At 53.5% G+C, this 134415-nt stretch overlaps 9 protein-coding genes, 1 long non-coding RNA gene and 1 other non-coding gene across 45 annotated transcripts in view; 5 read left to right on the top strand and 6 right to left on the bottom strand.

The window, feature by feature from the left end:
* The window catches only part of PCP2 (Purkinje cell protein 2), a 6310-nt gene extending 915 nt beyond the window's left edge, over positions 1-5395 (top strand). The window contains exons 1-4 of one of the 2 annotated variants that reach the window (XM_061422322.1): positions 1-3591; positions 4146-4260; positions 4490-4614; positions 5276-5395. The exon at positions 1-3591 is cut by the window's left edge and continues 915 nt beyond it. In XM_061422322.1, the coding sequence (XP_061278306.1) occupies positions 3361-3591; positions 4146-4260; positions 4490-4614; positions 5276-5395 (591 nt within the window). In that variant the 5' untranslated portion in view covers positions 1-3360. Of the gene's footprint in view, positions 3592-4145; positions 4279-4489; positions 4615-5275 lie in introns of both variants that reach the window. The other variant, XM_061422321.1, reaches the window with a different exon arrangement.
* A 60-nt stretch (positions 5396-5455) lies between these two features.
* On the bottom strand, positions 5456-7228 carry LOC133250733 (protein PET100 homolog, mitochondrial). The gene is made up of 4 exons (XM_061422323.1): positions 7122-7228; positions 6358-6444; positions 6188-6220; positions 5456-5605 (listed from the first exon to the last, which is right to left on the bottom strand). The coding sequence occupies exons 1-4, from the start codon at positions 7146-7148 to the stop codon at positions 5522-5524; spliced, it is 231 nt and encodes a 76-aa protein (XP_061278307.1). The 5' UTR covers positions 7149-7228; the 3' UTR covers positions 5456-5521.
* An 80-nt stretch (positions 7229-7308) lies between these two features.
* XAB2 (XPA binding protein 2) lies at positions 7309-16151 on the top strand. Its single transcript, XM_061422317.1, has 19 exons — positions 7309-7507; positions 8597-8745; positions 9016-9139; positions 9369-9566; positions 10274-10408; positions 10482-10646; positions 11888-12032; positions 12442-12593; positions 12701-12820; positions 12915-13046; positions 13219-13350; positions 13497-13610; positions 14374-14536; positions 14629-14819; positions 15006-15128; positions 15219-15390; positions 15591-15720; positions 15836-15945; positions 16039-16151. The coding sequence occupies exons 1-19, from the start codon at positions 7457-7459 to the stop codon at positions 16098-16100; spliced, it is 2568 nt and encodes an 855-aa protein (XP_061278301.1). The 5' UTR covers positions 7309-7456; the 3' UTR covers positions 16101-16151.
* Positions 16152-17338: 1187 nt separating this feature from the next.
* CAMSAP3 (calmodulin regulated spectrin associated protein family member 3) lies at positions 17339-33911 on the bottom strand. 5 transcript variants are annotated; one of them, XM_061422312.1, is made up of 19 exons: positions 33674-33911; positions 26661-26914; positions 26161-26283; positions 25931-26026; positions 25686-25718; positions 24753-24800; positions 24349-24487; positions 23389-23528; positions 23220-23313; positions 23078-23129; positions 22844-22917; positions 22465-22534; positions 20896-22369; positions 19492-19631; positions 19103-19410; positions 18678-18777; positions 18195-18307; positions 17996-18114; positions 17339-17909 (listed from the first exon to the last, which is right to left on the bottom strand). In XM_061422312.1, exons 1-19 carry the CDS (start codon positions 33819-33821, stop codon positions 17604-17606), a joined length of 3831 nt encoding a protein of 1276 aa, XP_061278296.1. In that variant the 5' UTR covers positions 33822-33911; the 3' UTR covers positions 17339-17603. The 5 variants fall into 5 exon arrangements, with proteins under 5 accessions (XP_061278296.1, XP_061278299.1, XP_061278298.1 ...); XM_061422315.1 differs by having other exon boundaries at positions 20896-22318; XM_061422314.1 differs by lacking the exon at positions 24753-24800.
* Positions 33912-57914: 24003 nt separating this feature from the next.
* On the bottom strand, positions 57915-81960 carry PNPLA6 (patatin like phospholipase domain containing 6). Of its 15 annotated transcripts, none has more exons than XM_061422272.1 (35): positions 81847-81960; positions 80950-81711; positions 80679-80864; positions 80256-80343; positions 80000-80082; positions 79718-79815; positions 77605-77745; positions 77357-77516; positions 76793-76873; positions 76450-76578; positions 76009-76089; positions 75749-75920; positions 75113-75196; positions 74456-74565; positions 74152-74319; positions 73987-74064; positions 68824-69029; positions 68453-68584; positions 68254-68377; positions 67771-67884; positions 67424-67499; positions 65075-65218; positions 64795-64858; positions 64349-64517; positions 63972-64154; positions 63686-63804; positions 63338-63494; positions 62918-63034; positions 62761-62830; positions 62211-62327; positions 60114-60415; positions 58813-58929; positions 58553-58658; positions 58342-58451; positions 57915-58240 (listed from the first exon to the last, which is right to left on the bottom strand). In XM_061422272.1, exons 3-35 carry the CDS (start codon positions 80703-80705, stop codon positions 58136-58138), a joined length of 4032 nt encoding a protein of 1343 aa, XP_061278256.1. In that variant the 5' UTR covers positions 80706-80864; positions 80950-81711; positions 81847-81960; the 3' UTR covers positions 57915-58135. The 15 variants fall into 15 exon arrangements, with proteins under 15 accessions (XP_061278256.1, XP_061278259.1, XP_061278258.1 ...); XM_061422275.1 differs by having other exon boundaries at positions 80679-80740; XM_061422274.1 differs by having other exon boundaries at positions 81634-81711.
* On the top strand, positions 67849-75091 carry LOC133250726 (uncharacterized). Its single transcript, XR_009737408.1, has 2 exons — positions 67849-67934; positions 74725-75091. It is a non-coding gene; the product is annotated as an uncharacterized LOC133250726 (long non-coding RNA).
* Positions 81961-82059: 99 nt separating the features above from the next.
* MCOLN1 (mucolipin TRP cation channel 1) lies at positions 82060-90982 on the bottom strand. 2 transcript variants are annotated; one of them, XM_061422286.1, is made up of 14 exons: positions 90775-90982; positions 88542-88747; positions 87325-87492; positions 87073-87238; positions 86574-86682; positions 86258-86354; positions 85929-86028; positions 85651-85757; positions 85394-85543; positions 85167-85268; positions 84676-84798; positions 84095-84310; positions 82390-82520; positions 82060-82287 (listed from the first exon to the last, which is right to left on the bottom strand). In XM_061422286.1, the coding sequence occupies exons 1-14, from the start codon at positions 90803-90805 to the stop codon at positions 82251-82253; spliced, it is 1743 nt and encodes a 580-aa protein (XP_061278270.1). In that variant the 5' UTR covers positions 90806-90982; the 3' UTR covers positions 82060-82250. The 2 variants fall into 2 exon arrangements, with proteins under 2 accessions (XP_061278270.1, XP_061278271.1); XM_061422287.1 differs by having other exon boundaries at positions 85651-85667; positions 90775-90949.
* A 2346-nt stretch (positions 90983-93328) lies between these two features.
* Positions 93329-98307, bottom strand: ZNF358 (zinc finger protein 358). Of its 6 annotated transcripts, none has more exons than XM_061422289.1 (3): positions 98116-98307; positions 95360-95465; positions 93329-95119 (listed from the first exon to the last, which is right to left on the bottom strand). In XM_061422289.1, the coding sequence occupies exons 2-3, from the start codon at positions 95430-95432 to the stop codon at positions 93402-93404; spliced, it is 1791 nt and encodes a 596-aa protein (XP_061278273.1). In that variant the 5' UTR covers positions 95433-95465; positions 98116-98307; the 3' UTR covers positions 93329-93401. The 6 variants fall into 6 exon arrangements, with proteins under 6 accessions (XP_061278273.1, XP_061278274.1, XP_061278276.1 ...); XM_061422290.1 differs by lacking the exon at positions 98116-98307 and adding an exon at positions 97936-98109; XM_061422292.1 differs by lacking the exon at positions 98116-98307 and adding an exon at positions 97319-97387.
* A 9425-nt stretch (positions 98308-107732) lies between these two features.
* SAXO5 (stabilizer of axonemal microtubules 5) lies at positions 107733-116195 on the bottom strand. The gene is made up of 9 exons (XM_061422295.1): positions 116023-116195; positions 112073-112661; positions 110577-110683; positions 110377-110477; positions 110011-110123; positions 109819-109928; positions 109268-109469; positions 108599-108684; positions 107733-107979 (listed from the first exon to the last, which is right to left on the bottom strand). The coding sequence occupies exons 1-9, from the start codon at positions 116035-116037 to the stop codon at positions 107752-107754; spliced, it is 1551 nt and encodes a 516-aa protein (XP_061278279.1). The 5' UTR covers positions 116038-116195; the 3' UTR covers positions 107733-107751.
* On the top strand, positions 109255-134130 carry PEX11G (peroxisomal biogenesis factor 11 gamma). Of its 10 annotated transcripts, none has more exons than XM_061422306.1 (6): positions 109255-109342; positions 123374-123472; positions 125731-125919; positions 128367-128545; positions 132932-132994; positions 133541-134130. In XM_061422306.1, the coding sequence occupies exons 3-6, from the start codon at positions 125881-125883 to the stop codon at positions 133770-133772; spliced, it is 513 nt and encodes a 170-aa protein (XP_061278290.1). In that variant the 5' UTR covers positions 109255-109342; positions 123374-123472; positions 125731-125880; the 3' UTR covers positions 133773-134130. The 10 variants fall into 10 exon arrangements, with proteins under 10 accessions (XP_061278290.1, XP_061278293.1, XP_061278294.1 ...); XM_061422309.1 differs by lacking the exon at positions 109255-109342 and adding an exon at positions 120202-120289; XM_061422310.1 differs by lacking the exon at positions 109255-109342 and adding an exon at positions 120359-120452.
* TRNAG-CCC (transfer RNA glycine (anticodon CCC)) lies at positions 120688-120760 on the top strand. Its single transcript has one exon. It is a non-coding gene; the product is annotated as a tRNA-Gly (tRNA).
* Positions 134131-134415: the final 285 nt, after the last annotated feature.

Here is a 134415-nt window from a genome sequence, read left to right as displayed (position 1 = left end):
GCCCTGATGGGCAGCGCAGGTTGGACAATGAAACCGCAAACTCGGACTGACCCTTGTCCAAGGCCGGGTGATGAATAGGCCTATTGCAGTCTGAAGCATGAGTTGGTCCCAGGAGGTATGCTAGTCACAGCCTTGCTGATGCACACGTGAACTCAGTGGCATGTTCAACCGCTTGCACACATACATACACACACATCTCAATTTACACTCGACTTGAAGTATTAGGGCCTGCCCCGGCTGTGTGCCAGCAAAGGGCTGACACCTTATCACACAGCAGGCACAGTCCAGCATCACCTTCTCCTTTTGATGAGGATTTAAGGTGTGACACTCGTGTGTGGGTACAGAATCCTGAGCTGGCTCAGTCCTGAACACGTGGTTTTATTTGGCTGTGGTTTTTTGAGAGTTTAGCCAAGTGCCAAGCCCTGTGCCACTTTCACGGGATGGGCATGGGACTGACCATAATGAGTAAGACCAAAAAGCCTGCCAGGCACACTTAAAGTTGAATGGAGGAGGAGGGGAGAGAAAATGATCAATTATGCCTTAAGGAAAGAAAGTGACATGATAGCAAATTTGGGGGTGGGATGGGGGCACTCTATTGGGGGTGGTGCCAGAGGGGTATCCTGAGGGGATGATCTTTTAACCCTGAGCGGTATTAGGGAGCAGCCGTGCATAGAGAAGCAGGAGGTGAGATTGGAGGAGTGGCTGGAGTGAAATGAGGGGGGGATGCCCCCCTCCCCAACAGAAGCTGAGGTTGGAGGGGCCACAGAGACCAGACCCCAGTGGGACATGGCAGGACTAACCTAGCCCAATTTGCATGGGATTGAGAGGTTTTCAGGACCCAGGGCTTTCAGTGATAAAACTGGGACAGTCCTGGCCAAACCAGGAGGGCTGGCCTCTCTACAAAGGAGCTTGGGTTTTTCTTTCTTCTTTTCTTTCTCTCCCTCATCTTCTCTCTCTCCCCCTCTCTACCATCCTTTTTTCCCCTTTTTGTTTCTTAGCTTTATTACAATATAATTCACATACAATTTAACCACAGAGGGGACAATCAATGGCTTTTGCCATATTCACGGTTGTGTATCCGTTACCTGTCAATTTATTTACTGAAGTATTGTTGATTTACCATGTCAATTTCTACTTTACAGCAAATGATTCAGATATACATGCACGTTGTTTTTCATATTCTTTTCCATTATGGTTTATCACAGGATATTAAATAGTTTTGTGCTATACTCTATATAGAAGTTTTCATTTGCTAACCCCAAACTCTTAGTCCATCCCTCCTCCACACCTCCTTGCATTTGACAACCACAAGTCTCTTTTTTGTGTCTGTTCATCTGTTTCTGTTATGTAAATAATTTGTGTCGTATTTTAGATTCCATACCTGAGTGAAATCAGATGCTGTTTCTCTAACTTACTTCACCTAGTATAATAACCTCTAGGTCCATGTTGCTGCAAATGGCATTATTTCATTCTTTTTAATGGTTGAGTAATATTCCATTGTGTATACGCACCGCATCTTCTTTATCCATCCATCTGTTGATTCTCCATTTGTTATCCATTCATCTGTTGTTTCTGTGCCTTAGCTATTGTGAATAGTGCTGCAATGAACACTGGGGTGCATGTATCTTTACAAGTTAGTTTTGTCCGGATGTATGCCTAAAAGTGGGATTGCTGGATCATATGGTAGCTCCATTCTTAGTTTTTTGAGGAACCTCCAATACTGTTCTCCATAGTGACTGCCCTATCTTACATACCCACCCACAGTGTAGGATGGTTCCCTTTCCTCCACATCCTCTCCAGCATTTATAAGATTTTTAAATGATGGCCATTCTGACTGACATCACCAGTCAAGTTTAGAACATCTCCATGGTCTCATGGTATTCGGGTTTTCTCCTGAGGACAGTGGGGGCCAAGGGAGAGTTCTGAGTGAGGGAGGGAGGAGACCCCTGTGGTTCCTGGGAGGAAGGATGGATTGTAGGGGCAATGGGGAAGGGGGAGGGAGCTGGGACCACCTCTAGCGTCTCTCTTGGTCTGTCCTCTGGTGGTGAGACTCTGTAGGGTCTGGCCTCACTCTATCAGGTGAGGATAATCAGGTCTTCTGCTGCTATGGGCTCAAGGGTGTGCTAACCACCCCCTTGAAGGAAAAAAAAAAAAAGTATGTTACAGCCCTTACTCGCAGTACCTTAGAATGTGCCCTGTTTTGGATATATGGTTTTTGCAGGTGCAGTTAGTAAAAGATGAGGTTGTGCTGTGGTAGGGTGAGTCCCCAAAGCAGTGTGACTAGTGTCTATGTCTTAGGACAGCCGTGTTAAAACAAGTACATGATGGGGATGCCTGTGATGACAAAGGCAGAGACAAGTCCTGCAGCGACAAGCCACAGGACATTAAGGACTGCCAGCAGCCACTCGAACCCAGGGAGAGGCAAGGAAAGAGTCTCTCCTCCGCATGGCCCTGCCAACACCTGGATTTTGGACTTCTGGCCTCCAGAACTGTATGACAATAAATGTCTGCTGCTCTAAGCTACCTCGTTCGGCACACTTCATTAAGAAGTCTGGGAACTAATATGTCTGGGGAGGAGCAGGACAGCACGTTGGCATTTGGGGGTCATGGGGCCACGGAGAAGATGTGGACAGGGGCTCCAGAGGGCAGTGGTCTGTCTGGGGAGGAGGACCAAGCTTTACAATCGGGCAGAGGTGGTCATGGTGCGGCCCCTTTGTCCTGTGAAGAAACTTTAACTGGTTTCCAGAAAGGCATGCTGGGGAGGGGGTGGGGTGCACTTGGGGTCCTCCCAACAGCACCCTCCCAGGGCACTGATGGGGAGCCACAGCTGCTCAGGGGACGGGGTGGGGTTTCCTTCTTGCCTCCCTCGGCAGGACTGTAGCCTCTCATCCCTAACTGGGACTGGGGGAGGGGGGGTCAAATGGGAGGAGACAGGCCAACTTGGCGTTGGTGATGGGGAGACAGGTGGTCCCACAACTTCCAGTTTTTTGGGGGGATGAGGTGTGGACAACCAGACCTGGGGACAGTAGTAGAAAGGATGGCCAGGAGACAGAGGTGGAGCCAGGCTAGCTGGTGGTGGTTCAGGTGTCCTTGAGCTTCCTCTCCTCCCACCACCTGTGGATGGCAACTGCCTTTCCAGCAAATACGGGTGGGCAAGGTGGATGCAGATCTCACCTGAGCTGTCCCATGGTCCAGTCCTCTCCCAAGGGGGTCCAGTCAACTCAAGCTCTCCACTGTGGGGACCCTGCACTCCACCTGAGTCCTTGAGGCCCAGCAGGTCCTAAACCCAGGTCACCCTGCCTCCTGCCCCCACAGCAGCCCCGGCCTCACGCTGCAAAAACAATTATCTGGATCATCTTTATGGGGCTTAAGCTTGGGTGGGAGCAGATGGGGCATGAGCTGGGGATTTGGGGCTGGGTATCCACTACACACACCCCGCCCCCCTCCATATCCCAGTCTCTTAAAAAGCCTTCTCTGGCCTGGGGCTGGGGCAGAGGCCAGCGGAGAGGTGGACGGGATCCAGGGGAGGCAGGGGGGACAGGGACAACGATGGACCAGGAACAGGAGGATGTGGGCTCAGCCTGCGACAAGGTGAGCAGGCCCCACCCCCACCCCCCCCCAAGGGCCTGTGAATGACAAGACTAATTCATTTGTAGGGCACCTAATTAACAAGGAGTCTTCTGGGACCCCTGACCCAGTTGCCACCTAAGAAGGTGCAGGAGGGCACTTGAGGTTCTGAGTGCCTAATCCACCCCCCAGCGAGGTCAGGGCTCTCAGTGATGACCCCATGGAGGGAGGGGGTTGGGATAAGGGAGCGGCCCCCGGGATGGTCCCCTGGCTAGTGTCCCAGTCCCAGGCCACCCCGCAGTCAGGCCCCTATGTAGGACGTCAGCCCTCTCTCTTGGGGCAGCGCTGCAGTCACGTGGCACTGCTGGTGGGGCCCCTGGGGCAGGGGCCAGGGCGAGATTGAGGAGGAGACTCATGTCTCATTTGGAGCAGCTCTGCAAAGCAGCACATCGGCGGGGACCATGGTGAGAGCCACAGAGAAGCCCAGAGCGGGCCCGGGAGCCAGGTGGAAGCTGGCTGACTGGGTTGATGGGTCTCCTGGCTGAGGGTGGGCTGGACTGAGCATATCTGTTCCCCAGGCTGGCTCCCCAGACCAGGAGGGCTTCTTCAACCTGCTGAGCCACGTGCAGGGCGGCCGGATGGAGGAGCAGCGCTGCTCGCTGCAGGCGGGGCCGGGCCCAGCCTCTGACAGCCGTGAGAGTGGGCAGCAGGGTGTGCAGAAGTGGCTGTAATGTGGGTGGCCGGGCATGAATGGGGCAAGTGGCCACCTGGGGGGCCTGTGGGAAAGAGTCTGAGAAAGTGAGCTGGTGACTGGGGACAGAGATGGCCATGGGTTGGGGGCAGATACCAGCATGCTTCTTGGAGGATGTGGGCTGGGGGGCTCCAGCTGGGCTGAGCTCCCCATGGCCTTGGCTCCACGCAGACAGCGGCCCTGCACCCGAGATGGACAGCCTCATGGACATGCTGGCCAATACCCAGGGCCGCCGCATGGATGACCAGCGAGTGACGGTCAGCGCTCTGCCTGGCTTCCAGCCTTTGGGCCCCAAGGTAGGTGATGTTCTGCCTGGGCTGAGGAGAGACCAACCAGGCTGAGGCCTTTAACCCTGCCTTCCACCCCCAGCCAGGAGTGCAAGGGGCCCCACCCCCACCTCTGTCCATCCATCATCTGGTAGGAGCACTCATCCTGAGTCCCTGCCAGTCACAAGACCCCGGTGGATCCAATACCCCGGTTCAGAGGGAGGGCAGAGGCCCAGACAGGGCTGAAAAGGGATCGAGGTCATGTCTGGGGCATGTTCAAGTCAGAGACATGACGGGAACTCACAGCTCCTGAGCCCGAGTGTCTGAGAGCTATGAGGAGGTAACAGAGAATAGACCCCTTCCTGGGAAGGCACCCCGAGGGTGGAGGACAGGTGAGCTTGTGCACAGGATGCATCCAGACCCCCACATGTCCACATCACACATACTTGCCCACAGCTTGGGTTCTGATCAGGACCCCAGTGAGGCCCCCAAGACCCACCAGCCCCAAAATACCACCCTTAATGTTGAGTAACCAAGGAGCACAGAGGCTCAGGGATGGTGGGAGCAGGTAAGGGGAGGGAGGGGAGGTGTGACTCAGTTGCCATCTGCCGCCTCCCTCCAGCGTCTGTGTCCCCCTCTGGTTGGCACTACCCTCGGCCCCTCTCTCTGGTTGACCCCTTTGTATCAACAGGACGGAGTGCAGAAACGAGCTGGGACCCTCAGTCCCCAACCCCTCCTCACCCCCCAGGACCCAGCTGCTCTCAGCTTCCGTCGGAACAGCAGCCCCCAGCCCCAGACACAAGCCCCCTGAGGACCTGAGGTGTCCTGGGCCCCACTTGGCCCCTGAGAGCCGACAATAAAAGCACTTCCATGAGCAACAAAGAACCGTGTGTGTGTTATTCTTCGGGGCAGGCTGGAATTCCGGCACGGAGAGACCTCAGGGGCTCTGCTGGGCAGCACGAAGGAGTTTCTCCTCCCGCTGCTTCCGTATCCTCTCTTTGAATTCTTCTAGCTCCCGGCGCTGGGGAGGTGAAATGGGAAGGAAGGAGAGGCAAATGCACCTCAGGGCCTGGATCTTGTTCTCAGCCCACCTCCCCTTAACCCCCCAGACCGTGGCTTCAGAGTTCCTATCTACAATGAAGCCTGTGCCAATTACAACCCCAGATTAGCTTCAACCTTCAGGGAGTTCCCTGATAGCTCAATTGGTAAAGAATCCACCTGCAATGCAGGATACCCCAGTTCAATTCCTGGGTTGGGAAGATCTGCTAGAGAAAGGATAGGCTACCCACTCCAGTATTCTTGGGGTTCCCTTGTGGCTCAGCTGGTAAAGAATCCGTCTCTAATGCAGGAGACCTGGGTTTGATCCCTGGGTTGGGAAGATCCCCTGGAGAAAGGAAAGGCTACCCACTCCAGTATTATGGCCCAGAGAATTCCATGGACTGTATAGTCCATGGGGTCCGCAAAGAGTCAGACACGACTGAGCAACTTTCACTTTCAGGGAGAGGGCAGTTAAGGAAATCATGTGTCCCTCCACCCTAGGTTCCCTGCCCACAGGAATCCAGGCCCCTCCCCACTCCGGTGGGAGGAAAATTACATGGCTTACCTGGTCCTCCTTCTCAGGGGGCCACAGCTCCCTCTGTAGGGACAAAGTCACAGATGGAGTCACAAGCCAGAAGCCTCCAGAGCCCCGCATCCAGGGCAGGGTCGGCTCAGGGAAGGCTGACCCTGTTCCCTCATACCCTTCCCCATTCCCTGGAATGAACCAGTGCCCACCTTGCGCTGTATGACATAGTCCTCAAACCACTCGGCCTGATTGGCAATCCAGAACATAGCCACAGGGAAGGTGAGGTAGATGGTCATCTGGAAGGGAAGGGGAGGGATGAGTAGTCAGGAATTACCATCCCCGCCTCAACCCCTACTGTACAGAGGCTGCTCAGAGTCGGGAAAACGAGACCAGAGGTGTTTCTTCAGGACCCTCCAGAACCCCAAAACTCCCAGCAAGGGTACAGAAGTCACACACCTTGAAGTCTAGTCCCAAGAATCCAAGAGTAACCCCCCACCCCCACCCCGAAAGCCCCCTCCAAGTCTGAAAGACTCTTTCTCAAAGAAACACAGATATATTGGCCCCAGGAGCAGAAGAGCTTCTACTACAATAAAGGCATCTCTCTGAGACCTCAAACCACTCCCAGCTAGATTCCAGAGCACCCTCAGATCCAGAACTCATTCTTCAGTCTAGGAGTCGGTCTAGGAGAAAGACGCACACCCACTTTAAACCCGAGAGCTCCGCCAGAGCCTGAAGTCTTCCTTCTTAGAGCCTCCTCCCCAGGTCACATCTCTCAGAGGGTTTTCCTCACACCTGCCCTCCCAGAGCCCCCAACCCAGCGCCCCCTTCTCTGCGTCTCCAACAGTAAAGGTCCCTTTCAAATCAATGGAGCTTTCGCCCCAGAGCCCCTCTCTCGGAGGCCTCCCTTTTCAGAGCCTTCTCATCCAGGAAGAACCCCGCGCCCAGCTTTCCGACCGCTCCGTTGCTCACTGACCCGAAACACCTCAAGCTTCACCCCCATGTTTCTGCTCTTAGGCTTCACAGTCGCTTCCGCCCAAAGCCAACCGTCCAACAAGACAGTATGTCATTGGGAGTCCGCGGGCTCCACTGCTAAAGCTGATTGGTCTAAGTAGCTTCATGATGACGTCATCTTAGGGCGCTCGCCAATGCTTCCGGTAGCTGGGGTGGTCGAAAGGAAAGTCAACAACACCTGGCGCATGATCGGGAGGAGTTCAGCCAATGGGAAATTAGTCTGGTTCGATATAGGAGGCCTTTAGGCGTAGACGTCAGCATACCGCGACTCCTGTCCGTGTCTGGGGAGCCTGGAAAATGGTGGTCATGGCGCGGCTTTCGAGGCCCGAGCGACCGGACCTTGTGTTCGTGAGTCCGCGGCGGGCCGGGGGTGGCATTCATAGGGGCGCCGGGGCTTAGATACCTCAAGGGATTGGGGCTTGGCCACTCGGGATATTTAGGCTAAAACTGTGCCGGTCTGAGAGCAGGAGGACCCTTACGGGCCGACTCGTGATGTCTGGACCAGGCTGGTCAGGAGCAAAGATCTGGTGCTGGAGCTCAGGTGACCTTAGTAAAGAGCAAATGGTCGAAGTTAAGGGCCTAGCATCCCAGACCTGGGGCGGAAATGGGAGCGCGCAGGGTGTGGGCGGGAAGGGAAACTCATGTAGCTAAACCTTGAGAGGCCTGGTGTTTGAAGTAAAAGCATGGTGAGTAGTCCAGGGCTGGTTTCATTGGTAAAATCTAAGTGTTCCGGGTAACGGTCCAGGTCTGGTCCTGAGCGTTATAGTTTCTGGGATAAAGGCATGGTGTCTGGACCGGGAGAATCTTGGGAAAGAAGTAAAGACCTGGTGATGTGGAGCTAAGTGGGCAACGGCCAGTAGAATACTGGAGAGTCAAAGTCTTGGTGTTTGGAGTAGAGGCGTGGCATTTTCACTAGATTGCTTCTTGGTGTCTCGAGTTAAAGGCTAGGGAACTTGTCCATACCTTTCTTCCTGAGATAAAGGATCTAGCTTCCAACTTCTGGGGCAGAGTTGAACTAAACTGGCTGGTGGGAGCCTGAGATGCCAAAGGTCTGGTGTCTGGGGAGTCATGCTCTAAGGAGGTTAAGACTTGGTGACTAGGGCAGAGGCCTAGCGTTGGACCAGAACCTTGGTGTCTGTAGAGTCTGGTGACCTGGGCCAGAAAGTGGATAGCTTGATTCGGAAGGCCAAGAGAGTGATATCTGGGTGATAGTTTCATGCCTGGCCTGGAACCCGGTGACCGAGGAGTCTGATAGTCTGGGTCACGTTGTAAGTCATCAGATTCTGAGAGGTAAAAGTCTGGTCCTGGTATCTGGGTGACTGGGCTCCAGTGGTGAGCAGTGGCATCTGGGACCTGGGTAGGGGTCCCAGTAGGAGTGCTGCTGTGCGCAGGCTCTGAGAGCAGGTCTGTCTTCTCCCCATGCCCCGGCCCTGGCAGGAGGAAGAGGACCTCCCCTATGAGGAGGAAATCATGCGGAACCAGTTCTCCGTCAAGTGCTGGCTCCGCTACATCGAGTTCAAGCAGGGGGCCCCCAAGCCCAGGCTCAATCAACTGTATGAGCGGGCGCTCAAGCTGCTGCCCTGCAGGTGAGATTGGCAGCAGCTGCCCTGCCTGCCTCCGCCCCCTGCCCCACCTTTTCTTATCCCATCACACCAGAACTGGCTAGTAGGTCCCAGGTCCCTCCTAGGTGTTGTGTCAGCGAGTAGACATCCCAGGAATCGCTGAGCACACCTTCCCTGATGTCCTGGCCATCCTCCCCAGGCCCCTGCTCCTAGCCCTCGTCTCATAGGGCAGAGGGAAGGGTCCCGGGAGTCCATAAAAGCTGACCAGTCACTGCCCCTCCCTCCAACTCCCAGCTACAAACTCTGGTACCGCTACCTGAAGGCCCGCCGGGCACAGGTGAAGCATCGCTGCGTGACTGACCCCGCCTATGAAGATGTCAACAACTGCCATGAGAGGGCCTTTGTGTTCATGCACAAGGTGGGGAGGGGCATGGCTGGGCCAGGGAATGAGTAGGGAGGTGGGGCTCAGAGTCCACGGAGGTGGACAGAGCAGGGGTGGGAATTCTGTGACCTCTGTGCATGCCGGCCTGAGCAAGACTTAGTTCCAGGGACACTGGGGTTCTGGGTCCTGCTGCAGGGGACATCCAGCATCCTGGGGCCCAGTGCTGAGGCTGGCAGCTCAGCCCCTCCTCTCCCCACCCCTCCAGATGCCCCGGCTGTGGCTGGATTACTGCCAGTTCCTAATGGACCAGGGACGTGTCACGCACACGCGCCGAACTTTCGACCGGGCCCTCCGGGCATTGCCCATCACCCAGCACTCTCGTATTTGGCCCCTGTACCTGCGCTTCCTGCGCTCACACCCCCTGCCTGAGACTGCTGTACGGGGCTACCGGCGCTTCCTCAAGGTGAGGCTCCTAAAAGGGCAAGACGGGGCCAGGTTCAGGCAGGTGGGCCAGTTCCCCAGGTCAGGACTTTCCAAAAACGGGCTCGCTGGGGGCACTGTGTGCCCTGACAGACAGGAAATGGGAACGTGGCTCATTGAGACAGACAGGGTTTTGTTTATGAGTTCTGTGTTCGATCTCCAGAGAGTTTGTGAGCATCTGCTCCACGTCAGGCGCTGGGATACAGGTGCTGGGGATAGCGTGGCTAAGACCGTCCGTTTGCACGGAGCTTTCAGTCTCACCTGGCAGACAAATGCTTGCGACCTGACTGCATAAACCAGAGTAAATCTGCAACCGTGAGAGGGCAGGGAACAGGAGATAAACACATAACAGGCAGGGCTGAGAGTCGAGGGGCAAACAGTATGGAGGCCTCATGCGGTTTCCCCAAATGTATAGTCTCTTATGCATCGTGAAGTCCTTAGTGCAGTGCTGTTTTAGGTAGGGGGCTTGGGATGAAAGCAAGGCCTGGTCTGTGCAGGCTGGACCGCTGGTGTCTGACCCAGACAGTGAGGGCTGGACCTGGACTGGTGAGGGCTGGGGCTGAGACTGGAAGTGCAGCGCTAGCTCCTGCCCAGAACAGTGGTGGGTGGCTGACCGGAGGTGGGGTGGGAGGGGGCATGGTGGTGTGGCCCTGTGGCCCCACTGACAGCCGGTGGTGTGTGGGTGCCCAGCTGAGCCCCGAAAGCGCTGAGGAGTATATCGAGTACCTCAAGTCAAGCGACCGGCTGGATGAGGCAGCGCAGCGCCTGGCCACCGTGGTGAACGACGAACGCTTCGTGTCGAAGGCCGGCAAGTCTAACTACCAGGTGGGCCCTGGGTGCTGGCCAGGCGGGAGGGCCGGCCCCTTGGGGCCAAGGCTGACCTTCCCTCACCCCGCAGCTGTGGCACGAGCTCTGTGACCTCATCTCCCAGAACCCTGACAAGGTGCAGTCTCTCAATGTGGACGCCATCATCCGCGGGGGCCTCACCCGCTTCACCGACCAGCTGGGCAAGCTCTGGTGCTCGCTGGCTGACTACTACATCCGTAGCGGTCACTTCGAGAAGGTGCCTGGGCAGGCAGGGGTCTGGGAGCGGGGCGGGGCCTCCCTCCAGCACTCAGCCTTTGGGGACACCTGTGGACGTGCATATGAGCAGAAACATGTGCCAGTGTATTGCTAGTGCACACTTTTGCACGTGCCTTCCTGAAGGTGGGGCGAGGCAGACTGCCAGCGAGCGCACCCACCTTGAACCAGCGAAACCTAGTTTTCCATGGTGGTAGCCTTGGACCTGTTTTAGCTTGGGTGTCCTCATTTGCTGAAGTTTCCTGAGAATGAACTTTTGAGAGTGACAGTTGCATTCCCACCTATTGGGACTCAGGCTGGAGTTGGGGTTTGGTGTGAGGGTCCCTCCTGAGGTGTTGGTGTTACCATCTGTTCATGTTGGCTGTTCTCCTTGTGACAGTGGAGTGGCAAGCTTGGGGATGGGGGCCGTGTGGGGGGGCTCAGAGAGGTCCCTGGAGGGGCTGGCTGGGGAGAGGGTGGGCCAGGGGTGATCAGAGCAAGAGGGTGGAGCTGGAGTCGGGGCCCAGAGTGGGCTGTGCAGGCCTGGGGGAAGGGGGAGCCCTGCAGGCCAACAAGGGGCCAACTGTGTCCCGCTACAGGGAGCTGCGAGTTAGCCAGCCATGAGCAGGACACAGGCCTGACCAGCTGTGCGTTCTACAAAAATACAGACCCTTCGGGCTGACACTTTGAGTGGACCACATAGGCCGGAGCTGGCAGCAGGAGACTGGCCAGGCAGGGGCAGAGTGAGGGGGCCTCCCACCACTTTCCTTTCATACTGCCCGTCCCCTCGGTTTGGGGTTTGGGGAATGACCAGGAGAATGTGTGCTGGAAAGAGGGGTCAGACTGGTGTGAGGGGTACTTTGTAGCAACAGCTGAGCCGTCCATGACCTGCTGAGGTTCAGGCCCTGGCAGGGTGGTTGGTCTCCCTTTTGGTCTAACGGGGGCTGGGCCATCATGTATCTCACTTGAGCCCCATGGTTACTGCATGAGGAGCTGCCACTCTGTTTACTGATGAGGAGCCGAGGTCCCCAGATCATCTGGTAGAAGAGGGGAAGGGAGAGCTCCAACCATTGTTGGATGCTGGCAGTGCTGGGCAGGCCCCAGGGAGTACCCTACGGGGATTCTGATCTGGGATGGGTGCTCAGAGGCCGGTTCTGTCAGATGCCTAGGGTCCCTGTGGTGGGCACACACGCCTCTCCCCTGCACTTTGCTTACAACCTCCTCCCCCACTTCCCTTCCCTGCAGGCTCGGGACGTGTATGAGGAGGCCATCCGGACTGTGATGACCGTGCGGGACTTCACCCAGGTGTTTGACAGCTATGCCCAATTCGAGGAGAGTATGATCGCGGCGAAGATGGAGACCGCCTCGGAGCTGGGGCGGGAGGAGGAGGGTGAGCTGGGGGAGAGGGGTCCCTAGTGACTTGTTGGGGGTGAGTGGGTCTTGGGGTCAGAGGCCAGCAGCAGGGGAGTGTGAGTGGGTGGGTTGCCAGGACTGGGGACACTTTTCAGTGGGGCTTGGGTTGAACGCTGGTGGGAAGGGAAAGCAGGGTACACAGTGAGGTGGAGAGGGGGCCTGGGCCAGAGCTTGGCAGGGAAGGAGGGCTTGGGGGGGGCGGTGGGATTGAGGGGTTTCCAGGGTAGCCTGGACCCTGCCCACGTGTGGGTTCACGGTGGCCCTGGGGCAGCTCGGAGAGGGAGTGCCCAGATGGACAGTGGGGGCGTAGGGTAGGGACCGGCAGTGAGCAGGAGGTGCCCTGGGTACTGTGAACTGACGCCCTCCGCCCTGCCCCGACTTCGCAGATGACGTAGACCTGGAGCTACGCCTGGCCCGCTTCGAGCAGCTCATCAGCCGGCGGCCTCTGCTCCTCAACAGCGTCCTGCTGCGCCAGAACCCACACCACGTGCACGAGTGGCACAAGCGTGTGGCCCTGCACCAGGGCCGCCCTCGGGAGGTGTGTGACGGCCCCGCCTCCAGAGCCTGTCTTGGCCCCCTCTCCTCCGAGGCCCGCCCCCTCCCCACCGGGTCCCCGCCCAGCCTGACCCAGCCCTTCCCTCCCAGATCATCAATACGTACACGGAGGCTGTGCAGACGGTGGACCCCTTCAAAGCCACCGGCAAGCCCCACACGCTGTGGGTCGCGTTTGCCAAGTTTTACGAGGACAACGGGCAGCTGGACGATGTGAGTGTGGGTGTCGCGGATGGACGTCTTATGGGTCCTCTGCCCCGCCCCCTTCGTGGGCGGGGTCTCAGCCTGGCCTCTGCCCGCCCCGCAGGCCCGCGTCATCTTGGAGAAAGCCACCAAGGTGAGTTTCAAGCAGGTGGACGACCTGGCCAGTGTGTGGTGCGAGTGTGGAGAGCTGGAGCTCCGGCATGAGAACTACGACCAGGCCTTGCGACTTCTGCGGGTGAGCATAGGCTGGCGCGGGGTGGGATGGGCAGGTGAAGGGTGGGATGGGCAGGCGAGGGGTGAGATGGGCCGGCGAGGGGTGGGATGGGCGCGCTTGGGCGCTGCAGGGTGTGCCGTCAGGGTTCAGGATGCCCCCTGAGCGCCTCCCCCTGCCGTCCTTGCCCCTGCAGAAGGCGACAGCGCTGCCTGCCCGGCGCGCTGAGTACTTTGATGGCTCAGAGCCTGTGCAGAACCGTGTGTACAAGTCTCTGAAGGTGTGGTCCATGCTGGCCGACCTGGAGGAGAGCCTCGGCACCTTCCAGGTGAGCCCCTGGAACAGGATGGGGGTGGGATTGCACCTTCCAGTGGAGCCCCTGGGATGGGGTAGGGGAATGCGACGCGCTCCCTACGGAGGGGAGGGGGGCTGACTCCCCCACCCGGGGCACACCGCCCTGTCCCCGCCCCGCAGTCCACCAAGGCAGTGTACGACCGCATCCTGGACCTGCGCATCGCCACGCCGCAGATCGTCATTAACTACGCCATGTTCCTGGAGGAGCACAAGTACTTTGAGGAGAGCTTCAAGGTACGGGGGTCCCACCCAGGTGTCAGGGACACTGTTCCTGTGCTCAGGCCGCCCCCACAAGGTACCACCCACTGGGCGGCTTAACCCACGGAGGTGCGTTTTCTTCGTCGTGGAGGCCCAAAGTCTGAGATCAAGGTGTGGGCAGGGTGGTTTTCCTCCGAGAGCCCCTCCCTTTGGCTTGTAGAGGTCGCCTCTTCATGGTGTTCTGACGTGGCTGCCTCTGCTGTCATGAGGATGTGAGTTGTATTGGAGTGAGGTCACCTTAACCATCTCATTTTAACTCAAGTTATATCTTGTAAAATTTTTTTCCAAATAATCTTGTTCTGAGGTACTGGGAGCTAGGGTTTTGACTTGAATTTGGGGGGACACAGGGACACAGGAATGGGGACACGGTGGGGGGGACGGTGTCGTACACACATGAGTGCCGCCTCTTGAGTGTCAGGCCTGCCCCCTGCCTGGGTGGTGACCTTTCTCCCCAGGCTTCAGTATCTGTGGAGCTGAGGATCTACTCCCATTTTCAGCCATAAAGTTGCTGAGTTAGCTTAGTGAGTCCTAGTCCAGCTCTGTCTAGGGTCCTGGCAGCCTATAGAGGGAGACAGGCCATGCATTGGCCGCCAGGCTGGGTTTTGATTGCGTGATCACGGGGAGGAGCAGGAGGGAGAGGCAGGCAGGCAGGCCAGGGGCCCGCTGAATGAGCCAGAAGGGGACATGGGCGTGAGGGGTCCTCCTGCTGAGGGCTCACACACAGCACCCCCTCGGGCAGGCATACGAGCGCGGCATCTCGTTGTTCAAGTGGCCCAACGTGTCGGACATCTGGAGTACCTACCTGACGAAGTTCATTGCCCGCTACGGGGGCCGCAAGCTGGAGCGGGCACGTGACCTCTTTGAGCAGGCGCTGGATGGCTGCCCTCCCAAATATGCCAAGAGTGAGGGGGGCCAAATGGTCTTGGGGGGTAGGGGCGCATCCCAGGCCCAACCGCTGATCTCTAATCCCACCCCCTGCTTTGTCCTGCCGCAGCGCTGTACCTGCTGTACGCGCAGCTGGAAGAAGAGTGGGGCCTGGCGCGGCACGCCATGGCAGTGTATGAGCGTGCCACCAGGGCTGTGGAGCCCGCGCAGCAGTACGACATGTTCAACATCTACATCAAGCGGGCGGCTGAGATCTACGGGGTCACCCACACCCGCAGCATTTATCAGAAGGCCATTGAGGTGCCCGCATTGGGGGTGGGGGGTGAGGGGGGAAGAAGAGGGTCTTGCAGGCAGGGAATCTGAGTGAGCCTGTGTGTGTGTGGCAGAGGGTAGGCTTACTGCCCAGGGGCCAGCCTGGTGTGCCCAGAGGGGTGTGTGCACCCCCGCCCCCATCCCAGCCTCCCTGACCGCTCCCAACCCCACCAGGTGCTGTCTGACGAGCACGCCCGGGAGATGTGCCTGCGGTTCGCTGACATGGAGTGCAAGCTCGGGGAGATCGACCGCGCCCGGGCCATATACAGCTTCTGCTCGCAGATCTGCGACCCCCGGGTAGGGACGGTCCTGGACCTGGGGAGGGATTGAGGGGTGGGAGGTTGTGGCCAAGCTGACCAGCTCATGTTCCTGCTACCCCCTCTGCAGACGACCGGGGCCTTCTGGCAAACATGGAAGGACTTTGAGGTCCGGCATGGCAACGAGGACACCATCCGGGAGATGCTGCGGATCCGCCGCAGCGTGCAGGCCACATACAACACACAGGTCAACTTCATGGCCTCGCAGATGCTCAAGGTGTCGGGCAGTGCCACGGGCACCGGTGAGCGGGCCCTTGCCATGGGTGCTGGCCTCCCAGGTCTGAGAGCATCAAGGTTCACCCCGTCCCCCATGCCTCAGGCTGGGAACCCCCTGGGGGATTGGGGCCTCAGGCTTACGTGGGGGGCACCCAGCAGCACCCAGAGCAAAGCAGGCACGGTCCCCACGGCATCTGACCCCCGCGTTCCCTGCCTCCACCCCCAGTGTCCGACCTGGCCCCCGGGCAGAGCGGTATGGATGACATGAAGCTGCTGGAGCAGCGTGCCGAGCAGTTGGCGGCCGAGGCGGAGCGGGACCAGCCCTCAAGGGCCCAGAGCAAGATCCTGTTTGTGAGGTGAGGGAGGGCGCCCTGAGGCTGGGGCTCAGAGCCAGCCAGCTCTCAGGAGGGAGGCACCAGGAGGTGGGGGGCCGCCGGGCCTGGCTGAGCAGTGTGGCCCCCTCCGCCCCAGGAGTGACGCCTCCCGGGAGGAGCTGGCTGAGCTGGCCCAGCAGGCCAACCCAGAGGAGATTGAGCTGGGCGAGGACGAGGATGAGGATGAAATGGACCTGGAGCCCAACGGTGAGGGGCCAGTGGGCCGGAGGGATGGAGGGTAGGGGTGGGACCCCCTCCCAGAGAGTGACCGAGTCCTCCTCACATCCCACCCCCATCCAGAGGTGCGCCTGGAACAGCAGAGCGTGCCAGCCGCTGTGTTCGGGAGCCTGAAGGAAGACTGACTCCCGCCCCTGCCCACTCTGCCTCTCCCCTCAATGAAGCTTGTGTTTGTACGTCCTGGTCTGAGCCTCCTTCCTGCCCCCTCCTGCTGCCCAGGTGCCTGAGGGGTTTGCCAACTCAGCGCCCCGCCCCCCCTCCACCCCTGGATTGGCTCATGTGGGAGGTGGGGCATGCTGGGCTCTAGGCCAGGGCAGGCACCCACCCCACCCTCACCCCACCGAGCCAGTTCTGGACTCTGAGAGGCCAGTCTCTCCGCGGCCTGAGGGCCTGATCCTAGAGGGGCCCTGTCCCGCTTCCCATCAGCAGGTAGACAGCACGCCACCTCGAACCCTTCCTCCCTGGGCGAGGGCGGCACCCTCCACCCTTGGGAGGTTACTAGTCTGAGAGCTTTGGAGGCAGGCAGGCCCTGACCACCTCTGCGATCTTAGCAAGGCTATTCTCTACCTGGACAGCAGCCAGGAGCCAGACCTCGGCCCTGGGCCACGGCCAGGGCGTGGTCCTTAGTCCTAAGCTCTGGGAAGCCATTATCGGGCTCTAAGCTATTAAAGGATTTGAAGCATTCAGGGACTTAATCAGATTTGTGCCCTTAACAGGCCAGGCAGACTGCTGTGGCACCGGCTGGTAGCAGGAGGTGACTGGGGATGCAGTCATGGGGACAGAGAAGTGAGTGAGCAGGTAGGCCTTCAGGAGGCAAATGTGCAGGATCAGGTGACCCTGGGGAGGCTGAGGTTCCCCACTTGAGCTTATGACTTAGCTCCTCCACCTGAGACATCCGGGGGCCACGCCAAGGCAGCAACATCAGACCTGGAGCTTGGCTGAGAGAAACAGGACCCCCTGGCCCAGAGGCAGTCACCGAGTCTAGAAACGTAGGCAGTGGGGTGAGGGAGAGAAGATCAAGTTTAGCAGTTGGCCAAGGACCAAATGACAGGAGGGGCCGATAATAACAGCCAGGCTGAGGAGGAAAATGAAGCCAGTGGGGGTGGGGAGGGCTGGCCGGAAGCCCCAGGTGCCCAGGAGTTCAGCTAAGAGGCAGCTGGGAATCGGCCATGGGGCCCGGGCAGGGGACTCATGCCAGACCTTGGCAGAAGCTGCACCAGAGCCATCGAAGGGGGGCAGACAAGAGGCTGGAGCAGGATCAAGAGAGAATTGGGAGACAGGAAATGGCGAGTGTGGGAAACCTCTCCTGCAGAGATGTCCCCAGCCCCCCAGCCAGCCTCGAGGAGATGGCCAGTAGTCTCGCTCTCTTTAAATTACTTTATTCAAGAAGGTGGGGAGGACAGACGGTTGGGGGGGACTGAGCTGAGCCCTGAGTCCCTGAACCTCCCAGCTCAGCCCCCACAGCAGGACGGGACAAAAATTAGGGGGTGGGGACTCCAGCCCCACCCAGACAAGGTCGGGGACAGACAGGACCCAGGAACACCGACTGACTGTCCTCCGGGCTGGTCCCCGGAGGGGGCGGCAGTCGGAGTACACAGGGCCCGGCCTGCGGACCACCCAGGATGGGGCTATTTGGGGGTGCTGCTGCCCTTCTTGGGAGTGGTGGGCTTCTTGCTCTGCCAGAGGTGTCCCTGGATGGTGAAAGCATCCACGCTCATGGACATGGTCTTGGCGGGGATCTGCGTGAAGCGCTTGCGGTCTGAGTTGTACTTGTAGATGCCCTCGACCATGGCTGGCGTGACCGTGCGGGGGCCATAGCCCGCCAGCCGTGACAGCTCCTCTGTTTCTGCGGACAATGTGTACAGGGCCCGGAACTGGCAGCTTGAGTCGCGGAAGAGGATCAGGAAGTGGTTGGCCTTGCTCTTCTCGATCTCCTGGTGGGCGGCAGACACAGTTAGCCAGGCCACCAGAGACCCCCCACCTGCCCCTGACCCCCTATAAAGCCCCGGCAAGGGCCTACCTCAAGAATGCGGTTCTTCTGTGGCTCATTCACCTTGCCTGCCAGGCAGCAGTGTGACAGGGCATTGTGGATGATGAACTTGTTGGACTTGGCACTCGGCTCCTTGTACAGCCGCGGACCTAGGGAGCAGGGCAGTGAGCAGGGACTGGTGGGGGCCGGTGCTCACCACCCCCCCACCCCCGAAAGTCCTACCACCTACCCGTATACTCAGGCACTGAGGCCGGGGAAGATGCGTTGCTGCCATTGTCCCACTCACGTTCGCGGCTGCCGGGCAGGCGGCTTGGGGACATGAGGCCAGATGGAGATGGAGCCCTGCGGGGGAAGGTGGGATGGGGTGGGGGTGCGGTCAGTGGTGGACGAAGTCAGTATGCAGTGAGACCCAGGAAGGGTGCGCCCAGGACAATGGCAAAGCAGGATGTATCCACAGATACCATCTGTGCTCCTAAGTCCCTGCAGGGCCAGGTCCCAGCCCTGGGCACGCTGAATACGGGAGCAGAGAGACGCATCCTCAGGTTCTGTCTCAGGTATGTGACCTTTCATCTCTGGCACCATATCACCATATGGCTCCTTGTGCCATATCACACTCCTAGGCATGCATTCACACACACACTCACACACACACACACACACACACGCACACTCCGAGAGGCATGTGGCACATGCACGTCCAGGCCAAACTCACCGAGACGTGGGCCTCTTCACACCAAGGTTACTGGGGCCCTCGTTGGCCACCGTGGACAGAGACAGGGTGGACTGGGAGTAGATTTTGCTGAGCCGAGAGCCTGGGAGCAGAGGGTGTCAGGTCAGGCACCCCCCACCAAACCCCCTTACCTCCACGTATGCCTAGGGGGCCTGACCTGGCCAGTTGGAGAAGGAACATGGGGGTCAACCCTGCCTAAGACCCTCACCCCACACTGACTATCCCCCGTCCCCCCTAAGCCAGGCTGTAGGGAAGCAGTGCCTGACCTATTAAGCTGCGGAGAGAACTCTGAGCCAGTACCCTTTACCCTGCTATGGCCCCCACATCCTTCTGGAAGCCTTGAATCCCCACACCGCAGCCCTGTGTATATACCCCAAGCCGCCCCACTTGCCCCCTGGGGGCCTCACCCAGCAGTCCACGGGCTGGGCTCCGAGCCAGGGCCGAGTCATCACAGCAACCAGAGCGTGGCCGAGGGGCCCTCCGACCGCCGCGGCCCGGCCCCCCACTCCCTGCTGCCCGGGGCCGCAGCACCTTATCAAGATCGTCCATCAGCTTCAGCTGGGCCCGGCGTTCATACTCCAGCCGTGTGAACTCCCCCCGCCGGGGGCCCACCTCCTCCTCAGCAGGGGCCCGGGCAGCTGGGGCTGGGATTGCAGCAGAGGCCGTAGGAGCTGTGGGTGCAGGGGGGCTGGGGGTCACCTCCTCCTGGACCAGCCTATGCACAGAGGAGATGGACACAGTCAGACAGGTGGCAGGGTTGCCGGGGGCAGAGGTCCTGGGCTGAGCTCAGCCTCACCTCGAGGCCTCCTCCCTCCGCTGCTCCTTCTCAGCCTCCTGCCACTGCTTCCTCCGCCGCGCCTCCTCTGCCCGCCGCTGCTGCCGTTCCAGCAGGCTGGCCCGCTTCTGGGCCATCTCGTCCTCGGGCTTGTCTTCATCCTGGGGGCAGGCACCAAGTGTAGCTGGCTGTCCCTCCCCTGGTTCGGCTGGAGTCTGTTTCGACCCAGCCTGCCAGTCACTCACATGTCCTTGAGTTTTTGTCATTGGTCTGAAGGCATTTGGTGGGTGCCTGCTGTGTGTGTGACCCCATGCTGGGTTCTGGGCACACAAAGGCCTCAACCCAGCTAGGACGCAACACTGGTGAGCACACTGGTGGGGCAAGATTTATCCTAGTCTGGAGATACCAGGAGAGGTTTCCTGGAGGAAGCAGCCTAGGAGAATGAGGTGGACTGAACTGGGTGGGGTTGAGTGGTGAGGAGTGCAATCTGGGGCGGGAACAGGAAGTGCAAAGGCCCTGAGACCACAGCAGGTTGAGCAGGTGTGGAGCAGGGAGGCCAGTTTATTCTAGGACCAAAGGGGAGCCACAGGAGGGTTTTAAATAGGGGAATGTGTGTTAGTCGCTCAGTTGTGCCCGACTGTGGCCCCATGGACTGTAGCCCGCCAGGCTCCTCTGTCCGTGGGATTCTCCAGACAAGAATATTGTTAGCGGGTTGCCATTCCCTTCTCCAGGGGATCTTCCCAACCCAGGGATTGAACTCCAGTCTCCTGCATTGCAGGCAGAATCTTCACTGTCTGAGCCACCGGGTAAGCCCACAGATGGGAGTGACAAGGTCTAATTTACATTTTAAATAAATGCTAACTGCTTAGTTCACAGTGGTCAGGGATTGGTGTGGTGAGGGGTGGGCAGTGGAGACCAATCAGGACGAGACTGCTGGTGTCCAAGTAAAAGGTGCTGGCCCAGGCTGGGGATGCCGACAGGAAGAAGAGTGATTGGATATGGGAAAGTTCAAAAGAGGAACTGGTAGGGCCATGCTGGGGGCAGTGGGGAGGAGAGGACAGGAGGGAGGGGATGCTGTGGAAGATGCCAGCTGCATCTGTTGATCTGCCTATTCCTGTTCACCTGTCCGTAACCCACCTACCCATCCGTCTACTGGGCCACCCCTGTCCATCTGTCTACCACTTACTTTGTATTCCCCCACTACCCACCGCATCTACATGTCCATCTGACCACACACACCTTGTAGGTCTGCCTCTCCCACCTGGCTAACCATCTATCCATTCTGTTCCCCTACCAGCTCTATCTGTTTGGTCATACACTGAGAAAGCCCCATCCATGCGACCACCTGTCCACCTGCCTGTCTGCCCATCCGTCCGTTCATCCATCCGCCCACCTGGCCCCGCCCCCACCTGCTCAGGTGCTCACCTTATAGAAGAAGCCCAGTCCGGTGCGGGGCTCTCCCTCTGAAGACGCTTCCTCCTCTAAGGAGTCCTCAGCCCCAGGGGGGCTCCCATCTCCCTCGTCCTCAGCTGCTGGCTCCTCCAGGCTGCTCAGTGGGATCTCGATGAGGCCGGGCCGTGCTGCGGGCTCCTCGGGGGGCGGCCCCTCGGCCAGGAGGATGGAGGAGCGCGTCTGCACCGGCACCTGGCTCGGCGAGAACTTGCGCAGATGGGGGAGGCTGTCCACGTCGTGTGGGGGCGTGAGCACCCTGGTCAGGGGCGCCAGCCGCAGCTCTGCTGGCCGCGCGTGTTTGGGGCTGCGGGGTGTGGGGCTGGGGCCGGGGCTGGGGCCCGGCCCGTGGCTGCGCCGGGCAGCTGGGGCGCGCCGGGCAGGGCTGGGGGATGCAGCTTTGGGGCCTGCTGTGGGACCGGGGATGACCCACGCGGCGGCAGCGGGAGTAGGGGCGACTGTGGAGGACTCGGGTGGGGCCAGGAGACGCTGCTGCTGGTCTGTGAGCCTCTGCATGTCCCGTTGCAGAGAGTTCAGCGCCGCACTCAGCTTGCTCACTGCCCGGTTATAGTCCCCCAGTCCTTCGGGGGGCACCGGGCCCAGTTCTGGTGAGAAGGTCACCGCCTTTGGCCGTGGGGATGGCTCACCCTGGCCCTCACCTGCTGGCCGCTCCCCGCCAGGGGCTGGGCCCAGCTCTGCCTCTGCTTCCCCACCGGCCTCCCGGGGCTGCACCTGCAGGAAAGCATTCTTGCCCAGTCGTTGGCGGTGCTTGGCAAAGATGGCCTCGATCCGTCGCTTCTGGGCCTCGATGGCCCGGCGTTTCTCCTCTAGCCGGGCTCCAAGCTCACTCATCTCCGAGCTCAGGGCCTCCGGTGCCCCCGGGGTGGCCACCGGGGACCCGGCCTCGACCTCGGCCTTCACCAGCTGCTTCTTGCGTTCAGCAAAGCTGGTCATCTTCACTTCAGAGTTGCTGGCTGCTGGGGATGAAGCTGCCACCTTTGGGGAGCCCTCAGGCAGGGCTGGTGGTTTTGATACCTCCCCAGCTGGGCAGGGAGCTGGTTTTGAGGGGCCCTCGGGGTGGGGCAAGTAGGCAGGTACTTTGGTGGGCCCGTCAGGCAGTGGTTTCGAGGACCCCTCCGGTGGGTAGGGGGAAGCCAGCGGCAGTTTGGAGGACCCCTCAGGGGAGTGGAGGTAGAAGCTGCCATCGGCAGCCCCATCTGGGAGCAGCCGAGGCTCGGCACTGTGGATGATCTGCAGGGCCTCCTCGATGGTAGGCAGGTCGCCAGTCTCCGGGGGTGGCTGCGCAGGGGTCCGGGCTGGCACAGGGCGCTGGGGACCCAGGCTGTCTGAGCTGACGGAGCGCAGTAGGACGGGGTCTCCCATGACAACATCCACGTCGCTGTCCAGGCCAAAGGGGGTGCTGAACGACACGGCCTGGGAAAGGGGACGGCTGGGCGGCCGGAGGGAAGGGTCAGCCCCTGGGACAGGTCCAGGCCCCTCCTGGCCCCTCTGACTCCACTGCCTGGGCCCTTTCGATGTGCTCACCTGAGCTGACGGTTCCAGGCTTTGCCGAGGGCCTCCATGTGGGACATGGACGGGGAGGACTTCAGCGAGCCTGGGGAGGGGTGATCAGTGGTCATTCTGGGGTCACTGGGGACCCTGGGTGGGGTAAGCTATGGGGTGTCAGTGGGTGAGTCACTGATAGGGCATTATGTGGATGGATAGCTGGGGGCCACGTGGTGTCACTAGGGGGTCCTTGTGAGGAGGTCACTGGGGGCCAGTGAATGTCACCAAGGAAGTCATTCAGGTACCAGACAGACCCAATGGAGGGGTCACAAGGTGCCCACATGAGGTCAGCAGGGGCAGTCTTTGGGTGTGTGGGGGGGGGCGGATCTCCAGTGACGAGCCATCCCCCTGCCCTCACCTGTGGATCCTCGGAGTGGGGACTGGGGGCCACCAGGTGACAGAAGTGGATGGCGGAAATTGAAGACAGGAGAGCTGCCAAGAGAGGTGTGTCAGCCAAGGGTCCCCCCATCCCCCGCCCCTCCCCCCTTGGGAGTGGAGACCAGAGTATCCCCCCAACACCTTCCCTCTAGCCAACCCAGCAGGAGGAGGAACCCGTCGTGGCTGGGAAGTCTCCACCCACCAGGGGATGTACCTGCTGCCGCTGTTCTGGGGAGTAGAGGCCTCTGTGGCCTGGGGGGAGGCAGCTGTACACAGAGCAGAAGGTCAGGCAGGGCTTGGTCTTCCCACTATCCCCCTCAACCTCACCCCACCCCAGGCCCAGGGCCAGGCCTTACCGTGACCATCAGGCAGATCCTTGACCTGCACAAAGTCGGGTTTCAGCACCTCGAAGCACATGAACAACTCAGCCAGCAGCACCATCAGGTTGACCTGGAGGCGAGAGGCAGGGTCAGCCGCCCGGACCCACAGCCCCGGATGCCCATGAGGCCCACGAGGTAGCCTTACCTTGAGGGGCGGTGGGACATACAGAAGGTCCTCCAAGGACAGCGGGCAGCCCCGAGGGAGGCGGGAGGCACAGAAATCCTGCACCAGCTGGAGGTTGTACAGGCTGTCCGCCACAGACATGGGGTCCTTGAGGCATACCTCTGTCGGGACAGGATGCCTGGGTCCCTGGCTCTCCAGGAAGGAGGACGGGGTCCCAGCACACAATATACACGGACACCTTCGACTGATGAGCTGAGCCGGGCCCCCTTCATAAGGTGGGTGTCATGACAGGCTGGCTGTCCCTCAGGTCTTTGCATCTACTGTCCCCACCGCCTGGAATGCTAGTCCCCCTAGAACTCAACTCAAATGGCTTCTGACTACCCAGCACCTGACAAAGTACCTAACATCCAGAATATTCCTCTAGATGAACTTATGGTTCATTCTCTCTCAACTAGGATGTGAGCCGCCTGAGGCCAGGGGCAGGTCCACGTTGTTTTGGTTGGATCTCTTGGTGCCTACAATAGGATCTGGCAGACAGTTTCTACTCTACTCACATTTGCTGCAGGACTGAATTATGGAATCACACAGTATGGCTCAGATGGTAAAGAATCTTCCTGCAATGCAGGAGACCTGGGTTCAATCCCTGGGTTGGCAAGATCCCCAGGAGGAAGACATGACAACCCACTCCAGTATTCTTGCCTGGAGAATCCCATGGGCAGAGGAGCCTGGCAGTCTACAGTGGGGTCACAAAGTGTCAGACACGATTGAGCAACTAACACACACTGAATTATAGGCAGCACAGAGACGTATAGACACTTGGGCAAGGTCACACAGCTCATTAATAGAAGAGAGATGTTCAAACTCAGGTCTGCCAATCCTGGGAGCTACACTTAACAGTCTCTGCGATACTCTGGGGACAGGAGCCAAGGCCTGGGTGCCAGGCTCGTCGGGACAGGATCTGGCTCAGACCCATTCACTCACCCTCAAGTCGCAAGAGCTGGGGACAGTAGCAGTGGATTGTGGCGGCCAGCGCAGCCCCACTTGCCAGGTCCTGGAGGCTGGTCACCGTCGGAAAGCAGGGGGCACGTCGGGCCACCGCACGGTCCTTGCGATATCGAATCTGCGGGTGGGAGCCGTGTCAGGTCAGAGGTCAGGCTGGCCTCCAAGTCCGTGGTCATGCAAGCTGTGTGGGGAGGCCTGGGGTTTCCACCACGAAGGGGCGTGAAGCCAGGGGGGTCCCAGAGCCAGTGTGGGAGGGGGGCCAGCCTGGAGCAGGGTGGGGAAGGGCAGCAGCAAGAGGCAGAGGAGGTGTCCGCGAGCAGCCAGGCCAGCAGCGGGGGCTGGGGGCAGGGACTCCTGAGACCCTGGGGTGGGGGATACATTACCATGGGGGGTTTGCTCCCCGACTCCTTCAAACAGAAGGCAATTGCGTGCTGGGGGGGAGAGGAGCAGCCGTCAGCGGGGCGGGAGGGGTGCTGACTTGCTGGGCCCCCAAGCACACCTCCGGGATGGGGGACGGCCCTGACCCCTGTCCTGAGCCCTGGCCGTCCAGCTCCCTGGCTGTGCTCTGGCCGGCTCTGGGGACCCCAGCACCTCCCAGCACGGAGGGACCCAACAGAGCAGCCTCTCATGCAGGAAGTCCTCCCCCACCCACTCAAAAGACCCAGGCCCTGGCTGGGGGAGGGCAAGCAGAGGAAGCAGGTAGGCAGGAGAGGAGCCCCTGACCCAGGCCCTAGGGTGGGGGGAAGGAGGAGGCCCTGAAGTGAGCAAAGGCAGGGGCTTCAGCCCAAAGCGCCCCCACCCTCACCCCACTTGCAGTGGTCACTTTCCCCTTATTGCACTTCAGGGATGGACACCCCACTGCCTCCAGAGCTGGGAGCAGGGAGCTGTCCTTAGGGAAGCTGGAGGCTCAGTTAGGAAGGTTCCTCTCCCCTCTTTTGGGTTTGAGGATCTTCCTCTTGGCCAGAAGGGTCTTCTCCCTGTGCCCTGGCTGCTGGGGTCAGGATCCATGTGTCTGATGGGCTGGGGTCCTCCCCTCAGAAGCCCCAGAGGTCTCCCCACCTCGGCTCAGGTGGACAAGCCTCTGGATTACTGGGAGGGGAGTCATATACCAGGGGAGAAGTAAGAGCAGAGATGACCCTCTTGCCTTGGTTCCCCAAAGGGCTTCCCTCTGTCCCCCAGGGCTGGGTCCCACTTCCTTTGCTCATAACTGGGAGCAGGGGAGAATAGGAGAGGGAGCGGGACAGGCAGGCAGAAAGAGACACACAGACAGCGACAAGCGGGGCAGGCAGACAGGGCAGAAAGACAGCCCCACTTACAGGAACCAGCTTCCAGTACCAGCGTGTGGGGCACTGATGCCAGAGAGGCAGAGAGGAGAGTGTGGCAGGAGTGGGCAGAGGCAAGGCGGCAGAGAGAGAGAGAGAGAGAGAGAGAGAGAGAGAGAGAGTGTCACTTCCACCCCGCCAAGAGCAGGAATGGCCTCGAGGCACAGCCCCGACCTACCCATCAAGCCCTCAAAGATCCGCCCCTCCCTCCTTCCTTCCATCCATCACCCCAGCCTCACCGAAGGCTGCGCTGGGGCCACCCCATCTGCAGGGGCCGCTGGAGTAGCTCTCTGGGCAGCTTCCTGCTCCGTCTTCTCCTGCAGCCGCCGGATGGTCTGCGGAGCAGGGAGACGTTAGCACTCTAGTCACTGGACCGGTCCTGGCCGCCTCCGGCTCCACCCCCCCCGCCACCCCCCCCCTCCCCGCCACCCCCCATCCCCCGCCCCATCTTGGCCCAACCCCCACCTACCGTGTCTACCCAGAAAAGGAGCTTGTGCTCCAAGCTGGCTAGGGCCAAGGGACCAGGCAGTGTCTTTGTCCACTCGAAGGCGAAGGCAACCATGAGGGCATCAATGACAGCTAGATGGGCTCCCTGTAGGGGCAAGGGCTGAAGGGTGAGCCCAGAGCACAGGTTGGAGGCCTCCAAGGGAAAAGAAACAGGAAAAACCTGGAGGTGGGAGGGGCTTACAGTGGGACGGGCTTGGGAAGCAGGCCAAGCTTGAAAGGGAAAGTTAAAGTCGCTCAGTGTCTAACTCTTTGAGACCTCATGGACTATATAGCCCATGGAATTCTCCAGGCCAGAATACTTGGAGGTCACAAACTAGGCCTTAGCGATCTGGCGCCCAGAGTAGCGCCTTTTGGGGAGGTGCCTGACTTGGTAGGAGGAGCCAGGGCTGATGGGCGGAGCCTTGGCGGGGGAGGGACCTTGTTTGGTGGGGCGGGGCCTGGCTGGGCAGGGGCGGGGCCTACCATGAGGATAGGCTGGTGCCTCAGGTCGGCCTCCTGCACCGGGCGCTCGGGCAGCGCAGGCACTGTGCCCCTCCGTGCCAGCAGTGCCAGAAGCGCAGAGGGGCTAGGGGGTGCTTCGAGCTGCGGCAGCGCCTGGCGCCAGGCCCGGCAGTACAGCTCGGCCGAGAGCAGCAGCCGTGTCACCGGGGGCTTCACATGCTCCTGGGCGTACTGATCCGTGTAGAAGGGCTCCCACAGCTCCGAGGGCACATGCTCTGCGGGGGCGGAGTGGAGGTAATGGCAGAGTCAGGGCACGGGGCACAAACCCCCATACTTGCAACCCCACAGACTAGGTAGCCTACCAGGCGCCTCTGTCCATGGAATTCTCCAGGCAAGAATACTGAAGTGGGTAGCCATTCCCTTCTCCAGGACCCAGGGATCAACCCTGGAATCGAACCCGGAACTCCAGCATTGCAGGCAGATTCTTTCCCGTCTGAGCCACCAGGGAAGCCCTTACATACAATTACATGGCCCCAATTAAAGCAGGGGTGGGTGGGGTGTGGGTTGGGGCAGGTCTGTACCAAGAAGGATGGCACCAAGATGAGAGAATAGGGGAGCTGGGCTGAGAGGCGCAAATGCAGAGGAGTTTCCCAGAGGAAGGGATGACGGAGTTTCTGGCAGGGGGCTCTGCATACAAAGGAGAGACGGTGGGTGGGACGGAGCACCAAGCCTAGAGGAGATGGCGGGCTCTTGGACCCAGAGTGGAAATGGAGGTCAGATAGGCGGGGTCTTGAAGCCACGCCTCTCGCCCTCACCTAAGGACAACAGTGACTCGAAGGGTTAAAGGACCTCCCCGGTGCTTCCCCTTACAGCAACCCTAGGAAGAGGCAGCCTGGGCACACGTGGTAACTCCGCTTTATAGATGAGGAGACCTAGGCACCAAGGCCACACAGCTGATCAAGGCTGGGACTGGGGGACTTCCCTGGTGGGCCAGTAGCTAAGACTCTGCACTCTCTTGGTCAGGAGCTAGATCCCACATGCCGCAACTAAGAGTTCGCATGGCACAACTAAATATCCAAACAAATAAATATTTAAAAAAAAAAAAAAAAGGTTGGGACTGGGATTCAAACCCAGGTCTCAAGGAGACTACACCCTTAGAGTGGAGGCTGGAGGTGGGATGAGCTGTGGAGCAGGGGGCTGGCTGGAAGGGCATAGAATGGAGGAGGGGACAGACTGCAAACACGTTGAGAGGGGTGAATGGCCTGAACTTGGTGACTGAAGGGGGGGTGGGGGTGGGGGGAAGAGAGGCACCCAGAGCCCTATCTGGAGGGGGAAGACAGGCGGGAGAAAGAGGGTGTTGGCTGAGATGGGGGTACAGGAGGGCTGGGGACTTAGAGGCAGCCATGGAAACTCTGAAAGAGAGGGGCAAGGTAAGACGAGGAGGCTTGAGGAAGCCCCAGGGGGAGGGGGGCAGTAGCAGAACCCCAACCAAGTAAAACCCAAGGGTGAGGAGGAGAAAAATAGAGCCACTAGGAAGATTCGGGAGGTAGAGGAGGAGGATCCAACTCGGTTAGATCTGCCCTCCTGGGCCTTCCAGGGAGGCCCCAAGTCTTATCCCAGTCAGAGCCGCTGCTCTGTACACGTGGGTTCTGCCTGTGTTGGAAGAATGCAAGAAGGCAGGATTGTACCGTTCAGAAACATTTGAACGTGACATACCAGGCCTTCCTCAGGTGCCTGAGTTCACAGCAGTGCTCCCCCAGGGTCCCGGCCCTCAGCTACAAGGACCCAGGCACCCTTGCCTTCAACCCCTCCCTGCCCCTCCCTGATCTTTCCCCACCCCTTAAACTCACACTTGACCTTCCCACTTAATACCCAAACCTTGTGAAGAGTTGGGCCATCTCCCTGACCCTTGAAGGAAAAGCTCTCCAGAGCAAGAGATTATATTATGTGAAGTCAGACAGAGAAACACATATATCAAACCCCATCGCTTGGAATATGTGGAATATTCCATATGTGGAATCTAAAAAAATGATACAAAGGGGCTTATTTACAAAACAGAAACAAGACAGAAAACAAACTTAGGGTTACTAAAGGGGAAGTGGGGAGCAATTAATTAGGAATTTAGGATTAACGTATATATAGTACTATGAACTAGATAACCAAATAGGACCTACTGCAGAGCACAGAAAACTATACTCAGTATCTTGTAATAACCTACACTGAAAAAGAATCTGAAAATGAATGTGTATGTGTGTGTGTGTTCAGTCGTTCAGTCATGTCCAGCTCTTTGCAACCCCATGGACTAGCTCATCAGCGCCTTTGTCCATGGAATTTTCAAGGCAAGAATCCTGGAGCAGGTTGCCATTTCATACTCCAGGGGATCTTTCCAACCCAGGGATCGAACCCATGTCTCTTGCATATCCCTCATTGACAGGTGGGTTCTTTACCACTTCGCCACCTGGGAAGCCTATATATGTATGTATAACTGAGTTTGCTGTTTATGTGAAACTAAACACAACATTGTAACTATACTCCAATTAAAAAAAAGAAAAAAGTTCTCCAGGTTCTCTTTCCTTCCACTCTACTCCCGATCGGATTCCTCCCCATCCGTTCCTTCCCTTGTAGCTCCCAGCCTTCCCAAGGCCAGCAGTGGCGTTCCAAAGCCCACTATCTTGCCTGGGCTCTCTGCCGAGCATCTCCTTCTTTGGGAAGTCTTCCTCCCTCTGGTGTCTCCCAACATCCTATCTCTTTCTCTTTCTCTCACCACTCAAGCCTGGCTGCCTGCCCCCATGCCTTTTCATTGCTGGGCTCCTGATAGCTCTGTCTGAGCAGCCCTGTCAATGGACATGCTCTCCCCACCTCCTTCCCACCACAATGATGGCTTCCATAGTCATCTGAGCACTGCCTCCTGTTGCAGCTCAGGCATTGCCCCTAATCCTTAGCATCCTTCTCCTTCTCTCTGTTCCCATCACAGTAAGAGAACACCATCTCTCCTTCTCTCTCCCCACCTCCAACATCCAGCCTCAACTCACCGGGGTTCAGCTCCTGGCATCCCCTGAAGCCAAACCCTCCTCCGTCTCTCTCTAGCTCCAGGTTTGTTTCCTGCTGTCATCAGCAAAATGAAACAAGTTTCTTTCCTGCAGGACTTGTCAGAGCCTTGAAGATGACAACTTGAGCTGGAGCTACCGATGGCTACTGTTTATTAAGGGGCTTCCAGGGTCAGGGGCTTACCAGGTGGTGCAATGGTAAAGAATTCACGTGCCAGTGCAGGAGACACAAGAGACGTGGGTTTGATCCCTGGGAGGGGAAAATCCCCTGGAGGAGGGCATGGCAACCCACTCCAGTATTCTTGTCTGGGAGATCCCAGGGACAGAGGAGCCTGGTGGGCAACAGTCCATACGGTTGCAAAGAGTGAGACACAACCCAAGCACACACAATGTTTATCAAGTACTTAGGTTATACTAGTGTGTCTTTGCCGAGGCACAACTGGCATTTGGGGCTGGATGATTTGTGTTTAGTGGGGCTGTAGGTGTGGGGAATTGGGGCAGGGAGTGCTGTTCTGGGCATTGTAACATGTTTAGCAGACTTCCTGGTCTCTCCTCGAGAGCTGACAAGAGCACTGTCCTCTCTAATAGTGACCACCAAAGATATTCCCAAACATGGCCCCTAAGTGACAAACTCATCCTCGGTTGAGAACTACGGCTCTATGCTATGTGTATTGGAGCACTTAATACTGTCCGACAGGAATAGAATACGAGCCACACAAGAAGTTTAAATTTTTCTATTGCACCGTTTAAAAAGCAGCAAGGAGTAACAAGACCTTATAATATATCTCACCCAATATATATATATATTGGTAATATATATCTTAGTAATATATCTCATCATATATATATATATATATGTCCAAAATATTATTTCAACATGTCAACATAAAAACATTATTAATGGGATGTTCACATTTTTTTTTGGTACCAGGTCTCCAGAAGCCACTGTGTATTTTACATTGACAGCCTTTCACAAGTCAGATCAGCCACATGTTGCTCTTGAGAGTCCCTTGGATTGCAAGGAGATCAAACCAGTCAGTCCTAAAGGAAGTCAACCCTGAATATTTATGGAAGGACTGATGCTGAAGCTCCAAAACTTTGGCCGTCTGATGCGAAGAGCCGACTCATTGGAAAAGACCGTGATGCTGGGAAAGATTGAGGGCAGGAGGAAAAGGGGGCGACAGAGGATGAGATGGTTGGATGGCATCACCGACTCAATGGACATGAGTTTGAGCAAGCTCCAGGAGATAGTGAAGGATAGGGAAGCCTGGTGTGCTGCAGCCCATGGGGTTGCAAAGAGATGGACACAAGTAAGTGACTGAACAACAATATGTTGCTCGTGGCTACCACGCTGGACAGCACAGCTAGTCTTTGGACCACCCGCCTTGTGTGCATCTGCTCCTGGCATTCCTTTTCTTTTTTTAATTGGAGGATAACTGCTCTACGATGTTGTATTGGTTTCTGCCACACACCGCTGATATGGAATCAGCCATAAGTATCCATATATTCCCCTCCCTCTTGAGCCTCCTCCCACCCCCCTTGCTCATGGAATTCTTATGAAACTTATCCATTGTACAGATAGGAAAACATAGACCCAGACAGCTAATATGACTTGGCCAAGATCCAAAGAGATAGTAAAGGGTGGAGCCGACAGGACCCTAGCTCCCTAGAGCATCACAGGGAGGTTCTGGAGGCCTGAGGGACTGCATGTAGCGCTTCCCAAACTTGTGTAAAGATGGCACCCTTCCTTATCTTATCTCTGAGCTCACTGTGGAGCCCACTAGCCTGCATTCTTGCCCAACCTCCTCAGGCCTGTGCCCCAGGCCACCAGAAAGACCCCATCCCCCTAGCCATTTTTCCCCAGAGGGGCAACTGCATAGCTGATCTCATCTTGTCAGTCCCCAAACACCTTCCCCAGCTCCCCAGGGCCCTCAGATCCCCACATGTGGCCTGAGAGGACCTCTCCAATGGCACCAGACTCCCTCATCGCCCCCAGCCACTCCTGGGCACGGCACAGAGAACTCCCTGTGGGTCTCCTCCCCCTAGAAAACTCCTACACACCCTTCAAGGTCCAAACGCTCTCTCCTCTAGTGAGCTGTCTGTCCCTTCTCCTCCCTTCCCTGGAAGACTTCTAGGATTTCCTCCCCTAGCCCCTCTGTAAGGGCTGGCAGCCCTCTTCCACACTGCTTGGACATCACCAGCTTTATCACTAGAAGAAGCAACGGTCTAGTTTCAGGTCCCATCGTCCTCTCTCCAGAGTTCATCCCCATCTTTTCTGTCCTGAGAGCCCAGCACTGGCCTGGCACCCAACAGGCATCAGTAGAGAGTTCCAGAGTTCATGGATCAAGCAGGGGTCTGCTCACCACTTCCTGCTTAGAGCCTGGGGTCTCCCCTTCCTCAGTCCCCCTCTGTTCAGAGAACATGGGTGAGGGGACAGACTGAACTTGACCCTCCGGGACCATATCACACAATTCAGGGGAGCTGAGTCAGTGAAAACAGAACCAGGTGAGTCAGGGCATCCTCCCAGAGACCTGACTTTTCTTTCTGCAAAATGTAATAGTAATTTCTCTTCTGTCCCCTGGACAGAGGACAAATAATATTATTAATAAAAATACCACTGGTCATGGCAGCAGAAATAGCAACATCCACTTAGTGTGTATAGTGGGCCAGACACAGAAGAATCCCATGGTCTGTCTGTCTCACCTTGTGAAAGATGAAACTGGGACCCCACTCACCCCAGCACTGCCCTGGGACTTAGTGGACAATTGTGAAATGGAAAACAAAGTGAATACATGCCTTCTTTTACAAAGGACTCAACAGAAGCTTAGAGAATTGGGTTAATTCGTCCACATTCTGGGGGAATGTGGCACTCAAACCCAGCTGATTCCCAAAGCTGAGTCCTCTGTGGCCTCATAACTTGGGATGGGGGGACTGGGGCAGGCTGGGCTCTCTCCCTGCCAAGCCTTCCTCTCTTCCTCAAGCAGGTATTTGGGGGTGGGTGGGCCCTAGAGTGGGCCCTGCCTGGGAGACTGCAGGGAAAGAGACTGGGAGAAAAAGACAGGCTCAGGCGGAACCAGGAGACAGATGGACAGCTGTCACCAAGACCCACACCCAGAACAGGTTGATCTGGGAAGGCCACTGAAGGGGGGATGGGCTGTGCTCAGCTGGTGCCAAGACCAGTGGGCAGGACCCGTAGGCGGGCAGGGCGTCCCCCCAGAAGGCCCAGACCTTAATTAACTCCTCTTCCCCATGGCCAGGCCCTGACTCCTGGCTCTGGCATGAGGCCATGACTGAAACTGCCCTGGGCCTCAAATCCTAGGGATGTACCCGCATCCTCCTCCCCCGTGGGGTGGCCCGAAGTCTCCACACATGTGGGTCTTGGGGAGGAAGTGGGACAAGGCCCCACACCTGGCCCCCACTCCCGGCGATCATGGATAAGCCATTTCCCTTCTGCCGGGCTCGCCCGCCTCCTGAGTAAAATGGGGCAATAAGTCACAGCTGCCAGCCGCCGGCCGGGGCCATGGAGGCGAGAGAGGGGCTTCCTGGAGCTCCCTTCGCGGCTCGCAGAGCAGGCAGGGCCGACGCCGGGTGTGTGTGTCCGGCCTGGACTGGGGCGGGGGTCCTCGCGGGCGCGTGATATAAGGGTGTAAAGGGTGGGGGGAGGACGTGCCAGAGGCGAGGCGAGGCTCGCCTGGGGGACACCACTCGGCCCACAGACCCTGCCCGGCTCACCTGGGGACCCGGACGCCCCGCTCGTGGCGCGGAGCTGGGCAGCCGGCCCCACCCCCACCGCGCTCCCGCAGCCGCGCGGGCAAAGTCCACCGCCCGGGCCGAGCAGGAAGCCCAGAGGCCCGGCGCCGAGGGGCCCAGGCCCGGGGACCCCCCCGCCCCCGGCGGCCGGCGCTATTGTTCCCACGGCCCCGGCCTCCCCAGCGCGGCGCCCCGCCCCCCGCACCTGCCGCCCCCTTCTTCCCCTGGCCCCGGTACCTGCGCCCCCGAATGCGGCCCGCAGCACCCACGCCAGGCTCGCCGCCGCCTTGGCCCGCGAGAAATCGTACTGGTCCAGCGACTTGATCTCGGGCACCAGGAAGGTCCTCCGCAGCGGCCCGGGCCCCGGGGGCGCCGCCTCCACCATGGCGGCGCGGGGGCTGCGGGCACCGGCTCCGCGCTCGCTCGGGCTGGGCTTCGCCGCGCTCGCACCCGGGCCGGGCCCGCTGCCGCCACCACAGCCGCCACCGCCGCCGCCACCACCACCACCACCACCACTGCAGGCGAGCCAGGTGCGGCCGCTCGCGCTCACGACGCTGCGTCGGCCCCGCCCCGGGGCGGAGCCCAGGTGCGCCCCGCCCCCGGCCCTGGCCCCCGACCCGGTCCCCTTGCCTCTCCCGGTCCCCTCGCCTCGCCCGATCCCTCGCCGCCGCAGGGTGGGGCGGGCCCAGACTGCGGTGGCGGCGGGGGAGGCTGCGGAGGAGTGTGTGTGTGTGTGTGCGCGCCCGCGCGCGCTTGTCTGTGTGCGCGCACTGGGGAGGATGAGGGACCCTCGGCTTGCGGGTGTGGGTGCAGGCACAAGTGTTGTTTCCTTAGATGAGAATGTGAGCTTGTCATTCCTGGCCCCGGAGGCAGCGCGCGCGTGGGTGCACCTGTTTCTCATTGTGTCTTGGGAGCGTCCAAGAACGGGTGTCTGTGTTCGCACGAGTGTATGGTCTCTGCAAGTGTTTGGGTGGTGCACGAGTGTCTTTGAGGGTGTCTGCATGTGCATATCTGTGTGAGTGTGTGACAGCGATTGTGTGTGTCCTTGATTTTCATGAGTGTTGTGTTTTCAAGGATCTATATTGTGTAGGTGCCTGTGTCCTTAGAAAACAGGAGTGTGTTTTGTCATTGTGCTTGTGAGTGTGCCTATTTGTGAGCATTTAAATGCACTTGTATTATGTATCAGAGTGTGATGAATGTCAATGAAGAAGGATAAGTGAAAAATTGAGTATGTGTATTTATAGAGTGTGACGGCTTGTAGCTGTGAGTGTGTTTCAGTGGCTGTTACTGGGTATATCTGCAAATATATTTACATTCATGTGTGGATTTGTGATGTCAACAGAATTGGTTGGGGGTGGGGCTCCAACTGTGTATAGATGGGGATTATGTATTTGTATCCAAGTGCATTTGTATATGAGTCTATGAGTGTGATTGTGTGCAATGGATGTCTATGGGGGGAGACATGGCAGAATGTGTTCTGTGCATATATGTGTATTTACATGTAAGTGTATTTGTGGATGACTGCGTTTGGGTATATGGTGTGAATCAGGGTGGTGTGACAGGGTGTGTAAATCGTGGAAGGGGATGTAATTGTGTAAGAATGTCCATTTCTTGGATGCATTTATGAGTGTGCGTGCATGTTAAGTCCTTTCAGTCCTGTCTAACGCTTTGAGACTCCATGGACTGTAGCACACCAGGCTCCTCTGTTCATGGAGTTCTCCAGGCGAGAATACTGGAGTAGGTTGCCATTCCCTCCTCCAGGAGATCTTCCGGACCCAGGGATTGAACCCATGTCTCTTGTGTCTCCTGCATTGGCAGGCAGGTTCTTTACCACTAGCTAGTGCCACCTGGGAAGCCCTTTATGAGTGTGTGCCTATTTCTGTAGGAACTGCAGATATGTGTGAGCAAATCTGTTTGTGGTATGAGCCTGATTGTGTATGTTGGCATGGAGGTGTGTGTGTATGTGTGAATATATGTGTGTGAGCTCAGATATTTGTGTACACAATGCAATTGTGTGGATGTTACTGGGTATACTTGTAAATGTCTGAGCGCCTATTGGTGGATATTTGTTTAATATTTGCTTGTGTGTTCCATAGTGTTGTTTTTTTTTTATGTCAACTGTGGGCCTCTTAACTGTGTGTAATTGTGAACACAGGAGTGTTTGTGAATGTTAGGTATTTGTGTAGGTCTAGATGCGTATATCGGAGAAGGCAATGGCACCCCACTCCAGTACTCTTGCCTGGAAAATCCCATGGACAGAGGAGCCTGGTGGGCTGCAGTCCATGGGGTCTCGAAGAGTCGGACACGACTGAGCGACTTCACTTTCACTTTTCACTTTCATGCATTGGAAAAGGAAATGGCAACCCACTCCAGTGTTCTTGCCTGGAGAATCCCAGGGACCGGCCAGAGGGGGTGGTGGGGTGGGGTGGTGGGCCTCGTGGGCTACCGTCTCTGGGGTCTCACAGAGTCGTACACTACTGAAGTGACTTAGAAGCAGCAGATGTGTATATCAGAGTGCAGTTTTGTGTGTATAGTAAATGTACGTATATGTTTGGGTTTATATGTTATCTGTTTATATGAGCATTGACCTGTATCACTGAGTGTATTGTGTGTATATTTGTGTGTGTGGAGCTGGTGTTTACCTCTGTGTGGATTTGTGGATATTGCACCTGTAACAGTGTGTGTATCTGGTTTCTGAATATAAACTGAGTGCCTGAACATATCTCTTTGTGTATAAGTGCTTTTGTGGGTGCCTGGTTGTGAACATATGGCTGTAGTGTGTGTGTAGGTGTATGTGTGTAAGAAGTCATACTTTGAATGGCTTTGTGGGTGAATAAGGGTATTTGTGCATCTGGATGCACTTTGGTGTCATATATAAGTGAGACTGGGTGGGTGAATTTCGTGTAAGGGAAATTGAGTCTGTGCATTTACAACTACAGAGGGGTTTCAGTCTATAAACACACACACAGAACAGTGTTTTCTTGACTGTGTAAAATTCTATGAGATGAAACTGACTACAGCAAGTCAGTCTCTTTACAACCGCCCCCCACAGGGGTCCCTGAGCCCCATCCTTTGTAGAAATTGCCCATCCGCTTAACATTCAAGGTACAGCGGTGCTTGAGGAGTGGGTCTCCTGGTCCAGAGCATGTTGAGGGGCAGGAGGTGGGTGTGCCTAAGGGAGGGGAGCTGGGGCGTGGGCCCTCCTGTCTGGATGTGCCCGTGCAGGAGTGGGTGTGGACGCACTCACAAAGGGGCCAGTGTGGATGTGTCTGAACACACGTGTGGGATGTGTGTGGCGCACGTGCCCTGGCCCCTATCCCAACCCCCCGCTCCTCCCGCCTGAAAGACATGGACGAGTCCCTTTTTCCTTTGGGCTTCAGTCCCTTTTTCCCTTGGGCTTCGGTGTCCCCATCTACAACACTGTCAGGGGATCCCGGGCTCCAGGGCTAGGGAGGTGACCTGGCGGGACGGGCGTGCCTGCGTGCCCTGCCCCTCCTGGGAGCGTGGTGTGTCCTGCCGGGACACACGTGTCTGTGCTTTCCCTGGGGAGGTTCTCACGACCTTTGCGGACCCCAAGGGCAAACATGGGTGAAGGCAGTGCCTCCCGCTTGTGGGCACTCTCCCGGGGGATGCATTATGACCACGCAGCCAAAGGCTTTCCCGCCTTGGGAGGCGCCTCCGCTAGCCCTCAACTGCCCGGGGGTGGGAGAGCCAGGGGGCTTCCGGTGGTGTAGCGAGCAGGAGCCAGTGGCCTCCTGGCGCCCAGCCCCCACACTGGGCGGACTGGAATGCCTGGCTGGGCTGGACCGCCCCACCCACGCCTGCTGGAAACCACGTCCCACCTTCCCCTCCGGGGTCTTGTTCCTGGGGCCCGGGCGGCTCCAGACAAACTGACTCTCCAGTGTGCACCAGGTGCCCCATCCTAGCAGCCCCCTCCCGCCCTGCCGGCTTCTTTGCTTCCAGCCTCCTTGCTCACCTGCAGGCCTGGCTCTCAAGCCTCTTAACTCATTCGATGGGCCCTGGTTATTAAACGGGGGTGGGTAGGGATGACTTAGAGACTTTGTAGGTCAAGGATTCAGAACTAAGTTTAGGGAACTGATGAACCCTGAAAAAGCCATCTGCAAAATTATGTATGTGCAGTGCACTTTCAGGGATTGTGCTAACAGATAACAATTTCTGAGAGTATGATATGCCCAGCACAGTCTCATTTAATCCTCACAACCACCCTAGCGTATTATCATACCCATTTCACAGACAGGAAAACTGAAGCCGAGCACCATCAAGTCAGGTGGCAAGGAGAATGTAAGGAGGCTTTGAGCCCAAGTCACCAGGATCCAAGTTGCATCTGCCTAACAAATATGCTGCCCTTCCATTCCAAGGCTGGCCCACATTCTCTACATATCTATGAACCTTCAAATAGAGTTGGGTGAGGCCTCTAGTTTTGGGGATCTCAGAGTGGAGGAAGAAGTCTGAGGTCCCTTTTATGTACCTGCAGCCTACATAGCAAGCTGTGGTGATGGGATTCAGGTATGGTCAGTGCTTCTGTCCTCCACATTCCCACAGTATTCCCATGGTGGTACCTCTGAAGTTTGGCCAGAGTAGAGGGAGATTATTATCAGACCTCCAGGGGCCTCCAGGAGACATTTCTAAAATATTTCAAAATAACGTCTTTTAAAACTAAAACACGATGGTGCATTGCCCAGGGTTGTCCCCGTCCTCATGACACTTCCATGCAGTGGTGATAAACAAATTCATTAAAGAGATCATTTCAGCAAGGGATGAAATAGTGAGACAGGAGTGAAACAAAGTGGTGGGGGGCGGGGCAGGGGGGGGAGGACCTGGAAATAGCCAGGGTGGGGGCTTCTTCAGTTTGAGACCAGGAGACTTTTTTGAGGAGGGGGAGATGGAGCTGAGACAGGATTGATGACCCAGAGCAGTTGGAGGGAGAGCATTCCAGGCAGAGAGAGTTGCCTGGGCAAAGGGCAAGGGGGGCGGGGGCGCGGGAGGCAGGTAAAAGCCTGGTGCTCAGGACAGGTCCCTGGAGCTGGTGTGAGTGAGGCAGGCAGAGGAAGATGTTAGAAAGTTTTGGAGTGCTCCTTAAATTCTCTGAAACGCAGATCTTTTTTTTTTTTTTTTTGTAATCAAAATGCAATAGAAATTAATTTCTAGGAAAATAAGATCGAAAATGAGATTGAAAAAGACACGCATGGGAATCCCCTGGCAGTTAGGACTTGCGAGCTTTCATTGCAAGGGGCATGGGTTTGATCCCTGATCCAGGAACTAAGACTCCACAAGCCATGTGGCATATGGCCAGAAAGAAAGAAAAAGATGTGCTTAGAGCCAGAAAGCAAGGAACAGCTGACAAGGATCAAGGACAAGAGGATATCCACAGGAGTCAACTAAAAGAGTTTCCAGAGGACAAAGCCAGAGCCATTTGAACAACAAAATTAATCAAGTATTGGGGGACTTCTGTGGTGGTCCAGTGGCTAAGACTCCAAGCTCCCAATGCAGGAGGCCTGGGTTTGATCCCTGGTGACAGAACCAGATCCCATGTACCGCAACTAAGACCCAGCACAGCCAAATAAAATAAATATTAAAATATATATATATAGTATTGGATTCGGAGAAGCCTGGTGGGCTGCAGTCCATAGGGTCGCTAAGAGTCAGACATGACTGAGCGACTTCACTTTCACTTTTTCACTTTTCACTTTCCTGCATTGGAGAAGGAAATGGCAACCCACTCCAGTGTTCTTGCCTGGAGAATCCCAGGGACGGGGGAGCCTGGTGGGCTGCCGTCTATGGGGTCGCACAGAGTCGGACACGACTGAAGCGACTTAGCAGCAGCAGCAGCATAGTATTGGATTATAACCCAAGGAAGACGATTTCCCTAGTGGTGCAATGGATCACATGTGCCGCAGGGCAACTAAGCCTGTGCATGCCACAACCACTGAGCCTATGCTCTAGGGCCTGCAAGCTGCAACTGCTGAAGCCCTCCAGCCTATAGCCCATGTTCCGCAACAAGAGAAGCCACTGCAATGAAGAGCCCGTGCACCGCAATGAAGAGTAGCCCCTGCTTGCCACATCACAAGAAAGCAAAGCAGAGAAGACCCAGCACAGCCAAAAAAAAAACCCAGGAAGAAAATAAATGTCCATGAGTTTGTAAGCGATACACAGAAATGATGGAATACATTAACACATGAAGGACAGGTATGGAAGGTTTTCAGATAATTTATGTAAGTACTCCACCCCAAGGGATGGTTAGAACTGCACACAGTGGGTTCCTTCCCAGAAGGAACAGTATGTAAAGAAAGGAAAGAAAGAGTAACTTTTCAGTGGAGAAAACTGTCGTACATGCTACATCACCTGGCTGGGTGTTCAAGGTCAACAGTCATAATTGTACTCTTGATCATATGCACTCTTGAGATGATGTGATGAAAATGGCACTTTACCTCTGTGATCTTTCTCCCCCCAAACCCATAACCCTAGTCTAAATATGAGGGAAATAATCCAAAAAGTTGAGAGGCATCCACTTGTTTGTGTGCATGCATGCTAAGTCGCTTTAGTCATGTCCCACTCTTTGTGACCTTATGGACTGTAGCCCGCCATGCTCCTCTGTCCATGGGATTCTCCAGGCAAGAATACTGGAGTGGGTTGCCATGCCCTCCTCCAGGGCATCTTCCCAACCCAGGGACCGAACCCACGTCTCTTACATTTCCTGCATTGGCAGGTGGGTTCTTTAACACTAGTGCCGCCTTGGAAGCCCCATCCTCCTGTATAGTTGACCATGATCCTCAAAACTCTCAAGGTCATCAAAGACAGGGGGAGCTCAAGAAACTGCCCCAGCCAAGAGAAATCTAAGGAGACATGTCAATTAGTTGTCATGTGGGCTCCTGGACCAGAAAAAGTATATTCTAGGAAAACTGAAGAAATATGAATAAAGCATGAACTTTAGTTCATGCTAAAGCTAATGATGTCATGTCCCACTCTTTGTGACCCTATGGACTGTAGCCTGCCATGCTGCAGTCATGAACTTTAGTTCATGCTAAAGTTCATGCTGTTAGTTAATGATAATGTATAGATGTGCTGTGCTTAGTTGCTCAGTCATGTCCAACCCTTTGTGACCCCATGGACTGTAGCCAGCCAGGCTCCTCTGTCCATTGGAATCTCCAGGCAAGAATACTGGAATGAGTTGCCATGCCCTCCTCCAGGGGACCTGCTCAACCCAGGGATCGAACCCATGTCTCCCACACTGCAGGTAGATTCTTTACCAGCTGAGCCACAAGGGAAGGCAAGAATACTGGAGTGGGTAGCCTATCCCTTCTCCAGGGGATCTTCCTGATCCAGGAATCAAACTGGGGTATCCTGCATTGTAGGTGGATTCTTTACCAGCTGAGCTACCAGGGAAGCCTTGGTTCACCAATCCCAGACTAGTGGAAGATATTACTTCCACTAGTTACTGGGAAAACTGTATGTGTGTGTGTTGGGGCAGGAAATATATGGAAATAGTACTATTTGCCCAATGTTTCTGTAAATTTTAATTTGTTCTAGAAAAGTCTATTAATTAAAATAAAGAATTTGTATGGAAAAGAATCTGAAAATGAATATTTATATATGATTGTATAACTGAGTCATTTTGCTGTGCACACGAAATTAACACAACATTGTAAACTAATTGTTGTTGTTCAGTTGCTAAGTTGTGTCTGACTCTGTGACCCCATGGACTGCAGCATGCGCCAGGCTTCCCTGTCCTTCACTATCTCCCATAGTTTCTCAAATTCAGTCCATTGAGTCCGTGATGCTATCCAACCATCTCATCCTCTGCCCCCCGCCCCTTCTCCTTTTGTTTTTCAATCTTTCCCGGGATCAGGGTCTTTTCCAATGAGTCAGCTTTTTGCATGGCCAAAGTATATGTCAATTTAAAAAATGTTTACAAAAAAGAATTTACAAAACATGCAAAACACAAGCCCAGTAGTCCATGAAATGACTATGGCAAGTTGCTATAAAGTTTCTAAACACTTATTCTTTCCTTAAAAAAAAAAAATCTATTTATTTGTCTGTGCCTGCATAAGTCTTTGTTGCTGCAAGCAGGAGCTTCAGTTGCATCATGTGGGGTGTAGTTCCCAGACCAGGGATCAAACCCAGGCCCTCTATATTGGGAATGCAGAGTCTTAGCCACTGGATCACCAGGGAAGTGCCTCCTTATCGTTTTCTATACTCTCTTATCTGGATGGATAATCAGCCAGATGGGACCAGCGCTGGTCTGTGGGTTGATCTGAGCAGTTCTAGATCAGTGGTTCTCACCCTCGGTTCTGTTGACATTTGGGGAACAGATCAGTCTTTGCTGTGGGGATCGGTCCTTTGTATTGTGGATGTGTAGCAACTTCCCTGACCTCTGCCCTCTAGACACCAGTAGCAGCCACCTCTCCAACTGTGACAACCAAAATTATCTCTACACATTACCAAACGTCCCCCAGGCCACATGAATCAATCATTCGCCCATTGAAAACCATGCATGTGTGCAGGTGATGAGGTCAAACCTGGTAACAGTCCAGAAAGACCTAGGCATGTCTGTGACCTCACGGCTGCATTGAGGGGCTTGGGATCTCTGAAACAATCCTCCTCCAGCCCGGTGGGCCACAGAAACATGTCTTAGGAGGCCAATCCTAGGGCTTGGCTTTGGGACTAGATAGAAAGCAAGGATTCAGAATTGTGTTGAAAAGAGAAAATTGAGGGGTTTCCCTGGTGGCTCATCTACTTGCAAAGAATCCGCTTGTCAATGCCGGAGACACTGATTCCATCCCTGGTCCAGGAAGATCCCACAGGCTGCAGTGCAACCAACCCCATACAACTACTGAACACAACTACTGGGCCTGTGCTTTAGAGCCCACGTGCCACAACCTCTGAAGCCCGACTCACCTGGAGCCCGTGCTCTGCAACAAAAGAAGCCACCACAAGGAGAAGCCCACACTCCACAGCTAGAGAAAAGCCCGTGCAGCAACAAAAACCCAGCGTAGCCAAGAATAAATAAATAAAATTATTAAAAAATGAGAGAAAGAGAGAGAGAATTGGGGGATTTCCTGGCAGTCCAGTGATTAGGACTCAGTGGTTTCACTGCCCAAGGTGAGGGTTCAATGCCTGGTTGGGAACTAAGACCTCTCCAGCCTCCTGCCATGGCCAAAAAAAAACAGAATTGACAAGACTTGCAGATTGATGGGAGGAGGATGACAGAAGGAGAAGGGAGGAGTTTGGAAGATGCCCATATCTTTCCCTTTCACAGCTGGGTGGATGTGGAGTCATCAGCTGAGATGGGGACACGAGATGAGGGGCCAGCTTGGGTGAGGGAGGGGAGGATGCCAAGTTTCATCTTGGGCAGGATGAGTTTCAGGTCCTGGAGGGAGGAAAGGAGGGCATCTGCTCATAATCTCTTACCTGTCTCGATGAGTGGTGCCTTGTGTGTTTCCACGAATGTAAAATAGTCCCAAAGGGGTAATTTGGCCCCTTGCTTCTGTGGCACAAAGACACAATTTGGGGGCTTCCATAGTGTCGTGGCCCACTGGCTAACACTCCCATGCTCCCAATGCAGGAGGCCCAGGTTTGATCCCTGCTCAAGAAACTAGATCCCACATGCTGCAAGTAAGACCCAGCATGGGCAAATTAAAAAAGAAGAAGAAGAAGACACAATGGAGACTTGAAAACCACTAAGATGTCCTTCAGCAGGATAAACAAACTGTGAGACATCCAGACAATAGAATACTGTTCGGTGCTAAAAAGAGGAGCAGTCAGGCTGTGAAAAGACTCAGAGCAACTTTAAAAAATGCATACAACTAAGTGAAAGAAGCTGATCTGAAAAATCTATGGAGTGGGTGATTCCAACTTGAGGATATTTTGGAAAAGGCAAAGCTACGGAGACAGTAAAAGAATCAGTGGCTCCTGGGGATGAAGCGGGCAGGAAGGATGAACAGGCAGGGCCCTGTGTATTTTCAGGGCAGTGAAAAAACCCTTTGTGGTGCTATAATGGCAGACCCTTGCCATTATACTTTTGTCCAAAACCCACTGAATGTACAACACCAAGAGTGAGCCCTAATGTTGACAATGGACTTTGAGTGATAACGAACTGTTAGTGTTCGCTGTAGGTGTGTTCATTGTAACAAATGCACCATGTGGTGGGGGATGGCAATAGTAGGGGAGGCTATGGGGGGAGGGGTATGTGGGAAATCTAATCTGTATTTTCTGCTCAATTTTGCTGTGAACCTAAAGCTGCTCTAAAAGTTAGTCTATAATAAACAGATACAGTGAGACCCACATATAAACACTGAGCAAATATTCATAAATACATACTGGGGCATTTAAAATATACCCAATGGGAAACATGTGAGGGAAGATAAATTAGGAACTGGGGATTAACCTACGCACCCTGCTCTATCTACAACAGATCATCAACAGGTATCTACTCAATATTCTGTGATAACCTACCTGGGAAAAGAATCTAAAAAGGAATGGATATATGCATGTGTATCACTGAATCACTCTGCTGTACACCTGAAACTAACACAACATTGTAAATCAACTGTATCCCAATATAATTTTAAAAACCACACAATAATACCCACATGCTCATCCTCATGAGCACCAATATCTGTGCATGAACACCTCACACACACACGCTCACGCCATACTCATTATTGATGTAGGTCAAGGCAAAAAAGATTATCTCGAGTGTGCCTCTGTCCTCTGCATGTCCTCGATGGAAAGAAATTTTCTATCCACTTTGTTCCTTTCTCCCTTTTCCTCCCTCTGGGAGGAGAAGATCTGTGGGCAGACAGAAGGGAGGCAGTGACTTTCTAAAGTGAAAGTGTTAGATGACTTTCTAAAGTGAAAGTGTTAGAAAGTCAGTCGTGTCTGACTCTTTGTGACCCCTTGAACCATATCCCGCCAGGCTCCTCCAGGCAAAATACTGGAGAGTGGGTTGGCATTACCCAACCCAAGGATCGAACCCAGGTCTCCTGCATTACAGGCAGATTCTTTACCATGTGAACCACCAGGGAAGCCAGTGACTTTCTAAAGCAGGCTAGAAAACAAAAATCTGAGGTGACTGTGGGCTTCCCAAGTGGTGCTAGTGGTAAAGAACCCACCTGCCCATGCAGAAAACGCAGGTTCCATCTCTGAGTCGAGAAGATACCCTGGAGGAGGGCATGGCAACCCACTCCAGGATTCCCATGGACAGAGGAGCTTGGTGGACTACAGTCCATAGGGTCGCACAGAGTCGGACACGACTGAAACAGCTTAGCAAGGACACACACAAGATGATTGTAGGCAAAGAAGGATGAAGAGAGGCTGATTTTCAGACTCTGATGAAGACTGTAGAGATGCAACACAAATGAAGGGTCTGTATCATCCTTTGAATTCATTGCTGTGCTCAACCACCATTTTCAACTGTAAGAGACACTCAGCAAATCACACACAAACTTTGGGGTCTTGCAATGGCCCCATCTGCTAAGACCCCATGGTGTGTGAGCTCCTCAAGAGTAATGGTCAGGGCTGGAGATGGCTGTGTGGGAGTTCGAGAAATCGAAGGCTTGAGAAAAATGAGACACGGGTGAAGGACCGAGTGGGCAGGGGCTTCTGGACGGTGAGAGGGATCCCCAGGGTCAGGGTTAGCTTGGAGTGTCTGCAGGAGAAAGAATGGGCAGTCACAGCTGATGCAAGGACAGAGCGGTTCAATGGTGATTTTGGGGAAACTGGCCTCAAAGAAATGTGTGTGAAGAGGCCCAAGGGAGGGAGTAAATGAGGCAATGAGATGAGAGAGTAGAAACATCACTGAAATTTTCAAGCCACCGTTCACGCTTTTCCTTTGCTCTCTCCAAAGCTGTTATCCCCCACAAGTCCATCCTTCCTGCTTTGTGCTTCTTTTCCACTTCCTATCATTCCCCAAAACTTAATCCTGCCAGCAGACCTGTAGAATGAAAAAAGGTGGAAAGGAAGTGTCTTGGAGAATGGCATGCTTGTCTGCTCAGTCACTCAATTATGTCCAACTCTTTGCGACCCCATGGACTGTAAACCCTCCAGGCTCCTCTGCCCATGGGATTCTCCAGGCAAGAATACTGGAGTGGGTTGCCATTTCCTCCTCCAGGGGATTTTCCCAGCCCAGAGATCGAAGAGCCCAGGTCTTCCACATCGCAGGTGGATTCTTTACTGTCTGAGCCACCAGGGAAACCCAAGAATCTGAAGTGGGTAGCCTATCCCTTCTCCAGGGGAACTTCCCGACCCAGGAATTGAACCCGAGTCTCCTGCCTTACAGGCAGATTCTTTATCAGCTGAATTACCAGGGAAGCCCATAACATTACATGGATGTGAGATATTCCATTTTCGATTGCATCAGAGAAAGTCAAAGTGTCAGTCACTCCATCAGTAGATGCCTTCCAACTGTGATCATGTCCCAGGTCTTCAGGTGTCCTCTGGACTGAGACTTACATCCAGTGCTGGGGACGACAGACATTTTTTCCAGGACCACTCAGCACAATGCATCAAGAAATTTAACAAAACCGTGTATTTTTATTATTTTTAAATTATTTATTTATTCTTTCGGTCATGCAGCTCGGCTTGTGGGATCTTATTTCCTTGACCAGGGTTTGACCCTGTGCTCTCAGCAGTGAAAGCTCAGAGTCCCAATCATTGGACCACCAGAGAATTCCCCAGATCACTTATTTATTAATTTATATTTTTAAGTTAAAGTTTTTTAATTTTATGTTGGAGTATAGTCGATCTACAATACTGTGTTAGTTTCAGGTGTACAGCAAAGTGATTCCGTTATACACATACGTGTATCTATTCTTTTTCAGATGGTTTTCCCACGGAGGTTAATTGCATCCAAATCACTTATTTTTTAATCCAGTATTTCCACATCTGGGATTATTTTCCTTAAGAGCATAAGCAAAGAAATAATAAGTATGTGCTTGTGTATTTATTTCTCCACTAATCAGTTGGGAATAGCGTGAAGAAATCACAGAGGCAAATAAAGGTGAACATTCAAGGACATTCATCCCAATTTCATTCATAATAGTGAAAGTTAGAACCAACCTGAATGCCCAGCAGGAGAGACCTGGTTAAATAATTACGCAGCAGCCATGTTGGCAGGGGAGAGAAGGAGTCCGGTGCTTTTGTTTCTTTGTTGTTTTTTGTTTCTTGCCACACCACAAGCCATTTGGGATCTTAGTTCCCTGCCCAGGGATTGAACCCACGTCCCCTGCAGTAGAAGCAAAGAATCTTTTTTTTTTCTTTTCCTTTCATGAAGCCCTGCAGTTTTTAAAAAAACTTATTTTTAATTGGAGGACAGTAGCTTTGCATAGTTGTGTTGGTTTCTGCCATACGACAGCATGAATCAGCCATATGTACACAAATATCCCCTCCCTCTTGAACCTCTCTCTTACATCCTTCCCCATTCCACTCCTCTAGGTCATTACGGAGCACCGAGCTGAGCTCTCTGTTACATAGCAGTTTCCCACTAGCTATCTATTTCACACCTGCCAGTGTATATAATTCAGTGCTACTCTCTCGATTTGTCCCACCCTCTCCTTCCCCCGCAGGAAATATGGAATCATAACCACTAGGCTGCCAGGGAAGTCCCAGGAATCTTGTTTTAGAGGAATATTTAACAAGTTTTTTTCTGGGGGGCTTAAAAAATGATCGAAATAGTACAATCTCATTGTACAAAAGGGTCAAAGAATGCAAAAAGTGATGATACAGAAGTTCCACTTTTAACTGTCACCCTTCGACTTCTTCCTAAGAGGAAACCACTGGTAATTGTTTGGAATAAACTCCCAGGGCGTCTTATACGTGTACATACTTGTGTATCATTCACATTCTTTACAATAAGTGCAATCAGACTGTATACAATGTTATGGTTGTTGTTTTTTTTTTTTCCCACAGAGCAATATACCAGCAACACACACAGGGATTTTTCCAAGTCATTTTTTTTTAATGGTTGTGCTGCGTTCCCACAGTCTGCCATGCCCTAATTTGTCCAACTATGCCCCTATTGTCAGTCATAAAGACTGTTTTCCATGTTTTGCTTTTACGAGCAATGGCATCATTGCAAGCAAGGCTTTGATGAGAACACATCTTTGGGCACGTATATTCCTGGGATCAATTGTTGGCTGTAGAGTGCCCAGGTGAAAGGTGACGTGCTTTAAATGGTTTGTTCGCCCACAGTCAAATTCCCTTCCAAAAAAGTTGCAGTAATTTACACTTCCCCCACTCAACAATGTGGCAATGCTTATTATTCATCCAATTCTCCATAAGATCTCATGCTTGCAATAGTTTTAATGTTGGGCTTCCCCTGTGGCGCTAGTGGTAAAGAGCCTGCTGCCCGTGCAGGAGACTCAAGAGACTGGGTCGATCCCTGGGTCAGGAAGATCCCCTGGAGTAGGAAATGGCAACCAACTCCAGTATTGTTGCTTGGAAAGTTCCACGGACAAAGGAACCTGGTGGGCTGCAGTCCACAGGGCCACAAAGAATCAGACACAACTGAGCACAGCACAAGTTAAAGAATGAGGATTAAAATCTGTCTGATTACTAGTGAGACTGAGCATGTTGCTGTCTTTTTTTTTTCTATTTATATTTCTAGCCCGCTTGCACAGTCCAGATGTCAACCTAATTTATATAAAGAGGCATGATGACGTAGGGGTTAGGAATATGAACTCCATGGCCAAGCTGCTTTGCTTCCAGCTCGGTTGTTTACTGACTCTGTGACCTTGGGTAAGTCACTTAACCTTTCTGTGTCCCTGTTTCTCATCTGTAAGATAGAGATAATGATAGTATCCATCTCATAGGGTTGAGGATTAAATTACTTTATGTATACAAAGGCCAAGAAGAGTATCCAGTATTCAGTGAGCAGTTAATAAAACATTAGCAATAATTGCCCTTTTGCTATCATTTATGTTGCAAATATTTCCTTCAGGGCTGCAGCTCTGTTGGCCCTTTTGTCTTTGTTCAGCGTGTTTCCATGTCATCAAATCTGTCTGTCTTTTCTTTCATGGCTCTCAGTTTCAAAAAAAGCAAAACCGGAACATTTAAACCAGAACATAGGGTGGGCAACAGAGGATGAGATAGTTGGATGGCATCGGAAACTCAGTAGGACATGAGTCTGAGCAAATTCTGGGAGGCAGTGAAGGACAGAGGGGCCTGGCATGCTGCAGTCCACGGGGTTGCAAAGATCTGGACACGACTGAGCGACTGAACAACAAGAGTAAGAAACTGAGAAAGAAGAAAATATTAGCAATGTTCACCTCTGGGCGATAGAATTCAGACGACTTCTCTTTTTTTATGTTTCATGTTTTCAGAATGGTCTAAGGAGCATGTATCATGAATATGTATTTCCAAGTGAACACATATTACCTTTATTTTTATGCTTTATGTGGTCATAAATTTTATGCTAAGCACACTGATAATCATTTTATAATGAGAAAAAGCACCCCTTCCCAATAAGTGTTGTTTATCTTAAAAGACCAAAAAGGGAGTCAGCTTGGGACTCCACACTTAATGCAAACAGAGCCAGCAGAGGAAAGCTCCACCCTCGAAGGAGCCAGCTGTGGGGACTGAACACTCAAACATTATGGCAGGATCGCCCCCTGGTGGTAGGTGGTAGAGAGATGAGGTGATCCAGGGAGGGGTGTGTGTGTGTGTGTGTGTGTGTGTGTGTGTGTGTGTGTACACGCACACACTCACCTGCCTGCCCTCCTGTTAAGAAGTTCTGTTCCATTTTACTTACATCACAAAGTAACCCTTTGAGTTGGGGACAAAAATTATGTAAAAGACACAGATGAGGAATTTGAATCAACCTGCTGGCAAGGTACAGCTCCTCACCTGCTTGGAGAAATGTCCAAGTGCCTATTTTTTTCTTGCTGTTATTTGGTTGGTTTTTGTTTTGTTTGTTTCTTGGCTGTGCCATAGAGAGTGCAGGATCTTAGTTCCCCAAACAGGGGCCGAACCCATGCCTCCTTCAGTGGAAGTGTGGGGTCTTAATCACTGGACCACCCGGGAATTCCCCCAGGTCCCTGTTTTTGATCACGAAGTCCTCTGTTCCCAAAGGTCCTCTGCCCTGTCTGTGGATCTAATTCATATAATATTCAATTCTCCCATTGAAAGTGTACAGTTCAGTGAGTTTTAGTCTATTCCGAGTTGTGCAACCATCATCACTATCAATTTGAAAACATTTCTATCACAGGATGTGGAGAAAAGGGAACCCTCGTGCACTGTCGGTGGGAATGTAAGTCAGTGCACCCACGGTGGAAAACAGTAGTAAGGTTTCCACGAGAAATTAAAAATAGAACTATCATATGGTCCAGCGATCCCACTCCTGGATCTACATCCAAAGGAAATGATACCTTTTTCCAGAAGAAATAGTTGCACTCCTATTTCATAGCAGCATTATTCACAATAGCCCAGGTATGAAAACAACCGAAGTGTTCCTTGATGGATGAAGAGATAAGGAAAATGGGATACGTCTTTCCCCCCACTATATAGGGGATGGAATATGATTCAGCCTTTAAAAAGAATGAAATTCTGTCATTTGCAACAACATGGACGAACATGGAGGGCATTGTGCTATGTGAAATAAACTAAACAGAGAAAGAAAAATACTGCAGTCACTTACTTTTTAAGAATTTTTGGCTGCTCAACGCAGCACGTGGGGTCTTAGTTCCCTGACCAGAGATGGAACCATGTCCCCTGTAGTGGAAGCACAGAGTCTCGATCATTGGCCCACCGCGGGAGTCCTGCAATCACTTATATGTGGAATCTAAAGGAAAAAAGTAGAGCTCATAGAAACGGAGAGGAGAAAAGAAGTTTCCAGACGCTGGGGGTGAGATAAATAGGGAGATGTTGGTAAAGAGTATAAGCTTTCAGTTAGAAGATGAATAGATAGCTCTGAGGATTTAATGTATAACATGGTAATTACTGTTAACAACACTGTATGGTATGACTGAAACTGACCAAGAGGGTAGAATTGAAGTGTTCTCACCCCAAAATAAAAAAAAAAGTAAATATGAGAGGTGATGGAGGTATTAATGAACTAGACGAAGGGTATCATTTTTCAGTGTATACATTATCATTATGGCACACTTACAATATCTTATAATTTTGTCAATTATACCTTGATAAAAAAAAAGCTGGGTGGAAAAAAAAGAGAACATTTCCGTTACCTCAGAAAGAAACCCCGAGCTCATTAGCAGTCATTCCTTATTTCCCCTCCCACCAACCCCTGACAACTGCTAATCTGTCTGTCTCCAGGGATTTCCTGTTCTAGATATTTCATATTAATGGAAGCACTCCTACAAATGGAATAGTACAACGTGGGGCCTTTTGTATCCGGCTTCTTGCACTTGGCACAGTGTTTTCAAGTTTCACCCACATTGTAACATGTGTCTGTACTTCATTCCTTTTTGTTCTGTTGTGCTCAGTTGTGTCTGACTCTTTTGTGACCCCGTGGACTGTAGCCCACCGGGCTCCTTTGTCCATGGCATTTCCCAGGCAAGAATACTGGAGTGGGTTGCCATTTCCTACTCCAGGGATCTTCCCAACCCAGGGATTGAACCTGCATCTCTTGTGTCTCCTGCATTGGCAAGGGGATTCTTTACCACTGTGCCACTTAGGTCCAAATAAATGTCCCATTGTATGGATATGCCACAATTTTTTTATTCAGTCATCAGTGGTTGGGCGTCTGATTGGCTATTATGAAGAATGATGTCCTGAACTTTCATGTACAACATTTCTGTGGACATATACTTTCATATCTCTTGGGTAGAAACCTAGGACTGGTATTTCTGGACCATAAACTAACTCTATGTATAAGAAGTCTTTTAAACTCAACTTCCCAGATGTCTGGGGTCCAACATAGTTGTCACTTTGCTGTCTAATCTCTATATGGGCATTTCCAGAGACCTGGCTAGAAACACACACACACACACACACACACACACACACACACACACACACACACCTCTTGTGAGCCTGGCTCCATCAGCCTCCTCTGGCTCCACTCTTCTTTCCCAGCTTCTCTGAGTTCGGGTCAGGCCTCTGGAACCCCAAGATTTCTTAGTGTTAGCTGAGGCTCAAGCTCTGGAATAGAGAGAAGTAGCCAAAACAGCTCAAGAAGATCCAGTGAAATCTGACTAACTCTATTAGTGATGAATGTTCATCAAATGTTTCCATTGCTGTCTCTTCTGAGCACAGGGTAGGGCTGTTCTTTCCTGCTCTCTCTTAGTTGGGTGGGACCACATGACTTATTCTGGCCAATGAGAAGTGAACAGAAATGCTGTGTCATTTCTGGGCCAGAGAATTGAATGGCCGGCGCAAGACCCTCCGGAGAGTTCCTATCCTCTGTTATGATGTCCTGACATATTCCAGGCAGTGGCTGCTTCATCGCCTGGGTCATGGAGTGAAGGTACATGAGAAAGAATCCCCAGTGGATCTGTGATGGATACATCCTGGGAGTGAGAAATTAATTTTGTATTCTTTAGGCACCCTGGTTCAGTTCAGTTCAGTTCAGTTCAGTCGCTCAGTCATGTCCAACTCTTTGCAACACCATAGACTGCAGAATGCCAGGCTTCCCTGTCCATCACCAACTCCCAGAGCTTGCTGAAACTCATGTCTATTGAGTCAATGATGCTATCCAACCATCTCATCCTCTGTTACCCCTTCTCCTCCTGCCTTCAATCTTTCCCAGCATCAGGGTCTTCTCCAGTGAGTCAGTTCTTCACATCAGGTGGCCAAAGTATTGGAGCTTCAGCTTCAGCATCAGTCCTTCCAGTGCATATTCAGGACCGATTTCCTTTAGAAATGACTGGTTTGAGCTCCTTGCAGTCCAAGGGACTCTCAATAGTCTTCAACACCACAGTTCACTGGAAAAACCATAGCTTTGACTAGATGGACCTTTGTTGGCAAAGTAATGTCTTTCCTTTTTAATATGCTGTCTAGGTTGGTCATAACTTTTCTTCCAAGGAGCAATTGTCTTTTAATTTCATGGCTGCAGTCCCCATCTGCAGTGATTTTGGAGCCCAAGAAAATAAAGTCTGTCACTGTTTCCAATGTTTCCCCATCTATTTGCCATGAAGTGATGGGACCGGATGTCATGATCTTCGCTTTCTGAATGTTGAGTTTTAAGCCAGCTTTTTCACTCTCTTCTTTCATTGTCATCAAGAGTTCTTCTTCACTTTCAGCCATAAGGGTGGTGTCATCTGCATAATCTAAATTTTATGCACCCTGGTTAGTATAACATAAATTTTCCTGACTGATACACTAACCCATCTACCTCATGCACCTGGGTCCGACCAAGGGCTCTCTACTCATTTGATAGGGTTGCCACAGCCAGGGACCACAGACTGGGTAGTTTAAACAACAGAAATGGATTATCTCTGTTCTGGAGGCTAGAAGTTCAAGATCAAGATGCTTCAGCCTTGATTCCTTCTGAGGGCAGTAAGGGAGAATCTGTTCTATGCCCCTCTCCCAGCTTCTCAAAGTCTCAGGGGTTCCTTGGTTTTTAGGTGATGTTCTCCCTATGTCTCCCCATCATCTTTCCTCTATGTGTGTCTGTGTTCAAATTCCCCCCACCCTTTTTAAGGACACCAGTCACATAACAGATTAGGACCCATCTGAATTATCTCCTTTCAACTTTATTGCTTCTTAGAGATCCCATCTCCAGATAAAGTCCCATTCTGATGTCCTGGAGATGAGGATTTCGATACATAGATTTGGAGGGATGCTGGCTTGAAACTCAGCATTGAAAAAGCTAAGATCATGGAAGCCAGTCCGATCACTTCACAGCAAATATAAGGGGGAAAAGGGGAAGCAGTGACAGATTTTGTTTTCTTGGGCTCCAAATTACTGTGGACAGAGACTGCAGCCATGAAATTAAAAGATGTTTGCTCCTTGGAAGGTAAGCTACGACAAACCTAGACAGTGTATTAAAAAGCAGAGACATCACTTTGCCGACAAAGGTCCATATAGTCAAAGCTATGGTTTCTCAGTAGTCATGTATGGATGTGGGAGTTGGACCATAAAGAAGACTAAGCACAGAAGAATTGATGCTTTTTAATTGTGGTGCTGGAGAAAACTCTTGAGAGCCCCTTGGACTGCAAGGAGATGAAACCAGTAAATCTTAAAGGAAATCAACCCTGAATATTCATTGGAAGGAGTGACACTGAAGCTGAAACTCCAATACTTTGGTCACCTGATGCAAAGAGCCAGCTCATTGGAAAAGACCCTGAAGCTGGGGAAGATAGAAGGCAAAAGGAGAAGGGGGTGGTAGAGGATGAGATGGTCAGATAGCATCAGCGACTCAATGGACATGAATCTGAACAAACTCCAGGAGACAGTGAAGGACAGGGGAGCCTGGCATATTGCAGTCCACAGGGTCACAAAGAGTTGGACCCCACTTAGCAACTGAACAACAACAAAAATCACCCCATTACAGACTCCATTTCAACTCCAAGGTGCCAGGGGTCCCAGCCTTCCCAGCATCAGTGAGAGAAGGGAGCTGAGTGATCAGGGGACTCTTTCCAGGTCCACAGAGGACTTCTTTCCTGAGGATCAAGTGCTGTCCACAGGAATGCGGCCTAATGAGGAAACTTCAACAAATCCATTTCCCAGGGAGATAGTATAAGTTGGTGGTTAAGCTTCTGAACATGAAAACCAGCTCCATCTCTTAGCAACTGTGTCACTTAACCCTCTCTTTGAGCTTCAGTTATCTTTTCTATGAAATGGGATAATAATAATAATATACATCCTCTATGGAGCTATTGTGAGAGTTCAAAGAGAGAATATGTATGCATCAGCACAAGACATGATATATGGAAATTCTCTCCAAAAACTGTCATTGTTACTGCTGCTGGTGATGTTCATATGTGCTTGAGGGAAAAAGGATGTTATGTGGCTTCCAAGTGGGGGGTCTCGAGATTCCTAGAGCATAAGGGACATCTCAGGTATCTTTGCTTCATCCCCAGAGCTTGATCTTATTAGACAAACATTCCTACTATGGGCCAAAAGCTCTTCTACACAAGGTTTCTCCAGGGTTGGAACTTATATTTGAGCAAAAAGAGACAGATGATAAACAAGCGAAGCAACTGAGGTCAGTGAGTATGATTAAAAGGCAAGGAAGGGGGCTTCCCTGGGGGCTCAGTGATAAAGAGTCTGCCTGCCAATGCAGGAGACACAGGTTTCATCCCTGGTCTGGGAAGATCCCATATGCCATGGAGCAACTAAGCCCATGCATCATAGCTATTGAGTCTGTGCTCTAGAGCCCAGGAGCTACACTACTGAGCTCACACACTGCAACTACTGAAGCCTGAGCTCCCTAGAGCCCACCCATGCTCTGGAATGAAAGAAGCTACAACAATGAGAAGCCTGCATATTGCAACCAAAGAGTAGCCCCTGCTTGTCACAACTAGAGAAAAGCCGCACATCAACAAAGACCCACACAGCTATAAATAAATAAAATTATTTTTTAAAAAAGGCATGGAGGGGACTTGCCTGGAAGTCTAGTGATTAAGACTCCATGCTCCCAATATGGGTGTACAGGTTCGATCCCTGGTCAAACAACTAAGATCATGCATGCTGCACAGTGCTGCCAAAAGATTTTTTAAAAAGAAAAAAAAGGCAAGAAAACAGGGCAGTGGGAGTGGGGAAACTGATTTAGACAGTACTTTCAGACAATCTGAAGAGGCAATATTTGAGAATAGACTTATTCAACTACACAGAGTAAAGAGCTCCAAGGCAGGAATCTATGAAGAGTTTGCGTTGCAGAAGAAATGCTAGTGGAATTGGAGGAGCAAGTGAACATGGAGTGGGGGGCAATTATGGTGGAGATGTCTGCAGGGTACAAACCGGGGCTTAATTTTCAGCTTAATGTGTTCCCCAGGATCTGAAGAGGGCAGGGATATCAGAGGCTTGGAGGTGAAGGCAGAGGGAGGTGGGCCTTGGGAGCACCTGGGATAGCACCCTCGCTGTCCATGGTGCTGACACGCTGAGACACTGTTCCCCAAAAGGGAGACATCATTGATTCAACAATGAAGACACAGGAGACTAAGTTCCCACCCTCGAGATGCTGAAGTTCCAGGTATAAATAGTGATAATGTCAATAATGATCTACTGATCATCCTAGTAACAACCATTATTCACTGAGAGTCTCCTATTGGCTTAGCTTGTGAACTTAGGAACTTATAAAGTAAAAGTGTTAGTCACTCAGTCGTGTCTGACTCTTTGTGACTCCATGGGCTGTAGCCTGCCAGACTCCTCTGTCCATGGAATTTTCCAGGCAAGAATACTGGAGTGGGTTGCTGTTGCCATTCTCTTCTCCTAGGAACTTATGGTAGGCAAGTGAAAGTGAAAGTGAAGTCGCTCAGTCATGTCTGACTCTTTGCGACCCCATGGACTATAGCCCACCAGGCTCCTCTGTCCATGAGATTCTCTAGGCAAGAATACTGGAGTGGGTTGCCATTTCCTTCTCCAGGGAATCTTTCCGACCCAGGGTTCGAACCCAGGTCTCCCACATTGCAAGCAGACACTTTAACCTAGGCAAAATATCTCCAAAAATTTAATTCCTGGAACCTATGAATGTGTCACCTTACACAGAAAAGAGGCTTTAACCCATGCATCTATGGTCAATTAATCTACAACAAAGGAGGCAAGAATATACAAAGGAGAAAAGACAATCTCTTCAATATGAGGTGCTGGGAAAACCGGACAGTTACCTGTAAAAGAATGAAATTAGAAAATTCTCTAATACCATACACAAAAGGAAAATCAGAATGGATTAAAGACCTAAATATGAGAATGGATCCTATAAAACTCCTAGAGGAAAACATAGGGAGGACACTCTTAGAAACCACAGAAATATCTTTTTAGATTTGTCTCCTAGGGTAATGGAAATAAAAACAGAAAATAAACAAATGGGGGTTTCCCTGGTGAGGCAGTGGATAAGAATCCACCTGCCATTCAGGGTACACTAGTTCAATCTCTGCTCCAGGAAAATTTCAACTAAGCCCACGAGCCACCACTACTGAAGTCTGTGTGCCTAACCCTGTGCTTTGCAACAAGAAGCCACAGCAATGAGCAGTCCATGCACAACAAAGGGCAGCTCCTGCTCCACACAACTAGAGGAAAGCCTGTGCCAAAAGCCATGAAGACCCACAGCAACCATAAATACGTTTTTAAAATGAATACATTTTAAACAAATGGGATGATCCCCTGGGGAAGGAAATGGCCACACACTCCAGTATTCTTGCCTGGAACATCCCATGGACAGAGGAGCCTGGCAGGCTACAGTCCACGGGGTCTTAACACTTTCACTTCACACATGCCCAGGGTCAACTAAGCCCATGTGCCACAACTAGTAAAGTCTGTGCACTGCAACTAGAGTCTGTGTGCCACAGTGAAAGATCTCCCATGACACAACGAAGATTCCGCATGCCACAATGAGAACCTGACACAGCCAGGTAAATAGTGAGTCAATAAAAACACTCACTTTATTAAAAAAACCAGATAACCAACAAGGACATGCTGTATAGCACAGGGAACTATCCTCAGTATTTTATAACAATCTGTAAGGGAAAAGAATCTGAAAATGAATGTATGGCTTATATATAACTGAATCACTCTGCTGTGTGCCAGAAACTAACACAGCATTGTAAACCAACTATACTTCAATTAAAAAGAAAAAATTTTTTAAACATATACATATAAAATTTTATTTACCTTTTTTGGCCATGCCACATGGCATGTGGGATCTTAGTTCCTCACCCAGGGATCGAACCCATGCTCCCTGCACTGGAAGCATGGGGTCTTAAACACTGGATGGACAGGGAAGTCTCCTATGTGATGTATATTTTATAATAAATCATACACACACAACTAAACAAACAAAAAATCATCCAGGGTTCCTCACTGTCCGCAAGATAGTCTTGTGAATGAGCCCAGCCATTGTCACATCCCCGCTCTGGCTCCGGGGAGGCAGTGATGGGGAGCCCCAACAGGCCAGCAGCACACAGTAGAGGAACCTGGCTGGGAGCCTCTGAGAGTAAAGTTCTTGAGCTCCGTTTATGCGTGTATGTATGGGACATCCTCTGGGGACCAGGCTCAGGAGAACACACAATAGGAACACATAGAAGACATGGAGCTTCTGCACACAGTAGGACTAGTCAAGGGGCGAAGGCTGTGGGAACCTAGTATGGAGAATGAGGGGTGCCAGAATGGGCATCCGTGATCCCCAGAGAGGCACACAGCATCTGCAGGCCGTGTGGTCCAGAGCCTGCACTGAGTGGGACTACAGGCCACTCCCACTGGGAGTGGGGGATGTTCAGCCCAAGGCTGGGAGCACTGGTTACTGTGACAAGCTCAAGGCTGTTTTCAGTGCCAGCCTCCGCCATCCTGAGTATGGAAGGCGGAGTGAGGTGCCCCCTGAACCCAAAGATGACATAAGGCCACTTCCAAGAGGGGAAGGTTTATTGGTGTGACTGATCGAGGGTCATCAGTGCAGTGCTGCCCCTCCCCCATGCCAGGGAGGGGGGACAGGCCAGTCCAGTGTGTGGGCCCTGGGGGTCAAGGGGGACCCAAAGGGTCACAGGCATAGCAGCAGGCAGAGGGGGAGTGAGCCACCCCCATAGGGCTCACCCCTTGTCTAGCTCAAGGCAGGGACCCCTCTGGAGGTCCTCAGGTATCTGCAGCAGGGCTGGAGGGTTCCTGCGGCAGCCAGCGCCGGTGCCGGAGGATCGACTTCTCCTCCTCCTGTGGGGACAAGGGGTGGCCCCCCACGCCCTGCATGTGTCATCACACAGCCCAGGCCGGGGGGGCACGTCAGCAGAGTCTCCCCACTGCGCGGGCGGTGGGGAGGGGGGCTCGGGCCATCCTCCTCTCACCATCTCCAAGGCAGTGCTGGGGCTTGCGCCCTCCGGAGAGCCCCCTTCGTCCCGTGAGCACTCGGGGCCCGCGTCCTCCTCGTACTCCGTCAGACAGTCCGACTCCTCCCCTGGAATGGCGTGGGTGAAGTTGACGCGGCTCAGGACTGGTCTGACCTCTCCGGCCACGTACATCATCCCCACCCTCCTAGGGTGGCCCTCGGTCCCTCACCATCAGCACAACCGTCGGAAACCGAAACGTAGCTCGTGGTGGGCGGCTCGATCCGGGACACTATCTCCGCCAAGTCGGTGAAGCCAGAGCTGGGGAAGGCGAGCACCTGCCGGGTAATGTGGATGAGGCTCTCGGCGGTCATCTGAGGTGTGTGTGTTCGGGGGGTGGGGGTGGGGTGGGCCGGGGTCCAGAGGGAACTGGGGTTGGGGGGGAATCTGTTGTCAGAGGGACCCTGCTGATGGAGGAAGGCGCAAGCTTACGTCTGCACGGCGGCTCTCGTTCAGGTCGGCAGACCACCGGTCTGTGAGCATCTTTTCAATGATGTCGCCCCGGCTCCAGCCCCCAAAGACAGTCGATCCATACTGGTAGCCCACATCCTGCAGGAAATGAAGGGGGCTTGGGGCCATGTGTGCAACCCCCAGAATGTTCCTCTCTGCTTATCCCCACCATGCCTGCTCCTCCCCTGGCCCCTCAGAAGCCTGCTGCTCTGTAGGAGCTGGCATTTGAGACTACATAAAGTTCAGACTTGGGTGTACTTAGCACACTCACCCCCATGTCCTGTGATCCTGTGCCCCTACCAAACATTACTAATCTGTCTTAGCACATTTCTTTCCCAACTCAGCCCCACGGAGTGTGTCAAGTGTCAAAGGACACAGGTGGCAGTGTGTAAGCTTATTTCAAGCTCTACAAATAAGTATTAGTCGTTCAGTCATGTTCGACTGTTTGTGACCCCATGGACGGTAGCCCACCAGTCCCCACTGTCCATGAAATTCTCCAGGCAAGAATACTGGAGTGGGTAGCCATTCCCTTCTTCAGGGGATCTTCCTGACCCAGGGATGGAACCTGGCTCTCTGGCACTGTGGGCAGATTCTTTACCATCTGAGCCACCAGGGAAGCCCTTGCAAATATGTGCTATACCCCTAAATATCACCATCTCCCATGCCCACTACAGACATCACTAATCCATCATGGCTTGCCTTCCCAGTGAGCCTGGAAAGGGCATCAAACATTTTTTACTCAGCGCACTGGACAGGCAGCTACTGATGCTTTCTTTTTTCTCTTTTTGGCTGCACTATGTGGCAGGCAGGATCATAGTTCCCCAGCCAGGAATTGAACCCACGCCCCCTGGAGCAGAAGCTCGGAATCTTAACCACTGGACCAGGGAAGTCCCCAGCTACTGACCATTTTCTCTTGGCATGCACTAAGATCCATTTTTCTGGACCAGTGGCACATTACACACTGCTGCATTCAGTGCATCACAAACCTGTGGCAGACATTACTAACTGACCATGGTGTTTATTCCCACCAACACAGAAATGGTGTTAGAAATCTCTACACTGTGCTTCAGGCCGCGCAACTTGCCTGGTAGTTCATATATAGCGCATGTGCAGCCACGCCCCCTTGTGACACTCATTGTAGACATCACTAATGGATTACCGTTCTATTCCCCCCAGATCCCAAACAAAGCCCTAGACTATTTCCCCTTCTGTGGTTTTGGGCTTTCAGAAGTAAAGGTCTACCGGCCCACCACACTGTCACCAGGTGGCTCTCACCAACTCACATAGATCTGGTCGAACTTCCCGAAGTCCATGGTCTTGAAGCAGTCGATGGGTGGGCGCAGGTACTCACAGTAGGAGCTGGACTTCACAACCTCCAGCTGTCGCACGCAGGACACGTAGGCCAGGCGAGACTGGATCTCTGCCATATCTGGAACCTTGATCTTGTCTGCCCAGGGATTCAGCCGCTTCCACAGAAGCCACCAGCCAGACAGGCTGTCCCCGTATGTGCTAAGGTCTGTCTCGTCCTGGCTCCCCACGTCGATGGCGATGACTGTCTTGGCACCCATGCTGCGGGCGATGTCCGCTGTGGGGCCAGGGAGTCAGCTGGGGGCTCCCCACCAGTACCGGGGCAGGGAAGATCAATCCAGTCCCACAAACACCATCACTCACATGGTCATGCTAAAAAACCATGTGAACGACATGTAGGCATGCAAAGGGGTATGTATGGATGGATGTAGAGGCTGATAATGTGTGGGAAGTGGAGTTGGGTGTTGGAGCTTTGGGGTTTGGGGAACCAGGGCCAAGGGAATGGAGAAGATGGAGCACAGGGACAAAATCACTGTGGAAAGACACACGAAGTCAGATGCATGGGGAACAGAGACATGGAAGGAGAGTGACACAGAGAGAGAGTATAGTAAGGACATCAGGAAAGAAAGGAGAAGGGATCAGTCATGGAAACAGACAGTGGGTCCGAGATACAGGGAGACAGTGGTGGAAGGAAACTGACAGGGAGATATGGGAATAAAGACACCCAGAGAGGGACTTCCCTGTTGGTCCAGTGGTTAAGAATCCACCTTCCAATGCAAGGGACATGAGTTCGATTCCTGGTTAGGAAACTAAGATCCCACATGCTGCAGGGCAACTAAGCCCTTGTGCCACAACTGGAGAAGCCCCATTGCACTGCAACTAGAGAAAGTCTAAATACCTCACCAAAGAGCCCACATACCACAATGAAGACCCAGAGCAGCTAAAAACAAAAAAAGACACCAGGAGACACAGCCAAGGGAAGAGAAACACAGGGGACCAGAAACAGCAACAGAGACAGGTGGGAGAAAGAGACAGAGATCAGTGGCCAGAGATATGGAAGGATAGAGAATCCAGGTAGAATAAGAGACCTCAAGACTGAGGCAAGACAACAAAGAGCTGGTTCAAGGAGATTCAGGGGAGCAGGATGGATAGGGGAAGGGGTGGGGTGATGGCACAGTGTGTGTGGGGTGCTGTGGTCACAGTCTGTGTGCCCCACTGAGGGTCCCTGTGTGTGGGGGTGCCTATGGACAGGGCCTATAGCCACGCCCATTCCCCAAAGACACCTGAGTCTCCATCAGACTGCTTGTGTCCCTCACAAGTTTTTGTGTGTGCACACGTGCCGTATGCACCCTTATCAGATATATGCAACTCTTGTCTGTATGTTTGTGAATACACCCACCTCTGGGTGGGGTATACCTCTGTACACACACCCAGTACTGTTTGTATTCCTTTCACATGGCCCTAGATCAACGTCTGTGTATGTTTCCTTGTGCGTCCAAGCATGCCTGTCCATCAGAGTTTGTACACACCTGCTCACGTGAATGTGGTTGTGTGAGTGCATGTATCTATTTGGACTGCCTGTGCCAGAGTTGGCAAACCATAAAAGGCCAGAGGAAAAATTATTTTGGCTTTTTAGGCCGTGTGGTCTCTGATGCAATTATTTGACTCTGCTGCACAGACACAGCCACAGACAAAAGGTTAATGACCGGGAGTGGCTGTGTGCCAATAAAACTTTATTTATAAAATCAGGCAGGGGGCTGAACTTGGTGTGCAAGCGAACTGTGTGGATCCCTGGCTTATGGGACCTCAAGCGTCTGTGTAGCCAGCATAGGTGTCTACTTGTGTTTGCACGCTTCTGTGTGTATGGAATTTTAAGTTGCAAATGCCCCTGTCTCTTGTCTGCATGCTTCAAGTCAGCAGGTGTGAGAGAAAGCTGATGGTGGAGGCACCCCACGCATTTGTGTGTGTATGTGCATGTCCAGCACAGCACATGCGTGCATCCTACACATGCACATACCAGCTGCGAGCTCGCCCGTGTGTCCACACAGGGGGATGAGCAGGTGGCTACTTGCCTGGCAGGTTGTTGATGTAGCCGCCGTCCATGAGGAGGTGCCCATCCTTGGGGTCGCACAGCGGCGGCAGGTAGCCCGAGAGAGTCATGCTGGCACGCACGTATCGCCACAGGGAGCCTGCCCAGCGGGACACACAGACACAGACACGCACAGGCACACTCAGACGCACTCAGAGGCCCGGCCAGCCCCGTGGGCTCGCTGACCTGGCACGTTGTTGACGAAGCACCCATCCACCAGCAGGTGCCCGTCCCTGGGGTCGCAGAGCGGGGGCAGGTAGGGGCAGTAGGAGGCACTGGCCCGGACGTAGCGCCACACGCAGCCTGCGGGGACGGGGGGTGAGGGGGTGAGGCGCCCGACAAGTCTCCCAACCCCCCCGCCCTCCCCAGGACAGACATACCTGGGGCCCTCTGGGGCATTAGTGGGTGACGGTTAGTGCTCAGCAATCAGGCCAGGAGGGATGGTCACTCATGTTAACAACTTGGCTGCCCCCCCAGCACCCACTCCCCAAACGGCCCCAGTGGTTGTGGTTGGGCCGCCTGGGGGCACGCACCATCTTTGTGGACACGCATGGCTGAGGAGGTGATATCCGTGGTCACGTTGAAGTATGGCAGCCACAGGTCCTGCAGGAACAGGGACCGCGATCCAGGAGGACTGGGTACGCCTATGGGGAGGGGTGGGGGTGGGCGGGGCATGGGGGAAGTATGTACCTCGATCTGCTTGTCCTGGAAGACACGGTGGATGCTGCGGTTGAAGGCTGACCCCGTGAACATGGAGGTGACGGGGTAGGTGAGGTCCAGTACGGGCTCCAGCACCGAAGTCATGCTCTAGGGGTGAGGAGCGAGCTGGGGTCAAACAGGAGTTACTTGGGGGTCACTGACTAGTAGGTCTTTAAGGGTCTTGATTGTTCTAGCTGGGAGCTGGGGGCTAGGATCACTAGCCTGGAAGTCACAGGGGTCATCCAAGGTCCTGGAGGTATCTCTATAAGCATCTGGATGGGCTTCACAGGATTAAGTCAGGGAGGGTCAGGAGAAGTCCAGAAGCCCCTCTGAGGTCAGGTTTTTCAGGGTGCTCCTGGGGTGGAGGGACCCTTCCCCATCACCTCCCCACCCCTTCCCCATAACGCACACCTTAGCCCACTCCCGGGCCCGCTGTTTAGTGCGGCTGGCGCTCCGCTCCTCGGCGTACAGGGCCCCGATGAAGGAGCCGATGGACGTGCCACCCACCAGGTCAACGGGGACCCCCGCCTCCTCTAATGCCTTCAGCACCCCGATGTGTGAGCAGCCCCTGCACGGTGGAGGAGACTCAGTGACTTGCTGGGGATCCCCTAAGCCCCACCCCCAGGAATCTCCTCCAGTCTCCCCCACCAGCAAGGAACGTGGTGCTAGCCGAGTCCCTGTGGGATCCTGCTCAAGGAGTCAGCTCCACCCCTCAAGGCACCTGGTCCCGCCCATGCCGGCACTGACCGCACCCCTCACCTGGCTCCGCCCCCGCCCAGCACCAGGGCGATGGTGTTGCCCGTGAGCACCCGCGCCAGGCGGGAGAAGTCGCTGTGCCGGTCTGCGCGCCTCGAGAAAACCTTCTCGTAGAGCTCGTGCTGGTATGAGGGGAGAGAGACACGGCGTATAAGGATGGGGGTGTAAGAGGCACCCTCTGGACCTTCAACACACCGCCACGCCCCTCTGGCCTCTAAGCCATGCCCCTCCACTAGCCACGCCCCCGAAGGGTTCTGCCAGTGGACCTGCGCCCCACAGCACCCCTCACCAGCTTGGCCGGGCTGCGGCGTGAGAAGAGGCGGCGCGGACAGCGCAGATGCAGGTGTCCCGAGCACCAGCTGCGCATGTTGAGCCACTCCACAGTGCGTGTGGGGCCTGCGCCCTCCTCGCGGTGCAGCAGGACCAGCTGCTTGAGGGCGCGCACTGCCGTGTTCTCCAGCATCTGCTCCAGCTGCATGGGGGGGGTGGGAGTGAGGAGGACTGAAGTCACTCTCACCGGTGGTTTCCTCTTCGCCCCCCACACCTGGCCCCCTGGGTTCCTGGCCACCTAGCCCCAATGGTGAAGGTGCACATGGCCCGGCACAGGCACCCAAGGGCCTGGGGCGGGATCCCAGGGATGGGGGTCACTGTGCCTGGTCTCCGGACCTGGCCAAGTGTGGGCTCCTGGTCGCCCAGCCCCACGATGAGGATGCAGTCAGCCTGACGCAGGCAGCGCACAGTCCAGGGCGTCAGCGATGTGTCTGTTTGGTAGAGCACGATGCGGTGCGTGTCCTCCTGCTGGGCCAGCCACCCTGACAGCCGGAATTCTTGGATGCTAGGGTGGGAGTGGGGAGGGTCATCTTGGGGCTGGTCAGGGGTCCCTGCCCTCAGAGACCATGTAGCTCCACTGCTGTGGGGACGTGGATGTGGACATTCAAGGCCTAGACATGACTGCATCCTCTAGGGACCAATTCACCCCACTGTCTCCCCAGTGGCCAGAGGGATGGGGGCCCACGCTCCTTGTTTCACAGCCTAGAACTCAAATGAAACTGAAGGAATCCTACGTTCTGAGCTCATCCCTGTGCTCCCCGTCCCCACACCGCAACACACACCTGTCCAGTGCAGAGGCCCCCAGGCGGGCCCGGATGATGTCACTGTTGAGGAGGAGCGTGGGGCCTGGAGATGGATGAGTGAGGAAGGGTGTTTAGGAACCTGGGCCAACAGAGGTGGGGCCTCTCCCATGAGAGAATACCACCTACTTGGCTTACAGGGCCTTGTTCCAGCTCCACCCCCACCCTGACCCACCAAGGCATTTCCATTCCTTGACCAATGCCCCACCCACACGCGCCTTGCCCCACGCAGACCAAAGGCCTGCCCTTGCCCACGACTGACCAATGGCTTGCAGAGCGTGCTGCAGCTCCAGCATGAAGGCCACCATGGGCACCTCGGCACACACAGGCAGCACTGCCACTGTTGACAGGTTGCTGGCGGGGTTGGTGAGCTCCGAGTGAGGGGGGACACCTAGTCCCGAGCCTGCTGAGACCCCAAAGGATGGTATTTGCTGTGCGGTCCTGTGTTTGGAAAGGTCAGCTCTCCCCTACCTTCTCAGAAATCCCTTCTCCTTGTCCCTCAGCTGAGGCTTAGTGACGCCATACTGAAGATCATGGTCTCAATCCTCGTCCCACAGCCTCAACCACTGTCCTTGATAAGATGTGGTTATCTGACCCTCAGTTTTGGCCCAGTCTCCTCAGGGGGATCCATTACACTACTGTATAACCCTTTCTGTTTTCCACTCTGCCTACATGGACTTGATCTGTGCCCCTACCCATTCTCGCCTGGGCGGGGCGGGGCGGGGCGGGGGGTGTCTCTGTCCACTAAGAGGACTTGAACACAGAACTAGACTGAGATAAAGATGTTTCTGACCCACCTATTGCATCTCAGCTTCTCTGCATACACCTTAGACTAAAACATCGACCCCCATCTCTTGATCAGACCTCTCACTGCCTCTTCTCCACCAATTCCTATAACAGTTTTGTTGTTGTCGTTCAGTTGCTAAGTCATGTCCGATTCTTTGGGACCCCAAAAACTGCAGCATGCCAGGCTTTCCTGTCTTTCACTATCTCCCAGAGTTTGCTCAGATTATAACAATCTAAACAAGTTCAAATGCCTTTCTGGTTGCTACAAGACTTGCCCTGGCCCATTCCTCCCCCTCACTCACTTTCCCCCTTAAAGTGTTTCAACACCACCAAACCCTTTTGGAGTCTTGTCTTGTCCCACCTCATTTATCAAGTCTCTGCTCATTGTCCTCAGAAAAGCCTGCCTCCTTAGGTTAGTCACGCCCCAGCAAGACACTCTTTTGTTTTCTACACAGTACCTTAACTGACATTGTACTTTCTTTGTATTTTAAAAACTGTTATCTTGCAAGCCAAGCCATAAGCCATTCTAGGGGCTTTGTCTGTCTTGTGTACTTTCCCACCACCCTGCACACTGCAGGATGCCCAGCACACACTAGATGCTCACTAGAAGCTGTCTTCGTAGCATCACGGAGAGGTTCTCAGGGGTCTGAGATTTTTAAAGTCCCTGCCCCATAGCTGCCCCAGAATCACAAGGGTGTCCTGCCAGCAGAGTGGGAGTGAAAGTGTACTTGGGCACAGAGTGTAGGACTAGGGGGAAAGTCTGTCGGGGAAGACTCTGGGTGTAGGGATGATTCGTTGCCATGGCTCACCTTGGCCCCACCCCAGAGATCCAGGTGTCAGGGCTGACTGGGCAGAAGCCCCCAGGCGAAAAAGGAAAGTAGAGGTTGCCTAGGCTAGTCCAGGGTCAGGTCACCATAATTGAAAACATCGGGCCCATATTTCTGCACGCCTCAAATCCGACCACTTCCCAGTGTATCCTAGTTGGGAAAATTCACCTCCCAGTATGCCCTGGAAGGGAACCACACCTCCCAGCATGCACTGAAACTGAGAAATACAACTCCCAGCATCCACCAGGACCAGGAACCACATCTCCCACCATGTTGGTAACCTATTGAAGTCACTTCCCAATATACCCTAGGCCCCAAACACCACCCCCAAACTACACTTCCCAGCACACGTTAGTCTAGGCGTTCCTTTTCTAGTAGGTGGACTCCATCCTCCAGCCAGCTCTGACACCCAGAACCGGGCTGCCCCTAAGACGCCCACCTCTCGTCATGACTGACGCTTTAGATTCCACTAACATCCATCCTAAAGGAGACCAGTCCTGGGTGTTCATTGGAAGGACTTATGCTGAGGCTGAAACTCTTTGGCCACCTCATGCGAAGAGTTGACTCATTGGAAAAGACTCTGATGCTGGGAGGGATTGGGGGCAGGAGGAGAAGGGGACGACAGAGGATGAGGTGGCTGGATGGCATCACCGACTCGATGCACATGAGTTTGGGTGAACTCCGGTGATGGACAGGGAGGCCTGGCGTGCTGCGATTCATGGGGTCGCAAAGAGTCGGACACGACTGAGCGACTGAACTGAACTGAAGCAGCCCTGGCTCCAGGACTCCGTTTCCCGGCATGCCCAGGAACCCGAACTTCATCCCCCAGCATGCACTAGAACTCGGATTGCCATTTCCTGCTTCAAGCTCCACCCAGAGCAGGTTATACGCCGGACTCCACCTCCCAGCATGCCCTAGGCTCAAGGCTCCCTCCCCCAGCACGTTCTGCGGCGTTGGACTACATCCCCCAGTATTCCCGGGCGCTTGCAGGCTCCCACCTGGGAAGGGTCCTCGCAGCTGCTGCAAATTCCCCAGAATCTTCTGACTCAGCAGGTGGATGAGGCGGGTCACGACCTGGGGCGTTGGAGGCCGGCGGTCCAGTTAGACTGCAGGAGCAACTCTGCGAGTACCACCTTTTCCTCCTTGACCAGGGCGCCTGGGTCCGTTACCTGGGCCCCACCCCACGAGCCCCGCCCCTCACTTGGAGGCTTCAGCTCCTCCCTAGGGCTCCATCTGCACCCGAACCCCCTCCCCACCCATTAGGCCCCGCCCTCTCTAGGGCCACACCCCCACTCATCTGTCCCACCTCCATTCGGAGAACAGCCCCCAGCCCAACGAGCTGCACCTGCGGGTATCGACGTTTGATGTGGCCCAGGGTGCCCTCGGGGAGTTTGGCCAGCTCTGTGTCGCGCACCGCGTGCACCGTTGTGGCACGTGGCTGCCTTGTCAGCGCCTCCACCTAGGGGATCGCGTGTGTGACCAGGGCTGAATGAGCCAGGAGGCTGATAGGTAAGGGGAAGACCGACTGTGGGTGCAGACAGAAGGCGGAACGAAGCCTCGCTATCCATCTCCGAGCTCGGGGAAAGAGAGGCCAGGAGAGGGTGCCACACCGGGTGAGGGTCCCTCACTACGCTGATGAGGTTGCCCCCATCTCCCCGCCCCATGGAAAGCAGTTGGAGAAAGTGGAGTACAGAAGGTTAGAGGCGGGGGGTGGGGGGGTGCTGCGCGTTTAGTGCCCCATCCTGTTGCCCGGGATGAAATATATGTTGGGGGTGGGGGGAACCTGGACTGGAAGAGGTTAGAGATCAGTGGGTGGGGCCACGCTCACCACTCCTATGAGATCCCCGCGGCCGTACTCGCCCACCAGCTCTTTTTTGCCGCTGCCCCTCTGAATGACACTACGCAGCCGCCCGTTGAGCACGATGTAGGTGCAGTCTGAACGGTCTCCCTGCCTGCGGTGGGGGTGCGGGTGTCAGAGTAGGAAGGTAGGCAGGACCTGAAGGAAGAGGTAGGGGCGGGGGCTGCACCTGTACAGTGCGCGTCCCGCCTCCACCGCTGTCCAGTCGATGGCGAAGTCCATCTGGCGCACGAAGGGCGACATCCTGGCGGCCACGGTTTGTGCGGCGCTCAGCACCACGCTGGGCTGTGCACGCATGATCCTGCAGGCAAAGGGCAGGGGCGCATGGGCCTGGGGGCGCCCAGGAACAGCCGATAGGGAGTGTTGAGTTGGGTGATGGCCTGGGGGGTGGGACAGGAAGGGCTCAAAAAGTGAAAACGGCTTTTCAAGTGCCGTTGAAAAGTGTGGAGGGTCAGAGGCATAGCCTCATGTAGGGCAGAATGGAGTTGGTCGGGGGACCCCCTGAGTCACCCCCGCCCCAACATCGGGCCCAGGATGTACTCGTAGAAGTCGGACTTGGAGATCCGCAGGAAGGTGCAGTCACGCTGGGCTCGAAGCGTGAAGATGAGGGGCTCGCCGGTGAGCACAGCCAACTGTCCCACTAGCTCCCCGGGCTGTACCACGAACAGGCACACATCCTCGGCCTTGTCGATCATGCGCTGGTACACGTGCAGACTGCCCCACAGCACAAAGTGCAGGCTCACATCCTGTGGGAGAGGGGCCAGGAGATGGGCATCCGGGCAACACTCCACCCACAGCTCGGGTCTGTGCGCTCGGAAAAGGTTAAGGAAAGAAAAGTTGGAGGTAGTGAAGGCCCTCCATAGCACTGAGCTGAGCAGCACATGTATTTATATTCCCATTCAGCACCCACAGCTGCTGCTGCTGCTGCTAAGTCGCATCAGTCGTGTCCGATTCTGTGCAACCCCATAGACGGCAGCCCACCAGGCTCCCCCGTCCCTGGGATTCTCCAGGCAAGAACACTGGAGTGGGTTGCCATTTCCTTCTCCAATGCATGAAAGTGAAAAGTGAAAGTGAAGTCTCTCAGTCCTGTCTGACTCTTAGTGACCCCATGGACTGCAGCCTACCAGGCTCCTCCGTCCATGGGATTTTCCAGGCAAATGGAGTGGGGTGCCAGATGCTGCTAATAGATCACCCATCGCAGCCCAGATTAAGAGGCAGGAATTCTTTTCAACAGGGTCAGCAAGAGGCTGGGAAGACCGGCTACATAGGAGCATGGCTGAGCTTAGGTCCTCTTTGCTTGTGCTGGGCAACTGCATAGCTACATGGAAAGGAACAAAGTTGCAGCCTCACCTTTCATCATGTCAAAATGGATCAAAGACATGAATGTGAGAGCTTAAACTATACAACTCTAAGGAGAAAACACAGGAGTCAATCATGGTCACACTGGACCATGGACGCAATGGAATCTTGGATATGATACTAAAAGCCCAAGTGACAAAATGAAAAACGGATAAACTGGACTTCATCCAAGTTAAAAACTTTTGAGCTTCAAAGGGCACTATCAACTGAAAGGAAACCCACAGGCTAGGAGAAAACATTTGCAAATCATATATCTGCTAAGGGTCTGCTATTCAGAATATGTGAAGAATTTTTACAACTCCACACTAAAAAGACAACGCAATTTTAAAAACAGGCAAAGGCTCCAAATAGACGTTTCTCCAAAGGATGTATGAATGGCTAGTGATCCTATGAAGATGCTCAACATTACAAATCACCACATGATGCATGCTAAGTCATGTCCTACTCTTTGTGACACTATGGACTGTAGCCTGCTAAGCTCCTGTCCATGGGATTCTCTAGGCAAGAATACTGGAGTGGGTTGCCATTTGCTTCTCCAGAGTTGCCATATGACCCAGCAACTCAACTCTAGGACACAATGAAAATATATCCACACAGACATGTGTACATAATGTTCATACCTGAATCATGCTATTATGCATACTAGCCAAAAGGTGGAAATAACTCAATGTCCATCAGAAGATGAACTGAGAACCAAAATGTGGTTCATTTCTATGATGGAATAGTACTCAGCTGTAATGGAATCGGAGAAGGCAACGGCAGCCCACTCCAGTACTCTTGCCTGGAAAATCCCATGGGCAGAGGAGCCTGGTAGGCTGCAGTCCATGGGGTCACTAAGAGTCAGGCATGACTGAGCGACTTCACTTTCACTTTTCACTTTCATGCATTGGAGAAGGAAATGGCAACCCACTCCAGTGTTCTTGCCTGGAGAATCCCAGGGACAGCGGAGCCTGGTGGGCTGCCCTCTATGGGGTCGCACAGAGTCGGACACGACTGAAGTGACTTAGCAGCAGCAGTAATGGAATAAGGCACTGACACATGCCACAACATGGGTGAAGCCTGAAAACATCATACTACGGGAAAGAATCCCAGACACAAAGGGCCACATATTGTTTGATTCCATTTATATGAAGTGTCCAGAACAGGCAAATCTATAGAAACATAAGATCAGTAGTTGCTTAGGGCTGCGGCTGTTTAGGAGGTAGGAGATCGATGGCTTTAGAGTGTGGTGTTTCTCTTTAAAGGGATGTTCTCAAATCGACAGTGGTTATGGTTGCACAACTCTGAATATACTAAAAACCACTGAATTGTACTCTTCAAATGGGTGAACTGTATCATGTGTGAATTACAGCTCTAAAATTATCACACACACAAAAAAAATCCCCTTTGGGGAGTTCGCTGGTGGTCTAGTGGTTAGCATTTGGCACTTTCACTACTGAAGCCAAGGTTCAATCCTTGGTCAGGGAACTGAGATCCCACAAGCTGACTGGTGCAAAACAAAACAACAACAAAAAGCCCCTTTGTTCTCAATTCCTGTGTTCTGCTCCAACCTTGTTGGTTTTCCTTTGTTTTCCAGATGGGACAGCTCCACTACAGGACATCTGCACAAACTGTACCCTCTGCCTAAAATGTTCTTTCCTCCCCCTTGCACCTAGTTAATTTCTCTTTGTTCTTCCTACTTTACTGGAGGTCACTTCCTCAGAGACACTGCTCTGCCTAAATCAGACGTTGTAGAACTGAGGACATCCCCTTTGTAGCACGAAGCCTATATGATTTAGCAACAATCTGTATCATCCTTTGAGTGAAAGGTCTATCTGTGAGCTTCTCAAGGGCAGGGGACCCCTGCTGGTGTTTGTTGGCCCTACAGCAAGCCTGCTAACTGCTGCTACTGCTGCTAAGTCACTTCAGTCGTGTCCCACTCTGTGCGACCCCATAGATGGCAGCCCACCAGGCTCCTCCATCCCTGGGATTCTCCAGGCAAGAACACTGGAGTGGGTTGCCATTTCCTTCTCCAATGCATGAAAGTGAAAAGTGCAAGTGAAGTCGCTCAGTCGTGTCCGACTCCTAGCGACCCCATGGACTGCAGCCCACCAGGCTCCTCCACCCATGGGATTTGCCAGGCAAGAGTACTGGAGTGGGGTGCCATTGCCTTCTCCACAGCAAGCCTGGGACACAGCAAATACCCCTCTCCCCTCTGGTTAGCCTGCCCAGCTGGACACCACTCTGTACCACCCTCTTAAGTAAGGAACTGAAACTGCCTAGAGACAGAAATGTTCCTTCCTCATCCAGCACACAAACCTGTATGACACCCCACAAAGCCCTGATGAGCACCAAAACACTGCAAGGATCCTTGGGAGGGGTGGGGGACATACACACATGCTGGAACCTTCTAAGACAGAATTCCCAGCCTGGGTTTGGGATACAATGGGAGTGACTAGTATTAGGCTGCCATTCATCCTCAGATCGGGAAACATGTTTCCTCACCACCCCCCAACTGCAGGACTTCTCAGAGCTTTGAATATGCTAATGAGTTCACTGGGCACTTCCAAGAAGGACTAAAACAGCCCGTGTTCCCCAAACCTGTTGCACTCAGATCCCTTGTGATAGGGGTGTTCCGTGAAATATGCTCTGGGAAATGTTTGTGGAAAGCAAGGTTTCTCAACGTTGGCACTACTGACATGTTGGACTGGATAATTCTGTTGTGGGGGGCTGGCCTGTGCCTTTTGCATCCCTGGTGTCTAGCCATTAGGTGACGGTACCACCCTCCCAAGCCAATCAATAATGTCACCCTGTGGGACTTGCCTGGTGGTCCAGTGGTTAAGAATCCGCTTTGCAATGCAGGGGACACAGGTTGGATCTCTGGTTGGGGAACTAAGATCCTACATGCCGTGGAGCAACTGAGTCTGCACACCACAACTAGAGAGTCCATGCATCGCAACAAAAGATCCCACATGACGCAGGATGATCCTGTGTGCCACAACTAAGACCAGACACAGCCAGATAAATGAATAAGGAAATAAGTAAAACCTGATCTCAAAAACACTCAAGAAAAGCTTAAAAAAAAGTCTCCACGTGGCCAAATATCCCAAACTGTCTCCCCCTCGCCCACTGTGCATGGTTTGGGGAGGGGCACAGCAGACCAGCTTTGTCCCTAACAAAGTCCTGAAGACCCTGAGGAGCCTTTGATGGTTGCACACCAGCCTGGTATGTTAGCAGGCTGGGCTGGGCTGGGCTGGGCTGGGCTGAGTTGAGCCCAGCAGAGGTTTCCAGATAAGCAGGGCCCAGGGGCCCCTGCAAGGGCCATGATGTGACCACACTTCCTCAGCCGGGCCTTGAACAACTGCCACCAAATGTACTCTGCAGGAAGGAGCCCATTCTGCATTGAGCAGCTCAAAGTGACAATAAAATCAAACTGATCATGTGATATAACAAATCAAATAGAATCTAATTAAAATAAAAACCACCATCGCCCAGCCAGCTAACAGCTGGGCCATCCCCTCTTCCAAGCGCAGACCTCCCTCTCCTGAGCCTGGGGTGCTGCTGCGGTTTCAGCACTTAAGTCATGTCACCCTTACTGTCACCTCCCCATCCCTCTGTCAGCACACCTCCCTCTGGTCACCCTTGCACACACCCTAGCAGCTCAGAACTGAGTACTTCCTGCTTGATCCTCACAACAGTTCCTGCAGGTAGTTATGAGCCACATACCCCCGACCCCATTCCACAGGTGGGAAAGATGAGAAGTTTCTATATGATTCACCCAAGGTCACCCAAGGGCTGCAACTCTGGTTCCCTCTCTAATCCTCCTCCCCTGTGCTCCCCAGCTGTGATGTCACAAAAGGGCCTCAGTTTCCCCATCTGGAGAATGGGCAGATTAGTGGTTTCCTCCACCTCCTGCGTGTCATCAAGGGGCAATGAAATCCAGCTCGTGGGGCTCGTAGGGCTGGTTCCTGGCCTCCAGGCCAGATTCACACCCGCACCCATTTAGTGAGCCCCACCCACCCCCATCCCAGCAGGGACCTAGGATAAGAAATACAGCATCAGAATATGTTGTAGATTTCGAAGGTCAGAAAAATGGAGGTTGTAGGAATGGCCAAGGGCAGGGAAGAGAGATCTTGGGGTGGGGGTCCTAGTGTAAAAGGTTCAAGTTTGGAGGGGAAAGGTAAATAGGTCCACAGGACTTGGGGAGGGAGGGCTGGGGGTCAGAATCATAGGATCCAAAGGTCAGGGGTTGGAAATCACAGACTGAGAGGTCTACATGTAAGGTGAAAAGGCAAGGATCAGAGATCAGAGAGGGGGAGGTCTCAGGTCAGAGCTGCAGGGTCAGAGATCAAGGGTCAGACTCACCTGGTCCCCCTGGCGGGCGATGATGGTGCCAGCTTTGGCGTGATGTAGCAGAACTCGACTATTCAGAAGGGTGGGGTCCTGGTGAGGAAGGATAGGGGCTTGAGACAGCCCAGCGATGCCTACCACCCCCCTTACCTGGTCCCCTAGACGCCCTGGGCTGCCCACCTCAATCTGCATCAGCTTGGCCAGCTCCTGCTTTGCTGCCTCAAAGATGCTGCTTGTCTGGCGGCCCTGGTAGGGCCCGAAGGGGCAGCTGCCGGAGGCCGACTCGTCCTCACAATAGCTGTACTCACAGGCGCCTGCTGGCTGCTCCCGGGGCTCCTGACTGGGAGTCTGTGGGGCAGGGTCTGTGACCTCCATGCTCCCCCCAAACCTTCCTCCTTGGGAGACTCCACCTGTGGCTAGGCCAGGGTTCCAGGAGGGGATTGGAGTCAGGAGGCAGGGGCAGGGGAAGAGGGCAAGGCCCTACCCGAGCTGAGGCTGCCTGGAACCCTCCTGAGGCCTCTTCTTGCAGGGACACAGAGATTCGGCCCCGTTCATATGCCATGTCGAAGTCTGAGCGGGGCCCACCCTGCAAGCCTGCGGTGGATGAGGGGCAATAAATGCAATAAAGATCAGAGTAACCATAGTGGGAATCTAAGCAAACACTATCTACATAACGTTATCCCGGGCAGCAGCCGGAAAGACATGGACTAATCCATCGCCTCTCTCTCTCCCTTGCAACCCTTCTCACTACAGTGCGGAGAGCACCATCTCAACAAGGACCCACAGAAAAAAAGACATGAGAAATGCTCCCAATATTCCTATTTCGTGGATGAGAAAAATCAAGACTGGGAGGCAGATGGACTTCCCTGGTGACCCAGTGGTTAAGAATCCTCCTGCCAATGCAGGGTACTATTCCTGGTCCAGGAAGATCCCACATGCCTCTGAGTAACTACTAAGTTACAACTACTGAGTGCACACTCTAGAGCCCATGCTTTGCAATAAGAGACGCCACTGCCTGAGAAGCCCGTGCACCACAATGAAGAGTAGCCCCCTTGCACAGCAACGAAGACCCACTGCAGGCAAAAATAAGTAAATAAATGATATTTGATAGCCTCTCCCAGCTCCACCTGGTGCCCCAAACCTGAGATATCCACTGGCATGGAGATGCAGCGACTCAGCAAGGGGGCTGAGGAGGTTTCCAGGGATGTGGGCTTCACTGGGTCCCCTGGAGGAGACATATATTTAGGCTCCGGCCCCTCGGAGCCCCCAGGTCTACAGCTAGGATCAGAGGGTGGGGAACTGAAGGGAGCTTGAGGAGGGGTCAGCTCAGAGTTCCTGGGGACTGGGGGACTAGGAAAAGCAATTCCAATGGGCCCATGGGACTGAGGCCAGGGGTTCTGGGGGACTAGGCAGGAGGCAGACCTGGAGACCTAGTTGAAAGGGCTCTTGGGGGGCTGAGAGCTTCCGTGGTGGCTCAGATGGTAAAGAATCTGCCTACAATGCAGGAGACCTGGGTTTGATCCCTGGGTCGGGAAGATCCCCTGGAGAAGGAAATAGCTACCCACTCCAGTATTCTTGCCTGGAGAATTCCATGGACAGAGGAGCCTGGTAGGCTACAGTCCATGAAGTCACAAGGAGTCAGACATGACTAAAGCGACCAACACTTTCACTTTTGGGGGGCTGGGCAAGTTAGGTGGGAGTCCCTGAGGAACTGAGACAGGCACTGAGGGGCAGAGGCTGGGTCAACCTGAGCTCCTGGGGGCCAGGCAGCGGTCACCTTGGGTACCTCCAGTCCCGGGCAGTGGGGCCCCAGTGGGGTCAGACGGCCGGCCAGGGGTCTCCCTCAGCTCCTCTGAGGCCGCGGTGCTGACCATCCGCTTGGAGCCACGCACTGGGCTGGTGCGGGGTGGGAGGCCTGGGCTAGGGAAGAGGCGCAGTGGCTGGATCTCCTGGGGGCAGAGGGCATACTTGTGGCATGTCCGGGGGAGGCAGGCGTCACTCACCCCTCCAGCTCCTGGTGCTCTGCAGGCAACTCACATGGCTGAAGAGCTCATTGGTCAGTCCCAGGTAGTTGTGAAGTGCCAGGAAAGTGACCCGCTGCAGCCTCACCATGATGATCTTCAGGGGCGTGGTCGGCAGAGGAGGGGGCCAAGGAGAAAGAGGGTGAGCCCCGGGAGAAAGTGGGGACCTAGCACTTGGAGGTGGGGCCATGGATGGGGAGAAGGAGACGGAGCTAAGGTCAGAGGTCAAGATCAGAGCAGGAAGGGGCTGGGCAGGGCCATGGGAGCCAGGGAGAAACCCACAATCAGGTGGCAGAAGCCTGGGAAGATGGGGTGGAGGCGGCTCAGAGGAGGAGTTGGCGAGGTCTGGCTGCTCAGAGTTGATAAGCCCATCGTGAGCGCCTCTTGGCAGCTGGGTCCAGCCCCCAGGAGCCTGTGATGGGCGGGGGTCATAGAAGGAAGTGAACCGCCCACTCACCTGCACCACCCGCACCAGGCTCTCGGGGTACTTGGTGAATACCGCTGAGAAGGCCTCCACCGGCAGCCGCAGCACCGTGGAGTCTCGGGCTGCCCGGGCGGACACAGTGCGCTGTGGGTGCTGGTGACCCTGGGGGCACAGGGGGCACAAGGAGAGTCAAGGTCGGGGTGGTGAGAGCCCCCTGCCTGCTTCCCCTGGCCCCTTCCCAATGCCATTCCTTGAGGGACCCCTGGAAACATCAGAGACCCATCAGAGATGGGGGCTCTTGGGGTGACCCTCTCCTACCCAGTCTGGTGGGTGTGGCCTCCTACTGTCCCCACACCCCTCCGTACTGGTGACTCACAGTGATGACATCCAGTATGCTCAGGAGGCTGTTGACACTGTCCCCAGGAACCACTTCCTTCACCACACACTCCTTCCCGTCCTGAGACACACAAAGTGGGGTGAGCACTGCCCAGTGCTGCCCTTACCCTGCTGACCCACATCTTGCCCCCTGACCAAGCCACTAGCCCTCATTCTCATGTAGCCTGGTGATCGTTGACATCCTGACCCCATGAATCTTCCGACCAGCATCGCTAACTAGCCAGTGGCTGTGCTGACCACCCCAGAAGCCCCTGGGCATCCGTTCCTGACTCCTGCCTGTACATCTCATAAGGACCACCAACCTGGGGAGTTCCCTGGTGGTCTAGTGTTTAGGATTTGGTGCTTTCACTGCCATGGCCTGGATTTGATCCCTGGTCAGGGAACTGAGATTCTGCAAGCCATGCAGCACGGCCCAAATTAAAATAAAAAAAAGACCACCAACCCTGCTGACCAAAACCACTGTCTGTCCCGTGACCGTGGCACCCATGCTTGTCCTGCCGCCCACCTCATTGCCCTGCAGAGCCCCCCAGGGTGGTACACTCACAGGCCCTGGCAGACAGAGCTCCAGGAGTCCATCCTGTACCACATAGATGCTTGCATCCGGCTGGCCAGGTCGGAAGACATAGTCACCCTGACTGAGCCGCTGGAAGACCATGTGGCGGCAGAGCTCCAGGAAGAGTGGCTTCTCAAAGTGGCCCAGCACCCTGGACAGGGAAGGTGGGGAATTGTAGATATGAGGAGGTCAGGTCAGCCCCAGCTCTGCAACGCCCCTGCCTGTACCCTGACACTGACCGGACATTCTTGAGCATGTAGAGCACCTCAGAGGGCAGGTGGGAGTTGGCCAGGTCGCCCTCGGTCAGGTCAGCCTCCAGCACAGCAGGCGGGGGCTCCTTCCGCTGCAGCGTGGGCGCCTCTTTCTGGATGCGCAGGATCCTGGTGGCAGGAGAGGGGGATGGGGACAGTGGGGAGCAGGAAGAAGGCTCAGGCAGACCTCAGATCCTCCTGCCCCCACAGAGCCCTTCCTGGGGTCCTTAGAGCAGGGGTCAGCAAACTCTGGCCCACTGGCCAAATCAGGCCAGCCACCTCCTTTTTGTCCATAAAGTTTTATTGGCACACAGCTATATTCATTCATTTACACATATCTGTGGCTACTTTAATGATACAATAGCAGGATTGAGTCATTACATTACCATTGTATGCAGCCTGCAAAGCCTAAGATGTGGCCCGAAAAAGAAGAAACTTGCTGACCCCTAATGTAAAACTCTGAGGTTGCCCTCCACTAGTCACAGGCTTCCTAGATGGAACCTCTCATTGGGCAGACTCCTGACATAGCTTCCAAGATACGAGCAGACTCCAGGAAAATCATCTATGTTCATCACGGCACTCCAGATGTAGTCCATCAGCTGGCAATCACAGATTAGACTCCTGATACAGCCTCCCTCATGAAGGCAGACCCCTGGGGTAGCTTCTGTTATATCAGAAGACCCCAGATGCGGCCTCTCTGCTCTTTATAACAATCCCTGAGATAGCCCTTCCTCCCAAGCCTCAGACAGCCCCGAGAGAGCCTCTTGGATGGCTACAGAGGCTCTTGAGATAGCTCTGGTTACAGACAGAGAATCCAGATACAGCTCCTCTGCTGATCATGGACCTCAGATAGCTCTGCCCTGCAAGGCACAGTTATTACTGAGACAGTCCTTCCACTGGTCACAAAATGCTCAAGATAGACCCTCTAGAATGAGCTCAAACTGAGTTAAACTCCACAGAACAGAGGAATCGCACAGTGGTTCCCCTTCTGATCAGGAAGATCCTTGGGCTAGCCCTTATCTAGGTCACAGAGAAGTGAGATAGCCCCTTGAAGGTCATGGTGATATCAGGGTAGCTCCTCAAGGCTGTGCAGCCAATGAGACTGCCCCCCAGGAGTTGGACAGACCCTCAACTCATTGTGGAAGACCTAGAGACAGCCCTTCTGCTCAAGTCATAGAAAGTCATGGGATAGCACACCTACTGACTGTGGTCCGCCCTGGCATAGCGCCTCAGTGTGAAGAAACACTTGAGACAGACCTTCATGTAGACCCTACATTGTCAGGAGACCCCACAGCCAGCTCTCAGCTTAGAACGATCTCTGGGAGGGCCTTGCTCAGAAACCCCAAGGTAGCCCTTTTATGATGACATGTCCTGAGATGTCCTTCCTGTCTCAAGCGTGAAAAGATTCTTGAGATGACTCCTAGGGAACAGAAATCCCTGACGTAGTCTTCTTGTAGTAGAAGAACTGCAATGAAGGTGACATAGAGAGATGCTTTCTGGTGTAGAGGGACTGCTGAGATAACCGCCGGGGAACAAAAGGTAGAGACAACCCCTCCAGCAGGTCGCAGAAACACCCTGGAGTACCCTGGAATAAACCCTCTCACTTGGGGAGATTTGACCAAGGCAAGACATCCAAGATAGCATTGTTGTTGTTTAGTTGCTAATTTGTGTCCGACTCTTTGTGACCCCATGGATTGTAGCCTGCCAGGTTCCTCTGTTCATGGGATTTTCCAGGCAAGAATACTGGAGTAGGTTGCCATTTCCTTCTCCAGAGGATCTCCTAACCCAAGGATCAAACCCACATCTCCTGCATTGGCAGGTGGATTCTTTACCACTGAGCCACCAAAGCCAGAGATAGTAACTGGGGATTATATAAATCATAGATACTTCTGTAGTAGAGAAACATCACTGAGAGAGCCCTCAAGGAACAGAAACAGCCTGTCTGGTAGGGGAGAGCTCTGAAACAGTTCCACAGACGTGGAAAGACTCCTGAGACAGACAGTCCATAGGGTTCAAAGAAGCCTGAGATGCACGCTTCGGTGTGGGTTGATCACTCAAAAAGCCCTGAACATAGCCCCGGGTACATCCAGCACAGCCTTACTTCTTGGCAATGTTGAGCATCTTAAGTTTCTTCTTCATGCGTGGGCGGGAAGTGGTGGAGACGGAGGCGTCCACTAAGGAAGAAGTGGATTGTGACACCTGGGAGAATTAAGGGGGGTGGGAGTGAGAGGGATGCATCAACTGTCAGTTCAGACCCTAAGGAGGCGGGGGCAAATCCAAGGCCCTTAATCAAGGAGGGAGGCGGGCTTACTAAGAAGTATAACTAGGAAAAGGGCAGGGCCTCTGTGTGGCCAAAAGGAGCCCCAGAGGGTCCCAGACTTACCTTTCGCATAATCTTCCGGCCATAGAAAAGCACTTTGTCTCTCTTCCGGAATCGGTAACGGGGGCCGTCCGGGGCTGGAGCTTCTGGGGATAATAAGTGCGGAGAGGGGCATTCTGAGCTATACGCATACTCCGCACGGCGAAAGATGGGGACGCTGCGTGCGGGCTCCAGCAAATCCCACCTCTACTGACTCACGGGCCCAGACATTTCACCTTCCCATCCCTCAACAGCCCCCAAAGGCCCTCCGGGTCCTCACTCGGCACTCGAAGCCTCCGCACCAGCAGCAGGATGAGCACGGCCGTGACCAGAACCGCGACTCCAGCCCCGATCATCATGCCCAGCACCTGCGGGACGAACGGCACAGGCTGCGCATCGCATACCGGCCCCGCCAAGCCTTCCCCGGGGGTCGGGACGCCTGGGACTCCATCCAACGGAGCCAAGTCCGCCCCGGAGATCACAGTCGGCTCGGCCCTCGACGTCCCCATCTGCAAAATGGGCCAGCGCGGCTCCCTCCCGGGGGAGTCAACTCTTTCTGGAGGTTCGGCGGCCCGCAGTGCACGCCGGGAAACGTAGTTCAGCCTGAACAGACGCAGCCTAGTTATCGCGGGACCGCGCTGATGCGCGCTAAGCACGTCGGGAACCGTAGTCCCCGCGGAGGCGCACAACCTCCAACCCTTACCATTCCGGTTTGCAGCGGGGCGTCCATCTGTTTCTTCAGGCAGGGCTGCACGTCTGGCACTCCTGGGGAATGAGAAGCCGGAGCAACCCGGGCAAGTCGTCACTCTGGGCCGCCTCTCCCCTGCAGCAAGCCCTGCCCTCTTCTTACCCTTACTGCCGGGAGGTTTCTCTGCCGGCTTGGGGACGGCTGGAGGGTGGGGCAAATTGAGTTCGGGGCCCAAGCTAGGGAGTGAGGTGGGTTCCCGGGTCCCCACCAGGGTCTCCTTACTTACCAGGCCGGCCTGACGCCCCACTCGTCCAGCCCCACCCTGGGGCTGAAGGGCAGCCGGTCGGACACCTATTATCAGCAGCCAGAGAACAGGTTCCCCAAGGGGCACGGTTTTCTCCAGCAGGTGGCCCCCTCTTCAGGATCAATCCTGACCCGATCCCTAGGCCGCACCCCTGCACTCTCTGCGAACACTGGATGCCGCACCCCAGGGAAACCGGGCCCGAGTCATGGGGCTGGGGAGATGCCTGGCTCCCGCTGGAATGCTGCCAGGAGCGCCTTCACAAGGAGTCGTGATGCAATGACGAGGTCTCAGTAGCATCCTGGGATGCTTGGAGTGGAGTGGGCTCGCAAAGTGTTACTGGTTGATGCTGGAGATTTACTGTCACGTAATAGTAAAGTTTAGGGGTTTTCTGATGGGACTCGGGGAACGAGGCTGGGACCATTGCTGGGAGATGTAACCAGGGACGCTGGAGTTACCAAGGGTCGATAGAAAGTTATCGAGATTGCGAAGCATGTAAGACTATCACTGAGAAAATCGGAACTGGTTGGGCACATCCCTGGAGTCGTTGGAGCGTGATACTGAAGAATGCTGGAATATCACTGACTTTCCTGGGAAGCTGAGACTGTTTTGGCAACCTCAGAGGATTAATGGAAATCGGGGGTAGTCACTGGGCCCTTGAGACCGTACCTGGAAAATTCACAGGGGATTGGTCTTCTCCCACCCGAGGATGCACCTGGCTACCGGTGCGAAAACACCTGCCGGGAGCTGGGGGAGCGGGGTAAGAGTCAGGAAGTCGAGAGATACCGAGAATAGACGGAAGACAGATCTTAGGAAAGCCGAGGGCTCGCTAACAACCCGCGAAGGGATGTCCCTGCGGGTGCCAAGGAAACCCGGACTCACCCAGGAGCCGCAGCTGGGGTCCACCCTTCGCCAACTCCGTTAGCGTTCCGCCCAGCGCCGCAGGCGCGGCCCCTTTAAATTATTCACCGCAGGGCGCGCCGCAGCCCCGCCCCTCGCCATGCTTGGAAGGTCGCGCGGAGTGTGGCGACGCTTTAAAGGGACCCGCGACCAGTTGGCGCAGGGGATGCCCCTCCCACTACAAATGAGAACAAGTTTATTTTCCCGTTTATTTAACACCCACCCTATCCTTGTCCAAAGTCCGACCCGACTGGCCCAGGCCCTCACGGGGCGCGACTGGCAGCCGGCCCTTAAAAGCAAAGGGTAAAATAAATAAGCTTGGGTCTCCGCACTCCGGGGGTGGTGGTGGTGAGGGGGCTAATGTCCAGTAGCAGTCCGGGTCCGAGTCAATTCACCAGCAGCGAATGCTCCTCCGAAGCGTCCCTGAAGGAAGGGCAGTGTTAGCGGAGGTGGAAAGCATCGGTTCCCTCCGTCCGCTTCCCTTCCACCAGCCAATCCCAAACCCGAACCAAACCAGCCTCGAACCTGCCACAACAGCAAAGGAGGCTGCAGGCGGAGCCGCTCCCGCGGCGGAATTTGCCGGAGGTGGGGCTGTCCTGGCACTGCGCGATGTAGGCCTGGAGCTCGCTCACCTCTGCGCCCGCTCCGCCTGGGTGCTGGGGAGAAAGACCCGGGACCCACATGAAAGACACCCCTGCCCTCCCCATCCTCTCCAACCATCTGAATCTCCCTGATCCTGGTGGACCAACCAGGCTCCCTCCTCTGGGGCTTTGTACATGCTGTGCCCTCCACCTGCTGGTTCCCCGTGCTTTGCTTCACCTGGAGACATTCCCTGACCACTGAATGTGTCTCTCCGCCTGCGGGGCCACCACCTAGAGCCATACTGGACCCAATCTGGGTGCTTGGCAACCACCTACTGACTTGGGTGCACACAGTGGAAGCAAGGTCTGGGTTTGTACCCCCAAGGCTGATAGACATGTGTGATCTTTAAGTGCTAGAGGAAGACCTATAAGGGCTCCTTGGGTCTGAGTGACAGAATTATGTCTGTTGCCTGGCTGTATGTCCAGGCACAGGCCGGTGCAGTCTTCTGCATTCCCAGTTGCAGGGATGTTCTGGCTTTCAGCCTCTTTTTCACCCTTCCCAATCTCATGGGAGCACTCTCTTCTCCAAATCCTTTCTAGCAGTTCCTTCTCCCTGGTGCGCTCTCTCCCAGGCTCTTGTCTCATCAATCCAGAATGTTCTGAGATGATGGAAAGGTTTGATATCTATGCTGTCTAAATCTGGTAGCTACTAACTGCACTGGCATTTGGGTGCTTGCTCTATGCCTGGTGTGAGTGAGGAACTGAATTTAGAATTGTTTCATTTTCATGAAAGTCAAAGTGTAACTAGTCACGTGTGTGGCCAGAGACCAGACAGCACATTTTAGAAATTTGCCTGGACCCAGCCTAACACCAGTCTAAAGCAGGAGGCCTCTGTAACCTTCAGTTTATACCACCTCCATCGGTAGATTGCCATACTCTGGTTTGTCCATTATCCATCCTGCCCACCAGTGCTGGACAGACACCTGGCACCAGGCTTGCAACACAACAGGCCCCCAAACACATCTGCTGAAAGATGTGTCTGCTGACAGATGTGTCACACCTGTCTACCTGTCACGCCCGCGTTCTGCTCTGGGCCCTGCAGCCTGCAAGACCACCGTCATTCCCTAGACCCACAGGACACAGGGGCTTGGAGCAGCACTTCTGGAATCACACAGTTTCGGGATGAGCTGGGTTCACCATCTGCCTAGTAGCCAACGTTGGGCAAGTCAGTGAAACTCTATGGCTTGGTTTGTGTGTGTTCAGTCACTTAGTTGTGTCCGACTCTTTGCAATCCCAGGGACTATAGCCCACCAGGCTCCTCTATTCAAGGGATTTTCCAGGCAAGAATGCTGGAGTGGGTTGCCGTTTCCTACTCCAATGGCTTGGGTTCCCTGTTGGTAAAAGATGCAGGAATCCTACCTGGCCCCACACCTTGATAAAACTGAGAATGCAGCAGCTGTGATGGTATCCGCCCCTCTTGGGCCCCCCACTTCTGAGCTAACCTCTCCTTTGGCCTCGTGGAGTCTCCCATATTCTTTCCCAGGGTCCTTCTCGCCTCACCCCAATGTGGCCAACCTCGAGGGACTTACAGCCTGAGTTTGGGGCTGTGTGCTAATGCATGTGGGGTGGCCCACAGGGAGGTGGCTGACCTTGATGGTGTCGTAGGCGCCTGTGATAAGCGCGATGAAGAGACTGAGCACCATGTAGATGAACAGGCTAATGAAGGAGTACAGGTAGAGCTGAGAGAAGAGCCAGACCAGGCTGCTGCGGCTCTGCTGCGCCTGCATGGCCGCGAAGGTCACGAACATGTCATCCCCGTTGATGAGCGAGAACAGGCACTCGGACACCATGGACAGTGAGCGGAACTGCAGGTGGGCAGCGTAGTAGGGGGGTCAGAGCAAGCCGGGGGCGTGGCAGGGGCTGGGATGGGGCTGGTAGTGGCATTGGGGAGTCAGAGGGGACAGCAGACAGAGCACTAGTAGTCACGGTAAGGCCAGCTCAGGGGGATGGGTCACTGAATAAGGATCAAGGCCAGGGTCACTGGGTGGGTTCAGAGAGGACAGTGGATAGAATTGCTGGAGACCAGGGATCAAGGTGGGTTGTTCAGCGTCACCAGATCAACAGCAGGTGGACCCGCTGGTGTCAGAAGACTCAGGAAGTAAGAAGGGGAGCCAGGGACCCTTGGACAGTGGGTCATGAGCGCCACCCACAGGTCCCTGCCAGCCCCTACCTTCACATGGTAGGGCCCCAACACGATCCAGCCGCAGAAGCAATAGCCCAGATAGATGACGGCCACACAGCAGCAGAAGCGCATGACGCTGGGCAGGGCCACCCGCAGCGTGGCGATGAGGATCTGTGGAGGGAGGAGTCGGGGGGCGGACAGTGTGGGCATACCCACAACACAGGCCAGCTGGGGTGACCAGTGAAGCTGGAAGGAGCCTCAGAAGGGGCAGCAGGGTGCTGAGAGCACACCCCCTTGGCTGGATTCAGCTGGCAAGGGGTTGGGGATGAAAGTGGGCTCACATAGCCCCTGCCCATGTAGAGTGACAGGTATGTCTGGCAGGGGTGAGGGGGCAGGTATGGGGAAGAGGCTCCTGGTGGGTCATCTGCAGGGGCTGTTGATGGCAATACGGGTATGATTTATCTGGGGGTTGAGGGGGTGGGAATTAAGGGACATGTGGCTGCCACCAAGAGGGCCCTGCCTGCATATCTGAAGCTTACATTGTACTTATGGAAGAAGGTCAAGTAGCGGATGACTCCGACCCAGACTAGCAGTGTTGAGGTGCCCAGGAGGATGCTGCAGACGTCGTAGCTTGCCAGGTTCTAAGGGCGGGAGTAGCGTTAACTCCATCTGGCCCTTCCCTGGGGATGGCATTGGCAGGGAGTGGGAGAGGGGGACAGGGCTGGAAGGAGATGGGGTGGGGAGGCAGGGCGTGGGCCGGACCCACCTTGGCTTCGATGCCAATCTTCATGATGGTACCCGAGATGGTGAGCATGTCGCTGGTGACCAGAAGGATGTACCAGCCGTTGACAAATTCCAACCGCTCCCACAGGCTGATGACCCGTCCCCGCCGTCGCCACATGAACCTGACAAATTCCTGCAGGGGTAGGCGGGTGGGGTGAGGGCTGGTCTGGGCAGGGGAGGCTCCCCACCCTGGTGGCCCCAAGGGTCCCAGAGCTGGGCGAGGCTGGGGCTGGCTCTCACGTTCTGCAGCAGGAAGCCTCGGAGCAGTGAGCGGGCGCACAGCAGGAAGGAGAAGGCGCAGGTAAGGATCACAACCACGTCAAACAGGAGCCGGAAGCTGTTGTCTCCTGCGGGGAGGGGCCAGGCCCGGGGGGCTTCAGGGCTGCTTTGGGCTGGTCAGTGGGCTCATAGGTTTGTTTGGGTGAGTCAAGAGCTCGGTTCATACTGGTCTGGGGCTCGGGGCTCCCAGGGAGATTCAGAGCCCCTGGGCAGCACTGGTTCAGGGCTTGGGGGCTCACCATGGCCAAAGACGCTGGGGTGCTTACACTCCTGGATGTGGGCCTGGGTCTCTAGGCTGATGGGGACACGCCCACTGTGTGCCTTATTGTCAAATGTGATCTGCAGGGGTGCAGCGAGATGAGACAGGACAGGGTAAACCTCGGCAGACCCAAGGCTCCCAGACCTGCAGGATGGATGGTCTGTCCAGCCCCAGCCTCCCCCATCACTCCCACACTGCTCCTGGCCCAGGGTCCCCCAGCTCCAGAGTTCAGGAGTCCTGTGCCCCGCCCCCCACCCTACCCCGTCACGGGCTGGTTCCTCACCCACACCCCAGGGACCGTGGGCTCACCAGGATACTGAAGGTGTAGCAGTCTGGGATTTCATTGTTGATCAGGCTCTGGAGGTTAATGGTCTTCAGCTGGAAGTGGATGGTGACGTTGATCAGCCTGGCGGGGAGGCTTGGGTGAGGGGGTGGGTGGGCTCTGCCTGAGTGCCAGTGCTCTGCCCCATGCTGACTCTGCAGCTGGCAGAGGAAGTGCTCACGTGGCAGCTTGGCCTGCCCAGCCCGGGCTTGTGGGGAAGTGGCTGCCCCCTCCCCCAACACTGAAGGTGCCTGGAGTCCTGCCTCCCCGCACCCCCAGCCCCCTCGATCGGTCAGACAGTACTTGTGGAATTTGAGCGTGAGGTTCCTGTAACTGGCGCTGCCATCCGAGAGGGAGAGATCATCACTGGGGGGGACGGGGGGTCTCTCAGGGGGGTCCACCCGGATACAGTCTGAGGACAGGGAGTCAGGGAGGGGACACTGGTGGCAGAGGAGGCACAGGCAGGTCTCCCCAGAGTCCCCGACAGCCCCCTTCCCTGCTTTACCACTCCCTTCGTATTTCCACATTTGTCTGTTTCTGTTGTCTACCCCACAAGGGTCAGGCCCAGTCTATCTAACCCCGTACACAGGCCCCAGTGCCTGGTGCTCTGTGGCCCCAGGTGTTTAGAGAATGAATGACAGTGAAACATAACATGCAGCTCTGTCTGCACACCAAGCAGCCAACTCATCATCACATCATCCTCGCCACCCTGTCTTCCAGAAGAGCAGGAGGGATTTTCAAGTGGGATTTTAATCCTAGCAGCCCGGGCTCCTGACCACTGAGCCCTGCCCGGCCCACTCACCCGTGACGACCATCGGATCAATGTCAAATGTGTCGTTGGCTGGGTCCACGTGGCCCCGGTGGTAGTAGCACTGGCAGAGGGCCAAGGCTGAGCCGTTGGCCCAGGGGCCGCCCCCGCCCCGCACATAGGCATACCGGCCCAGGGACACGTCTGGGAGTGTCAGGTACTGCGGGCAAAGGAGGGGAGGATCTGTCAGCCCCGCCCGCTGTCCCCTGAGGGCCCAGCTGCCCAATGGCTCCTGGCCACCCGCACCTGGTCCACGGCATAGAAGATGGCCTGGTATAGCTGCTGCCGCGTGTAGGCTGCGAACGTGTCATCCGCCCCATCCGTGTAGCCCAGCAGGAAGAGGTGTCGGAAAGCGATGGTGTTCTCCTCCCGGAACGTCACTGCCAGCTGGTTGCTGAGCCCAAACAGGATGAGCTGGTAGGAGGGACAAGGACGATGGGGATCTCCCACAGTGCATGAGTGGACGGAGAGAAGAGAGGGCCCTCCCCATGAGGGCAGGCCTTCCATACGCAAACAGTGGCTGCTCATAGAACTCACGGCAACAGCTAACGTCCATTACATGTGTACTGGGTGCCAGCTGCTGTGCTAAACCCAAACCTATGGGGACAGTCAAGCTCCAGGAGTTGGTGATGGACAGGGAAGCCTGGCGAGCTGCAGTCCATGGGGTCACAAAGAGTCAGACATGACTGAGTGACTGGACTGAACCGCACAGGGTAAGCACCACTGCTGGCTCCTTTTGCTGTTGTTCAGTCGCTCAGTCGTGTCCAACTCCTTTCGATCCCATGGACTATCCGTGGGATAGTCCTCTGTCCGTGGGATTTCACTGGCAAGAATACTGGAGTGGGTTGCCATTTCCTCCTCTAGAGGATCTTCCCAACCCAGGGATTAAACCTGCGTCTCCTGCATTGGCAGGTAGGTTCTTTACCACTGAGTCACCTGGGAAGCCCCTCACTGGGCTCCTTTACTGACAGGAGATTAGAAGCATGGTGACATACCCAAAGGCACTAGACCAGAAGCTCTCAGGACAGGGGCTGAGTCTGACTCATCACGGAGTCCTTGGAGCCCAGCACAGGTCCTGGGAGAGGGAGGGAGGGAGGGCAGTGGTCTCTGCAGCCACCAGATCAGTTTTCTTTGAGGGTCAGCACAGCATCAGACTGCCAGGGTCCACATGCCAGCTCCCAAGGCTTAGTTGCTATATGACTTTGGACAAGTCCCTTAACCTTTCTGAGCTTCATTTGTCTCATCTATAAAAAAAGTGCAACAACACTGACCAGAACCTTAGAGGGCATTTGTGAAGCTTAAAGGAGCTGCTCCTGTGCAGGTCCCAGAGGGCTTCCGACTGATGAGTGCCACATGCTGCTGAGGGGGCAGGACTAGGCTCTGACTCTAGGCTTTTCCCCTTCAAGGAAAATAGGGCCCACAGGTGGAACTCTGGGGGCAGGGGCGAGTGGTACAGGTCTCACCTGCACGGTGACCACCAAGATCTTCACCACTTGCAGCATAAGCTTGAAAGGCTTGCGACCCTTGGCCCGGAATTTATCACAGGGGCTCATGAAGAAGTACTTGAGACGGCGACGGAGATCTTCCTCTTCTGGAGGGGTTGAAGGGGCTGGGGAAGCCCCTGTCTGAGTCCCATATCCAGGGCTGGGTGTCAGAAGACGCTCGGTCTCTGTGAGATGGGAGGGAGGGGGAAGTGGGGACCAGGCCGAGACAAGTTTACCTGCCAATAGGGGAGGCAGGTCCCAAGCTCCAGCTAAAAAAGAACTCTGAGAGATCTAAGGAAAACCAGAAAATTCGTAACATTTTACAGATATTTGCAGCAGTGCTGGTCAAAGACTATAAATCACTTGAAAGAGCCTGAACTGATTCCTGGCCCTGCCTCAGGGCACTCAGCTTCCCTGAGTCTCAGCTTCCTCGACTGCAAAATGGGGCAATAAATTCTCTCACTTAGGAAGCTAAGGATTTGATACTTACAAAGCATTCCATTCCTAAGCCTCAATAGTTCCTCAACAAGTAGAGGCTATTCTATTTTTTTGTTTGTTTTTCCCCCCTTCTTTTTGGCCATGCCTAAGGGCAGAGAAGGCAATGGCACCCCACTCCAGTACTCTTGCCTGGAGAATCCCATGGACGGAGGAGCCTGGTAGGCTGCAGACCATGGGGTCGCCAAGAGTTGGAAACGACTGAGCGATTTCACTTTCACTTTTCACTTTCATGCATTGGAGAAGGAAATGGCAATCCACTCCAGTGTTCTTGCCTGGAGAATCCCAGGGACGGAAGAGCCTGGTGGGCTGCCGTCTATGGGGTCGCACAGAGTCAGACACGACTGAAGCGACTTAGCAGCAGCAGCAGCAAGGGCTTGCAGGATCTTAGTTCCCAGACCAGGGACTGAACCCAGGCCGCAGTAATGAAAGCACCAAGTCCTAACCACTAGACCACCAGGGAACTCCTGAAAGTGAAAGTGAAGTCACTCAGTCGTGTCGGACTCTTTGCGACCCCATAGACTGTAGCCTACTATAGACCATAGCCTACAGGCTTCTCCATCCATGGGATTTTCCAGGCAAGAGTATGGGAGTGGGTTGCCATTTCCTTCTCCAGGCGATCTTCTCGACCCAGGGATCGAACCCGGGTCTCCCGCATTGCAGGCAGATGCTTTACCCTCTTAGCCACCAGGGAAGCCCAGCGAACTCCTAAATAGAGGCTATTCTAAGCATCACTGATTCCTTTCAATCCTGACCAGCCCAAGAAGAAGTCCAAGTTTTCAGCAACTGCTGGTCATAGTTGGTCACAGCAGCTGAGAATAGTCCCTGACATACCCCCATGATCCCCACTGGAAGAACCCTGTTTCATTCCAAGGTCTGGCTGACTCTCTGCCTAGCCCAGCCACCAAGATGAAATGTGGACACTCTTAGAACCTGTCCCACAGTGAGGGCCACCTTCAGATCCCTTTGGCACTCAGATGCTGTTGTGGTTGTTTACAAGACAGCTGGATGGGAAACCAGAGGGTGGGGCACCTCCCTGGCTGGGATCACAGCTAATCCACCCCAGGCTCCAATGACTAGGACATCTCTGAGATGTCTGCAGCTAGTTTAAAAGATGATCAACACATGGGCATTCCTCCAGGCTTCCCTATGAGAGGCAACTGAGCTTCCACGGGTTTGGAGATCTGAAATTGAGTTAGGCGCCTGGGTTTAAAGTGGCAACCCCGCCCCAGCAGTCCTGCCTGGGTTTAGAAAAGCTGAGCATTTGCCTCCTGGCCCGGGGAAGCAGAGTCTGGAGTCTGACGTTGGGGCGGGAGGGTAGGGGTGGGGGTTGGAGAAGCTGGGGCCGCAGTCGGAGTTTCAACAGAACTAAGCAATCCGAATCTAGGCCCGGGATGCAAATCCTGGGACCCTCGCCGCCGCGAGTCGAGAAGCTGGCGGCTCGCCAGCTGCCTGAGTTGAAGGTACTCAGAGCACAGCCCGGAGTCCCGCCACTTAGAAGGGAGAAGCTGGTGCCCACCCGCCACATGTGGGCAGCCTGCCTTTTCTGCCTAGGCTCTAGGAGCCGTCAGTCCATACCGACACCACCGGGAAGCTGAGAGGTGGGCATGGGAGCTGAGGAAAGGGAAACCCGGAGCTCCGCCGTCCCAGGTAGGAGAAGCCGTCCGCAGGTTCGCAACCCGCGTTCCGGAGCTCGCCGGATTGCCTGCGCCCTCACCTGAGCCGCGCGGGCCTACGGGGACTGCCATGTCGGGGCCCGGAGCGCCGGACGCCGCCGGGCGCTGCGGGGCAGCCGGGGTCCGAACGCCCCGCGCTGTCACTGCGGCCTCGCTCCCTGGCGGTGCAGCTTCAAACCCTCCCGCATCAGCTGACTCGCGCCTCAGACACGTGACCACCGCGGCCAGGGAGGCAGGCGACCAAATCCGGTCCCTCCCCCTGCGCCACGACATCCCCTGCCTGAGCCGCGCGCAAGCGTGCCTCGGATGGCGGCTGGCTTCCTCTAGGCGGTCGCGAGGTCCTAGCGCCGAAGGTGACAATGTGCTTGGGGGATGGGCCGGCTGTGAGCGTGCGGACTTAGGACTGACTCAGTCCTGGCTCCCTGTCGTTCCGGCGTCCAGTGCCAATCTCATGGCTTCCATGTCTAATGCTTGACCCCTTTCCCTCCGCGGTGTAGGATAAGGATCCTGTCTCAAGGGTGTCCGGCTCCATCCTCCCAGAAACCCTCCCTTACTCTCAACCCCCTCTCATCTGACCTATCATCAATCCTACTTCTTTTCCTAATTGTATCCTAAATAGGACCACTTTCCTCCACTCCTATGGCTGTCAGCCCAGAGTCTCCCAACATTCCTGGCTTGGACCACTGCAACAACCTCCCTGATCTTACGCTCCTATTTCTGATCCCCCTCCATTCCCCTCTCCATCCAGCAGCCAGAAGGGTCTTCCAAAAATAACTGATAGTCCTCTGTCAGAACCTGCTGGTAGCTTCCCATTTCTCTTGGATGACAAGCAAACTCCGCTCTTCAGTCTACTGAGCCCTCTTTTCCAGCCCCACCTACCTCCTCCCCTATCTCATCTCAGTGGCCCCAGGGCCTTAGTACAATCTTCTTGCCTTAGGCAAGAAGGCAAGTGATCAGATCAGTTCAGTCACTCAGTCGTGTCCAACTCTTTGCGACCCCATGAATCGCAGCACTCCAGGCCTCCCTGTCCATCACCAACTCCCGGAGTTCACTGAGACTCACGTCCATCGAGTCAGTGATGCCATCCAGCCATCTCATCCTCTGTTGTCCCCTTCTCCTCCTGCCCCCAATCCCTCCCAGCATCAGAGTCTTTTCCAGTGAGTCAACTCTTCGCATGAGGCGGCCAAAGTACTGGAGTTTCAGCTTTAGCATCATTCCTTTCAAAGAAATCCCAGGGCTGATCTCCCAGTCCAAGGGACTCTCAAGAGTCTTTTCCAACACCACAGTTCAAAAGCATCAATTCTTTGGCGCTCAGCCTTCTTCACAGTCCAACTCTCACATCCATACATGACCACAGGAAAAACCATAGCCTTGACTAGACGAACCTTTGTTGGCAAAGTAATGTCTCTGCTTTTGAATATGCTATCTAGGTTGGTCATAACACGCTCCCAACCACCACTTCTGGGTCTTTGAAAAACTCCTTTAAATGCCATGTGCCTCAGTGTCCTCATTTGCAAAAGGGGAATACTCAGTTATCTGTCTCATGGAGCTGCTGAGAGAATTAAATGAGAGGGCTTCCTTGATGGTCCAGTAATTAAGAATCTGCAGGGAACACAGATTCTATCTTGGTCTGGGAAGATCCCACACGGCAAGGAGCAACTAGGTCTGTGTTCCACAACTACTGAGCCAGTGCTCTAGAGCCTGTGAGTCACAACTACTGAAGCCTGTCTGCCTAGAGCCTGTGCTCCATAAGAGAAACTAAAGCAATGAGAAGCCTGTGTACCACAACCAAGTGTAGCCCCTGCTCACTGCAACTAGAGAAAAGCCCACACACAGCAATGAAGACCTAGCATGGCCAAAAGATAAATAAAATTGTTTTAAAAAAAGAATTAAGTGAGAAAATGCAAATGCATAGTACAAGTCTGGACCAGCAGTAGTGCTGAAGTAGCAGTGATTAGATTTACAAAGTCCTTCCACAGGGAAGCTGTCCCCTATTTAAATCAGAAGTCTTGTTATGCTTCTTGAATGCACCATACTCTATAGTTGCTTTTTCAGTGTTTCTGAACTCTGGGAGCTCTGTGAGAACCAAGGCCATGCTAATCTTGCTCCCTGCTGAGACTTGAGCAACCAACACGTGTTTATTGAATGCATAAGCGAGTAACCTCTCCTTTGTCCTGTGGTGTACCTGCAACATGGGCTTTGAAGGATAAGGGGGTAAATCTGGGGAGCAGAATGGGCAGGCTGCCCACATGGTTTCATATCAGCCTCTGCTATGCACCTGCTAGACATTCAATGTGCCAGAAATCCCACCACTCGTGGGAAAGTTAACTCTAAAAGGGAAGGAAGCAGCATAGACCAGACCGCAGGGTGAGTCCGCCCCTGACTGGGGTGGCTAGGTCTGGGGGAACAGAGTGGCGACTGCTGGGATGGACCACTATGAGACCTCCTGGGGGAAGCCAGGAGGATATTGTGGAGGGAGCCAGGATAGTAAGGTTCCATTTGTGTGGCTCGCTCGGGCAATGCCCTCCCATCTCCCCAGGAACAGGCTGCACATTAGAGAAAAAAGAGCAACAGCAGAACCATGACACAGAGCCTGGAGGCAGTGGGAGGATTTTACTAACTGCACAACACACGCTTTCCCAGGCACCTGTGGGTGCCAGCACACCCTTTAGCCATCAGGCCCAAGCAGGGCTTCTTGCTCCTGCACCCACCTGGGACTCTCGCCCGTAGGGAGGGCTGGGCTGACAGTGTCACAGATGGGAGAGCCAGGGTCAGGGTGGGACCTGGAGTTGGAGTCAGGGCTGGGCACAGGATCTGTATCGGGGCTGGGACCAGATCTGTGGTCAGGGCTAGCCAGGAGGTCGGAATTGGCATTGTGCCCAGGCTTAGGGTCAGAAGACAGGGCAGAATCAGGGCTGGGGCTAGATCCAGAGCCACTCGTGGGTTTGAGGTTGGGATTGGGGAGGGAGCCCAGCCCAGAGCCAGGATCACGGTCAAGGCCAGAGCTAGGGCCAGGGCTGAGCACTGAGACAGCATCCGGACCCAGGAGGGAGGCCTGCCCTGGCCTTAGCATCGAAGCGGGGCTGAGGCCCAGGCCAGCAGCGGCAGCGGCAGCAGCCGCAGCTGCAGCCGCACCCTCGTGCACGCGCTTGTGCTTGGTGAGGCTAGAGGCTTGGCCGAAGGCCTTGCCGCAGAGCTGGCAGCGGTAGGGGCGCTCGCCCGAATGCACATGTAGGTGCTGCAGCAACGCGGAGCTCTGCCCAAAGGCCTTGGAGCAGTGGGGGCAGGCGTAGGGCCGCTCGCCCGTGTGCGTGCGCAGGTGATGCTGCAGGTTGGAGCTCTGGCCAAAGGCCTTGCCGCAGTGGGGACAGCGGTAGGGGCGCTCGGCCGTGTGCGTGCGCTGGTGCTGCAGCAGCGCCGAGCTCTGCCCGAAGGCCTTGCCACATTGCGGGCATGGGTACGGCCTCTCACCCGTGTGCGTGCGCAGGTGCTTCAGCAGCGCCGAGCCCTGCCCGAAGCCCTTGGCGCACACCGGGCACTTGTGCGGCCGCGGGCCGCCGTGCGTGCGCAGGTGCTGCGCCAGCAGCGAGCCGTGGCCGAAGGCTTTGCCACACACCGGGCAATGGTGAGGCTTCTCGCCACTGTGGCTGCTGCGGTGCTTGAGCAGTGTGGAGCGCCAACCGAAGGCCTTGCCGCATGCGGCGCACTGGTAGGGCCGCGCGCCAGTGTGGATGCCCCGGTGCTGCGCCAGCGTGGCGCCGTGGCTGAATGATTTGCCGCAGTCGGGGCAGCGGTAGGGCTTCTCGCCGCTGTGCGTGCGGCGGTGCTGGCTCAGCCCCGAGCTGCGGCGGAAGGCTCGCCCGCAGTCGGGGCAGGAGAAGGGCCGGGGCGGGCTGGCAGGTGCAGGGAGCACCGCGGGGGCAGCGGTCAGGACCTCAGGGGTGGCAGGGAGGTCGGAGGAGAGGGAGTCCAGGTCTGGGGAGGCAGTGGGACTGAGGGTGTCGCTGTTAGGGTCGAGGATCAGGGGAACCGGGCCGATGACATCGGGGTCGTCGAAACTTGAAGACAGGGGGTCGAGATCTTGGGGGTCGGAGTCACGGATCCCCGAGATGGAGCCTGGAGCACCCGCCTCCGCATCCAGAGCCTCGGAGACAGGCTCCAGGTCTTCATAGCTGGGGTCCACGTCCTCAGAGACAGTGTGGAGGTCTTCCGGCTCAGGCTCCTGGTTTTCGGAAGCCGGGTCCAGCTCTTCTGGGTCAGGGTCTAGGTCTTCTGAGTCTGAGTCAGGCTCTTCATAATCGGGCCTCCTGCCCTTGTGGCCTGGGTTCCTGACTAAGACGGAACGCCTCATCCCTGGTGTGGAAGTACCGGCTTCTGGGGCAGGATCTATGGGGTGAGGGCAGAGGGTGAGTGGAGAGTAGGTTCTGCGGAACCCGGGGTCTCTTCTGGAGCCTGGGCAGGGAAGGGAGAGGGAGTTGGGCTGTACCCCAGATCCCGCTTTGGGGTAAACACACAGATCCTTCTCTTGTCTCGTGCTATAGGGAGACTGCACTGGTTCCTGCCAGGTCAGGGAGAAGAGGGACCCTGGTGGGACAGGGGGAGGGGCCTCCCTTCTCAGCCCCACACCTGGATAGAAGTCAGGGGACCCAGCACTAGAGGTCTCCAGCACCCAGCTCCATGGTTCCGCCCCTCTCTCCATCCTGGGCTCCTCCTCTGGTGGGAAGCTCAGGTCCTGTGGAGGAGAGAGTCCCCTTGACCATGGCCGCTTTGAGGGGAAGAGGGTGGGTGTCTGGGTTCCTGTGCTTGCTCTAAGTACATGGCCTGAATTCCAGTCCCATTGTTGGGGGTGGCATATTTGGGGGTTCCTGGTAGGGAACCTGGCTCACCTCCTAGAGAGGAAACATTGTGATCTCTGAAGCCTCTATCTGTGGGGGATGAGTGTGTGTGTTGGGGGGGGGTGCAGACAACATCTGGTACTTCTCCTGGGTCACTGGGGGCACGCAGGGAGACCCCTGGCTTGCTTCCGGGGGAAGAGACAACGTGAATTCCAAACTTCATAGTTCTGGGGTATGACTAAGTGTCAAAACACCTATGTTCCGTCTTAGATAGAAGATCCTGAATGCTGATTTCTAAAGGTAGAGTGTGCATGGGAACCCCTGGAGGGGGCAGGGAGACCCATGGACCCATTATCCAGGAGAGTAGGGACAAGTGTCAGTGTACCTGTTTGCCCGACTGGATAGATCCTGAATTCTAACCCCTAGCTTGTTAGTCGCTTAGTCCAGTCCAGCTGTTTGGTATCTCATGGACTGTAACCCACCAGGCTTCTCTGTCCAAGGAATTATCCAGGCAAGAAAACTGGGGTGGGTAGCCAATTCCCTTCTCCAGCGGATCTTCCCCACCCAGGGATCAAACAAGGGTCTCCTGCATTGCAGGCAGATTCTTTACCATTTGAGCCACCAGAAAACCCCTAGCTGCGGGGTAGGCAAAACAACACATTGGGCTTCTCTTTGGTTACTGGAGGGACCCCTGGGCCATCTCCTAGGAAGGAATGATTTGAGTGACTGACTCCATGGCTCAAGCATGGAGATGGTCCTCTCTGGGAAGAAAGATCCTGAATTCTACCTCCATGGCTGGAGGTAGGGAGTGGGACAGAGAAACAAGCTGGGACCCCTTCTGGGGAGCAGGGGGAGCTCAGGATTATCTGAAGGGGAGGTGATGCCCACCCCATGGCTAGGCCTGGGGGGGGAAACAACAAATAGATCTATTATTGGGAGGGGGGTTGAGGTGGGGGTGGGTGGGTGTGCGTTGGGGGGCACTTTGGCTCTCCTTTGGGGCAGGGGGAACTTCTGAGCCACAACCTCAGAACTGGGAGTGGATACACACAGAAAGAGGCCTGAGTTCCTAGTTCACCTCCTCACATTCCATGATGGAGGGTGGGGGGACAGTGCTGGGTCACCCCTGGATTCCCAGTAGGGGGAAGACCCTTAGATTGGCTCCTGAATTCCCACCTCTGAGCTACAAGGAGCAAGGAGACATAACTGGGGTCCTTCCCTGAGTTCCGGGGGGCAGGTGGAATCCTGGATCACCTCCTGAGGAAGGGGCTTCCAGTGCTCTGGACCCCAAGACTGGAGAGTGAGGGGAAACACTTGGGGTCCTGGGGGAGGTCCCTCTGGAGGATGGGTCTCCTGAACTCCGGACCCCAGGCTGGAGGGTCTGAGGGAACAATACCTGGGCTCCTGGGGTGGGGGATCCGGATCGCCTCCAGGGGAGGGGGCGTTCTGGACTTACGCTCCCGCCCCCAGCCGAGGGGTGCCCCCCTCCCCTACCTCCCTATTGACGGCGCCCAGCTTGGGCTGGGCCCTCCCCCGGGCCGCAGCGGCGGAACCGGTGCGCTAGGCCCGCAGGTCGCGAGGCCCCCTCCCATCGCGCCCCAGGCTCTGCTCTCCCCGGGCGGGCGGGCGCGCGGGGCGGCGGCGTGGGGTAGGACAGAGGTCGCCCCGGGCCGCGCCCCGCGCTGGGGGCCCCCCGCGCCCGCCCCCCTCATCGCAGCCCCCGCCCGCCCGGCCCGCTCGCGGGGACACTCACCCGGCGCCCCTCTCCCCTGCCCGGCCCGCCGCGCCCGCCGGCGCCCCCGGGGCCCGCAGGAAGCCCCCCGCCCGCCAGCCCCGCCGGCGGCCCCCTCGGCCCTGCGGCCCCGCCAGGCGCTCCCGGGGAGCGAGAGGGGCCGGCCGAGGGCCGCAGCGGGGGCTGCTGGGACTTGTAGTTCGCCCGCGCCCGCCTCGGCCGTCGCCATCGCTGCCCCCGCCCCCCGGGCCAGCCTTTGTCCCGGCTGGGCCACCCGGCCGCGCGGCCGCGCCTTTGTCTGCGCCGGGCTCCGCCCGCGCTGTCCCCGCCGCCGCCTCTCCTCTTCTGCTTCTCTCCCAGCCGCTCTTGATCCCTCTCCGCCCCTGTTTCTCTCTCTGTGTCCCTTCTCTGTTCCTCCGTCCCTTTATTTCCATGTCTTGGCCTCTCTTGTCACTTTCTCTGCCTCCATCCCTCTGTATCTGCATCCTCCTCCTCTCTCTCCCTGTCTCTGCCTCCAGCCCGTGTCTCCGACTCTGTCTCTCTTTCTCTCTCTCGTTTCCAGGAACACCGAACAGTCTCTGTCTCTTGCAGACGGGAAACACACATCAGCATAGTTCAGACGCTGAGAATTTACAAACTTGTGGTATCTTTGCTCAGTCCAGCGTTTTCCCTTTAAGACTCCTCCTCCGAGGAAAAGAGCTGGGGATACTCCTCCTCTTTCTCCTCCCAGGGTCATGCAGGGCTGTCACTGGTGGGCTCCCCGTGCCTGTTCCTCCTTCTATAAGCCAGGTCTGGGAAGCAGTCTGGGCATACTTTACCTGGAGATGGAGATCCCTGTGAAGAGGGAATGAAATACAGTCCTGGCAGCTGGCAGCTGGGCTGTGATGTTCTTACCAGAACATAAACAACGGTCTCAGAATATAAACAGTCATCACACAAGGCCGCTCTGTGACTGCGTCTGAGCTGAGATAGCCACAAGGACACTCTGCAACCTCAAAAATGAATACATACCCTGTGCCCCCTACTAACGGAGATGACCGCCGCTTCTTCCCAATGACCACCCCACATCCATCCTCCTACATCTAAGAATCACCAAAAGACCCAATCACCAATCTGCTCCCTCAGAGAGCCAGGCTAGAATTGCTTCTGCTCTCAACTCTACTTAAAACCATCCAGCGCAAACCTGAATCCTATAAGAAGCCTTTCTGTCCTCCACCTCTCTCCTCTGGAGATACCCTGCTAAGGGGTCTTCCTTGCTGCACAAGCTAAAAAGAACCAAACTTTTTTGACTACCGGTGTGCTTCTGATGGGGCTTTTCTTGGGGCTCAGTGGTAAAGAACCCACCTGCCAATGCAGAAGACATGGGTTCTATTCCTGGGTCATGAAGATCCCCTGGAAAAGGGAATGGCAACCCACTCCAGTATTCCTGTCTGGAGAATCCCATGGACAGAGGAGCCTGGAGGGCTACAGTCCATGGAGTCTCAAAGACTCAGACATGACTGAGCAACTAAAAACGACAAAACAAGTGCCTCTGATGGTCCTTGGCTGGTGAATTTTGACACCACCTACCCTTGCTTGTAGGTCAGGGCTCCAGGAGACTTTGCTCTTCCTTCTGGAATCTTCTAGATCTGGGCTGAACTTTTGGCCTGAGACCTGCTTTCTACCCCTCTGTGGAGAAGTCCACAGCAGATCTGAGAGACTTGAGACTGCAATTGGATTATGTTCCTGGATCCTTATCCTGCTGGATGATCCCATTACAGTAATACTTGTAAAGACAGCTGTTGTTTCTGTCTGCCTAGTCTCTCTCTCAGCACCTTGTTTTCCCTTTGTGTAGCCCCCACCACTACTCCAGACAGATCTGTGTCTAACACAGCCCTCAGTATCTTGTAATTGAAACTTATCAACCCGAGAACTTCAACCCCCCCACCCCCCAACCCCGGCCACAAAGAATGAAGTCAGGGATGAAGCCATGTAGCTGGAGGATCTCTTTCTTCCTCTGGGATCATGAACTGTTCACAGGACCTCATTCTACCTGCACCCACCTTCCTCAGTTGTGTGGAAGAACAGTCTTCAGACTGAAGTCAATGTGTACCAGGATGTAGAGGTGAGAGTCAGAGAGACAGCCATAGCTATATTGGTTGAGCTCCTCAGTTCAGTTCAGTTCACTCAGTCGTGTCCAACTCTTTGCAAGACTGCAGCACGCCAGGCTTCCCTGTCCATTACCAACTCCCTGAGCCTGCTCAAACTCATGTCCAGTGAGTTGGTGATACCATCCAACCTTCTCATCCTTTGTTGTCCCCTTCTCCTCTCACCTTCAATCTTTCCCAGCATCAGAGTCTTTTCCAATAAGTCAGTTCTTCGCATCAGGTGGCCACAGTATTGGAGTTTCAGCTTCAGCATCAGTCCTTCCAATGAATATTCAGGACTGATTTCCTTTAGGATGGACTAGTTTGATCTCCTAGCAGTCCAAGGGACTCTCAAGAGTCTTCTCCAACACCGCAGTTCAAAAGCATCATTTTTTTGGCGCTCAGGTTTCTTTACAGTCTAACTCTCACATCCTTACATGGCTACTGGAAAAACCGTAGCTTTGACTAGACAGACCTTTGGTGGCAAAGTAATGTCTCTGCTTTTTAATATGCTGTCTAGGTTGGTCATGGATATAGCCAGGTTGAGTTCCTGGATATAGCCATACCTGAAGCCCTTAGTCTTGTCAGTATCACAAGCCAACCAATTTCTTGGGTATTTGAGCTAGTTTCAGTTCAGTTCAGTTCAGTTCAGTCGCTAGTTTAGTGGGTATCTGTTCTTTGCAGTCATGACAGTCTTGACTAATTTATAAATTAGTTTCGGGAAAGGGAAGGGTATTGAAGGAAATAATGTAAAATGTGAAATTGGCTGAACAAAGGTAAAATAGAGGGTCAGGGCCACCACAGACATATATATTCATTATGAATAGGACTTTGAACATTGTGCTGTGCACAATCTCCTCAGATGTATGTCACACCCTGTAGAAGAGCCTTTTTCAGGAGACTAGACATCTATTATGTAGAAAAATAGCTGATTAAATTGTTGCCTGTTTTATCTTGGCACTCTAACAGGGTGTCACCTGAGACTGTGGCTCAAGTGCCTTTGGAGGAAAACATCAGGATGTTGGAATATCTGGGAGCTTCCATGAAGTCTTCAGCAAGGTCTTATAAGATACATACAAACTCCCTCTATCTGCTGCTTCTTAAAGCAGAGTTAGCACTTCTTTGATTTTGTGAAGTTAGCACTTCTTTGAATTTGGCCTTGGAATACGGAATGAAGCAGGGCAAAGACTAATAGAGTTTTGCCAAGAAAATGCACTGGTCATAGCAAACACCCTCTTCGAACAACACAAGAGAAGACTCTACACATGGACATCACCAAATGGTCAACACCAAAATCAGATTGATTGTATTCTTTGCAGCCAAAGATGGAGAAGCTCTATACAGTCAACAAAAACAAGACCAGGAGCTGACTGTGGCTCAGATCATCAACTCCTTATTGCCAAATTCAGACTTAAATTGAAGAAAGCAGGGAAAACCACTAGACCATTCAGGTATGACCCAAATCAAATCCCTTATGATTACACAGTGGAAGTGAGAAATAGATTTAAGGGACTAGATCTGATAGATCTGATAAAGTGCATGATGAACTACAGACGGAGGTTCGTGACATTGTACAGGAGACAGGGATCAAGACCATCCCCACAGAAAAGAAATGCAAAAAAGCAAAATGGCTGTCTGGGGAGGCCTTACAAATAGCTGTGAAAAGAAGAGAAGTGAAAAGCAAAGGAGAAAAAGAAAGATATAAGCGTCTGAATGCAGAGTTCCAAATAGTAGCAAGGAGAGATAAGAAAGCCTTCCTCAGCAATCAATGCAAAGAAATAGAGGAAAACAACAGAATGGGAAAGACTAGGGATCTCTTCAAGAAAATTAGAGATACGAAGGGAACATTTCATGCAAAGATGGGCTCGATAAAGGACAGAAATGGTATGGACCTAACAGAAGCAGAAGATATTAAGAAGAGGTGGCAAGAATACACAGAAGAACTGTACAAAAAAGATCTTCACGACCCAGATAATCACGATGGTGTGATCACTCACCTAGAGCCAGACATCCTGGAGTGTGAAGTCAAGTGGGCTTAGAAAGCATCACTACAAACAAAGCTAGTGGAGCTGATGGGATTCCAGTTGAGCTATTTCAAATCCTGAAAGATGATGCTATGAAAGTGCTTCACTCAATATGCCAGCAAATTTGGAAAACTCAGCAGTGGCCACAGGACTGGAAAAGGTCAGTTTTCATTCCAATCCCAAAGAAAGGCAATGCCAAAGATGCTCAAACTACCACACAATTGCACTCATCTCACACGCTAGTAAAATAATGCTCAAAATTCTCCAAGCGAGGCTTCAACAATACGTGAACCATGAACTTCCAGATGTACAAGCTGGTTTTAGAAAAGGCAGAGGAACCAGAGATCAAATTGCCAACATCCACTGGATCATCGAAAAAGCAAGAGAGTTCCAAAAAAACATCTATTTCTGCTTTATTGACTATGGCAAAGCCTTTGACTGTGTGGATCACAATAAAGTGTGGAAAATTCTGAAAGAGATGGGAATACCAGACCACCTGACCTGCCTCTTGAGAAACCTATATGAAGGTCAGGAAGCAATAGTTGGAACATGTTGGACATGGAACAACAGACTTGTTCCAAATAGGAAAAGGAGTATGTCAAGGCTGTATATTGTCACCCTGCTTATTTAACTTCTATGCAGAGTATATCATGGGAAATGCTGGGCTGGAAGAAGCACAAGCTGGAATCAAGATTGCCGGGAGAAATATCAATAACCTCAGATATGCAGATGATACCACCCTTATGGCAGACAGTGAAGAGGAACTAAAAAGCCTCTTGATGAAAGTGAAAGAGGAGAGTGAAAAAGTTGGCTTACAGCTCAACATTCAGGAAACGAAGATCATGGCATGTGGTCCCATCACTTCATGGGAAATAGATGGGGAAACAGTGTCAGACTTTATTTTTGGGGGCTCCAAAATCACTGCAGATGGTGACTGCAGCCATGAAAGTAAAAGATGCTTACTCCTTAGAAGAAAAGTTATGACCAACCTAGATAGCATATTGAAAAGCAGAGACATTACTTTGCCAACAAAGGTCCGTCTAGTCAAGGCTATGGTTTTTCCTGTGGTCATGTATGGATGTGAGAGTTGGACTGTGAAGAAAGCTGAGCACCGAAGAATTGATGCTTTTGAGCTGTGGTGTTGGAGAAGACTCTTGAGAGTCCCTTGGACTGCAAGGAGATCCAACCAGTCCATTCTGAAGGAGATCAGCCCTGGGTGTTCTTTGGAAGGAATGATGCTCCAGTATTTTGGCCACCTCATGTGAAGAGTTGACTCATTGGAAAAGACTCTGATGCTGGGTTGGATTGGGGGCAGGAGGAGAAGGGGACGACAGAGGATGAGATGGCTGGATGGCATCACCGACTCGATGGACATGAGTCTGAGTGAACTCTGGGAGTTGGTGATGGACAGGGAGGCCTGGCGTGCTGCGATTCATGGGGTCGCAAAGAGTTGGACACGACTGAGTGACCGAACTGAACTGAACTGAACTGATTTTGTGAGATTGCCAGAGCTCAGTTCTCTGCCCCAGGCTAAAAAACAAAGTTTCTAGGAATGAGATGGGGAGATAAGGCTGGGATTATCAGAAATCTGGTGGGTACTTTCAAACACTGAACACTGCCTGTTTCTAAAGGCACAATTACCCTCAATGGGACGAGCCTATTGGCTTAGTCTGTCTGCTCTCTAGATTGTAACCTGGGGCAAGATAGATGCTATGGGGATGGGCAGGCACAGGTCTGTTGCTAAGATACAGGATCTACCAAGGTTGGCCTCCAGACTCCAAGATCGTGGTGAGGTTTGGAGAACCAAATCATCCGGCCATTCAATCACAGCATCCCATCCCTCTGGACACAGTGATTGGTTTGCAGCTGGACATGTGTCACAAATGGGTCAGTCAGAGTGTTCCTTACTTTCTAATGCAAGACAGCTCTTCCTTTAGGGCCTAACTATTAGGATTTGGGTTTGGTTTTGTTTTTGTTTTTTGCCACTGCTTGAACTGAGAGGCAGCAAGGCAGAAAGCATGCCTGATAAGGAATTGGCAGTCTTGCTAGTTACAGACTTTCTTAAGTCAATAAAATCCCTGTCTGCTTGAGCAGATAGAGATAGGTTTCTGATACTTGAAATAGAAATACCTAAGACCTTAACTTATGGTCTCAGAGTACATCATGAGAAATGCTGGGCTGGAAGAAGCACAAGCTGGAATCAAGATTGCCGGGAGAAATATCAATAACCTCAGATATGCAGAAGACACCACCCTTATGGCAGAAAGTGAAGAGGAACTTTATAAAAAGCCTCTTGATGAAAGTGAAAAAGGAGAGTGAAAAAGTTGGCTTAAAGCTCAACATTCAGGAAACGAAGATCATGGCATGTGGTCCCATCACTTCATGGGAAATAGATGGGGAAACAGTGGAAACAGTGTCAGACTTTTTTGGGGGGGGCTCCAAAATCACTGCAGATGGTGATTGCAGCCATGAAATTAAAAGATGCTTATTCCTTGGAAGGAAAGTTATGACCAACCTAGACAGCATATTCAAAAGCAGAGACATTACTTTGCCAACAAAGGTTCGTCTAGTCAAGGCTATGGTTTTTCCTGTGGTCATGTATGGATGTGAGAGTTGGACTGTGAAGAAAGCTGAATGCCGAAGAATTGATGCTTTTGAACTGTGGTGTTGGAGAAGACTCTTGCAAGTCCCTTGGACTGCAAGGAGATCCAACCAGTCCATTCTGAAGGAGATCAGCCCTGGGTATTCTTTGGAAGGAATGATGCTAAAGCTGAAACTCCAGTACTTTGGCCACCTCATGTGAAGAGTTGACTCACTGGAAAAGACTCTGATGCTGGGAGGGATTAGGGGCAGGAGGAGAAGGGGACGACAGAGGATGAGATGGCTGGATGGCATCACCGACTAGATGGACGTGAGTTTGAGTGAACTCCGGGAGTTGGTGACGGACAGGGAGGCCTGGCGTGCTGCGATTCATGGGGTCGCAAAGAGTTGGACATGACTGAGTGCCTGAACTGAAATGAACTGAAAATCTTAACAAAATATAGGCACTGTTCATTGAGCTGCAGCCAAGTGTGACGCCCTGTTTTAAGATGGTATGTGCACATTGTATTGACTCTTTGTAACCCTCCATGAAGGAGGAACTGTTGCTCTCCCCAATTTTTCACGTAATGAAAGTGAGGGTGAGAGTATGAAATCATTTGCAGAGGGACAGAAAGAGATAAGTCTGATGCTTAGTGATGAGTACCATTGACCAGAATGTTTTCCTTTAAAAAGTCATCTCTTTGGGGACTTCCCCGGTGATCCAGTGGTTAAGAATGTGCCTTGCAATGCAGGAGATGAGGGTTCAATCCCTGGTCGAGGAACTAAGATCCCCACATGCAGGGGCAACTAGGCCCGAGTGCAGCAACTACTGAGGATGTGTACTCTCGAGCCCATGCTCCACAACAAGAAAAGCCCCTGCACATTGCAACTAGATAAAAGCCCGAGTCACAACAAAGACCAAGCATAGCCTAAATACAAAAAGAGTCATCTGTTTTCCCATGTTCAAGACTATTTCATTTGGGCTTCCCTGGTAGCTCAGTAGTTAAAAAAAAAAAAAAAAAAAAAGCTGCCTGCCAATGCAGGAGACAACGGTTTGATCTCTGGTCTGGAAAGATCCCACATGCCATGGAGCAACTAAACCCATGCATCACAACTATTGAGCCTTTGCTCTAGAGCCTGGGAACTGCAACTACTGAGCCCTCATGCCACAACTATTGAAGCCCAGGAGCTCTAGAGCCTGTGCTCACAACAGGAAAAGTCACCAAAATGAGAAGCTCATGCACTGCAACTAAAGAGTAGCCTCCACTCGCTACAACTAGAGAAAAGCCCAAGCAGCAATAAGGACTGAGCACAGTAAAAAAAAAAGTAAATACATAAAATTTTTAAAAAGATTATTGTATTCATCTAATTTTATAAGCTCTTTTAGTTTTTATAGTTCATATGACATGCCTTTTTTGGAAAGTATGTGGAATATAGGAGGGATAGACATAAATCCATAACATAAAACCGGAATCATCATAATGTAATTTCTTTCTGTACTGAAGACATTTCGAGTAAAGTTTCTGTTCTTTCCTGGCAACCCATACTGGGGCTTGTCAGTTCCTTGGTTAGAAAATGCTTCACAATGTGCAAAAATCTGCCTCCTTGTAACTCCTACCTCTTATTTCTCATCTGGTGTCTCAGCAGTTTAAACCATTCTTAGAACAAGGCAGAAGCACCCAAAATCCTGCAACTGGAGCTACACAGAACCAAAGCAAAATTTCTGAGCTTCCTGGAAGGCAAGGCAAAGAGGATGAGTCCCTTTGTACGTGCAGTCTGGCCAAGCAGCAGATCGGCTTTACCAGGAGAACATGATTTTGTTGTGGGAATCACTGGAGAATGGGTTTATTGCAGTGGTCCTCAACCAGGGGTAACTTTTCCCCCCAAGGGACACTTGGCAATGTATGGAGACATCTTTGGTTGTCACAACTGGGTGGGGGAGGAGGAATGTACTATTGGCGCATGGTGGGTAGAGGTCAAGGATGATGCTGGCCAGCCTGCAATGCGCGAGATGGCCTCCAACCACCAAGAATGATCCTATCCAGAATGCCAATAATGCTGACATTGAGAAAGCCTGTTATTATCATGGAGTAATTCACAAAAGTGTCATCTGCATCATTAGTGAAAGCAAACAGAAGAAATGTCCGGCCTCTAGCAGACCTTCTCATGGTCAACGTGGATACCATGATTGCAGCCAAAAGGGCCATCTTGTCCCAGTAGGACCTCAAACTGGACTTCTCTCCTTCCTGTGGAAATGACAGGCTGGTCTCACAGGACTATTGCCCATGGGGAAAAGACTCCTGGCCAGGCTTGAGGCTGACTCTTAGTGGCCCATTGGATTGGGGGTCTTGTGAAGGTCTGTCTACAGGGTCAGGAAACTACGTTCATTCCCTGAAACCAGATTCTCAACAGCCTGTTGAGGCAGGGCCCAAGCACGGCCACCAAGACCCATCTGATAATTCCAGACAGAGCCAACTTCTCAGTGTTGATTGCACCAGACCTCCAAGATTGTCATGGTGGGTTGCTGTCCAAGGTACTGGTTCTTGACATGTTTGCTAAGCCCTGTCACCCACTGGCTTCAGGGGCCCACCCCAACCTCCTCCTTTCTACCCTTTTCATTCTATCTCTGGCTGAACACCTGCCCCCTTGGACCTGATTATATTCTGATGACTTTTGTTGTTTTTCCCTTTTGACCTGGGGGCCAGTTTCCCAGCCAGCTAGTGCGCCAACCATTCAGCTTCCTGCCTCTGCCCACAACAGGGTAAACTGCTGGCTCATTCTCATGTCCACCCCTTCATGCCCCCTCTGAGCCCCAGCCAGCATTCTCAAGGATTGAAAGCTCCTTCCTCGCATTCTCAAGGATTGAAAGCTCCTTCCTCCCCCTCCTCTCGTTCATCCTTGGAAGGGAAGCTCTCCTTTCTTAACTCCCAGCCACAACCTGACTACTGTGTACATTTCTCAGTTATAACAATCTAATGAGAGAGAGATTGTGTCCAGGTGGTGCTAGTGGTAAAGAACCCATCTGGCAATACAGGAGACATAAGAGACAAAGGTTCAATCCCTGGTTTGGGAAGATCCTCTGGAGGAGGGCATGGCAACCCACTCCAATATTTTTGCTTAGAGAATCCCATGGACAGAGGAGCCTGGCAGGCTATAGTCTATGGGGTCACAAAAAGTCATACATGACTGAAGCAACTTAGCTCATGGCACACACGCAATGAAAGAGAGCTATTATTTATCTCCATTTTATAGATAAGCAACTAGAGGCTCAGAGGGGTCAAATGACCTGCCCAAGAGTACTTTTCAGGACATGGTGGAGTCAGGATTTGGACTCTGTCCACTCAGTTCCAGAAGCCTGTGATCTCAGCCTCATGACACTGCCTCATTCACCCACATCATTCAGAGCTTGTGACAGCAAACTCCTTACATGAATCCAACCACCAAGCCTTTGCACAAACTCGGATGGCCTCCCTGCCCAGAGTGGGACAACACCCAGAGTCTGCAAAAGGGCTTCTCCCTGGAGTCATTCTCTCTTGTACATTCTCCCCGACCTCCACCCTTCATCCCGCAAGCCCCCTATCTCCTGGAGGAGGGCATGGCAATCCACTCCAGTATTCTTGCCGGGAAAATTCCATGGACAGAGCCGCCTGATGGGCTACAGTCCATGGGGTTGCACAGAGTCAGACACAACTGAGCACACATGCATGGGTTGCCAAAGCACTGTTTATTGCTGGCTAGGGCACGGGTAGATAGGGGTCTGGGGGGCCCGAGGGTCCACTTTCCGAGCCCTACAGCCCCATTGATGAAGAGAGCCCAGGGGCAAGTGACTCTCCTGGAAGTCGTCCCATCTTAGCACTGCTGGGCCCTGGTACTTGAAGGTAAATTCATCCTTGTTTAGGGTTGAGAAGAAGCGCTGTTGACCCAGTGGGGGCTCCAAGTGGCTATACTTGCACTGTGGAGTCAGGGTGGGGGAGCCTGGCAGGGCAGCCTTGATGGTGGCTGACCCACCCAGGCCACCCTGGGAACATAAAAGTGTGGGGAGAGACTCAGCCGGGTTTGGCCCATGACTGGGTCCTGGAGAGGTGGGTAAAGGGTTGGAGTGACACAGGAGCTGGATGAGACACCAGTGCAGACCCCTGGAGAGACCCCATAGCCTTGTTGAATTTAGGTGCTTCTGAGCTCACCCTCAGCTTGGAATGTAACTGTGGCTCACCACAGTTGCCCCTGAACTGACCATGATGGGCCCCTGAGCCTTGGATGACCCTAGAGTGACCCTGAGCAGTGAAGTGAAAGTGCTAGTCACTCATTTGTATCTGACTCTTTGTGACCCCATGGACTGTAACCCACCAGGCTCCTCTGTCCATGGAATTCTCCAGGCAAGAATACTGGAGTGGGTTGCCATGCCCTCCTCCAGGGGATCTTTCCGACCCAGGAATCCAACCCATGTCTCCTGCCTTGCAGGCAGATTCTTTACCATCTGAGTCACCAGAGAATCCCGACCCTGAGCAGATGTGAGACTAATTCTGATCTGAGAGGTTACCTGGTTAAGGAGATACCCTCTCCTCCCTCACCCGCTGTAGCAGCTCCTTGGTCACAGAGGCTGGAGCTATTCCATGTGGCTTCAGCATCTTCTGGTTCATGGTTAAAAAATCTAGGTCTGGAGATTTGAGTGGGGTGGCTGAGCTGAGGGTCTGAGGGAGGAAAGGTAGAGCCCAGGGGGAAAGGACGCGGGAGACTAAGGATGCAACAAGGGTTCAAGGGCGACACCTGGGTTCCCGCCGAAGTTGTCAGGGGAGGAGGATGCGTTAGGAGGCAGGGAGGGTAAGGGAGCCAGGCGGGGGGACTGAGGTGGCCAGGGGCGGGGCAAAGGCAGAAGATCCGGGGTGAGGGGCTGGTGGGGGGACAGGAAGAGTGCACTAGCTGGTCAAGGGGCGGAGCCAGAGTGTTGCAGAGGAGGAGGAGGGCCAAGAGTCTTGAGAGGGTGGATATGGAGAGGAGAGGAGCCATACCAGAGGGGCGGAGTCATGCAGGGATGGAGGGGGTTGTTGAGAGTCACGATGACGAGAGCATGGGGTTGTTCAGGGTCAGACCTGGGAATCTTGGCCCAGGGCATGAGATCTAACCCTTCAGGAGGCGGAGCCAGAGTCAGGCAGTGGGCGAGGTGGGATTGGCCGGGGGCGGGACCACAGAGGTAGCAGGGGTAAGGCGGGGCTTCCCAAGATGGGCGGGGCCTCGCTCACCACCGGTGCCCTCTGGCAGGTTGCTGCGCTGCAGGTGGAGGTTGGGCGCTTTCGGCGGCTTTGGCATCCCAGGGGGTAAGTAGTCCGTGCCCATGGAGGTCTGGAAGAACTGTCCGAGCAGCGACGGCTCCCCTAGGGTTATGTGACTCTGCAATGTCTCATGAGGCACGTGGCGGCTGGCTGGCTCGCTCGTTCGCAGGGGCTGTAAGGACCACAGTGCATCTGGGAAGCTCCCCTCGTCATGGATGTCCCAAGGCCAGGGATGAAGCTCAAAAGCGGGAGCTGTGTGACCTTGGACGGCTCACACTTTCTTCGGGTCCCACGGATGGCGCTGGGAATTGGTACTGTTATTTCAGTTTACAGACAACCACTGAGGTATGAAGTGGTTAAGTGGCTCGCCCTACATCCCGCAAATAGATCCAGGAGATCCCTATACACATGTCCAGCTCCCTCCCACCTCAGGGCCTTTGCACTTGCTATTATACACTTTGGGAAACAGAGGAAAGCCCGTTTCCCTGACTTGCCCTGCAGCCTTTCTCCTTCCTGCTGACCTGACGGTAGAAGAAGTGTGTGGAGGTGGTGAGGCTCCCCGGACCGGGACACCCATTTCCTTCCAGGATGTGTGACTCAGGAGTCTGGTCGTGGTGAAGAAGGAAAGGTTCTGCCAGTGGCAAAGTAGGTCCTGAGCAACCCTGGGTGGCTGCTGTGGGAATGATGGGGCAGGGCAGGCAGCCGGATCTCACCTGGCTCCCGGGCATAGAAGTGTTCCCCCTTGGTGGTCCTGTCGTGGAAGAGGCCATCCCCAGGACGGATGTTCACACAGTGGATGTGGGCTGAGGCCTGGGCCTTGTCATACCTGCAGGCAAGGGGATGGGAAGCAGGAGGTGGATCCATCTGATCTGGGCCCTTACAACTCCCAGGAAAAGGGAGGGAGGGACAAGCTCCCCAATAGCCAAGCTGTGGGGTGCTAATTGTGAGTGATCTGGCACGATAGTGGGCCTTGCCTGTGGGTGATGGAGACTTCAAGGGCACAGTGTTGGCCCTAGAGACTTAGGTGACCCACCCCACGTCACCCTGTCTTGATAGAAAAGGCCATGGTTCCTTTGTACCTGTCCGGGGGCAGATCCGGAGGCCCATAGGCTTGTTTCTGCTCTGTGCACATGGGCCTGTAGCCAATCTTGAAGTCTCCCAGTTCTATGCTGGAGGAGGCCTGTGGGTGGACAGGAGTGGGGAGGGCAAGACCACCCAGCCCCCCTCGCTGCTCCTCCGCCTGACCCCCACCCGCAGCACCAGCCCGGTCTCAATTTACCCTCTTACACGGCAAGGCAGGTGGGCCTGGCAGGGCCTGGAACTGTCTCTGGTAGGAGGTGCTGTCATCCTGTCTCTTGTGCTCCCACTGGAGGGGATTGGGCCCACCTGAGGATGAGCAAGAGGAGAGAGAATGGGATCAATTCTTGGCAGCTTCAGGACCACTGGGATTCTATTCCTCACCTGGGAAGGGCAGGTGGGCAGTCCAGACTAGCTTAGCCAAAGGCCTATCTGGAAAACATCAAAAATAATAAGAAGTAGGAACTTTCACGGGCTTCCCTGGTGGTTCAGTGGTAGAGAGTCCACCTGCAATGCAGGAGCCGCAGGTGAAGCAGGTTGGATCTCTGGGCTGATCCCCTGAAGAACCACTCCAGTATTCTTACCTGGAGAATCCCATGGAGACAGGAGCCTGGTGGGCTACAGTCCATGGGGTGACTCCCAATGCAGGGGGCCTGGGTTCGTTTGATCTCTGGTCAGGGAACTAGACCCCCCATGCCACAATGAAGATCAAAGATCCCGCGGGCCAAAACTAAGACCCAGTACAGCTATATATATTTAAAATGACAACAAGGGAGTTCCCTGATGGCCTAGTGGTTAGGATTCCAGGTTGTCACTGCTGTGACCCAGGTTCAGTCTCTGGTCAGGAGCTGAGATCGCACAAGCTATATGTTCCTGAGTCACAGAATTGGAAAAATCATACAAATGACAACGACCCTTTGTTGCTATCTGGCAGGCAAGTCCAGCACTCGGGGCTCTTTTGGCTTCACCAGTAACTATAAAACTGGTTGTCGCACCCACTTTGCAGATGAGTAAACTGAGGCTGGAAGAGGTTGTCTCCCTTAGAGTTACACAACTACTGAGGTGTCAGGGCTGGGTGGTAGAGATGGAGGACACTTAGCATATTTGTTTAACCCCAAACCAGCTTCATGACTCTGCCCACAGCAAAGCACCCTGGAGAGCTTCGGGAGATGTGCGCATTCTGTGGATGCAGAAACTGAGGCTCAAGGAGGTTCCAGGGTTTCTCAGCCTCTGCGCTGTTGACATTTGACGCGAAAGTGTTAATCGCTCGGTTGTGTTCCACTCTTTGCGACTCCATGGACAGTAGCCCTCCAGGCTCCTCTGTCCATAGGGTTTTCCAGGCAAGAATGCAGGAGTGGGTTGCAATTCCCTTCTCTGGGGTATCTTTCTGACCCAGGGATCGAACCGGCGTCTCCTGGATTGGCAGGCAGATTCTTAACCAACTGAGCCACCAGGGAAGCCAACATCTGGATAATTCTTTACTGTGGGGAGCTCCCCTATGCGTGGTAAGATGTTTAGTAGCATCCCTGGCTTCCATCAACTCCCTGACAGTAGTATTCTCTCCTTCCCATCGTAAAGACAAAAAGACGATCATCAGACACTGCCAGGTGTCCACTGGGGGCGAGGAGCAGAATCCCTGTTCGCCGCGAGAATAAGTGTGTTGGTGAAATTGCCTAGGGCGCCGCGGCGCGCACTCACAGAGGCGGCAGGCAGGCTCGCGGGGCTTTAGGCAAAGGTCGTGGAGCGGGAAGAACTCCCGGTACGTGGTGGACGGGATGCGCAGCTTGTCTGGGTCGCCCGACGGCAGCGAGTCGCGGTCGAAGATGAGGCGCGCCCCGCGGATCTGTTCGCGAGCGCGCTCCGGCGGCTCTGGCCAGCCGTAGTCGCCGCGCGCGGTAGAGAGGCCGGTGCGTGCGCGCGCTTCCGCGTGCACGTGCAGGTGACTGGCTTGCATGGCGAGTGTGCGCTCCCGCGCCAGTTCCCGCTCCTGCTCCCTCAACAGCATAGGTGGCGGGGGCTCATAGGCGCAGCGCGTCTCCGACAGGCGCTCCTGGCCCGCCCAGCGCGCATCCTTTTGGAAGAGGGATGCGCAGGGCGGCGGCGGGCACAGCGGCCCACGGATAGCGCTCGAGTAGGCGGGAAAGTCCCGGTGCGATGTGGACTGCTTGGCGTTCGCGTGCAGCCGCGGGTCCGGCCCCAGCGCGAAGTGCGAGGCCTTGAGGAAGTCCAGCCGGGACACTGGGCACTGCAGGAGGGCGCCCGCGGCCATAGCGGGGGGAGGTGCCACCTGCGAGGAGGCGGAGACAGGAATGAGCAGGTCCCACAGTGGGCTCGGGGTTGGAGACATCAAGTAACAGGTTTAAGGATTTTACTGGCTGTCCAGTGGTCAGGACTCCTAGCTTTCACTTCCAGGGACCAGGGTTCAACCCTGATCCGGAAACTGAGATCCCGCAAGCCCTGTGGTGCAGCCCTCACCCCCGCCTAAAAGAAACAGGTGTAGCCCTGTTTGCCTGCCCGCAGGGAAAGTAGAGATAGAAGTAATCACTTATTTGGCATTTAGAGTGTGCCAGGCACGGTTCTAGAGGGGGTTCATCAGCAGACCTAGAGCCCTATCTTTGTGGAGATGTATTGTATTGTGGAACATACAATAATGAATAAATGTAATCACATCAATTGCAGAGTAAGTTACAAGGTGGTTAAGTGCCTTGGGGGGGAAAAGTCACATGGTGTAAAGGATAGGGTTTGGGCTAGAAGCCTTGTTGTTTTACATAGTCAGCAAAGGCATTCCTTGGTGGTGCAGTGGATAAGAATCCACCTGCCATTGCAGGAAACATGGGTTCGATCCCTGGTCTGGGAAGATTCCATATGCTGCAGATCAATTAAGCCCGTGGGAGCCACAACTACCAAAGCCCACACCCTAGGAGCCCATGCACCACAAGAGAAGCCAGGGCACTGAGAAACACACACAGTGAAGAGTAGCTCCCTGCTTGCCACAGTTAGAGAAAGCCCACGTACAGCAACGAGGAACCAGTGCAGTCATAAATAAATAAATAAATACATTTTAAAATAAGTCAGGGAGGCATCACTAAGATGATAGTTGAGCAAAGACCTGGAAAGAGGGGCAGTGGGGCATTTGGGTATTGGGGGTGGGTAAAAGAAATAGAGGAAAACAACAGAATGGGAAAGACTAGAGATCTCTTCAAGAAAATAAGAGATACCAAGGGAACATTTCATGCAAAGATGGGCTCAATAAAAGACAGAAATGGTATGGACCTAACAGAAGCAGAAGATATTAAGAAGAGATGGCAAGAATACACAGAAGAACTGTACAAAAAAGATCTTCACGACCCAGATAATCACGATGCTGTGATCACTCACCTAGAGCCAGACATCCTGGAGTGTGAAGTCAAGTGGGCATCACTACGAACAAAGCTAGTGGATCTGATGGGATTCCAGTTGAGCTATTCCAAATCCTGAAAGATGATGCTGTGAAAGTGCTGCACTCAATATGCCAGCAAATTTGGAAAACTCAGCAGTGGCCACAGGACTGGAAAAGGTCAGTTTTCATTCCAATCCCAAAGAAAGGCAATGCCAAAGAATGCTTAAACTACCGAACAGTTGCACTCATCTCACACGCTAGTAAAGTAATGCTCAAAATTCTCCAAGCGAGGCTTCAACAATATGTGAACTGTGAACTTCCTGATGTTCAAGCTGGTTTTAGAAAAGGCAGGGGAACCAGAGATCAAATTGCCAACATCGTTGGATCATGGAAAAAGCAAGAGAGTTCCAGAAAAACATCTATTTCTGCTTTATTGACTATGCCAAAGCCTTTGACTGTGTGGATCACAATAAACTGTGGAAAATTCTGAAAGAGATGGGAATAGCAGACCACCTGACCTGCCTCTTGAGAAATCTGTATGCAGGTCAGGAAGCAACAGTTAGAACTGGACATGGAACAACAGACTTGTTCCAAATAGGAAAAGGAGTATGTCAAGGCTGTATATTGTCACCCTGCTTATTTAACTTCTATGCAGAGTACATCATGAGAAATCCTGGGCTGGAAGAAGCATAAGCTGGAATCAAGATTGCCAGGAGAAATATCAATAACCTCAGATATGCAGATGATACCACCCTTATGGCAGAAAGTGAAGAGGAACTAAAAAGCCTCTTGATGAAAGTGAAAGAGGAGAGTGAAAAAGTTGGCTTAAAGCTCAACATTCAGGAAACGAAGATCATGGCATGTGGTCCCATCACTTCATGGGAAACAGATGGGGAAACAGTGGGAACAGTGTCAGACTTTATTTTTGGGGCTCCAAAATCACTGCAGATGGTGACTGCAGCCATGAAATTAAAAGACATTTACTCCTTGGAAGGAAAGTTATGACCAACCTAGACAGCATATTGAAAAGCAGAGACATTACTTTGCCAACAAAGGTTCGTCTAGTCAAGGCTATGGTTTTTCCTATGGTCATGTATGAATGCGAGAGTTGGACTGTGAAGAAAGCTGAGTGCTGAAGAATTGATACTTTTGAGCTGTGGTGTTGGAGAAGACTCTTGAGAGTCCCTTGGACTGCAAGGAGATCCAACCAGTCCATTCTGAAGGAGATCAGCCCTGGGTATTCTTTGGAAGGAATGATGCTAAAGCTGAAACTCCAGTACTTTGGCTACCGCATGCGAAGAGTTAACTCATTGGAAAAGACTCTGATGCTGGGAGGGATTGGGGGCAGGAGGAGAAGGGGACAACAGAGGATGAGATGGCTGGATGGCATCACTGACTCGATGGACGTGAGTCTGGGTGAACTCTGGGAGTTGGTGATGGACAGGGAGGCCTGGCGTGCTGCGATTCATGGGGTCGCAAAGAGTCAGACATGACTGAGTGATTGAACTGAACTGAACTGAATAACATTCCGGGCAGAAGAAACAGCAGGTACAAAGGCCCTGCGGCTGCTGCAGAGACATAGGAAGAGCTGCAGAATTAACTACTGCATTTGAGAGTTTGCTACTGGAACCTACTCTCTTCACTGTCAGTCAGTTGTGAAGACCATGGCCCTCCCCTCCTTCATGCCTGGGAACCCACTTCTGTCTCTTCCAAGCTCTGGCCACTGTCCCATCTCTGCCATACCCCTCTCCTCACTGGTCTTCCTGCCCTCAGCAGTTTTCCCAGGCCCTGACTGTTCTTTCTGTCTTCCAGCTGTCTGCATTTTACACACCTCTTACTCATTTCTCTGACCTTTAGCTCCAGACTCTCAGCACCCCACTTAGAGTTTCTGGCTTTTTCTCAGAGCTCTCTCCCTCACCTGTCTCTGCCCCTCAGAGACCAGATCCTTGGATACCACCAACACCCCTGGCTCACTCAGCATCACCTCCTTCAGGAAGCCCTCCCAGACTGCTTCAGCCCACAACTATTGGTTCACATCAATCTCTTCAGAAAACACACATGAAGTGTTGTTTTTTTTAAAACAAAACCACAGTGGTTTTTTTTTCCTGATCATTTTACCACCTAAAATAGTTGAAGATCGAGAAGCTTTCAAATAGTTTGTGGGAAAATCTGACGACTGAAATGACTAGCCGGGTCACCTTGGAATAATTAACTGGGCTCCTGTGAGCTTCATTTTGTTTCCTGATCAGGTTGAAGAGAGTGCACCTACCTCGAGGTGGGGCATGGGAGCTAGTGAGTCTTAGGAGATGCACTTGGTGTGGGCATGACCCTCAAGACTCCCTCAGTCCCTAGTCTCCCAGAGGATGCTCAGATGTTCCATCTGGGGATTTATCCAAGTGTGGTCTGGCCCTGCGCATTGTGACCCAATAAGCTGCCTGGGACGATGCTGTCACAAGGGTCCCCCAGCAACTCTGGGGGCAACCAGGAGGAAAATCAGAAGCAAGAACAGAGGATCCTGCCCCCTGAGAGCTTGAGGGAGCCTGGCCCGTGACTTGACTTCTCAAAGACTCAGTTTTGTCATCTGGAAAATGGGGCTGGAGATGGCAGCCACTTCAGTGGGGGAAGATTTGATGCCAGAGGCCACCTGATTGTATTATCACCATTTCCCCAGGTTTTATTTCTCATCAGCTTTCTAACACTTGTCTGCACAGGATGGGCCAAACTCTCTGAGTCACCATATCTCTTAATGCCACTCCAGGGCTCACAGACGTCCAGTGTAGCCTTAAAGACATCTGTGCTTCCCACCTTCAGCCCCAAGACCACCAGGAACACACATGTATTTGAACCACACAGGGCTTGTTATTTGCAGCAATGGGTACAATGCATGTCATGGATCTGGGCTTTGTCTTCGGTGCTTCCAGGGAAGTTTCAATACGTGGGGACTTTGCTGTGTGTTGGATGCTTTTACTGGTTGGAAATTGGACTTTCTTTTTATTTATTTATTTATTGGCTGCGCAGCATGGCATATGGGATCTTAGTTCCCAGTTTGTTCTTCAGTCAGTCAGTCATGTCTGACTCTTTGCGACCCCATGGACTGCAGCACACCAGGCTTCCCTGTCCTTGACCATCTCCCAGAGTTTGTTCAAACTCATGTCCATTTAGTTGATGGTGCCATCCAACCATCTCATCCTCTGTCGCCCCCTTTTCCTCCTGCCCTCAATCTTTCCCAGCATCAGACCAGCAATTAAACCCATGCTCTCTGTATTGGGAGCACAGTGTCTTAACCACTGGATTGCCAGGGAAGTCCTATCGACTTCTTTTTCTTTTCTTTTTTTTTAATGTCCGGACAAATATAAATAATATATTCAAAAAACCCCTCGGAATGGGGTGGGGAATGGGAAACTGATGTTTCATGTGGACAGAGTTTCAGTTTGGGGAGAAGAAAAAGTTCTGGAGGTGGACGGTGGGGATGGTTATACAACAGACTGAGTGCACTTAATGCCACTGAACACATAAAGATGATTAAAATGGTCAGTTTGAAGTATATTTTACCACAATACAAAAAAACTTAAAGGAAAAAGCAATTTCTTAAAAAAAAAAAACACAGATGAAATAAAAATGTAAGGGCGGTGACTCTTTCACGCTGCCCCAGATCACCTACTGAATGACAGCTTCCTTCCATCCTTTCCTTTTTCTTTCTTCCTCCCTCCCTTCTTTTCTCCAGCCCCCTCCTTCCTCACTCCTCTTTCTCTCTTCCAATATAGTTGACATATAGCATTGTGTGAGTTGAATAACATAGCAGTTTTTGATGCATTTCTTTGGCACCATGGTTATTCCTGTAGCCTTAGCCCACACCTGTTTGGCATCACCTCACTATCATTTCTTCTAGGGTCTGCAACAACTAACATCTGGTATATGGTTGGGTTTTATGTTTATAATACAGTTTTGTCTGCATGTGTGTTTGTGTATGTATGGTCTGTCCTTCCCGTACTTTGAATTCAAGCTCCAGGACTTATATACGGAATGAATTCCTTTTCACTAAATGTAAGCAAAGTGTTGTTTTCCCCACTGGGGTGAGGTTCCATCACTTGGTCCCCACCCCAGGGTCCTGCTGAGGGCTCTGGTCCAGCTGTGTGTGCGTGCTCAGTCGCTCAGTTGTGTCTGTCTCTTTGTGACCCCATGGACTGTAGCCCACCAGGCTCCTCTGTCCATGGGATTTCCCAGGCAAGAATACTGGAGTGGGTTGCCATTTCCTCCTTCAGTTTATCTTCCTGACTCAGGAGCCAACCTGCATCTCCTGCATTGGCAGACGGATTCTTTACAGCTGAGCCACTGGGGAAGCCCATTTTGATGCAAAAATACATTTTCTCTGCCTGCCTGGGAAAGGAGGATGCAGGAGTGGGTAGGTTCTGTATGCTGTCTTAAAGCAAGGGGGAGAAGTAACACTCTTATGGAGGAACTGAATAATCTTGATCACAAAGTCTAAGGAATGAAGCAACTTGAAAGCAGTGATTGGGGACTTCCCTGGTTGTCCAGTGGTTAAGAGTCTGCCTTCCAAAGCAGGGGACGAAGTTTCGATCCCTGGTCAGGGAACTAAGATCCCACATGCTGCAAGGCACCTAAGCCTGCATTCCACAATGAAAGATCCTGAGTGCAGGATCTAAAACCCAAGGCAACCAAATAAATAATAAAATAGTTTTTTAAAGAAAAAAAGTGGCAGTTGGCAAAGACTCGGAGTCCTTCAGATTAGCCGGGACACATTTGGTTGCTGTAATGATTTAGACAGTGCTCATGTTTTGTCTGTGTTCAGACAGCATGATGGAGCGGGCTTGTTTTGTCTTGTTCCACCATGGTCACAGAGTGGCCTCGTCTGATGTAGGCATCCTGTGAAATTATCTGTGTCCAGCAGGAGAACACCAGCGCCCGACTGCAAGTGAGCTCCAGGCCAGCTCCTAGCAACCACAAGGCCAGCCGTGAATGCCACGCCAGCTCCTGTCGCTTTCCCAAAGGTCAAGCTGAGCCCTAACCAGACGGTGATGGACACTGGGAGGGCAGGGCTGCCTGCCAGGCTCACTGCTGTCTCTTTGGTGCCTAAAACAGGGCTCGGCACACAGTAGGCATCAAAGAAATGTGGTGTGCTCTTACAAGGACCATGGGGACAGTACAGGCTCAGGAGAAGGGATCTGGCCAGTCTGCAGCCCAAGGTCTCCTTCCCTTTGTAGGCCTTGGGCTTGGCTTCGATTTTTCCTGCAGTATGTATGTATGTATGTATGTGTGTGTGTTTAAATGTTTATATATTTGCCTGCTCTGGGTCTTAGTTGTAGGATCTTTGATCTTCGATGAGGCATGTGGGATTTTTTTTTTTTAGTTGCAGGATGTCGGGGGCTTCCCAGGTGGTGCTAGTGGTAAAGAACCCTCCTGCCAGTGCAGGAGAAATAAGAGATGTGGGTTCGATCCCTGGGTCAGGAAGATCCCCTGGAGGAAGGCATGGCAACCTGCTCCAGTATTCTTGCCTGGAGAATCCCGTGGACAGAGGAGCCTGGCGGGCTACAGTCCATGGGGTCTTAAAGAATTGTACATGACTGAGTGACTGAGCATGCACACACAGGTTAAGAAGCAACATAGGGACTTCTCTGTTGGTCCAGTGGCTAAAACTCCATGCTGTCAATGAAGGGGACTCCGGTTTGATTCCTGGTCAGAGAACTAGGTCCCACCTGCTGCAACTAAAAATCCCGCATCCTGCAGTGAAGATTGAAGATCCCACGTGTCGCAACTAACACCTGGCACAGCCATATTAAAGAAAGAAAAAGAAGAAGTAACATACGCAGTCATGTTAAGTACTGTTACAAGCTAAAAAGGAAAATAAGGTAGCAAGAAAAGCGGGCAGGAAGTGCTTGCTACTGCTGCTGCTAAGTCACGTCAGTCATGTCCGACTCTGTGCGACCCCATAGACGGAAGCCCATCAGGCTCCCCCATCTCTGGGATTCTCCAGGCAAGAACACTGGAGTGGGTTGCCATTTCCTTCTCCAATGCATGAAAGTGAAAAGTGAAAGTGAAGTCGCTCAGTGGTGGCCAACTTTTAGTGACCCCATGGACTGCAGCCTACCAGGCTCCTCCATCCATGGGATTTTCCAGGCAAGAGTACTGGAGTGGGGTGCCATTGCCTTCTCTGAGGAAGAGCCTAGGGGTATGTGTGTGTGGTCCCAGAGGAGAATGACAGTTGAGTATATCTGAAAAGGAAGTGTGGGAGGGAGCCAGACGAGTATCTGGAAGGAGAGCCTTCCAGGCAGAGCCAACAGCATGTGCAAAAGTCCTGAGGTTGGTGTGGGCTGGAACTTCAAGGAACAGGACAAAGGCAACATGGTTGGATATGAGTGAATCAGGCTGGATGAGTAATATGTGTCTAAATCAAGAGGAAATGTATTTGTTTCTTAAAAAAGGAAACCAGTCAGCATCATTAGTGATGCAAAACAAAACCACAGTGAGATACCACTTCAGAGTCAGCAGGAGATGAGCTCTTGGGTGTCTCCTTACTGGTAAGCCAGCTTATCTTTCCTTGAGCCTTATTTATTATTTTAGCCTTGGGAAAAATAGGAGAGCAGATGCAATCTTGCAAAGGAGGAATGTATGTAGAGGAATTTCCTGAATTGACTAAGAAGAGGACAAAGAAAGCTGATGAACTATGAGAAGAGAATGGAGGTGAGAGGATTAGGTGGTATAATGTGTGTACATTAGTCTGGACGGATCCCAAGCTGGCATGACAATATTTTTGCATGTTGGGTTAAATAAAATGTATTATTAAAATGAATAGTCCAAGTGTTGGCAAGAATGTGGAGAAATTGGAACCCTTGTGCATTGTGGGTGGGAATGTAAAATGGTGCAGCCATTGTGAAAAATGGTCTAATGGTTCCTCATCAAGTCAAACATGGGGACTTCCCTGGTGGTCCAGTGGCTAAGACTCTGCATTCCCAATGCAGGGGGCCCAAGTTCGATCCTTTGTCAGGGAACTATATCTCACATGCTGCAACTAAGAGTTTGCGTGCCATAATTAAGACCCGGCACAGCCAAATAAACAAACAAATATTTTCTTAAAAAGTCAAACATAGTAGAACGGCCCGGCAATTCTAGTCCTAGGTAGGAACTGAAAGCAGGGACTAGAACAAGTACACGTAGACCATGTTCACAGCAGCACTGTTCACAAGAGTCAAAAGGTGGAAACGAGGCTTCCCTGGAGGTCCAGTGTTTAGGAAACCGCCTGCCAATGCCAAGGACACGGGTTCGATCCCTGGTCCAGGAAGTTTCCGAAGGGCAACACACTAAGGGGCAACAAAGCCCGTGAGCCGCAACTACTGAGCGGCGTGCTACAGTTCTAACTGGTGCTCTGAAACGAGAGAGGCCACTGCAGTGAGGAGCCCTCGCACTGCAACTAGAGAGTAGCCCCTGCTTGTTGCAACTAGAGAAAGGCCTCGAGCAGCAACAAAGACCCAGTGTAGCAAAAAAAAACAAACAAAAAGAGGTAGAAACAACCCAAGTGTCCACCAACCAATGAGCAGATAAAAATATGATGTAGCCAGAGCACGGAATATTATTCAGCCACGAAAGGAATTAAGTACTATTGAGACATGCACAATGTGGAGAACTTAAAAAACAGGGTCAGTGAAAGAAGCCAGACCCAAATGTTCACATGTTACATGATTCTATGTATAAGAAATGTCCAGAATAGGTAAATCAGTAGACACAGACAGCAGATGGTGGTTGCTAGAGACTGGGGGAGGAGGAATAGTGTGACTGCATGAAAGAGTGACAAGGTTCTTTTGAGGGTGATGAAAACATTTGAAAACTATCAAGGTGGGATGTCTGTATGACACGTGAATGTACTAAATGCCACAGAATTGGACATCTTAAAATGGTGAACTTTTTGCTATATGAGTGCGGCTGAAAGTCGCTCAGTTGTGTCTGACTCTTTGCGACCCCACAGACTATACAGTCCGTGGAATTCTCCAGGCCAGAATACTGGAGAGGGTAGCTGTTCCCTTCTCCAGGGCATCTTCCCAACCCAGGGATCGAACCCAGGTCTCCCGCATTGCAGGTGGATTCTTCACCAGTTGAGCCACAAGGGAAGCCCAAGAATACTGGAGTGGGTATGTATTTGGAAATTAAATGTCCAATTTTAAATGATGGGTGAATCTAAAAAGCCATAACAAGGAAAATTAGAAAATATTTGTGATAGAATAAAATGAAAAAGAATTTACCAGAATTTGTTGCATGCAGCTGAAGCTGCTCAATGGAACTAAATATAATGTGGAATCTTGAATAAGGTATGAAAACAAATGCACACTAACACACAATTCTGTGAAATTTGAACAAAATCTGTGTATTAGTTAATAATAGTGTATCACATGTTAATTCCCTGTGCTTTGATTTTTTTACAACATAGTATTTTTTTATATTCTCAGAATTGGATTAGAAGTTTCAAGCCTCTTTCAAAAAATTTTTTTAAATCACTAAGATAATAAACTTTCTAGACTTTTAGCAGTAATAGTAGATGCCAAAATACATGGAACTATATCAAAGTTTTGAATATAAAATAGAAATCTAGCATTCTATTCATACTAAGTCAAACAAAAAATAGTGTCTTTGATTTTTTTTTTCTGGCTAGTCCATGCAGATGGCACAAAATTCAAAGACTACAAAACAGTACAAAGGTGAACATTCAATCTCCTCCCAGTGATGACTAATGGCTGGCCATCTGGCTCCACAAGGATTGAGTCATTGGCCACTGCAGTCACTGACCTTTAACACCCCCTGAAAAGAGTTCCACGTGGAGGATCAGAAAGGAGCGGCTCTCTGCTCTGGGAAAATTGACAGGACAGGCCTTCAGAGAGTGAAGATGTTTTCAGGAAAAAAATTTTATGAGTCTGGATTCTTGTCCATCTTCCCACACTTAGAAAAGCACTAAAATCATTAACTGCAGTATTTGCTCTTTGTGACCAGAAACAACTTTCCACTGGGATGCTTGATTACACATAATCTCCAAAATCACACACGTGCAGACCTTCCACTCAACTCTTCCTGAGACCTCTTGGATTATAGCCCTCAGTAAACCCCACAATAAAACAAAAACTCACAGCTCTCATGGTGTGCGTTTTTATTTCAGTCAACATCAGCCACCCAGTTATCCTCTGGGGATATTCCAGTTATCAGATTCTTGTCTAATCTTCTAGACCGGTTCCATGCATTTCTTTTTCTTTTTTTTTAAAGGAGACTAGTTTATTCATGCACGCGTGCAGGAACTTGGGCTTCCCAGGTAGCTCAGTGGTAAAGAATCCGCCTCCCAATGCAAGAGATGCAGGAGATGCGGGTTTGACCCCTGGATTGGGAAGATCCCCTGGAAGAGGGCATGGCAACCCACTCCAGTATTCTTGCCAGGAAAATCCCACGGAGAGAGGAGCCTGGCGGGCTAAAGTCCATGGGGTCCGCAGAGTCGGACGACTGAGCACGCAGGCACGCGGAAACACGGATGGAACTCGCGCCCCCTGTAGTCCAAGCAGAGCGTCCCAACCACTAGGCTACCAGGGAATTCCCCAAAGTTTCCTTGACTTTTTAAAACTGCCTTACAGGACATAACAGCAAACCATGCTCTCTAAAGACAAGCCGACAACGCAGAAAGGGTGAAGCAGAAAAATTAGAAAACTTTCTTCTTGGACCACAGCAAACAGGTTGGTGCTTTTGCTTGGAATCTTTATGTGTGCGTGTGTGTAACTGGTTAACTTTGAAAACATGGGTAGCGAGCTCAGACCGTCCATCTAGGTGCACAGGGCCGGGAGAAACCACAAGTAGAAGTCCCAAAGCTGCAAACTGCTTTGCTCCCAGAAGCAGACAAAGGGCAGAGTCCCGGACAAAGGGTCGTGCCAGCGCCTGCGCAGAAAGCTCCCAGGAACGCAGCCCACTGCGCCGGGCCCGCCCCCTGACGCGGCGAACTGACCTCACGGTGTTGTCACGGTGGAGTCGCTATGGTGGCCCTGAGCGATCTGGCGTCGGCGCTGGAGTCTTATAGGGGTCGCGATCGCCTGGTGAGGCTGGGGTGGAGCGAGGCCAGAGGTCCTGGAGTCCGGCCAAAACCCAGAGACCGGGACATTGAGGCCAGAGAGGGAGCGGGGTCACTCAGGATTCCCCCCAGGACAGATGCCCTGTCCCCTAGCGGTGGACATGTAGGTTCTTCCCGCCGCCCCAAACGACTGGACATTTACAGAACCAGCCAGATCCTCACGTTTGTACATTTGAATCCAGCCGGACCACTGAAGTTGGTCCCAGACAACGTTGTATAAGGATTTGGGATGTGGCAGGGCTCCCTTTAAGGCTGGACATTTGGGTTCTGACTAAATCCCCTGGAGTTGGGCACTTAGGTTGCTCTGGCCAGTTCGGCCTGGCCAGACATTCCCAGGCCAAACAAACCCATGTTGGGACATTTAGGATCAGACTAAGCCACTGTAGTTAGTTCCTCGGTTGTCGAAATCTAATATGGGGATATAAGATTTTGCACTGCTTTCCCTGTGGCTAGATGTTTAGGTTCTGAGCTTCCGCTCGACTCAGATTGGGCATTTAGATTGTTCCTTCCAGGCCGCTGAGGTCGGACTCTGAGCTTGTCCCAATCAACTTCTTACAGGTAGGCATTCCAGTTGTACCAGGGAATGTACCAGTGGCTGGGCATTTAGGTTCTAGGCAAATCCTCTCTGATTGAGTATTCAGGTTCTAAATCCCCTGGAGAAGGAAATGGCACCCCACTCCAGTATTGTTGCCTGGGAAATCCCATGGACAGAGGAGTCTGGTGGGCTACTGTCCATGGGTTTGCGAAAGAGTCGGAGACGACTTGGCAACTAAACAACAACAAAAAAGCTGGACTTAAAATGCAGTGTTTTTGCCAGTACAAAGGATGCGAAAAGGCATTACAAGTAAAAATAATATATAAAACAACAGGAAAAAGCAACTTGTGAAAAGCAGATGAAATAAAGATGTAAGAGTGGGGAAGCAGACCCTGTTCACCATGCTCCAGATCACCCACTGATTCCGGAATCACCACTGGGTTCCTTCTCACTAAAGTAATGCAAACAAATTATCCTTTTGTTCACTGGGTTGAGGCCTGCTCACCTTCCTAAGTCACAACCCAGCCACGGACTTTGGTCCAGCCAGGTAGATGCAAATAGCCTTCCTGCCTGCTGGGAGAAGGGATCCAGGAGGTAAGATGTGGGGGTTTCTTTTTCTCATCCCCATCACGTGTCTCCAAAGACTGTGCCACTCAGTGACATGAGCCGGCATGCCCTGAGTCTCCACAGTGCCTTTTCTTTTAAAAATTGATTTTTATTGGAGTATATGGTTGCTTTACAATGTTGTGTTAGTTTCTTCCATACAGCAGAATGAATCAGCCATCCATATACATATATCTCCTCCATCCGGGACTTCCTTCTCATTCAGGTCACCATTCAGGAACTGACTAGAGTTCCCTGAGCTATGCAGTAGGTTCTCATTAGTTATCTGTTTTGGGCTTCCCTAGTGGCTCAGATGGTAAAGAGTCTGTCTGTAATGTGGGAGATCGAGATTCAATCCCTAGGTTGGGAAGATCCTGTGCAGAAGGGAATGGCATTCCACTCCAGTATTCTTGCCTGGAGAATCCTCATGGACAGAGGAGCCTGGCAGGCTGCAGTCCATGGAGTCTCGAAGAGTCAGACATGACTGAGCGACTAACACACCCAGTTGTCTGTTTTACACATAGTATCAATAGTGTATACCTGTCAATCCAGTCTCCCAGAGCCTTTTGCACAATGATGTCGTGTGTCTCCATGTATCCCACCTACAACTAGCTTTCAACTTTCTGTTGGGAGTTTGATTGAGAGTCTTCCTCCTGTTTGATCCCCCGAGGCCTGAGGCCAGGTCATGGGTGATCGGCTCAGTCCTACTGACTGCTTCTGGTTTCCCGCAGATCCGAACGCTGGGTTACTGCTGCCAGCTGGTGGGCGGGGTCCTGGTGGAACAATGTCCTGCCAGGTCAGAAGTGGGGACGCGCCTGTTGGCACTGTCCTCCCAGCTCAGCCACTGCAGGGTCGTCCTGCGACTCTTTGATGATGCGGCCATGTTTGTCTACACTAAGCAGTACGGCCTGGGGGCAGAGGTAACGGGGGTGTGTGGGGCTCCAGGGAGGGGGTGCGGACCCTGGGAAGTTGGCATCTTATGGACTGGCCTTTACAAAGGCAACAATATGGGCTGTTTATTATTTTTTCAATTTTACTTTTTTTTGAGACAATCAGACGTTCTCGTTTCAGTTTCAGTTAAACAAATTAGCTCATTCCCAAAGACTATGTAATTAAGAAGTCTTCTTCCTGACCCTTGGGTCACCAGTTTTCCTCCTCGGAGGCAGCCACTGCTCTCAGCATCTTGTGTTTCCTTCATGAGACTTCCTGCACCTGTGCTTTGCTTACATCAATAGTTACATGACATTTACATTCTTCTGCCACTTGCTTTTTTCATGGAACAGTGCAACTTGAAGGTCATTCCATATCAGTCCTTCTGGGAATTCCCTGGTGGTCCAGCAGTTAGGACTCAGCACTTTCACTGCCGCGAAAGAGTGCGCCCTCAGTCGTGTCTAACTCTTTTCGACCCCCATGGACTGTAGCCCTCCAGGCTTCTCTGTCCGTGGGATTCTCCAGGCAAGAATACTGGAGTGGGTTGCCATTTCCTCCTACAGGGGATCTTCCCAGCCCAGGGATCTAATCTGCATCTTTTGCATCTCCTGCATTGGCAGGCAGATTCTTTACCACTGCACCACCTGAGAAGCCCCTTCACTGCAGAGGGCCTGAGTATAATCCCCATTTGAGGAACTAACATTCCCTCAAGCCATGTGCCTTGGCAAAAACCAAAAACCAAAAGAAGCTCCTTCCTTCTTTAGGGCCTCAGGGTACACATGTATAGCCGGATGGTGACTTACTGAACTGGTCCCCTGTTGGACATGTAGATTATTTATAAGATCTTGCAGATACAACAGAACCTCATGTCACCAGTAGGTCTAGAGCGATGCTCCTCACCTGGGGAGGGGGCAGCAGGGAATGTGATCTTGCTCTACCAGGGGATGGGCTGAGTTATGCCCCCTTCCTGGGCTGCCCTGCCCTCCCCCCACCCTCCGGAGGTCTCCTCCCAAACTCACTTGCTCAGATGCCCCCCTCATCCTGCCCCAGTGCCCATGGCCTGATTATCCCCAGTCTCAAGGGTTTGCCTAGGCCTTCCTCCTGTGTTGACACCCATCTCTCCAGCTTCTTTGATGAGGGCATGTTCCCTGCACTGTCTCCCCAACCATCTCTTCTGTGAAGACTCCCCTGAGTCCCTAGGTGAGGGGGAGGGCTCTCTGCATCTCATATATCCCTTAGCCAGAACAAGAACCCTCTTTGGTTGAGTGCCCTCTGCTCCTACCTCTTCCCCAGCATAGGGCCCCAGGTCTTGCAGCTTCTCAGAAAACATTGGTGGAGTGAGCCCCATCCTCACAGAGGGATGAAGGACACCCCAGAAGGTCCCAGATGGGATGGGGAGGCTGGAGTGGGGTTCAGCATCCAGAGGGAGGCAGGACCACAGCCGGCTACCAGGAAGGAGAGGGCTAAACAGGGAAGACAGAGAGGAGGGGAAGGGCACCGCAGGCAGCGAGGGTGACACGGTTACAGGCAGGGAAGTGAAGGACTTGGCCAGGGACCAGGCCAACTTGGAGGCCTGGAGGGGGCCCCTGGGGCCCAGGGAAGAGGCTCCTACAGCCTCAACCGGCCTTGCCTTGCCGGGTGCTCACCCCTGTCTGATCTGGGGGAGGTGATCCAAGCCTTGTAGTGAGCATTGTGCCTGCTCGAGCTGGCACTGGGTGTGTGGCAACCCAGCAGGCCAGCCAGCCGCTCTGCCTGGAGAGGGTTCTCTGCAGGGCTCCCTCCCCTGCCCCCCTCAGGGTCCTGAGCCTGAGACTCATACCCAGGAACTAGGAATGCCCTGATGCAGGGCATCCCAGGTTGTCCTCCACAGGAATCATCCGGGAACTTAATTACTGGTGCCAGGGCCCACCTCAGCCTTGGTGCGGCAGCACCCCTGGGGCTGGGGGCTGAGTGGGGGTTTTTGAAACTCCCCAGGCATCCCCTGAGGTGCCCCAGGTGGTGCAGTGGTAAAGAATCTTCCTGCCAATGCAGGAGACTCAGGAGACATCTGTTTGATCCCTGGGTCAGGAGGGGCCCCTTGAGAAGGAAATGGCAACCCAGTGCAGTATTCTTGCCGGGGAAATCCCATAGACTGAGGAGCCTGTTGGGCTACGTCCATGGGGTCGCAAAGAGGACACGACTGCAGCAGCTTGCACACACATGCAGGGATCCCACAGCACAGTGGAGTTGAGACCAGCCGCTCTACTGAGCAGAGGTGACCACACTGAGAAATCAGGCCTTTCTCCCACAGTGCCAGCCATGAGCCAACCTGCCTGGCCTGGACCTTGCCCTGTGACTGCCCCCTGGTATGGCCCTAGCCCCTGAAATGGACAGTGGGTGGGTCCTGCTGTGGGTCCCACCCACTGCAGGCCCAGCCCCCACTCTTCCATTCCTGCAGGAGGAGGATGTGTTTGTCCGCTGTGTGTCTATCCTGAGCAACCTGGCCGACCAGCTCTATTACCCCTGTGAACATGTCGCCTGGGCCGCCGACGCCAAAATCCTCCACGTGGACTCTGCCCGGTGGTGGACACTGAGCACCACCCTCTGGGGCCTCTCCCTGCTCCTGGGGGTTGCTAGGTAAGCAGCATTGCTGCCCATCAGGAGACTGGAAGGGAGCCCCTGACATCGCCTGGGTGGGTGGGCAGGTGGACTGGGGGGCTGGGGGGCGGGGGTGGGACTGTCTTGGCCTCTCCTGACTTTCCCCCTCTTGTCATCCCTCACTGTATCCATCCCCTGCAGCTGCTGAAATGGATTCCCACAAACTTGGCAGCTCTCCATTCAGTTGCTCAGTTGTGTCCAACTCTGGCAGCTTTAAGCAACACAAATTGATCATCTTAACAGTTTCGGAGGTTAGAAGTCCAAAATGGCTCTCAGTGGGCTAACATCCAAGCGTGGGCAGGCCTATGTTCTTCCTAGGGGCTCCGAGGGAGTCTGTTTTCGGCCTTCCCAGCTTCTAGTGTGCGTGTGTGTGTGCTAAGTCACTTCAGTTGTGTCCAACTCTGTGCGACTCTATGGACTGTAGCCCGCCAGGCTCCTCTGTCCATGGCATTCTCCACGAAAGAAGCCTGGGTTGCTGTGCCCTGCTTCCTCCAGGGGATCTTCCCAACCCAGGGATCAAACCTGCATCTCTTACATCTGCATTGGCAGGCAGGTTCTTTTACCACTGGCACCACCTGCGAAGCCCTCCAGCTGCTAGAGGCGCCCGCATCCCTCGGCTCGCAGCCCCTCCCTCCATCTTTGAAACATGTCCGTCACTCCAGCTTCTGCATCTCTTGTCACAACTCCTTCTCTGACTCTGAGCCTCCTCCTCCCTCCTTTGAGGACCCCTGTGATGAAACCCACCCCCAGATCATCTCTGATGTCCACACCCTTAACTCAATAACACCTGCAAATTCCTTTTTGAAAAAAATTATTCATTTATTTTTGGCTGTGCGGGGTCTTCGTTGCTGTGCTCCGGCTTTCTCTAGTTGTGGCGAGCAGAGGCTCCTTATTGTTGCGGTGTGCCGGCTTCTCTTCTGAGGTGCGGTGGCTTCTCTTGTTGCAGAGCCTGGGCTCTAGGTGTGAGAGCTTGAGTAGTTGTGGTGCATGGGCTTAGTTGCTCTGAGGCATGTGGGATCGTCCCAGACCAGGGATTGAACCTGTGTCTCATGCATTGCCAGGTGGACTCTTATCCACTGCACCACCAGGGAAGGCCTGCAAAGCCGTTTTTGCTGTGGAAGGGAACACACTCACATCATAAGCCTGGGGATTAGGATGTAGGAATCTCTGGGGGTGGGGGGCCCATGACTATGCCTACCAGACCCAGGAAGAAGAAAATAACTTGCGGGGCATGGACAGAAGTGGCTGGCGTGGCTGCCTTTCCCCGGGTCCCCGGGTCTTGTTTGCATTGTCATCAGCAAACCTCAGACGGAGCAGCCAGGAGTTTCCAGACTGGCTCTGTGCTTCCACAAACCATAAGGTCTCTAAAACTTTAATGGTTTCTTCCCCTCTGCCAATTTGCTGAATGGGTTTGTTCAGAGCCCCCTGGCCCAGAAAGCATGGGCAAAGCAGGACCTCCAGTGCTGTTTCCTGGGGCCAAAAGTCTCTTAGATCCCTGAAGGGATGTGGGGCAGCCCCTAACCTCGAGGTTGAGGGGCCAGTGCCCTCATCTGCTGTCCCTTGTCCCTGGGCGTACACTGATATTCAGTAGTCCTTGTCTCCCCCTCACCCTAGTGATATGTTTACTGTAGATGGTCTGGAAAGTGAGCAGACCCCAAAGTGGAAGATTCAGTTCAGTTCAGTTTAGTCGCTCAGTCGTGTCCGACTGTTTGCGACCCCATAAACCGCAGCATGCCAGGCCTCCCTGTCCATCACCAACTCCCAGAGTTTACCCAAACCCATGTCCATTGAGTCTGTGATGCCTTCCAGCCATCTCATCCTCTGTCGTCCCCTTCTCCTCCTGCCCTCAATCCTTCCCAGCATCAGGGTCTTTTCAAATGAGTCAGCTCTTTGCATCAAGTGGCCAAAGTATTGGAGTTTCAGCTTCAACATCAGTCCTTCCAATGAACACCCAGGACTGATCTCCTTTAGAATGGACTGGTTGGATCTCCTTGCAGTCCAAGGGACTCTCAAGAGTCTTCTCCAACACCACAGTTCAAAAAGCATCAATTCTTCGGTGCTCAGCTTTCTTTATAGTCCAACTCTCACATCCATACGTGACCACTGGAAAAACCATAGCCTTGACTAGACAGACCTTTGTTGACAAAGATTCAAGTCATCCACTATCCAACCCAGAGACCCTCTCTCTTTATACTTTGGTGATTTTCCCCAGTCTTTGATTTAAAAAACAAAACGAAACTTTTTTTTAGTTTAGTTGCTTTAAAATGTTGTATTAGTGTCTGCTGTATCGCAAAGTGAATCAGCTGTATGTATACATGGACCCCCTCTGTTTTGGATTTCCTTCCCATTTAGGCTACCACAGAGCAGTGCGTTCCTTAGCTATACAGTAGGTTCTCATTAGTTATCTACTTTATACATAGTAGTGGGCTTCCTAGGTGGCTCAGTGGTAAGGAATCCACCTGCCAAGAAGGAGATTCGGGTTTGATCCCTGGGTCGGGAAGATCCCCTGGAGGAGAGAATGGCAACCCACTCCAGTATTCTTGCCTGGAGAATTCCATGGACAGAGGAGCCTGATGGGCTACAGTCCACGGGGTCGAAAAGAGTGGGACACGACCAAGCGACTAAGCAGCAGCAGCAGCAGCACACATGTATCAGTCCCAACAGCCAACATGCTGACATGTTTCCACTTGTTTCTGCTCTCCTGGTTCAGGGACACAGCTCCGTTTCGACGTCAGCTCCCCTCTCAGTCTCGGCGGCTGTTATGGAGCTGGCCCTGTCTTTCCATCAGCATTGCCCATACCCCGTGTGCTCAGGGTGCCCAGGCTGGGCTCCGGGTGCTCTGAGGCCACAGCCTCTTCTGAGGCTGCCCTGTGACCTGCGGCCCCGAGAGACTTCCCGTTCCTGCTTTCAGGGCTGCCTTGTTTCCCTTAATTTTTTTTCTTTTAAATAGACTATTTTTTAGAACAGTTTTAGGTTCACAGCAAAACTGAACCGGAAGCAGAGTTTTCTCATGTACCCGCCACACACATACAGACTTCCCCACCATCCACATGGCACCACGGCCCGACATTTGTTAGTCCATGAACCGACGTTGACATGGCATAATCACCCCACGTCCATGGTTTACATCAGGGTTCACACTCTGTGTTGCACTTTGAGTTTGGACAAACGTATGATAACATGTATCCACCACTGAAGTATTTCCACTGCCCTAAAAATCCTATTTTTAGGGTGAATATGCTCTGCTTGTTCTTCCATTCATGTTATTTTGTATTAAATACCTTTTAGGGTGCTTTTTGGAGAAGGCGATGGCACTCCACTCCAGTACTCTTGTCTGGAAAATCCCATGGATGGAGGAGCCTAGTGGGCTGCAGTCCACGGGGTCACTAAGAGTCAGACACGACTGAGCGACTTCACTTTCACTTTTCACTTTCATGCATTGGAGAAGAAATGGCAACCCACTCATGTTCTTGCCTGGAGAATCCCAGAGACGGGGGAGCCTGGTGGGCTGCCATCTGTGGGGTCCGCACAGAGTCGGACACGACTGAAGCAACTTAGCAGCAGCAGCAGCAGCAGGGTGCTTTTTATCTATGTAAAATTTCACTTATTTATGGCTGCACTGGGTCTTCGTTGCTGTGCGGGGGCTGCTGTCTAGTTGCAGTGGTCGGGCCTCTCACTGCAGCGGCTTCTCTTGTGGAGAAAGGGCTTTAGGTGCTAGAAAGGCTTCAGTGGTTGCAGCATGTGGGCTCAGTAGTTGGCTCATGGGCTGGGCTGCCCCTCACGTGCAGTCTTCCCGGAACAGGAATTGAACCCGAGTCCCCTGCATTGGCAGGCAGAGTCTTAACCACTGGACCAGCAGGGAAGTCCTCCATTCATTTTAGAGCAGCTAGTTTTCCCATCGTTTCTCTGTATTTGGTGTGAGTAAGGGTATGGGGGCTGGGGAGCATTTGGTGTGTGCTCATCATGACTCAATGGACACAGGTTTGAGCAAACTCCAAGAGCTGTTGAAGGACAGAAAAGCCTGGTGGGCTGCAGTCCATGGGGTCACAAAGAGTCGGACACGACTGAGCGACTGAACAACATGGTCCCTAAGACCCCAGGGTGCCGGGGAGTCACCTGCCCAGGCTGCAGGGAGCAAAGGCTGGAGGGAGCACTGGAGGACGCCCATCTGGTGGCTGCTTCCCCAGCCTGCAGATCCAGCCCTGGGGACCCAGAAGGTTGTCTAGATTGCCTTCAGACAGGCCCAGCCAGTGTCCAGGGTGTCTGTGTAGGAAGGCAGTGGACAGGCTTTGCACCCATCTGGACCCCATTGACCTGGTGACCCCCTACTCAGCTGCTCCCACCCCATCCTGTGTGGTGTTGCAGGTCTCTGTGGATGGTCCTGAAGCTGAGACACAGGCTGAGGAACCCCCCGGAAGCCTTCACCAGGTACGTCGTCCACGGTTCCCCTAGACGACTTCTTCCAGCAAGCTGGTCCCCAGCGGGTCTGCCCAGTCAAGGAAGTGCTCAGAGTCACTGCCCTACCCCACGCATGCAGGCTCTTGGGTGGGGGTGGGGGGCTGATGTGTGCTAGGTACCGGGGCACCGCTGCGGCGCCCCAGGGGATGGAAGCCCTTTTACAGATGGGGAAACTGAGGCTAGCTGGGGTCCCCTAGGCAGGAAGTGGCAGAGCTGGGACTCCAGGGCTGAGCCTTCACGGCTGGGCCGGATGGGAGGATGTCTGGGAGGATGATCCAAGGTGGAGTCTGTCCTGAGGACCAAGGTCAGTCACTGTCTCATCCTGGGAAAGAATGCAGGGTAAAGCAGTTGCCCGGCGCAGGCCCGGAAGCTGCTCACCCCTCCCCTTTCCCCCCTCCCTCCCGCCCGAGGACCTGAGACTCTGGTTCCCACTGTGGGCTCCCTCTGGCGGATGTGACGGTCGCAGCCTGCTGGTCCTCCGCCCTCCCCAGCACTCCTTGCCCTTTGCTCCCACAGCCGGCTGACCCGGGGCAAGAGGAGGACCGTGGAGACCCAGATCTGCTCGGAGGTACTGACCCTCCTGAGCAACCTGGCGGACCTGGCCAACGCAGTGCACTGGCTGCCCCCGGGTGTCCTGTGGGCCGGCCGCTTCCCCCAGTGGCTGGTGGGCCTCCTGGGCACCCTCTCGTCACTCCTCAGCGTGTACCAGGCAGTCCAGGTGGGTGGCCAGGCCAACGCCACCCCCTGACGGATAGGGGCGCCAGAACCCCAACAAGGACCCTTCCTATGGAGCGTGATTGCCCAGGACGGGCGGGTCTCTAATCCAGGAGATCACGGCCAGGTGCCAGTAGGAAGGTGCGGCTAGAGGGCACACCAGAGCAGTCTAGGGTACCAGCCCCCAGAGGGGTGGGCTTGGGCGGCTGAGGTCCCCCAGGTGCCGCCTCAGTAGGGGTGGAGCAGGAAGACCCCGAAGACTCAACTTGCAAGAGGAACCAGCCCCTGGCAGGCCTTAGTCTTGTGTGCAATAAAGGCAAGCAGGGCAGCCGGGTTGGGCCTGAGGACTGTGAAGTGAGGATCAATTAAATGAGGTGGTGATGGTGCCAGGCCAGGTGTGAGCTGATTCCTAAGCCCCGTGTCTCCGTCTGCTTATTCTCACGCCCTCTCTCCCCAGAGGTTGGGGGCGCCCCCTGGGTCTAATAGGGTTCAGCCTCCTGTGGGCTGGAGCTGCAGCGGGAAGCACCACCTCCCAGCCCACCTTCCCCTCCGATGCTACAAACGCAGCCTGTTGACCCCAAGAGGCTCAGCCACAGAGGGCGGTCCTTCCTTCCCAACCCGCGGGCTTGGGCACCCTTGGCTGGCTGTGGATGCTGCTTCCTCTGCCAGGCCTTGCC

Source organism: Bos javanicus, chromosome 7 (assembly GCF_032452875.1).
Source record: "Bos javanicus breed banteng chromosome 7, ARS-OSU_banteng_1.0, whole genome shotgun sequence".
Lineage (NCBI taxonomy): Eukaryota > Metazoa > Chordata > Mammalia > Artiodactyla > Bovidae > Bos > Bos javanicus.
The sequence above is the reverse complement of the archived record's forward strand: the minus strand, read 5'-3'. Positions and strand labels throughout refer to the sequence as shown.

Excerpts from the sequence above, each read along its gene's own strand:
- LOC133250733 (XM_061422323.1), bottom strand. The coding sequence starts at position 7,148 with ATGGGGGTGAAGCTTGAGGTGTTTCGG. Across the intron at positions 6,445-7,121 it reads TGAAGCTTGAGGTGTTTCGG|ATGACCATCTACCTCACCTT; the intron begins GTCAGTGAGCAA and ends CTTCCCTTCCAG. Across the intron at positions 5,606-6,187 it reads CCCCTGAGAAGGAGGACCAG|CGCCGGGAGCTAGAAGAATT; the intron begins GTAAGCCATGTA and ends TCACCTCCCCAG.
- XAB2 (XM_061422317.1), top strand. The coding sequence starts at position 7,457 with ATGGTGGTCATGGCGCGGCTTTCGAGGCCCGAGCGACCGGACCTTGTG. Across the intron at positions 8,746-9,015 it reads CTCAAGCTGCTGCCCTGCAG|CTACAAACTCTGGTACCGCT; the intron begins GTGAGATTGGCA and ends TCCAACTCCCAG. Across the intron at positions 12,821-12,914 it reads ACAACGGGCAGCTGGACGAT|GCCCGCGTCATCTTGGAGAA; the intron begins GTGAGTGTGGGT and ends CCCGCCCCGCAG.
- CAMSAP3 (XM_061422312.1), bottom strand. The coding sequence starts at position 33,821 with ATGGTGGAGGCGGCGCCCCCGGGGCCCGGGCCGCTGCGGAGGACCTTC. Across the intron at positions 24,488-24,752 it reads CGGGGAGCAAACCCCCCATG|ATTCGATATCGCAAGGACCG; the intron begins GTAATGTATCCC and ends TCCCACCCGCAG. Across the intron at positions 19,632-20,895 it reads GACTGGGCTTCTTCTATAAG|GATGAAGACAAGCCCGAGGA; the intron begins GTGAGCACCTGA and ends GCCTGCCCCCAG.
- PNPLA6 (XM_061422269.1), bottom strand. The coding sequence starts at position 80,484 with ATGGGGACGTCGAGGGCCGAGCCGACTGTGATCTCCGGGGCGGACTTG. Across the intron at positions 63,805-63,971 it reads GCCGCAGCCCGGCCAAGCTG|CACGAGCTCTACGAGAAGGT; the intron begins GTGAGGGGTGCT and ends CCCTCATACCAG. Across the intron at positions 58,930-60,113 it reads GGAAGTTCGACCAGATCTAT|GATGTGGGCTACCAGTATGG; the intron begins GTGAGTTGGTGA and ends CATTTCCTGCAG.
- MCOLN1 (XM_061422286.1), bottom strand. The coding sequence starts at position 90,805 with ATGGCAGTCCCCGTAGGCCCGCGCGGCTCAG. Across the intron at positions 85,544-85,650 it reads GAGGCTTCCTGCTGCAGAAC|GAATTTGTCAGGTTCATGTG; the intron begins GTGAGAGCCAGC and ends CTACCCCTGCAG. Across the intron at positions 84,311-84,675 it reads TGGGGCCCTACCATGTGAAG|TTCCGCTCACTGTCCATGGT; the intron begins GTAGGGGCTGGC and ends GCCCACCTGCAG.
- ZNF358 (XM_061422288.1), bottom strand. The coding sequence starts at position 97,526 with ATGGCGACGGCCGAGGCGGGCGCGGGCGAACTACAAGTCCCAGCAGCC. Across the intron at positions 95,120-97,318 it reads GCAGGGGAGAGGGGCGCCGG|ATCCTGCCCCAGAAGCCGGT; the intron begins GTGAGTGTCCCC and ends CTCACCCCATAG.
- SAXO5 (XM_061422295.1), bottom strand. Across the intron at positions 109,470-109,818 it reads CACACTTCTTCTACCGTCAG|CCCCTGCGAACGAGCGAGCC; the intron begins GTCAGCAGGAAG and ends TGGTCCTTACAG. Across the intron at positions 107,980-108,598 it reads CCAAGGAGCTGCTACAGCGG|TGCAAGTATAGCCACTTGGA; the intron begins GTGAGGGAGGAG and ends CTGACTCCACAG.
- PEX11G (XM_061422300.1), top strand. The coding sequence starts at position 123,767 with ATGGTGGCCCTGAGCGATCTGGCGTCGGCGCTGGAGTCTTATAGGGGT. Across the intron at positions 128,546-132,931 it reads CTGCTCCTGGGGGTTGCTAG|GTCTCTGTGGATGGTCCTGA; the intron begins GTAAGCAGCATT and ends GTGGTGTTGCAG. Across the intron at positions 132,995-133,540 it reads CCCCCGGAAGCCTTCACCAG|CCGGCTGACCCGGGGCAAGA; the intron begins GTACGTCGTCCA and ends TTGCTCCCACAG.